At 40.9% G+C, this 144,179-nt stretch overlaps 4 protein-coding genes and 3 long non-coding RNA genes across 22 annotated transcripts in view; 3 read left to right on the top strand and 4 right to left on the bottom strand.

Annotated features, from left to right (window-relative positions):
• Positions 1–58,901, bottom strand: part of LOC111259764 (uncharacterized) — a 185,051-nt gene extending 126,150 nt beyond the window's left edge. The window contains exons 1-5 of the mRNA XM_086968008.1: positions 58,266–58,901; positions 14,777–15,432; positions 10,837–10,954; positions 10,252–10,364; positions 1,502–1,695 (exon numbers count right to left, since the gene is read on the bottom strand). Of these exons, the coding sequence (XP_086824134.1) occupies positions 1,502–1,695; positions 10,252–10,364; positions 10,837–10,954; positions 14,777–15,432; positions 58,266–58,287 (1,103 nt within the window). The 5' untranslated portion in view covers positions 58,288–58,901. The remainder of the gene's footprint in view (positions 1–1,501; positions 1,696–10,251; positions 10,365–10,836; positions 10,955–14,776; positions 15,433–58,265) is intronic.
• Positions 37,616–41,899, bottom strand: LOC111259776 (uncharacterized). The gene is made up of 3 exons (XR_002679843.2): positions 41,502–41,899; positions 40,377–40,458; positions 37,616–40,096 (listed from the first exon to the last, which is right to left on the bottom strand). It is a non-coding gene; the product is annotated as an uncharacterized LOC111259776 (long non-coding RNA).
• A 2,528-nt stretch (positions 58,902–61,429) lies between the features above and the next one.
• Positions 61,430–63,699, top strand: LOC147753581 (uncharacterized). Its single transcript, XR_015310733.1, has 2 exons — positions 61,430–61,521; positions 62,112–63,699. It is a non-coding gene; the product is annotated as an uncharacterized LOC147753581 (long non-coding RNA).
• A 5,780-nt stretch (positions 63,700–69,479) lies between these two features.
• Positions 69,480–87,656, top strand: LOC111259783 (uncharacterized). Of its 4 annotated transcripts, none has more exons than XR_015310737.1 (13): positions 69,480–69,603; positions 70,896–71,033; positions 71,273–71,397; positions 74,832–74,914; positions 80,105–80,166; positions 80,437–80,508; positions 82,372–82,482; positions 82,808–82,918; positions 83,277–83,375; positions 83,923–84,046; positions 84,327–84,470; positions 86,031–86,207; positions 86,516–86,601. XR_015310737.1 is itself a non-coding variant. In XM_022832004.2 (13 exons), the coding sequence occupies exons 1-13, from the start codon at positions 69,598–69,600 to the stop codon at positions 86,955–86,957; spliced, it is 1,344 nt and encodes a 447-aa protein (XP_022687739.1). In that variant the 5' UTR covers positions 69,480–69,597; the 3' UTR covers positions 86,958–87,656. The 4 variants fall into 4 exon arrangements, 3 of the variants coding, with proteins under 3 accessions (XP_022687739.1, XP_022687742.1, XP_022687741.1); XM_022832004.2 differs by lacking the exon at positions 86,031–86,207 and adding an exon at positions 86,847–87,656 and having other exon boundaries at positions 86,516–86,673; XM_022832007.2 differs by having other exon boundaries at positions 86,031–86,127; positions 86,516–86,655.
• Positions 83,281–99,545, bottom strand: LOC111259786 (uncharacterized). Of its 5 annotated transcripts, none has more exons than XR_015310738.1 (5): positions 98,758–99,545; positions 90,075–90,404; positions 89,033–89,178; positions 83,906–84,002; positions 83,281–83,421 (listed from the first exon to the last, which is right to left on the bottom strand). It is a non-coding gene; the product is annotated as an uncharacterized LOC111259786 (long non-coding RNA). The 5 variants fall into 5 exon arrangements; XR_002679848.2 differs by having other exon boundaries at positions 89,033–89,189; positions 98,758–99,543; XR_002679849.2 differs by lacking the exon at positions 98,758–99,545 and adding an exon at positions 96,054–96,423 and having other exon boundaries at positions 89,033–89,189.
• Positions 96,494–105,700, top strand: LOC111259785 (uncharacterized). Of its 3 annotated transcripts, none has more exons than XM_022832011.2 (6): positions 96,494–96,622; positions 102,519–102,694; positions 103,106–103,231; positions 103,867–104,011; positions 105,005–105,157; positions 105,542–105,700. In XM_022832011.2, exons 2-5 carry the CDS (start codon positions 102,528–102,530, stop codon positions 105,155–105,157), a joined length of 591 nt encoding a protein of 196 aa, XP_022687746.1. In that variant the 5' UTR covers positions 96,494–96,622; positions 102,519–102,527; the 3' UTR covers positions 105,542–105,700. The 3 variants fall into 3 exon arrangements, with proteins under 3 accessions (XP_022687746.1, XP_022687745.1, XP_022687747.1); XM_022832010.2 differs by having other exon boundaries at positions 105,538–105,700; XM_022832012.2 differs by lacking the exon at positions 105,005–105,157 and having other exon boundaries at positions 105,538–105,700.
• Positions 105,701–106,226: 526 nt separating this feature from the next.
• LOC111259782 (uncharacterized) lies at positions 106,227–137,093 on the bottom strand. Of its 7 annotated transcripts, XM_086968015.1 has the most exons (8): positions 117,955–121,751; positions 117,681–117,836; positions 112,076–112,248; positions 111,615–111,810; positions 110,516–110,741; positions 109,993–110,179; positions 109,241–109,388; positions 106,227–108,923 (listed from the first exon to the last, which is right to left on the bottom strand). In XM_086968015.1, exons 3-8 carry the CDS (start codon positions 112,245–112,247, stop codon positions 108,386–108,388), a joined length of 1,467 nt encoding a protein of 488 aa, XP_086824141.1. In that variant the 5' UTR covers position 112,248; positions 117,681–117,836; positions 117,955–121,751; the 3' UTR covers positions 106,227–108,385. The 7 variants fall into 7 exon arrangements, with proteins under 7 accessions (XP_086824141.1, XP_086824139.1, XP_086824138.1 ...); XM_086968013.1 differs by lacking the exons at positions 117,681–117,836; positions 117,955–121,751 and adding an exon at positions 136,675–137,093; XM_086968012.1 differs by lacking the exons at positions 117,681–117,836; positions 117,955–121,751 and adding an exon at positions 130,838–130,946.
• Positions 137,094–144,179: the final 7,086 nt, after the last annotated feature.

The raw sequence follows: 144,179 nt of genomic DNA, 5'->3' as shown, positions 1-144,179 counted from the left end.
ATTATGAGAAACTATACATCTAGATATTCTTTATTCTTTTGACAGCAAAAAGAAAGAACTAAGCCGTTTTTGAAGATTTCCATCGCTCCGGTTGTTTCTCAGTTCTGCTAACCCACTCGTGCTAAAGGGACGAATACTGAAACAATCCTTTTTTTTTTTTTTTTTGTAAATGCAGTTCAGTGTACTTGGATCAGATGTGAACGCCGTCATTCTATATCTTTGCATAGAAAATGGGTCTAATTAGCTAGTAGACCACAAAATCTTAGAGCACGCATTTAGGTGACCAATGCGCCTATGGGATGTCAAAGCACAGTTATGGATACAAACAGAGCTTACAAAAAAAGCTTTTAATTCGTGATATTGAAATAAAGTGCCTACTACTAAAAACATTTTACTCTAAACCAAAAACTTAATGCTTTTTCACTAGTGTTACAGTTTACTTTTATTAATTTTTATTTTTCTATCCATGTATAGGGTTTTGCACGCTGTGTGTACAGGCATTTCATCATGTGGGCTCGCTTCTTGTTTCTAGGCGCTAAGGCGAGATATCTAGGTATGTGAAGATCACAGTGGGGTTTATGTTAGTGCGGCAAAGGTTCCGTCTGGGAGGACGGTCATCCGGGCGCAAATATGGTTACCTCTATCTATAGGCTAGGTTTTATAACAGTGTGGAGAATAAATGTTGCACTGCTATGAAACCAACAAGTTCAAATCATGTTAAGTCTTTTAACGAAAAACATAATGTTAAGTGTCGATGCTAATGCAACGCAGAGGCACAGTTGGCAGTGATAATTTTTGCTAGTAGAAAATTATCGAACATAAACCATCTCTCAAAGATCAAAATTGTTCCTTTAAGCTAATCTCTACATATCGAAGAATAGACATCATTATTAGGTGACTATGACTGGGACAAGAGTATTCATATAGTGAAATAAGGAAAGTCTCGTTGATTTATATTGGTGGTATCTACGTTTAACCCTTTGCATGCAGTACATTGGGTTAATTATGCTTGCGTTTTATAAACAAGGAATCCGTGGTCAGACATCGAGGTTAGCTGTAAGATCGAAGATGCATTTGGGTACTAGAATCAGCCAAGAATTTTCCCAGGATCAAAATTATTTTCAAAATGTATTTTTTTGTCCTTAATGGGTGTCAACGTTTTAATGGTAGCCAACTGTAGAATGTACGCGATTTAAGAAAGATAACATCCTAGAGGTTGTCTGATGCTTTGGTTAGCAAAAAGAAGCAAGCTTTAAAATAACCTATTACGGAGATTATTGACAAATGCTCGACAGGACCTGTTCGCCGTTGGGCAGACACGTAATGTCCCAGATTTGGATATGCCGTAAGTTAGGATTACGTACACTTCATGGTCCACAGGTTTTAACTAGTTTCATCAGCTTAAATTAACGATTCCCATTTCTCAAAGAACCTGGATAGTGCTGAAGCCTAACGTAGATTAGCGGTAGGCTCCATCCATAAATGGAGCCGCGGCACTTACGTAAGAGTAACGGTCTCAGCTATCTTTCCTCTTCTCAGTGCATCGCTTTCGGAAGACGTGTCGATGTCAGGCTTCCAGTGCAGACTAAGCCCTTTGCTCTGAGCTTCTCCTTGCGAGGGGCTCTCATTATGAGGTCTCTCCCCACCATGAAGAACCATTACCACACCACCTTGGACCCCACACTGGTTGGTAACCTGGAATGCAATCATCCGCGAAGCGCACAATAGTTATCGGACATAGAAGTCGCAGCAGAAGTAAATCTAAAGCATGGTGACCTATACTGCGTTTTCCTCCCCAGCAGAGGAGAACTTAGATTATAAGTTCTCTATTGCTGTCTTTATTTCCCCGTTACGGACAATGTGTATTAACATTTTTCCTTGCCGTCCTGTTACTGCAAAGTATGTAATCTCGCCTGATCCTACCAATTCTATAAATTATAGTCACCGTTTCTATTATCACATCTTGAAGTCTGCAGGCTTTCCGGCAGGCTCCACTTTGTTAAGTTAAGATAAGTTTTACTCGATTTGAGTATAGCTGACATTCGTCTTTTAAGCTCTCTTCCTGCGACTCAGTTGAAAAGCTTCCTGTGGCGGTGTATTTTTAAGCTTGTTTTTTTCATTTTGCGTATACGCACACACTCATACACACATTGTATGAGTATAGCTAGCTGCTCCATTAGATTCGAGCAACAGCTCTGCCCTTGACATCCCGCTTTTCCGATTACCTCCTATTGCAAGGATGAGTCTCGCTCCACAAATCCATCTAGGCGCAGGCGAGAAGAAGTTCGTATAACACTTAGGTTGATCCGACTCCCGGATTTCATCCCTGCCCTTTGCCATCGACAGACGATTGCCATATTGCTTCCACTACCTTTGTCAAGCCATATACTGTTCGAATACCCCATTCCTCGAGAGGCGAAAAACGTTAAGCGCTGTCACAATCAAACTGATTTTCCCATCGCCCATCTGCGCCCAATGCGGTACAGAAACCTCGCAAAAAAGTATCATAAGCGGGAAACCTAACCAAGCGGATTGGATTGGTTCGTGTCGTCCGCATATCCTTGGCGAGCAGGGATAAAATCCCACATAAAGATCACTTAAAGAGGCTAATTTGGATATATCTAGGATAGTCATAAAGTTAGCTGTGACCGCTCAGGACCTCCGCTTCTCGAAGAGCTTTTATAAATTGTGGAAAGCTTTTAAAAACTCATCGGATTGTAAGCAAGCTTTCGTTAGTAGTAGTTACGGCAGTCAATAGTGGGTGAAGATCAAGGTAAGGATTAGTTTACTGTCGTATACAATATTATCATCAGTGTATTTTTATTTGGCAAAAGCGTCACTAGAATTTGAGGTTTGTCGTGTGTGCTATACAATGATGAACTTTAACAGACAATTATTAACATACTGGCGTTGGATCGAACCGAAATAAGTCAAAGTGACATACAGATAAAATTAGGCGACGCGAAATTCGAGATTGCTCAATTAAAGACGGGGTTGTGTTTTAGCGTTCGCTTATACAATGGTAGCCATCTTCGGTATCTGATAAGACCATTGTTAAGCTCTTTCATTCTTCGAGGCACTAGCTATATCTTGGAAAGTTTTACCCTCAAATTTGGAAACTGAGAAATCATTATCGACCGGTAACGCTACGCAAAGACGATGACACCTATGCGAAAGAACTACCTGGTCTTGACTAAAGTGGCTCAAACTTTGCTAAGATTCATCCTCTACCTGAGCTGAGTCGAGCAAGGTCATAAATTTACGAGATGTGATGCAGCCAGAGACTTTTACCCGCCCAAGACTGATACGAGTGCCGAAAAGAATAATATTTTTCTCTGAAATTATTTTTATTGCTGCTACTGAGACCACGATCGATACTAATAGCATTACCAATAGGCAACAGTTGACACGAGAGGCTTCTCAGTTTTTCTGCATTTTCAATTCAGAATTTGAATAATTAGACCAATCCGAATGCAAGATTCTAGCAGACTACAGGAAATTTGTTAAAATACAGGGCGAGACAGTGACGAATACGGTGCCCGCCAGTATATTTGACAGCTAGTTGTACAAAATAAACTTTTAAATTGCTGCTTAAACGTCAATTGAATGTCCAACACTGTCATGGTAAGCTTTGGCCCAGGAAGACGATGCTATAATTGCCCTCTATTCAGTTCGAAAGAGGTTTTTTCACGATTTTTGCGATAGAGCTCTTCTGTTGACAAATCAAAAGCGGGGGCTTCTATTCTTTACAGAGAGCTGATTCCTCCTGGTACAGCATTTCCACTGAAACCTTAAGTTATCTATATAAAATAAAATCAGCAATTCAGACTTCCTACGTTCGACGCATGACTACAGCCTAGTTAGGTACGTGAGTTTTACAGGAAATAGCTTTTCTGATGGCTTATTTATACCGTACACGCAGTTTGTTTCTTAATCGAAATTTTCTTATTGACGCCGTATATTCACTAAATTATTATATATATATATATATATAAAACTTCTAAAAGGCTAGCAACTAATGCAGCGGGCGTGTAACACTGAACACGTCATTGTATAGGAGTTGTTCCATCGAAATGATAACTCGTGTAAAACTTCGCATGTGTCTTCGTACTCGTACAATTGATTCATCGAGGGTATTTCAGTATCAGCGTTAGCCTACACGACGTACAAGGTGCAACATTTAGGTTGAAAAGAGTTTTTTAGTGAGAGCTCACATTGATTTTTAATAGTTGCAACAGACAGCAGGGCCTCTCGCCTTCCCTTGCATAATGGACTCATCAAATAACAGTTTGTTTGTCAACAGTATTCCTAGGTAAGTAAAGAAGTTAACGTATTCGGTTATCAAACGGAAGAGAATTTGTCGCGGCTAGTGACCTCCTGCAGCAGAACGATTGCATACGTCCTTATAATGTCAAGTTCGATGAATGTCACCAGTGCTTGCCGGAAGTGATAGAGGTTGATGCAAAATGAGACGAGGTTGTCGGCATACAAAAAGAAACCTTTAATAGGTTTTAGCTTTCTAATACTTAACTTACAAGCGATATCTGCTCTAGCTACAATATATAGCAACAAACGTGTACGGTCTACGGACTCGGATTCGTCATGACCCGCCGCCCGTGTCACCCTGTCCGTGTAGACAAGTTTGTACAATAAAAAAGGTCAACTCACCTTACCTGTCGAAAAGCATATCGACTAAAAGTTGTATAGGAGTAAATCACTATTCTTAAATAATTTAGCAACTTTTGCCCTTTTTACTTTTAGTTATAATCCGCACGCTTAAAACAGTGCCTTTCTCGGTGCAGTACAATATAATACTCGGTGGATTAACACTCGTTCTTTATATTCGCTTTTCGAATGCAGGTGGCGCGTGTGTAGCAGAAGCGACAATGGATGAAAAAATAAGAGATACCGCATTAAAGAAAATATATAAAGAAGAAGGTTTGTTACACCCCACAAACAGCGAGGGTCATGTGTGTCTCCTCATACGACTGCTTATCTATAGTATCCTACAATACGCACTCACACGCTACCAATAAATCCATTTTTTTTGCCTATATTACATTTTGTGAAACCAACAGGAGGGCTCCTGCTTAAATGGTAAAGGTTCCCGTGAAGCAAACCACAGTTGCCACCGACGTACCATAGACACTGCGCTCTGCCAATACCGAATATCTCATTCACTCGCTATTACCTTATGTGTAACCCCTCGTGGTCTGCCGACACTCAGTGTAGAAGCGACAACGCCATTGCTACTGCCATAGCGGAGCTTCAGCAGCCGGCTCCAAAGTGGGTTATTGTGATTAATCGTTGACAGGTTTCCCTCTTCCCTCCAGATCCCTAAGACCGAAACCCCAGACTGTAACCTCTATTCCCTATTTACAGAACGGCCCCCTCAGATAGTTTTCCCTTTAGGAGGACATATCTACAGGACTTTTGGGAACCCGTAGGAACCGAAAACAGATTTGCTTCGGCTGTATTATTTTGCCAATGCGACCGAGAGTTGTGCTAGTAGAACGACAGAAGACTACCATCACGACAGCCGGACCATACTTTCCTTACCATCTACGTTGAGCCTCCAAATGGAATGACAGTGTACAAAGTCACCAGTGGACGCCAGACTTGACGGGGAGTGAGAATGGGAAAGCGGAAGAAGAGATATTTGCCTGGAGGAAGCGTCTAGAGTATAGTAAGCAACCCGCTCGTGCCATTTCTTCGTGTCACTGCGTCCACGACAGTGTAGCGGTAGCACTGCCTGGTTCCTAAACGTGTGGTTCCTGCCGAACGTACGCTGGCTGCCGGCTTCGAATGGTGACCTTCTGTTCTCTTTCAGGAGTCGGCGAAACCGCACCCAGAAACGACCGGAGAGTAGACACAGTACGAAAGCGGAGATGCTGACTGTGTAACGGAGAAAGGGGCTGGCAAAGGGGCCTGGTTGGACGAACGAAGACAGGTCAGTGGCGGCCACATATAAGGCGAACTCCGATTGTGGCACATCAGTTGGGGCTGCAGCACAGAGACGGCGAATGGACGGAACGGACGGTGAAGTCAACCGATAGGATGGTGGTGGTAGCCGAGGAACGGGGCGGCCGGCAATTGAGGCAAGCAGACATCAGCCATCTGCAAAATACACCTGTCAAGTGTACAAGGTTCTTGAGAGAGACAGTTCTGCAGGTCCTTTTTCGATCGCACTTCGGGACTCTGGACTTCGTACAGTGCACACGTGTATACACTCGCTTGCAGGTAACTCCCAGTGTCGATCCCTTCCATCGTCCGCAAAGTTTATTATCTTGTTTTTTACGCCCGACTATCAGCGTGCAAACTTAGCTGGTTTCCACTCTGTGTTCGTACAAACGTTAAAGTTATTCGGGGATTGTAACTCTAAATCTAATAGGTACCCGTGTTATTTCTCAAAGTTGGTACATGATATCCATGAATGTGCTGTAGGGTAATACATATTCTGCAACAGTTAGACGTAGTTTCAATAGTGGTACTGATGAACCACATCGAAGGGTAACAATAAAATAGAGAATTCGAAAATTTTTTGTGCGCCTATTGTCATTAAGGAAAAAGCTGTAAGGAGGGCTTTTGCTACAACATTGTACTTCATGTACGTTAGCAATCTTTCATTCATATCATCATAACAATCGTTCATTAACATAATTTGCATGATAAAGTTGCCGCAAGGTTCTTTCGGAATTACTCAGTAAATCCCGAGATCTGTCTATGGAACGAAGTTCGACACCTGTTAGCAGTTAGATGTTCAGAAAAACGCACGTCCATGGAATCTGGTCAGGATCACTACGACAGGAACAAATGAGGCCTGGACAATTAAAACGGATACAATCCGTTGCATGCCAATTGCTCGATATTGCTGTGGGCCGGCAAGGAAAAACATTAACGAAAAGCTCCAGGCGTAATCAAAATATGGTTATATTTTTTTTTCAAAATCTGCCTAGCTTACGCATACACTAAATAAAGCAAAACTTTCGTTGCAACTTCAACTATTTGAATTAGAATAATGTCTCCCTCATTTACATGCATACTGTGTTAGCAGCAATATGGTAACAAACGTGTTGCAATTCACGAGATAGAATCCGATCCTTTAAGTTCTTCTGGTAAAGCAATTTGTGCTGTGAAATTAAGATTTCCACTGAGGCAACATCGGTCGATAAAATCAATAACTCGCTATGTATAAGCTATTAATGGACGCATGTGTAAGAACATCGAACCGACATTTCTAGCTGGAAGGCATTCATTCCATCATCACGATGGTCGCGAAACAGCAAAAGCGCCGTCCGTCGCCTTCAGAGCGACGAAAATCTGGGGCGTGCTGTTGTCGGATGAGTATTCCGATTATACGTAACGTGTTCATTTATTGAGAAGAGGTAGAGGGAGACATGTTGGAGTTTACCGCCGGTATCGCAGTATTGCTCCTTCTTTTATGGTCCTCCTGAAGGTATTGCGAACAAGTCGTTACGCGGTAGCGGGATACGATCCGTTAAGGACGCAAGATTAGTTTCCTTTTTCTCGTTGCATCATTCGAGTCAACGTCCTGCAACCCATTTCCACCCTCCGTCCCCCCCCTCGGAACAGAAGAGTCTAAATTAAATCACTATGAAGCAGATGAGACCACCCTCAATAGGTAACAACAAAAGCCACTGCCGGTGCTGGCTTTATCAGGAGAACTCTACCAACTCTTGCGACGACAAGATGCACCAACACAGAATAACATGTCTTTTCGCAGAACCGACTTGTCATAGACCACGGGGAAAAAATTGACAATGTAGGCGTGTGAGAAGGGGAGTATTGCGGACAAGTCGTTACGCGATAGCGGGATGCGATCCGTTGAGGACGCCAGATTAGCCTCCTTTTTCTCATTGCGTCATTCGTGTCAACGTCCTTCAACCCATTCCCCCCCACCCCCCGTAACAGGAGAGAGACGAAATCAAATCATCACTATGATGCAGACGAGACTACTCTCAATAGATAACAACTGAAGTCACTGCCGATGCTGGCTTTATCAGGAAAACTCTACTAACCCCTGCAACGAGGAGATGCACCAACACAGAATAACATGTGTTCTTTCGCAGACCCGACTTGTCACAGAGTACGGAGAACAAATTGACAATGGAGGCGTGTGAGAAGAAGGGTCGTTTCCGTCGTTGTTACTACTGCCTTCGTCCGAGACGCTATATCGGATAAGGGGAGTGGTTGGGTAGATCTTAGACTAGAAGTACTAAATGCAGAGAAAGCAGGGGACTGAAACCGAGGAAATCAGGCAACACGGCACAACGTTTCATAGTCATCACAGAATGAGATGTCTATTGATGTGGTCCAATAGGGAGTACGGATATTTGGATTTAGCATAAACTAGATTTTTGGGACCTTGAGAGATAGCGAAGAAACAAGAGATCGTGACGGTAGAACGGGACTAGAAGGAGACGGCTCTGGCTGCGATCGTCCCGGATGGTAAGTGGGAGTATCTGGAGTACATCGTGACAACCAGCGGCAACCTGAGCAACAGACAAACAACAGCAAACATACGCTGCGACAGAAAGCAGAACTGTATATAGTTCAGCCTTCGTGAACTAAACGGATAGCTATGTGCACTACACAAGGAACTCGAATTGCATAGGATTAGTAAATTATTGTTAAAACGACTGGGGTGGGCGTGTATAATGGACAAAAGGTATCCTCGCGAGAAGACTGTAGCAGATTGGCTTGTCCGACTAAGGATATAAGGTTCTCCAGGAAGCGGGACTTAAATTTCTGGCCATTTATCTTCACATGCAAATCTGATTTTGGAGCCAGTCAAATGAAATCCACTTCTGGGGGGCAAAACAGGGAAATGGACAAGATAGAAAGCAAGCTAGTAAAAGCTAGTTTGTTTTCTGAACAGAGCGGACACGTATGAGTGCATCCGCGTGTAATGTGTGTGTATGTGCGCGTACATTTACATGTGCTGTGTGCTATATATACATCTGTACAAATTAGTTTGTGAACCGTAGACGACCGCTCTCAGACTCGCTGTAATCTCGTCGCTAGGAAACTGCTTGCTTCAGCTTGAGATCGTTAAGCATCCCCATTTTCTGGGTTAGATTTCTTTGACTACCTTTTCGAGTTTAAATGTTTATGAGTTCGATGTTTAAATAATATCGGGCCAAGTAAGATTAATTAATTGCTTCCTGTTTTGTTTAATAATTAGTGTTAGCATGCTAGAAGAACTCTTGTTGGGTATAATGTAGGAATTCCTGAATTACATATTATCAAACAGGATATTGTAGTCAAATCCTTTTTCACGCTGCCACAGTCTTTTCACAGAAAAAGCACGACTCTCGATTATGAGCAAATCATGATCTAATATATTCGCAGTTCAGGAAGAATGGCGTGCACAAAAGGTCCGACTGCCTTTCTATCATCTTTATTGCTCACGTCGCTGTCAAGGCTGCGCCTACAAGAGGATATTAGCAATGGAGTTCCATCGGTCTCCTCTTGTTCAGTAGGAGCAGTCATCTGGCCTGCTGCAGACACAAAATAATGATCACCAAAAACAGGCAGCCAAACAGGACGACACAAGGTCATCCTATCTGATAAGAAGTTCATATTGATGGCAAAAAACGATATAGCACGAAATTAAGACTTACCATGTCTAGACCTGTACTTGATACGTATTCTTTACCTGAACCCTGACACCTATCGTTAACCCCATTTTCTGCTCCATGCTCAGGAGAGTGCATGGTTCCGCATTTCTGAACATCCTCCGTTAGAGAAAAGCGCCAAGATGGGTCACTTTAAATCGTATCGTACTCTAGGCCTATGCATATGCCCTTTTTCTAACAAATAATAGGCTTCGATCATCTAAGTGTACTGCCGCAGGACGATGTTCCTGGTAACATCTATCTACACATATTGGCACGAAGGAACGCGCTGAGATGGAAAGTTGAGTGTTTCTAGTTATTAGTAAACACTTCTATTAACTTTTCTATTGTTACCGAGCCTGTTTACACAAAACAAATGTAAATAGACCTTAATCTAATTAATATTTGTGGCTTTAAAGTAGGAGCAACGCTAATGACACCAACGGAAGCGTCTCTCGTATCTTTGCAACCACAATTAATTTTCTAATAACGATTTTTCGTGTTTATAGCTTAATTTATCGAATTCCCTTAACTTGACTGAGAACATATCAGATTTATCTGTTATTATTTTACTGTCATTAGTATAAACGTTACGGCGAAAATATACTATTACCTTTGCAGGGAGATGGCTGAAGACATCTTTAGCGGACTCGCCCTCGACGAAGACATACCGCGCTTCTTCATGCGGCGTTGAAGACCGCTCGATGGGCAGAGTCGGAAGGTTCACTGTAACAACGAATTGCAATGTAAACGAAGTGAGAAGCGTCATCTAAAACATTAATTCCAGTTGTTTGTTAATTACATGTAAAAGGCCGATCTAACCTCTGGCCATCTAAACAAAGAACATTTCTAGTTAAACAGTTGTAATGCAGAATTTCGGTTTAAATGAAAATCAGCAACCGTTATAATAACGAAGCTTCCATCGACTGTAAGTTTAACTTTGAACTTTAAGTTCATTTCTCTGTAATAGGCCTGAGCAGTCAAGGTGAGGTAGTTGAACTGGACGCACAAGTTTTCGATTTTTTTTTAAATTTAGTGTTGACAGATGCTTTTTTTCGCAAGAGTATGTAACTAGTTGTTATATTAGCTAAGGCATTATATGATGTCGCTTAAATAAGTCGTGTATGCTTAAATAATGCCTCGACCGTCTTACTTTGATGAATACTAGTCTTCGATCTTGACAATAGATTCAACTTACCTGTGTATGTTCCACCTGAAAGGATTCCAAGTTGAGTATCGATGAATGGATGGCTAAGGGTTACTCGAGTACGGGTCGAACGAACTATCCTCAAAGGGAACTGCTTTCCGCGGATTGCCTAACAGACGGAAGGAGGACGACAGAGTAATAAAAGATCCGACACTGTTTGTTTATGTCGCCCTAGAAGGTGGCCGCACGCGCACGCGAAGCCGTTCACTGAATAGGTCAAAAATGGCATATGAAAGTAAACACTTGAGAGGAAAAGCATGGTTTTTCCTTTATCAAAGAGTCAGGTTTTTCAGCTTCTCAGTTAGACGCAACGTAATATGCGGCTCCAGTCCATGGCCCGATCACACGAACAAGTCAAAAATTGTGTGACGCTATCAATACGTGATGATAAGATGCCGTTCTTCTATTCATAAGTTACTGATATCCCGATAATGGAGAATTTCTTTGAAAAGAACGCCTGCGAAAATGTTACAATGTCAAGTAATATGACCGAGGAAAATCCAGTACGCGTTTCCTTTTCCAAATAAAACAAACTTTGTTTAAGTTAGTTCTGAACTTTTTTCTCTTGCGAAGCCTATGCTATGCGCCGCCTAAAGAACTTGATGAGGTGTTTCCCACAGACTCAGGATCTTCACTGTTTAAAAAAAAGCTTATCTATATTTTTTTCCAAACGCCTCAAAACAACTTAAAATAGCTCTTAGAGAATCTTTTATAGAACCCTGACGATTGTCAGCAAATGGTCTTGTGTTGTTGTCTTACAAATTTCTCTAAGGTCAATGTACGCTCCTTTGCCTCCGAGTGCGCACGCTAATAGGTGGTCAAATGCATTAAAAACTGCTACTTCTAATGATCAGCCGCTACCCATAATGAAGAAGAAACTTTTTTCTGCAATGAATGTATGTGCAGGACCTAATAGATAGCTTCCTGTTGTTTAAGTGTTGCTTATACTAATGTAAGTTATCGAGTAACGCTGTGTTTTCCACCGGTTTCAAAGGTCTTATACGTAATGGACACCCATCAGAACTGAGAGCTCGTGTCAAATGCACCGATTTGATGACCTACATGGGCTTTTAGTGCTAACAAAGAAATTGCACACTTTTTTAAATGTCTTAAATAACCATTGTGCAAAAATTTCACAATTATACAATAATATTGCAGTAATGATATATAGGTGAGTGTCAATAAAAAAATCGCACGAAATCTCTAGTGTCATCTTCTACTGACTGAAACTTAAATTTCACACGGTGGTCGACCTGTACATACGTGTACTAACATTTAATGTTCATTTCCAGTTTAACATTAATAAGCTCTAGATAGATGTGTACAACTCAAAGGTTTTTTACTTTGTTCTATGGCAAAAATATATTTTGATAACAATGTCGTTCATACGTTTTCGTTCGAAAGCCACATGGACCGTATATCGGCGGTATAGAATCGGAGTCAAATCTTCTAGTGTATTACACGATGCTTTCAGGGTCTATCGCAGTGTTTTACCTAGCCTACTTCTCAGATCTATTTATTATAAATAGTAGTAATAGCAGTATTGGATGACACCGCAAGTCATCACGGAATTGTGAGCGTTTTCTGAATGAAGGTCGGACAGATTTAAGCGTAAACGTAAAGTATGATGAGACGGAATAAGCGCAGAAGAGAAAGGCTACGCAAACGGCTTTTGTCACCGTTATGGGCCTCTGTCCAAATCTTAACGGCAAATGAGGTCAGAGCAGGTTCTGTGTGGCAATTTGTCTCTGTTATGATTGGCACTGCTAACTAGTATCTACAAGATATATTATGTTTGTGTGTTTTGAGATCGAAATACATGCACCCTGATTCGATCACAGCGAACATTGAAGTACGGAAGCGCCCTCTTCATCGAGGATTAAAAAAATACCTGAATTTCTTGGAAACAACCGCACAACTCGCATAAAAACGAGGGTTTTTCTATGTGCAGAGTTTTTCGCGGTTGTCGCATACTAATCGGCGATATTATTCGAAGCCTTCCGCAGTCACCTTCAAATGTAGTTTGTTATACTCCTTATTTTTAGAACCAGTGCGTGTTGTTGTAAATTCGTAGCGGACCTTTAACGAAGTTACACGAGCAGGTCGGGAAACAATAAAATGTGTATTTAGGTAAATTCCAATTGACGCATCAAATAATAAGAGCCAAAAAATTATAGATTTTATGTTGTAAATACTTTTTTTTCTTTTTTTTTAGATATTCTGAAGCGAAGGCTTCGAAGAGTTGAAGTCGATCTTATACTACAAGCTACGCAAGAAAATTGTAAACGTGTGGGACCTTTTTTTTTGGTATATCAACACTGTGCATCTTTTCTAAGAGGAACAACGGTATAACGTAGTTAATGTGGGAAAAAATAGAGAAATACCAAAGTAGTTTTGCTCAGAATAGCCTAAGCAGAAGCAAGTAAGAAGTTTGGTTAAATTTACGGATTTGTGACCGCTGTCATGGAAGTAACCACTAAATAAGAGACGAAACCGCACTCAGAAAACGGTTACGCTGCGCTGGCTCGTCCCAATATTATTGCTATGTCTTAAGGTCTAATGGATTTATCAATCCTTGTCGAAATCTTGAAAATAATGAATGACCATTAATATCACAGGGAATTGAAATTTGTAAATATACCTTCATTGGATTAACAACTACTTTACAAGTTACCGAACGGTGTACTAAAACGTTTGCAATTATTGTTAGTTCAGCAGGCTCTAACCTGGGGGTACGTATTGTGATAAAAAGGAATACGCATTGCCCTCGATATTGAGAAGCAGAAGTACACATAAGATGCTTCCACTTAGGACCGACAAGTGTTGCACTTTAATTTTACTTGTTTTTTTTTTCAGATTTAAACATTGTTCTCTTACATTTTGAAGCTCCCCATGGTGGCGTCCATTGACATTGCAAGCCATACCTCATATATGGCCTTGGACGTATCGACTTAACAGTGTCGATGTCCTGCTAAAGCTTTGTGTCGAGTAAAATAACCTTGAGACATCTATCTACATGCGTACCCTGGGAAACTAATGATCGATCGTAGTTATTATACTAAGTTGTCGTTAGCTTACTGCGGGCGTTTGTTTGAGCGCAAAGCCTCTACCCACTGTCTAGCCCTCTTTGTCCACATGGATCTTAAATAATTTTTTATTTACTTATGGCTAGAGTTTTTTCTTGATTCACATATGATTAAAGTTACAATAGGGGAGTTTAAGACATTAGTTCAGGGACACCAAGGCATCTTTAAGCCCGGGCAACTATTCAACTTCTCGAATTTACCGACACGTCAAATCTAAACCATCTAAATAACTACAATAATATGGCAGTGCGATGCCACTAAGTATCCGGTAAAGTGGCGAACGAGGCACAGTATGAAAGATGATTAGAAAGAAAGTCGATTTCTACAAAGATTTTGTTTGTTTCTGTTTATCAATACATATACAATGCACGAAGGCTTCTGTTTAGATGATAGATAGATTTTTCCTTTGGAGGGTGAAAGGTGGCAGTATGGCGGCGGGTGAATGTCAATAAATCTGTTATTATTTGATCGATAGCAATAAATGGCCATCTTAGCGGTGACGCATCTCTTCATTGTGCGCGTGCACCATAGATCCGTATATATGATAAATAATTGTCGTCGTCCAAGGAGCTGTGCTATTCGTTGACGATCATTGGCCACCATGAACGCTGTGGATAGGACAAAGTTATGGTCATCATTTGTTTGAACGTTTCGGGTACGCTATACTGCATGGCACATCTCGTTCCAACGTCTCAAAACCTTGACTAATCCGGTTAGTTAAATCTGTGGTGTAACATTAAGAGTATGCGTAAGGAATAGTCTGTTCGCTAGTCACAACATAAAAAAGGCAGTATGGTTAACCAACACCGTACGCGGAATTAAGAAAACCGTGAGCCGATACGCACCTGTAGAAAATTCGAGCAATTAGCTAGTCTTGACTGCTGAATAGGCAGGTAATTAATGGGAGAATCGTGGGCAGCGTGAAGATCATTGTTACTACGATAAACTCCATACTTGATTTCGCCATCCTCCGTTTCGGATTCGATTTCTTTTGCAAATGACGATTTTTTACGAAGGTGTTCGTTGTCGCCGCCGTCGCTAGCGATGGCCTGATCTGGCCCAGCATCACTGCGGCCGTCCAGTAAGCCTTCGTCGTCTCGATTTTCGCCGTGTTCAAATAACGCTTGGCCGCCAAGCGGTCTTGTCGCACTTCCACGAGCATCCCCTCCGTAGTTATCGGCCGAGACGACTGTTCGGTACGGATATCGCTGCGGTTCAAGTTGTACAGTGTCCATCGCCTGAGGACTGTGAACAGCAGAGCTATGGACACCGTTTCTGGGAGAAGCGCCGCCTTCTGTATGATACGACGACACAAAATATGGAGGGACGTTGCGGTTGACGTCTGCGGTCAAGGCTTGTTGATGCTGTTGAGGGGGGCTTGCATGAACTTGCTTTGGGTGGATTTTGACGGCGATAGTTGACGACGACGTCACCTCAGCAGCAACAGCGGCTGAACCCCCCGGAGGGAGACCTCGCGACAGCCACACCAGCCAGCATAGCACTGTAAAGAGGATCCAGGCAAAACAAAACGAGAAAGATATAATTGCCATTTCACTGGTATTATAGGTATGAATTGGAGCTGCATCATATTCGTGAAATTGAAATCTGTCGGTTCGTATCCGGTTCTTGAGAGAAGCATAATATAATCAGTTGTACGACTTGATTGAAACAAGTATTTTTTTCTAATTATCTAAATGATAATGACTAATTACAAAACTAAGCGAAATATTTATTGCTATAATATCGCAATTAATGTAAATAATTAGAAAATATAACGAAATTTTAATTATGATTTTTATTCGAAGACCTTACTAAAACCCATCTATGCGATGTATAATTGTTTTCGTTTGAAAATAAATTGATCTGTCTATCTTCTTTAGATACAATAAATACTAAAAGGCTGTCGTGCTTTAAAAAGCCTACGTCTATTGTCAGTCCAGCTTGAACCATATTGACGTAAAATAATTTTTACTACTTTTCCTGTTTTCCGCTGCAACATCCAAATCTGAACCGTCAACTCTAACACGGTGCTACATTTCTTCTTGCTATTGTAACCATATGATCATTACTATGATTTAATGTATACCAATATGAGTGGCCAACGGTGCGCTAACGTGTATCTTCTATAGAATTAAGGTAATTGCACCCGATCAGGCTACATAGAAAGCACGTCAGCAGATATCACCTTTGGGCAGAACTGAAGTCGGAGGCTGAACCATGAAAAATTACATGTTTTTTTTGACTGCTGATTAAATCATGTAATGATCGTATATTTCTATCATGCTGTCGCATTGAAGACTCCGCTACAGATACATCGATCCCTTCAACGAAAGTCTTTCGGAATTCATTCATTTTATCGTATTAGCATGAATTACTCGTTGTCAAACGCTGGGACACAAGCCAACACTGGATGTAAACAAGTCACTCTTGAGTGACCAATTACCTGATGACGGTCCAGGAAGCACCGCAGCTCATCTCGATTTTATCCAACCCTTGTCAAGATTAAACCACCGACACCATTCCCTCGAGATTGCTTTAGTTAGTTTTCTATGGGGGCTATCAAGGTAACGACTCAGCCAGCAAATATCGCTAAAATAGAATACTACGATTCATTCGGACCTTAGGATACCGCACTGAATTTGGTATATTCTTCAGTGCCACTAGTGTGTGTAGGGGAAAACTAAAAGATCAATTCCCTTTGTTTTGGCACTTCATCTTGATTAATATAATGAACTGTGGCAATAATATAACGACAATGATCGGTGTAGTGATACGGTCAATGGGTAACCCGCGGAGTGCTGCTAAGTCCCAGTGTATCTAGCCCTTACATAATATTGAGAACTTACGCTGTATATCGTGCAGCGGACATAAGATATTTTTGGTCTATACTTATCGGGTAGTATTTCTTTGAAAAAGAAATTTGTGCGTGAAATAAGTTATTCGACAATTGTCCGCCTAGCATAGTTAATTTGAAGGCCATGGTCAATTAGCAGCTAGAACACCGATGAAGTTAGTTGATTAACCTAACTTAAGTGATTGTTCATTAGGCTGCATTTCTGCCAAGTAGTTTTTCCTAGTAAACTAACCGTAGGAGTCATACTATAAATAAAACTTCAACTTTGAAAAATCGCTATTTTTATTTCATAAGTTACGTTGTTCTCCAATCTGACCTTATTTATTGCAGGACGCACAGCTTCGCTCATTACAGCTCTGAGTTTTAAGCAACGCAGTCGAACATTTTAGCTTGGAAAATGTACAAAGGCTTTTTTACAAAACGTGCGTAATAGGTTTATGGTCAGATTTCTTCAATTATTAGCTGACTCTTCACACTCGCGCTTATATAAGTTGCCACCTGTGTCTTTCGTATATGCCGCTACCGCTCACAGCAGTGGCAGGCTAAACCGTCGTCGTTCTCGCTGCCGAATGTAAGGCTGACGTCGATACTTAGAGGGGAATGGATGAGAAGGGACGGCAATTGTGTCGGTGCTCAGCTTTGGCGAGCTCGAACCAAGCTGACGCCGCTACAGCCTTAAACCAACTAGGGAATATGCAGGCCCGATAGGCGCCAATGCGGCACATTGACATTGGACTTGGGTTTGAGCCAGTGTTTGTTCAAAGTCGGCCGCGGAAAATTTGTGTGGGTCTTTATACAGACACTGTGAGCGAACAGTTAGAAATGTTTGTAACTGATGTTGTTTAACTGTTCATTTTTTGTTTTATACCCATCCATGAAAAACTATGGATGAGCATGGTCCGCAAATTCAGCACAGTAAAATGTAAAAAAATAGCTTAAGCTTAAGGCTTACTGAACACAGAACGCGAAAGGTGTCCAATACAAGGTGGACGACGATGCAAAACGACAAAAAATTATTTTTGTTTGTTACTTACTAACTAAATTAGACCTAAGCTGAAGCGGGTTTTCTTTGGCCTGTTGTGTATTACTTTGTTGAAATAGTTGCTGTATGAGAAGTTTTCGACAATATCCTACCTTCCCTTTATTTCTATTCTGGTTATGAGTAAAAGGAGTCTAGACGCCAGCGGTCAGAACGAAAATTGGAAAGTGCTCAACGTTGTTCGGTTATCAGATTTTGCGGATTGGTATCGCACGTTCGTATAGGGTTCGCTCATAGCCTCATCTTGTCGTGAATATAATAAATGTCTGATTTATTTCCTAACAAGATATATTTAACGCCTGTATTGCGAAGAATCTCGTGTTTTATTTCTAGTAAAATACGCCAGGTTATACTTTTATAGAGCGCATAAAAGTTAGCGTGGCCTCTGGAGGGCATCGTTTATTTAGTACTTAGTGTTTCGGCGTCGTTGTCGTGCTACCAAAAAGTGTTATAATGTTACGAGCAGTTCTTCATGACACAGCCAAGGCACGCATTTGAATCAAATGTCATCAGTAATGAACACGACTCGGGGCTGTTCGACCCGAACTACGCATCAATTCACGACTAACATTGGGCTTCAGCCACATAACCTATTCCCTCCCAGGGCCGGGCAGGAAATGTCCTGTTACTCGTGGGTGATGTGTATCACGTTATCACGATGTGACATGAAACGTTTCATTCTCTGACCATTCACCCGTCTACCATCGCACTGCAGCGTTTTCTACGTAAACTAACAATATAGATCAGTTACTAGTAAACGCATCCGCCCTTCTGGAGGACCAAGTGGTTACAAGGAGGTACTGCAGCCTGTAAGAAGGTTCATCAACAAGCCATACATTTTGCCCCAAGAAAGACCGGACAGCCGTGATATTTTGCATAATATTAATTATAATCATTCCAGTTTTTTGCGGACTGTAGTGACCGCTGTACATGTAGAAGCAATAACAATAGTTATTACAATGTGACCGTGTCAAGAGCTAGCGAATTGTGCACAATCAGTTGAGACCAAACTCATAGACGGATCTGATGCTTGATCCATTTTATCATACCGCTCTTTTATACTCAACAGACGCATGCAGATATGTAAAGCTTAGTTTGATTTCTAGGAAACATGTAAGTGTACCTCTGTCGAAATTCGTGAGTTTCACTAAGGATAGCAACGGAATAAGGGTTCGTTGGCAGTGATTCATTCGTCCGTGGAGGTATCACCATCCACAGAATTGAATAGACAAATTGTTTCAACAATTTCTACTACAACACATTCCTTCTACAATAGTATTATGTTAATAGGTATATGCTTTGTTTTTTTTTTACAAATGTCAAAAAAGACTTCTTTTCTGTGGTTAACACGGTGTTTCTTTGATTTCATTACTATGCCTCTCGTACCATCTAACATTGTCGTATGTCATCGTATGGTCAATTGTTCATCGATCGCTCTGATGTCCTGGCCTAAGTTTCATACCCCCTCTTTCTTTTGCATTCTGCTTAGTCGCCAAATAGTCCTCGCCAGAGTTTCGTTTTTCCACCTAATGGTTTGTGTACTAAGGGGATGCCACCTCAGACGAATGTACAAAATAAGAGTTCCGTCAATGACTTGGTAGACCACGTGATCTAATTGTCCTGTATTGGGCGATAAAAGTAACTGTATTAAACCCACCGTATGAATGTAGTTTTTACATAGAACCTAGAGACACACTTATGTTAATATTAGTAAGTGATTACTATATATTTATGCTTTAGCTTTGACCTTTGACTTTAAAGGGTACACTCATTTATCTGGGGTATGTTTATTTTTTAGTGTAGTCCATTAAGCCTCTGGAAACGGTAAAACCCCAAGACATACCCTAGATCTTTTGATTTTTCGTTCACGACAGATTCAAACTAAGGATCTATTATTACCTTCGGCATCCAAGTACAATCGGAACCACTTACGCTGACTGAAATATAATCGCGAAAATTTTTTTTTGTATAAGCAAGTTTTTGGGTCGCAGGCCCTATTTAATTAGCGCATTATGATATACGCCGCGAGTTTTTAGGACCGAACGAAAAACTAAAAAGCTTTCGCTGTAATTACTTACCAATCAGTTCCTCGTGCTGGGGACTGCTCAATCAGCTAAAATTGATGCCATTACATCTATGTCATATGTTCAGTCCTGTCTTTTAGGGTTCCAGTGTCCAACCTTAGCATTTCTCAAAGTATCAGATATTACGAAAGAAACACCAGGCTCTTAGTACGTCTTTTTTTGTTGGTAAGGGCTCAGTCAACTAGACCTATGCACTAGGCCTGACTTTATGGCCTATGCGCTTATCCTACGCCTCATCGACGTCATAAAGAAATCCTTTACAGAGAAAGAAAGATTTAGTTCAATTTCAAAAACGTCTTAATTGTTAGTACATTTGTTAAGTTGCTGATCAAGTTCAGTGTTAATAACACTGTAGTAAGAACAGCCAAGGTGGTACACTGGTTTGTAGAACAGAAAGCGATCGTCTCGGTGTACGTAGAGATAATTTGATTTGTGTTATTTCTTGGCAGTTAGTTTTCAAATGCAAAATTAACTCATGAAATTAGCTGAAATTAACTGAGCTTAAACAATGTAGTTAGGATTGTCGTACATCGCAAAAACACCACCTTATTATATTTATACATAGGAGATATAAGTCATCCCCCCACTACTCATAAAGTATCTAATGTAGAATTAATACATCTTTAATCCGAGCAAAGCTTCTTTCTTCTGGTATACAGATAAACTCTATTGAAACTATTTATTTGGCATTGACGGGATATAAGCACATGGTACGGTTGATGCATACGGTAGTATGATTTTTAGGAGTATTTCGCTGGCTACTCCCCAAACGTCCACATATTGTTGGGATACAAATGTCAAAGCTTTCCTCTTGTTTATGTATGTCTTGCTGGCAACATACGTTGTCCCTATATGTCTGTCTACAATCTGTATGGCTTAGATGCACAGAAAGAGCTCGCTTGGCTGTAAGATGAGTTCTTGGTAAGAATATCTCCTGTGTATGAGGAAAAAGGCCACACAATGGCAAGCATAGAAACAAGAATGCATTATCATGGCCTTGTATCGGACTGAAACCTGATAAAAATAGTGATAGTTCGATAGGAGGTACTTTCTATTACATTGGCAGTTGAGGTCATCGAGGACGTCAAATCTTGAACTACGGTAAAGAGCGCGCTAATCAAAAAGCGACGTCGATTGGCCGGTAAGATAGAACTTATACATAGAATATTTTGCTCGTGAAAAGTACGCTCACAATCATACGCAGAAGAGAGGCCATATCTTCGTATGCATCGACCCATTTCAACTGTAGGCGGACACCGTTTCGAGGAATACGTTCAGGCTAGTGCTCAAACTATGGGTAGCAACAGACGATAAGAAATTACACAAGAGCGCAATACGCAACCCAGCTTACTAGAAGGAGAACGTAAGCTATCATACGCAAGCAGCCATCAATCTATCAGAAGTGCTAATGACAGGAAATTCTGTTAAATTCAACAAAAAAAAAAGAAATTCTATCCATAACGCTATATATAGCAGTAGTAAGATGATCATAGTGTTAAATAAAGCTGGATATTAAACTATAAGCTATAAGCCTAAACTTATATCCGTTCGCCTCCGTTCATCACTAAGCCTTCTAACGTACCTTCGGTTCGGAAAACAATCAATCAAGTTACCATAACTTGAACTATCCTTTTAGATCATACTGCATTCAATACAAAGCAATTAGTTAACTCATTATTTGGTTCATACCATCAATCACATTTAGAAACGATCATCGTTCCATTTTATTCGTTAATTATTTTGCAGCGTTTTAAATAAAACTGAATCCGCGTCCCTTTTGCCAGCGTTCCGTTCTACTCGTTCGGATAAATTTGTTTTTATTTAGAACTAAACCTCATAAGATAGATAAGAATTAAGTTTCAAAGTGATACTTCAACTAACAGCTGGTTATAATGAAGTGGCTAGGCTTCGCTCGACGCTGGTAGGGAAACCGGATGCACGTGCCACTGAAGTTTCGGGACTGCGACCTGTCAACCTTCATGAGGCGAAACATCGGTAGTATGAAGATGACCAAGATTTCGGCACGTCTATGGATATCAGCCCTACAACGACAAGATGACAACATCTGTTCCGCAGCAGGATAAAGTCGGCGACAGATCCTAGAGAAGCTGGAACCTGACCAAAGTGAAGCTGTGCAGAACCAAGGGGTAGTCTTGCTACAAAAGTACGGCATCATTGGAAGAAACGCCAGGGAATTGCAAACATGCTAGCATTCAGAATATCTATTAAGTTCTGATAAATTCGACATACTTCTATAAGTGTAAAGTTGTATTCAACATATTATTAATGACCCTGTTAAAGGACAAGAGCCTTTCGTTTAACTCAGTTATTCATAAACACTCGAATTAGTTTTTCTAGAGGCACGAACACGTTCAGTTATCATTATCACGCTCAGAATGCTGACTGTTCTTAGAGAGGGAACAAACGACAAGAACAACTGTCCAATATTCACTTTCTGCTGAAGTATTACCATATTTATCTAGTTGTTACCGGATATTTTAGTTAGCTTGCCCTACTCTATGTTTAATTAATAAAACCAAACATAAATACATGTCCATACAGGGGTAAAAGCATAGAAAAAAGACAGGTCCAGTCGTTCCGTATGCGTCAGTCATATATACATTAGGGCTGCTCATATGTATTTATGTGTCAGACTGACCGCCCGAACTACCCGTAGCAGACATTTACGATATGACAACCACAAAATACGACTATGGACATCTTCTGCAAATACAATCCACACATCTGTTTGCTTTACAGATTCAGCTCATCAGGCCTATGGGAATATCCGTTGACACGCGCAGTAACGCACTGTGACATCAGTACACCATTTGTTCGTTCGTTGGTCTCTTTTCCATATTGAGGACGACTTTAATGAAAGGCTTGAGCAGTAACGGTAGCCAACGACAGCGCTTCACAACAGCCATTGGACAATAGCAAATGGAAGTCTGGACGGATTTAGCGGAAGCATTTCCCTAGAATGAACTGCGGATGGAGATGAAGTTAGTGGGGATATGCCGAAAAGGAAGAAGGATACGCTGTTTACCACATGTTTTCATTATCTCTGTTCTTATTGTATAGATCAAACGCATCACGGTCGCTGCTGACATCTAACATAACTAATAAATAAAAGCTCAATTAAGCGATATATCAAAAGATATTTATTTACAGTCTGGTAAACATTAGACAAATTGACGCTCGTCTTGCCGTCTGAAACCTTTTCCTCTCAAATTTATTGGCATCATACGTTGTGTTTAGTAGCTGCGGAGAGAATGATACAGTTAGCAATCCTATTTTAGAGGATCATACGTACAATAAGTCATATAGATATGTCATGCAATATGAACAGATAAGAGCTAATTACGTGATTTTAATAGCTTGAAAGTAAACTTTCCCCTAACCGTTTCATATAATGCGTCAGAAGCACAGACACTGCACTTTGGATTGCATCCTTTCTTAAGGAAGAAACTCGTCTGGAATGCAAGGTATTCCAAACTGAGGTCAGACAACCATGGAATTGCCGTTGTACAGGAGCAGAAATGGCCGTTAAACTTTTCTTAGCACGTTGCCAACGCCACGTGCTGTTAGAGAAATCAGTGCTGAGGTTTTGGTCGCTCTTAACAAACCTTAGTTTTGAATATGAGAGGTGCAATGTTATCCTTACGCGAGGGGCGCTCGCATGGGGGCGCTCGAAGCTGCGTTTTCTCGCTTAGGCGCGAAGTTTCCAAAGTGACCTTCAAATGGCCATTACGTTTCAAGAAACGATTTTTCCAGCCGGTATTTTAAAAACACAGGTTTCTCAGGAGGGCAAGCAGCAGCTCGCTACGATTACATTGTTCAGATTAGATAGTACCTTGTAACGCCACGGCCAACAAGCCGCGCGTTGGCAATCATTCGTCCAGAAAACTGTATACTGCCCAGAGTGGGGGGTCTGTCATTCATCTAGTACTCTGTCCCTATCTACTTTACGTGCTGCTTGGCAGTAGTAATATACACATGTCGCATTTGAACTTAAACCCAGGAAAAAATATAGATTTTTAATATGACATGCATTAGCCTTGAATCGCACAGTCATCTTCGATGCAACAACTCTATTTAGATTTCCTAATAATCTGAAATCTTTTAGAAAATTCAATCTTAAAATGCTAGAAACTCGATTTAGGGCCCATAGCACTAGATGTCTATGCTTTTATACCAAGAGTAGGTATGATTATCGTGAAGTTGTATGAAACAAGAGACGGAATTGTTTCTGTGATTTGTAACGACTTTTAATCTTCAAGGATTCATGGCAATGAAATACATGTGGTACTTGGGTAGAGACATCATTGACAGAGCACGGTGTTAAACAAAAAGCCGCGTATCTTTTGACCTTTGTGCTCATATTCGTCTAATAGTTGTTACAGGCGTCCTAGTTGTCTACGACAACAGATTTGTCTTGTTTGGTATCTCTTTCTGCTGCGGTTCGGAGTTTGAGAGCTTCAAACCATTCATCGATCGTACTGCCCCGTAGTGATGATCAGCTGGCTGAAAACACCCCCGGTCAAATAGAAACGGAATACATAACTTTTCAAATAAAACCTACGACTAATTCTAGCGGAAGCCTGCCAACCGACCTCGAAGCTCAACGATGAACTTTATCGGCAAAATCGTTTCGCCGTTATAGCGTTTGTGTTCAACAGGTAAATCCAACTCTCCGTCGACCAACCGCACCAATGTATACAACACACTTAAATTATACCAGCATCGATTTTAGCGAAGGTTCATTAGAATTGTACGTAAAGTTTCCGTAAAGGTTTTATCAGCAAAACTCGATTAATGCCTAACCACTATTAGTTCATAGTTTACTACTGGCGTGATCGTTCCTATCTGCAAAAGCAGTGCTAACTTCAGTTCAGCGCACGGCCACAGACGTTGCGAACCACATACACCATCCATGTCCGATTCTCTGATCATTTATTTTTTATAGGACTTCTTGACAGGAGCGTTGGGTTCCCATGAAATGTATAGGTATAATATTATATATATTTTTTTAAATCGAAATTTAGCTTCTATTTACCTTATCTTTATCTTTCTCTTACTTTATCTTATCGTTTTATACACACGAAGTCTCTGCCCTTTAAAATATAATACAATCAATAGAAATTGGTTAGGCCAAAGCTGTCTTCTGTGGTTGCGCTGCTGCCAGTGCTCATCGATTGCCTAATTTCATCAGAACCATCACTTCTTCCTCAGGAATAGGAATAGCCTGTGTGTAAACCTCTTTCTGGCTTCTTTTGGCCTGCCAGCTAGCTAGACTTGACTTTTAAGTAAGCAGCATCGGTTTTTCTTTTTCGACTATGCCCCTTACCGAGCTTCTGGGCGGCTCGGTTTCTTCCGCACGTATCATTAGCTAGAGCATGCAAGATATCCTCGACCGGAATTGACGACGGCCTCGACGACCATCGATGTCGATTGAAAAGTATTTATACTGACACAGCCGTCTTTATTCTAGGTCTAGTGGCTGCGTCGCCTCACCGCCAGCACGGGTGAGTTAATATAGTTAGACGAGTTAAATTTCTTTCGTTCTGCCTCTCTTTTTTGTTCAAATCTGTTCAATTCCTGAAACAGTTTGAGGGGTAATTTAAAGCCATTGCCTGTAAACTGTTACGTTCATTACCACCTGACGGGGCATCTGTCAGCTGCGTCCAGAACTTTCTGAATTGTGGCCAACGAAATGACATACGTGACTTTGTATCTGACTCGAGATTTGCGACGTACTTAATCGAAAAGCACTGATCGCAGCGATTTCCGAGAACATGAGAATCTTTCACTAATACACACACAACGCGATGCTTAGCTCTAGGTAGTTAATACGCATGAGCGCCTCAGCAGAGCCACTGCGAGCAACAAGCATAGTAGTGATATTGCTTCAGATCTTAACGTTGGCGTACGATGGTCAAAGATGTATGAAAAAGGAAAGAGCGGTGGAAAAAAGTTACAGAGATCCAAACTGCTGACACGGTTCCCCTGCCGTCTTATAGATTGGCCAGAAAAGCCACAGATATACGTACATCCAGCAAGACCGCGTCTACAACATTCGAAGTAATGCCAAAAGGCTATTCTGAAGACCTGTTCATATAGCAGATCAGCCAGAAGCAGGACATGTACGTCCAACAGGACTTAACACCGTGCGCGTCAGTTACCTGTAAATAAATGGAGCGAAGCCAGCTGACTTGATGGACAGTGGAATAGTGAATATGACTCAGTTCGATCTAGTGGTAAGTCCCGTAATAGCTAACAGAAAGGACATCGACTGTGTAAACAACCTGCGATAATGGAGGAGCCTGAAATAATATAGCATTACATGTTCCCTTTCAACGGTTAGATAAATGAGCGCATTATTGATGTTTCATGAGAACTTTTATACAAGTCTTGTTAGGTTATATGTATTACGTAGACGATACAGGGCAGAAAGCTATGTGGATCGATATGCTTGCACGGGATTTTAATACAAAAAAAAAAAAACACAATAAACTTAACATGATTCTGGCAGCCCTTGAATACAAGCGCGATCGTCATTCATTACTAGGGAACCTTCTGATTTCCTCACAGTGGATATAATCAACACCAACAGGAACTGATTAGATAAGTATCAGCACCTCAAGGATAGCGATTAAACGTCTGCAGTGAGCCTGGCAATTACGAGATTCGTACCTGTCTGCAAGTCTGACAAGTATCAGCCTTTGCTGAAACGTTTTTTTTTTTGTCTTTGTTTTATATTTTTGAACCGATTTTGTACGCGAACAAGCTGTTACAATGATGGATGTAAGCTAATAACAACAAATGGTGTTTAACGGATCGATTGAACTTAAAGACAGAGACTGCACTAAGGGCGCTATTATGAGTGTATCAGAGACGTCACTGCTTCGTGATGGCGCTCCGCACGTCGGGCCGACCTCGTACTTCAGGTTTCGGGAGACATCTAGAGTCTACCTTTTACGCATTATATTAGGAAAAAGAAAAACCTTACAGATTTTTTTTTTTCTTATTAACCACAGTAGCCATGTGTGTCTCAGCTAAATAAGTGTGTCTGCGTTATAAATTGAAACATTTCTATTAGCAATATCTGATCACTTTGGCGCGCGAGAAATCCATCCTTCCATGGCTTGATAAGAAACTCCATCAATCATGTCATATTCGTAACTCAGACAATGCCTGCAGAAATACTATGGGTCGCTCGATGTTCTGTGTTGCAATATGTTTTATGTGTCAACCTTGAGGAAAGAAGAGCACACGATAAACAGGCAAACCGGTGTTGGTCTGAATATGACCAATCGTTTTTATACAAGACAAATGCATTTATAGTAGACGGGTTCAGTGCATAAAAATAAGACTGTTGTTGATAATTAGTTTATTTTACTACTAACGCTTTCTCAGGTCGTGTACTACTTGATCTCTAGCCGTTAAAGTAGGTTGGCCAGACACAGTGGCTGTATGATGCTACTACTGGTAGGATTATGCACGTCGTGACCGTACTCGATAGGTAACGTAATCAGTAGTGGATAAGATCACTTGGGCGCGCCTACCGAGAACCGGCGATCTCAACGATCATTGCGTAGAATCGTAGCGGTTGCTTTTCGTTCACTTTGCGTGATCTTTGCGATTAGCATGTAGCATCCCTGCCTCTGAGGACTTACGGAATAGGCCCGTGGACGGGAAGAAAGCTTGCAGATGATGCTAAGGCTTCTTCTTTGTTGCACCGTTAGCAACTGCAGGAATCAACGGTTAGTCATGACCGTGACTAAAATTAGGTTGTCAGACAGAAGTAGAAGCGGCACGATTCTAGTTTATCTCATACCATATTTGAAACTGTCTAGAAATGTAGCTATCACAGATGGTGGAGTTGATTTTCTTTCAAACATCCCTTTCAGTGGAAAGACGTCTGTGTGTCAAGCGTCGAACTTGTTGTGGATACGTTTGATGGGCTATGTCCCTCTTTGCGGCTCAACTGAAATAACTAAAAAAAATGCTGACGGATACATATAGTGGAAATATGTATGTAAGTCATCATGCTCTGCCTGGTTTGCGTGCTAGCGTTACCTTTACCAGGAACATTAGCCGGACAGAACCAGTTAATGTTCCTGGTAGCACCCAGTTCGGCAGCTGACGAGGCCAGCTGCCGGAGTGGCTGAACACCAATGCGCCAATTCGTTGCTGCGAAAACTCCACCAAAGCTTTGTGCTCCTAAAAGTAACCGTGGAACCGTTTCGTACAACAGACATTTCCGGCCTCCTCGTGTTCCTATGACGAAGCGTAGCAAATAAAATTAAGAAAAAAATAATACAACTTTAAATGCACAAAAGCACAATAGTGATTCGTTACCGAAAAAAAATACTCAAGCTGATAAATAGAATTAAAAAAAAAAACTTTTTCATTTAGATTGTACTATCAATACGAACGCACCAAGTACGTCCGAGTTCATTTTCTTCGTTTGAATTATATACGAGAACCTAAGGTGTAATGCAGATAACAGTTTAAAACATGATCTTGTTCAGATGCAGACGTTGACTCTGAGTCTTCGTGTTTACTCTAATCTAAATACACCTGCTAGTCAGTCTCACGGCAAAGCCGGGCCAGACCATTAATACGTGCCAAATACACACCAATTTTCTTTATCATATTCACGCCTAAACCATACTTGACATTACTGAGGTGGCTAACTAATGAACCTCTGAAGTTTTATTAAAGCTAGTCGCTAGCTTCCGAAAGGGATTAATGGTTGTGCCAGAGGTCGTACCCAGTAACACTTGTATTGTTACTGCATATCACTAACCGTTCCGAGTATGTTCAGATAGTAACTGAATGTATCAGATTCAATTTTCATCTCATTCAGAACCCGATTTATTGCTGTTTTTTTTTAGATCTTTCTCATTTCTTTTCTGTTCTTGTTGTTCAGCTCCTACTACCCTCTATTCGAACGCTCTATGCTTCCGTAATAAACGTGTTATTATCCTTTTTGCTGTTTGAAAGTAAATCGTGCGTCACAATAAGATTAGAAAAATGGATGTTCTGAGCGGCGATGGAAATACATTTTCGACACTTGTTTTGGTACTTCCGATCGAGACAAAAGGGCTTGAGCAACCATTGCCATTTATACTGTGTAGGATTAGGAAGCAGCCGCTGGACGGACTGTTCGAAAATGGCTTCAGAGATAGTGATTTAAATCTGAGCAACGTATCAGCCTGTATCTGGCTCAGATAGATCGTGCAAAGTCGGCAAAGACATTTTCAAAGGAGAACGGCGTTCAATTAAACGAGTCAGATGCGGTGAAAATGCAGCCATGACCAGTTACTTGCCATCTTCACTCAACGAGGTTCACTCAAAAAGTTTACGTTTGATTTTTTCTTAAACTACAAAACAGACTAATACAATACAAAGACATTTTTTTGCTTATTTTTAAAAACCTAGTAAGACCTTTTCCACAAAATGATTACTTTTACTAAGCTGTAATCTCTTATACCTTCTGCCATTCGAAGTACCAACGAGGCCTCGAGAAGAGTTTTATTCCATCTTATAACTTGATACACTCCTTCGCCTTAAAACGGTTCTGCTAAACGTTTTTGTTTCCAGGGAACGCCAAAGGTGCCAAAACTCCTAGTGTCAGCTCCACGCTGAACGGAAAGATCTTCATGCTATATAAACCTGAACAGCCGAAACGGACTTCGGATAGCTCTATAAAATACGCCATCCCACCACCGAGGGACTTTTTTCATAGATTCAAAATGAGATGAAGGACCAACATATCGTCGTTAGACCATGCCTTTTGGCGTTCTGGCTACGTAAGACGCACCTTAGTCTTTCCTCGACATGTTTGCTTCTTGCTGCTAAACCGTACCCCAATCCCACCTTTTTCCGCGTAGGTATCCGAGGGCGCGTTGTTCTTTGTTGTTGTCGTCGTCTCGTGTGACGCTGTAAACAAAAGCCAAGGAAGACAAGGAAGCTGCATGTGCCCACCTAGAGACCTGCATATACTTTTTACTGCAGTACTTTTTCGTATACTTATATTGGATTTTCTTTCTTATTTACAAGGTATACCTTTGCGCTTATTCATTGCATTTTGTAGCTGCGTTGCCTCTTATAATATCGGATATGGGCTATTTTGGATGCTTGTGGAACATATTATGCCTGGGGAAGCTGCTGCCATCCCGACTTCTTTTTCGTGGGCAGTATCAGCAGATGTAGATGCGTTTTTTTCAAGTACCTATTCAACTGCGTAGTGGATAACGCGCGCGCAGGACTTGTCTGGAGATGCAGATGGGGAAGAGGGCAGAGTCGCCATTCAGACTATGTCCAGCCTTCGAAGGTTTCCAACCTTCGTGCCGTGAACCGGACCAGATCGACGCAATTTTTTTTGGCTGTAAGTCCAATCGGCGTCGATCCCAATCAAAGATAATGACAGTTTCTGGCAACGTTTCTGCTTTTGCTTTTCCAACGATAACTTCCTGACCGCGAGACCTGCTTACCAGCCGACGCTCAACGCTCACCGCCACTAATCGAATTAGATAAAAAGGCATGGAAGAACTACATTTGCACTGGTTGAGCGACTAACGGTTAGAGCGGGCAGTCGGCCGCTTTAGCTGCCCCCGTAGTGCTGTTGCCCGAGCGGCCACAGTCGTTCAAGCCTTGCCATCTGGATTTGGTTCGTTGCCTTTAGTTTGTTTCCAGCCAAGGAAACAACGAACGGATACAGCTACTGTATCACCCAAAGCTTCGCGCCGTTCAAAGCCAGCTGCTAGAACAACGTACAATACACTTCTGAACAGAAATGCCTTCGGGCAAAAGTGATAGAACTAATGTCGACTATGGACTCTGCTCCTGTGGCCCCTCGGACCTTGCAAAAGTTAGGCACAAGTCGGAAGAAGGCAAAAGAAGCCGTTTCACCCGGGGACGGTACATATCTAGAGAAAGCTAGAATGAGCGAGCGGGTCTATGTATACCAAAAGAAATGCACCAACCCCGGTACCAGAGGTGGACGGAAACAGATTTCAGAACGATTAAATGTGATATATAGGCCTGAATGTTACATGTGTCTGAAAGGGTGGGTTGCAACAATTATTTCATTGAAAACAAATGATTTAATTGCCAGCTACGACCACTCTGTTCTATATAGCGTTATCTTATTTTTCTAATATATATATATATATATATATAATAGGGGAGATAAAACTTTTTTACGTTAAAAAGCGTTACGTGACTGGTTCGTGCTGTTGCAGGTTTATCAGTGTGTTAGAGTTCTGACTAACACACCCAATCATAGAGCAGTTAAATAACTACATAAGACATAGTAAGCTAATACTGAATGCCCACATTAAATAATATGTTTGGTAGTAGGAAGCTAATGTACCTCTTGAACGCGCTATATATTGCCGTGGTGGGCTTCGAAAAAGTCTCTGTGTAAAGTATTTCGGTGTAAAGGGGCAAAGTCATTCAGACAAAGCGCCATAAAGGTGCGTTCTTTTAAAGGATCATGGAATTGATTTTGGTCAATATGAGTCCCTTGTTTATATGAAAACTAATACGTGGAGAATGTTCTAGTTGGAATAAACTAGACACTTTTCCCCGTATATTGTGCTTATTTGTTTCACTTCGCGCTCCAGAATGGAGCTCCAGAATGGATTGAAAGAGCACTTAATATCCAGCGTATCTGGACACCGAATTACGCGTGATACCATAGCGCTGAACTTATACAGCATATTATGACCAAAAATATCTTTGGTAGTCTTGTATTTTCTGTCTAATCAGAAAGCTGATAATCATCCATTGAGCGAGTGATGGCTATTGGATTCACGTATCTAATATTAATAACAAACCGAAAGAGTCATTAAAAAACCACCTATCATCATAACGCGAAAACAGTCCATCTTCGATAGGTAGTGAGCGCCTGGACACAATCACCCGCACCGCTGCAACAACCATTTATTGATTACATACAAAAATGAGTGACGCAGTCAAAACCCCTCGCTCATATGTGTGACCCTTGCTCCCTCACTCTATTCCACCCGCTTAACGTCAACGTGTATTAATAAACGAGAAGATTATTGGCTGTCACCCCAGCAGATGTAAAGACGCTTCCTTTGTACGGCCGAAAATACAGTCTGTTCTATTATAGGTATACGTTCTATAAAACAATCGGTAAGCTTAGGTTTGTAGGACTGTGATGAAAATTGCGTCACCGTACCTCTGTTTAGTTAACATAATTGCGATGCGTCTCGGTGCTTTCCTGTTGATACGCGAAGGTGCCTCGTGCTTGAAGAAACCGCTATATCTATTTTCTCCAAAACTGGGCTATGTACCTACCTAGCTAAAATGAAGTGTAGATATTGCGCGGACTGGTAAGCGAGTAATATGGAATTGAGGGGTAAGCTTACACCATCGCCATCTGTCATGCCATCGCACTACTGCATATGTTTATATATAATGCATGTGTGAATATTAGGCTGAAAAACAAATTTATCTGACACTAGCTGATAAAGTTTATGAAGTAAAGCTTACATATGTTTGGCATATGGAACCGAACTCGCTTCCTGTTTCAACTGTCAACACACAACGCGATCAAGGTTTTCTTAACATTATCAGATATGACTATACAAACAGGAATGGCAAACAAACACACAAATGTGTTATTTATTTTTTAAACACAAGTTAGATGAATACTAATTCAAAGGACAAGCGTCACAATACGTCCCGTATTACATGTATTTGGGTTCCTAGTTCGTGTTTGAATGAATAGCTCATGTGAATCAAACTTGTCCATAGGCCCATATAAATTGTAAATCAGCATGCTGCGCAGATATGTACCCTTGTTGGTGACATAATAAAGCTGTCCTGTTAGTCCTGATGATCGAGTATATAGTGGAGAATGGATTTAATTGATGTTGGGCATTGATACTTACTTCTCTAGGTCCAGCTTGCCATTTCGCCTTACTCTGCTGGAGCAAATGGCGCGATTCATTCTTTGCCAAACAAGATTTACAGGAACTCCACCATTCCAAACAAGCGGTATTGACAACAGCTCCGCGACCCACAAAGTGTCTTGGTTTTGAACTATCGGTTCAAACAAATTTACAGTCTCTGCGCCAGTGTACCCCCATTCGTGAGGTCTGACCATATTTTTCTTTCTCAGCACTTTTGCCTAGTGTGTCACATTTTGCGCAATCATCACATTGCGCATTTAACACAGACGTTTCGATAAAAACCGTTCAAGTATCCCGAAAACTTACGAATTGCCTTCATAACATATAATATACACATATTTCGATAGGAGTCGAAGCAATGCGGTCCACTGACGACGATCATCAGTTGTACCACGCAATCGATTGAACTGACCAACGGGGACGGAACATCGAATACGTCCAGTATTTGAACCCTCCAGGGATTCACTTACCCAGGCAGTTGTTCCTGTGGGGGCTAAAATTAGACTTACTATTATTACGATTAGTACTATCGCCACAATTACTGCCTGAACTATTGGCGAAGAATTAGCTAGAGACAACAGCGAGAAGCGAGTAAACAACAATCTACGCCGCGCTCAATGTAACGATTACGACGCCTGATTCATTAGCGTTCTGCTGCCTGCTACTCTACACCCCCCTTTCGCCTCCGTTCGTTCAGGTTCCGCATGTAATGGCTTAGTGTTGTACTCCGCTCTGTTTATCTGTCTATGGCTGCCTCCGTGCCAGCAGCGTCGCCATGCGGACCGACTCGATCCAATGAGCCGATTTGTCTCGCAAAGAAGTTCCGCCTGACATGCTGCTAGTCGTCATTTGTGCAAATGCGCTTACTCGATTATTCAGACGCATGGCCACACGGGAATATGCCGGTGTCATAATTGGGTTGTGGTCAAGTAACTCTCTGTCGTCTGACCGTTTACTAGTCCCCATCTCAAAACTCCGCTCGCAATATGATTTCATCGTTTTCTAGCTAGCTAGCTAGCTACTTCCCTGATCGTCAATAAACATCACGTGGTTTTCGCAGTGGACCGCAGTTAGACATGCCGTCGATCAATATTAGCTCACTCATTGCCACCGCGACATCTTGCCATTCCCTTCAGTACACATCCGCGCTTACTGTCGTCGCCGTTGAAGAAGCGATCCAAGCGACGGTATTCGTTTAGAAGTCATCAGTGATTACGCTAAAATGGGGACTCTTGTTACGTTTTTTTGCTATTCAGATGGGCATTTCGACGAGGGAAAGAAATCGACAACGTGATTCGGAGCCCATTCATAGTAAGATGTTCGGGCGCTTGGCTCGTTACCTAGATTTTTTTTGCGACATAAAAAGGTCCGCGCCAGTTAGTCACCCATGGTAACTTTATTTCTAGAGCACGGGGCCAGCCTGATGTTCAGCGTTGACATTTTCTACTTTTGACCTCAACCTCTGTTCGCTGTCGTTAACAGTTGACTACAGGCAGAGAATTTACAAGGGTCAATGTGCACCTTTGTGCGGACCTTGCCTAAGCAGGCAAATCGGTTGAAGAAAAAAAAAGAAAAAAAAAAAAAGGTATTTTGCTATATAGCTGCTCTGCATGTAAAATGTCAGTTGTACCATTTTGAACCAGCTTCAAACGCATTTCTGGGTTACACGTGTCTGAATGGGTCGCGTCCGCAGTATATAGCAAGCAAATTATTATCTCATAAATCCACCGCGGAAACAAATAGTAGGATTTACCAGCTCTATAAGATTGGTTTCCGGCTAGAATGTTGTCGGCTCGAAGTCTTATACAATAGTCCCTGAACGTAGTTGGCGATGAAACAGCAGATCAAACCGTAGTCTAAAAAAGAACACTCATTTTTTTTAATATTGTCATCAGGCGTGTATCCTGTTATATGGGGGCAAGAACTTCCACTAGTGAACCGACTATCCAGGTCACCAAGCTTTCTTAACGTTCTTCTCTCGACACGCCCTAGCCTTGTATAGCTCTTATGATAACTTTGCTAGCTTTTATGATACGCAGGATTTGCGTAATGGACCGCTACTGCATATAAATGACCAGGAGAAGCATTCCACTATATCACGCTATCACTAAATGAGGTCATCTTCTGAAATTTCGATACCCAATTCCAGATGTCCGACAGCCTAACATTTGTGAGACGTAAGAACTTGCTTAGAATTGAATCGTTAATTGTGTTAAATAGGTATCGATTTCTGACGGTCCCTATAAAGTTGACCACATCAGAGTTTCGTTACTAGAGTCACCCACAATTTTATAAAGCTCGGCGCGAAGGTAAGCGGCCGACCTTTCACTCTGACCGCTACTATTGATGTAAATTTACTATCGACGGACGCTTTAAGCACTTAGCTTATATTCAATAAAGATTGCATGACGCTGACTCCATCCATGATTTCCACTCCCTTTTCATCCCGTTTGATCCAATCATATTTGAATTGGATTCAAGACGGCAAAAAATAAAATGATGCACGCAATACACTATCAATACTTCCTAAGAAGAAGAAGAAGAAGACAAGCTGTAATAAGGCGAAAAATTGTAATTCAATATTTTTTTTTTCTTTTTTATCAGTGCGTGGTTGTTGGTGAAAGAGTATTTTCTGAGTAATTATTTCCAAATCGGTCATCCTCAAAAGCCATAATTTAATAATCAAAAGCCATCACGAATAGATAAAACATGTTCCTTCGATCCTTACTGCAGAAGTCGTATAAACGTTATTTTTAGTTCCAAACGGAACGTTCAGCAAACCCTGTTGTGTTGAGTAATTATTCATTTTGCATTCTAGACATTAGTCATAAAGGCCAATGATACAGTTTACCTAAATTGACCTCTGGTCACATCGCTCTGTCTACAAGGGCTGCGTGTTAAGCAAATTCGATTCATATCGTGTGTAAGTTCATTAAGTGGACACGATGGTGGTCCTGCGAAGTAGAAAAGCAAATTGTATCATTTCGTCAGCCGGAAGGGCTAATTGTCCGGTGAAATGTAGGCTTTGCGCAGGATCAACTCTTCTATGTTTCTTTACGTATCTAACAAAGTGACTAACGAACAAGTGGGTTTTGCAAACAGAAATCAGATAACGAACTTGTTCCCTGTTTTCTGCATTCGCGGAATTTTATGTTCTTATGCATTATATAGGGGTCTAGATTTCAGTCAGCTATAAGCAATTCTCTGAACAAATTAAAAGCATAGTATGTCAGTTCTATAGTAGTTGCGCTCCCATCATGTCATTCGTATGATTAGTTACGTGTACCGCCGTTCGGTCATGGCGTGTTCTCAATATGTCACCAAAAACTGAATCAGATTTCCCTCAGATGGGTAAACAGGGCCGTTCTCAGGCTCGTTCCCATAAATAGTTTGCGTTGCCTGTTGCGAGCTCAACTGTTTTTCTTCTCTGAGTTCGTATATGACTTCATTCACGATGACACACAACTTCCGATTTCTGAGATAAGAAATAAGTACAAGCCATCAGTACAAAGTCCCTGTCCCCTCCTTCCAAGGGACAGAGTTGGAAAAGACTAGGGGCACTGGCTTACAAGCAGCATCCAAACGACAGAAAAAAAGTAAAAGCCAGACTAAGAAAATGAACGCTTCAGCAGATACGTGGCTAGAAAAGGAACACTCATTGATATAGAAGCAAACTCCAAGAAGAATGGAGCTAAAGAACAGGACAAACGATATGAAGTTCATAGGATCTGTCAGCCAAGCATCTATCCTAAGGAGCTTGCAAAGTATGGTGTTTGGCATACCGGCATTTGCAGCAGGTGCTGGCACGGCAGTAAGCGGAGGACGACACAGCCGAGTTATCCTCGCATTTCTCCATTTCCTGCCTCTCCTTGAAAATCACCGTCAACATGAAAAGTGAGTTGGGCACGGACGAAAAACGTCTGTATACAAAGCAATAGCGTCCCTACACATGTGCAGCGTTTCCTGGCTTCGTAATATAAACTCAAATATAGCTGTTGTATACGCTTGGTTAATACATAAGTAATAACCAAATAAATCACAAATTTGTATGCAGTATAAGAACAGGAGCTTCTTATCTGCAACTGTAATAGACAGGACTGCAACGGTATCGAGTACATTCACTCCATGAATACTGTTAGCGCTCCATTGACTTTACCTTGTCACGAGCAGGTACCTTCAAGATGGTCATGTCTGTCGGTCATAACGACCGCAATAGAAGACGTAGTGGAAATCTGTGCGCTATCATCGTAGGACACTACGGTTAGGTTCCGACAAACGGTCGTACGGATATTTCGACAAACCCATGAATCGAACGAGTTAAGCTAAAGTGGTAGAATAACCTATGCGTATGCCCTGGCTTTGTAATATAGAACTCAACAAAGTTGCTATTCCAGTAGCATAAGATGTGTTGGATAACTTTTTTCGATTAGCTTGATAGCTCAGAGAATATAAACACAAAAAGAGAAACAGAACTAGATCGTCGGGTTTCAAAAAATATTTTTCTATGAAAATTTAACAACAGACACTGCCTTCTTTAAGTCTTTGTTTTTTGCATTTGGCTAGGATACCTCATTGTGCTGAAGGAATTACAGCGGAAGGACTAAACTGATCTTTTTTTGTGCATTAGTTAACCTAATTCTTTAAGTTATCATTTAGTTCATCATACAGTAAGCTATTTATGTTAGCATCAGGTATATTCAACGAGCCCATTTTGCATATTATACATGCACTCACGCAATCAATATACTGTTAGATAGTTTATGATCTGCGATGTCTCCTCAACTCTACTTATTGAGACTATTTATTTGTACAAACACAATCAAAAATAGGAAAACAAGACTTTCAAACGCATCTTGATTCTTTTGTCACATAGGTCTTGTCCCATTCCACGGTAAGCAGACGTAGCAATGACGGCAACGCCTACCGAGTTCCCTTTTAAGTACGCGCAACTTGAGATTCCGACCTGCAAGTGGTTGGAGGCTCCGTGGTCGGCGTTTGCAAGCAGCTTCGCCCGCCGAGTAGAACGTTAACAAAAGATGGAACATTAAAAGGAAACGCTTGCTGACTTACTTCCAGCTAGGCAGGAAGACACGGCAGATAGCTGGGCGGAGCGTAGGGGGCGGGAACTGTGTCCATGGAAGAAAATTTCAATCTGAAAACTTCTCGAGGTTTCGTTTTCCTCCGTCACTATTCCTTCCAGTTTCCTCTCCATCTTTCGTATCTGGACTGAACTAGCAGGCTGACCATTTATGAATTCGGCAACAAAGGATTTGGACGCAACAGAGAATCTATGCTTCGCGTGTCGAGCAGGGTCGTCGTCGTCGTCTTCTTCTCAACTTTTGTCACAAACTACGAGAAAATCTAGCTCCGACAGTTTTCGACAGACTCCCTGCGCCTTCTCTTCAACTTGGATGCGCTTGGTCAGCCAAACCGAGTGCCGAGTATCCAGGTCATCTTCCGGCTGCCATGAAAAGTAGAACATTCAGGAGCTGCGGGAGATCAAGCTAGTGGGAAAGAACGAAAATCACAAAGATAGACAGAAAAATGTCTATCGGTTGTTCTCCGATTTTGAAACTCCAGGCCTTTGGTAGTCCAACTCTATTGCCACCTCGTTCGTCGTCTTCAGTGTGATTCTATCTATCTTGTTACAGCACATTAAAGCCTTGTCGACTCATGCTGCCGATGGCGTCTCGTCTGTCTTTAACAGAAGAAAATCCAGACCACGGACAAAGCCAGCCACAGCCAGCGGTGCCAAAAAGTCACTAAAGCTGGCTGGCAATTGGCGAAAGAGGAAAGGGGGTGACTTGAGGAAATCTCAGAGATTCTTGCATTGGGGGAGCAGAAGGTGTTTGCACGAACGAAGCTTGATGCGTCTTCTCTTGGTTCGTATGAAAAGGAAGACGACCAATGAAAAATTGCCTAGGCATCATTACCACCTTGGCGATTATTGATAGTAGTAGTAGTAGCAGTTAGAAAAACCCTAGATACATGACAGACAAACGCAGAGCCAGAAAGGACTACGTGCCGAAAAAGACGCTATGGACAACGTGAAATCTGTTCTTTTGTGGCGAGGATACGTATGTACAAGGCTTGCCACTGTGCTGTTATAATAATTTTGAGACAGACATTTTATAGAGTGTGACCATTATTTGTGCGAAAACTGATAACGCAGGTGTAATTCTCGACGGTGTTTAACATTACTGTTAATTTTCTGTAATATTTTAAGCGAGCCAAAAAACACGTTAACGCTAGTAGTCATGCCAAGTCAATGCCATTTGTAGATTTAGAGCTTAATGGTTTAGGGCAAAGTTCAAGGGTATATAGCGCATCGAGAAAAGTCTCAATCAAAAAATTAACGTTATGAGCGCAGTGAATCCTATGCCCGAAATAACCGCTGCGTCCTGTATTTTTGTTCCTACAAAGTTACTGTTTTAAACCGGGTCATTACAACCATGATGAATTCAGCAATTAAATTACACTTTCATTGTAAGTAGCTCTAGTCAAGGGTCAAAAAAAACGTTCTCGGTTCTTTTTTTTTCGTTCTTTACCACTCCGCATAGCTCTTTCTGCCTTGACCTTTCCGTCGTCTTTACTATCAAGTTGCTGCCCTTCCCATCCTGCACCTCAGGGGAATTCAATACAACGGATGCAAGTAGTACTGCACAAAGCCTTATGGACCTTCCGCAAAAACGAACCGCAACAGTATTTTATTCTGGCTTTTACGCTGGCCTCGATCCGGCATGAGCACACGAAGTTTCGCTTAATTTTTGAAGGGGTTGTCCATGTATCTTATTGCAACGTAACTTGACGTGTTACTCTGTAGCCATTCGAGCCAACGAGGACACCCATTCTAATCAGAAGGCAGAGGGAAGAACGGGGAAACGCTGGAGTGAGTAAATATGGTCCTCAACGGTAACAGGACCCAGTGGCAAAAAAAACAATCGCAATTGCCTGAATTAATTATTTTCTGTCGAAAAATGCTTTTTGCATAAATGAAAAGCTTCTCTTCTAGCTTCATCGTCATCTCGGCCTGTCGCGCTAAACTATAGTAGTGCATCTTCGGGCCGTCTCCGCGCTCATGCCTACACTTCGCCGCTGATTTTGGTGGCGCGGTAGCCGCTGCCGCTATTGTTCCCCACCGAAAAGCTAACGTTTGGCCGTTCGTTCGCGGTAAGCCGATGGTAGGAGTTAGCCGAAGGCATGTTCGATACGGTATTGCAGTTTCAGGGTCCGACCTGTTTAAAAATGCGCACGTGTTATCAGGTAACTCTATATCGTTATGTCGCTTCTTTGTCCTACTTGTAGCATTCCGGTAGCCGGCGACCAGCGATAAGCTAAACATCAGTCGCTTGAGACACCCCATGGGCCTTTTTGTTATGTCATTTGCCTGCCACTACTGTAATTAGGTTTCTCAGGTAGTTAATCAACTAGCTATCATAGAGTGTACAGCCTTTAACATAATGATAGATTTAATGGAGTATAGCCCTATAATTGCTCTAGCCATCCTCTACTTACAAACGGTGTCCGGGGGAAGTATCTTGAGGGAGTTAGCTGAACATGGAATTGATTTTGTTCACTGGATGAATGCAGCTTGACTCTGTAAGATATATAGGGTATATGTAAAAAGTTATTAATAACAGATTTTCGAATAGTATCCACAGTGCATGGTCAAAATAACACCAGAAGTATTGGTTTTATAAGTTTAACAAACTCTATTTTGTCAATACGAGTTTTCGTTCTGACATGAGCGCAAAGCGAGTACTGCTAATATTTTTGGAGGTAAATAGTATAAAATATGAAGTTTTTTTTAAACGACTCCTGAATCCTTTTCAAATGCAAGTAGATCTGAGAATCCTATATAAGTGAAGAACCGTACCGAGACACAGGTCTCTTCTGCGACCGCTTGCCAATAATCGCTTTGCTACCAACGTAACATATAATATATAAAGCCTGCTTGGTAATAATGGATCGAGCTCTTAACTACAACGAACAGCTTCAATGTTTTACCTCCACACGGCCTCCTATTTGATTGTAAAATATCAACATTACTGCCGGTAGTTGATGAGCTCATAATTATATGAGCATTCTTAATATTAATGTCAAGCTAGGATTTAAACGCGGGCGTGGCCGTCGCTCGCCAACAACATATTTGTGAGCTTGCGAATAAAATCTAAGGTCATACGTCTAAGACGCTGCATGTTATATAACCGATCCGGCTATGGGCCGAATTAACCGGGATGTTTCCCAGGGACATAAGTAATGAGAGAGGATATACTCCCTTTGACACGGTCATAAATTACTTTTCATGAACATATGATCCAAAGCCGTCTCCTATATATCATTATTATATCGACACAGTCGCCTGGACTGCTGAATCTCTGACAATGAAAGCTAAAAGCCGCTAACTGAAGCTCCGTGATCGAATAAATATTACTATTACTATTTATATTGTGGTCTACGAACATTAAGTGTTTTTCTACATATACTATATAACACGAAACCTTTGCACCATCAACCAAGATATAAGTTTACCGCAAAATTAGAATATGTGAAAGCTCCCAATGATAATTTCCCACAACGCAGCAGTTTATAGCCATATCAATATGGATCGTTATGGAATAAAACTTAGTCTTAGCTCACCTTTTACGTACACGGTTCTGTCAGGTAGGCATAGCAGCGTCCGCCGTTAACAGTGGATTCGTGGAAAGGGGATGGTTCAATAATGCTGTGGACTGACCCTACCCAGTCCGTCAATACGAGCAAGACACGCACCATACATTATATACACGCGTATATATTGTATACGAAACATTCAGATATGTACGTGGTCGAAATGGAAGCTTCGCTTGGTTCTAAGGTACATAGCTAGAGAATTTATGGGTAGAAACAGAATGGGTCAGCAGTTTCGATTCTGGGTCACCTATAGCATTTCGCACAGGCGTGCTACTGCTGCTAACAGAGCGGGATGCGTGGTTCAGCTATGTTGTTTCTACTACAGCACCTTCGGTTTCGCCGCTGCTTCTGGGTTTACTCCGACAGTCACAACCATCGTCATCGTCCCCGACGACTGCCATCAATATTCGATCATTCGCTCTACAGAGTTCTTTGTAACAACCCGTTGTCAATCGTTGATTGTTCATCGCATATATGACTAGCTCGCGATGAGATGACTCCCCTCCGCAACCGCTAACAACGCGTACTTATTTATCATTATGGTTTCTGATAGCGCTTGAAACACAATGTGTAGCCTTGACAACTACGCAGGACCTTAGCTGATCTAGTTTTTCTGCAATTCGGCCTGCAGTGCGGCGCTGCACAGCTTATGTCCGCTTCTAATAGTTATCTTAGTTCGACACTGATACGGCATTAAAAGTTTATAGGGCAAGGTCAGATCGAGGTTTTTCTCAATAGTAAAATGAAACCCCCACGTCAAGCCTCGTTAACGACGTACGAATGCCAAGCAATTTATATAAATAGTGAAAATGATTTAGGATAGTGTGTAAGTTTTGACAAAGACGGTCCAGGATAATCCTTGCCGGCCGCTGTAGTCTTAAACTACACCGTCTTCGACACAGCCTCGTATGACGCAACGCTTTAGACTAACGTTTCTATTGTTAAACTGAATCTATATCGATATTTGGTTGTGTTGTCGCCGCTGGAACACCGTCAGACAATTTCGACTACGCCTCGACGGCTCAGACTTTATATATAACTTTATCGATTTTGCTTCAAACTCAAAAAACTCTCAATAATGCTTATAAATCGATGCATAAGCGTCGGTGACCAATAGGTGCACAGGTTTCGGATCGCCATGATAACAAAGGAAAACCTGGGTTTCGATGCCCTCATATGAACCGGCAATGCGTGAACAGCGTGTCAGATAAGCAGAGATGCCGGTATTGGTCGTAGCGCTGCCATCACCGTTGCACATGGAAATGCTGCAACGTAGCAAATGAATACGTAGAAGGACGAAAGCAGAAAAATACAAAAAAATACGTCGATTTTGCTTTAGATTATACGTGTGCTATCTATCACAGAGTGCTTTACCATGACAACGAAAATACTAAGTACGCGACGCCAGGATTATAATGACAGTATGATACTTAATCTACAGGAAAAACCTCACGTAACGTACAGGCCCAGAAAAGCCTGACTACTAATTAATCGGCAATGACATATATTTTTCCCGCCTAATTAAGATAAAGGATCTAATACCAGTTTGATAATACTATACTTCAAAGGACATACAAAAAAGGAGTTAGTGGACAGCAAGAAGGCGGCAAATCAAATAGCCACTGACTTAGCGGCTGGCAACATCGACGGGCTTCAGAAGCCACGCAACTCAATTGCGCGACAAAAAAGCGATCCCGAGGGAAATATGACAAGATTCAAATACAGCGGGTACGCACTCTAACCTGCTTTGCCAATTCAGAGAGGTGAGACGGGCGTCAAGCCACGTAGCAAAGCACAATATTCAGGCTCTGATACAATCGTCACTTGACCAGATTGCGCGAAGCAGCCCTACCTCAATGTGACAGCAAAGCCTTTATACATGGAAAACAAAAATCGAGTAAAGGCTTAAATACTACGGGCTACCAGACAATCAAGCGCTTTATGATTTGGGAATATGCGCGCACGCTAAGTCGTCGAGTGCTAAAGGAAGTAAACACAAATGACAACAGCGTAATAGAAGCGCTTGCCGCAGGTATTAAACTACAGCTGGTCATAGTAGCAAGCAGGACATTAAAAGCCAAAGAGGATCCTCCAAAATGATTTGTGACTGAAGTACCAAAATTCAACGAATTTGGATAAATGCTGGGGACGATGTCGAGTAAGCTCGGCACAATTAAAAGACTGGGAAGAATGCAATACCCGCTCAGAAAAATAGGCAAGGCGCCGGCTGTACGGATTCTGATGAAAGAGTTGATTAGCAAGGCCAAACTTTAAGAAAAGACAAACGAAAGCTATTTGAGCCTTATTTAGACAGCGTTGATTAGAATTTGAAGACAACATTATGCTGCCTAGAAGCTCTTTTGACTTTCAAACTACTAATAAGGCAATAACCTCAGTTAGCATTTAGTCCACCCAAAGTGTGTAGTTTAGAGCGGAAAGCGGAGCAACGATGAAAGGGGACCCGACAAACCCAAAGCAAAACATAAGCTCGAAAAGAATTACCAATTATCTTGACATTGCAGTAAAACATTTTTTGTAGCGGAATCAGCGTATCGCCAGTGGACCGTAGCCATACCGTCAATGATGAATCTAAGACTTCGTATGTAATAGCCCGATGTGCTATAACACAAACCACAAAGTTGCAAAAACTACACAGACATGAATGCAGTTTCTGGTGAAGGAAAAGCTATATCTGAATTAGTATTTTAATGCATAGCCATCGAACGGTGTGTTCCAAAAGCGGCTAGAAATCATTCTAGAGTGTTTGCAAGATTATCTATTTGACCTATGGGCCGGGCAGCCATCTGACTAAAGATCTAAATCACCTTCGCTGCGATACCTCTATATATATATATATATATATATTAATTTAATCCTGAAGATTGGACATCGACTACTCTCCTACTATAAAGTACCACAGGTAATTATACTTTACCATAAAGCTTATAGCCTATACGAATGAAGCGAACGCAGTAAAGGTATGCATCATTACCATTATCGTTATTAATAGTCTTCTCCTTTAGAGCCTATACGCTAGAAATCTGACTCGTCATTCAAAGGTTGTTTTTATAGATTAAGTGTACTAGAAAATGATGTCCCTATTAGGGAATATACATGGCAACCTCTTGTTGAAGTTCAGCCCTCATCTGCTATACAATACATCTGTGAAATTCTCGAAGAATACGAGGTATTTTTGGGTTGAGTACTTGGGCTATCCAGTTCGTTGAAACTGTTCATTATAAGGGCCCTTTATTCCTAATCAATTAGTTTCTGTCTTGACAGAAACCAAATTATGTTCACTTAGCTCGTAACTAAATTCGTATGTTTAGATCGAATATTTCTGCTAGATATCTGATAAGGGTCACGTTCTTTAGCTGAATTTTATGGATTTTATATAAATTTTCCGCTCTAATAAACCATTAAGTGCCTTTGAATGCGGTGCCATGGTAACCATGGGTATGCAGCTATGGCTGGTTAAAATTTTAGAGCTGGCAAATAGTTACCATAATTGTTTATAATAATTGAATACGCCCCTGTATCTCATTTCAACTAATATGTTCTCATAGCTAATACGTGCGAATGAAGTCTATGTCCCCGCACACACAGCACGACTTGTATAGATACCCTTGAGCTTATACAAAGAGCTATGTTAGAAACTAGATGACTCCAAGAAACAGAACCGTGTGTCTTTCCTGCATCTTTCTGTGTCTGTGTGCGCCAAATATATTAGTCTAAAAACAATAAAGACATCGCGATAACCCCATCATGAGCATATATATGCATATATAGGTTGAAGAGAGAGCCATTTTTGTGAGCGCAGCTAGCCTCTTAGCAGCCTGTTAGCTGGCTAATCCTTCTCGTATGTGCGTATAGTATCCTGTTGATTGCTATCCAACCGATAGCTGTAGGCGTGTCGGAGAAAATTTCAGGTCCACACAGCAAGGGTCCGTTAGAATTGGAGTTCTTGAGCTCCGTTGTCACTTCAGCATTCCGGCCATGATGACCAAAAACCTATCGCGGTTTATCGCGCCCAGGGTGGCTTCTTTGTCAGAGCAATTCGTCGCTCCATTGCCTGAAGTTACTTCATGTAGGAAACTTGCATGGGCCATGCCGGTCACGGGGCTTCTAGCGTTAACAGGTTGGACAAAGGAACAGTGCATTTGCGTGCATGCAGCACACTACTGCCTCTTCTTCGGCAGCCGAATCCGGCCGTCAGGGCATCGCGTCTTCTCGATGAAGATTCACAATATGTCAGTGTCTTCTTAAGCCACAGCCTGCCGCCTGCAAAAAGGTTCAACTGAGAGGGCGACAGAGGAATCGGCGGAAAAAGATATTCTTTGTCCTGATCTTCGTCTAAAAGTTGGTGAGAATCACTGTAGCTGCCACGTGTTTCACGTACGCTTTTAATTAGTTTTATATGTACTTAATTGCAGGAGGCAGTTTGCAATGCCACAGACGATCGATTGATTTGGAACATTTTTTTCAACGGTTGTTTTTAGTAAAGGAGATTTGCAATGTGTTAGAAGAGCTGTGTGTGTGGAGTCCTGAATACTGTTTCCGTATCTCTATATGCTAAAGCTGTACTTATCGCTAGATTTAGATATATATATATATATATATATATATGGGAGGCTTTTAGTAACATTTTTCGACATGTCAAAAAGATACGAAAGAAACGAAAAAATGTATTTTTCGTGCGGCAAGGTCTCCGTCGCTAAGAGATGTAGATTTCTTTACCAAAGTATCATCGTTTTTCAGGAGTGGCTCGGGGCGATCTTTGATTGAACAGATTTGAGACGGTCCTGTCGAGTAAGTCAGTACTTACTAAGTAGTTCCTTGAGTTATAAAGATCCCATAATACATCTCATAGCTATCCTGGGATTGATTTAGGGGTTTTTCGACGTTGATGAGAAATGGATGGGAACTGTTAAATAGGCTGTTTCTGCCGCCGGGTATACACGTATTTGGAGTGCAAATTCAAGTTGAACAGTTCTAAGATTTGAGCTGAAAAACGGCAATCGTTGTGTACCTTTTCAACATCGCGACGCGTGCCTATCAGTGAACGGGGCCTCGTAGTAATAAGATAACCATTTACCTAGGCACTAATTTTTGCACTGGCCCAACATATTATATAGACAAATTATGTACAAATTTACTACTTTATTTCTAACTTAACAAAAATACAGGTACACGCATAGTCTATCTTTTTCTCTATCGTCCAAGCGACGCTCCCTGCAGACATTACATATCAAATGCAAAACGTTTGCTAGCAATGCGTTGCGTTGTGCTACTTCAAGTGTTTTGCTCGTTCTATCTGCATCAGCTGCTGGTTCAGTCTCCTAGCTGATCTTGCCGTTACGTCTACCACAGTGGAGTGTAGTAGAAATACGATGTTCGAGTGGAGACAGGTGTAAGAGTCATGAGCTCGAATAATAAATAGGACAGGCCATATCTGACTATGGTCAGGCATTGGTCCTGTGTTCAGTCCTGCTGGAATGTGATTTTTCGAAAGGCCTAAAAAATATTTAGACGACATCTAGCTGCAATTATCAGCCAAGCAAAATTATTCTAGTTATATACAGAGGTCCCGGGCACGCATACGGGTACAATCTTCAACAGGATTCTGTGTTACTTTTAGCTCCATATTGAATTGATTCATCTCAAAATCTTCTAATATTTCTCAAAAAGTAGATATTGCAAGAATAGATGATTTAATGCTACTTTTGCGGTTCCCATATCTGCGTGCTACTAATCCCACTTTCTGTAGTGTGGCTGTTCTACATTCGCGTCTATGCAAATTGATGGACACCGACCACAATTTTTTGTAGACGCACCAGGAATATGACAGGTCGCTCGACTAGCATATAGCGTCATACACACGTAGCACAACATGCTGTATGTTATATATTGGTACGAATGCTTCTGTTGCGGACATAGTACAAAACAGGAGCAGGAGCGAGGAGATAGATGGAGCTGTTGTCACTGCGTGGCCATTCTTGTCTCCGACCGTACTCCTGTTTAGACCGCCATTGGCGTCTCTGTTGGCCGGTACCCGTCCGAGTAGCAACCCACACTACCCGCACACTGTGGTCCGATGCCCAGCTTCGTGTGGTCGAATCAAATACTGAGCATTCGCATGAACTATAAATTAAACAAAGCAAGACTTAAGCTATCTTGCGATGACGGTTTCGTTGCTAAAGTAAGAGGACAAAAAGTCAATAAACAAGCGAGGGAGAATAGTTTGACTTTCGACCATCGCTCTAACCAGTAGTACAGAACAATATGTATCCAGGTAAGCGCACCAGACTGCACACGATGATCTAAATTTTTCTCTAGCGATTATGCCCGCTATGTGTATAAAACCGGTTCACGGACTTCCTCAACGCCTCTTCAAACGTACCGCTGTTTGCGGCTCAAATTCAGGCAAATAGGGTTTCTGAAGTCTCACAGACTCTAGGTGCTAAGACTGAGCACAGTTTAAGCTTTGACGCCCTCTCTTAAATATAATCTGGGCCGGTAAACAGTGTCAATGATGGAACCCGTTGCAAGACTCGTACCAACCGAATGCAGTCTCTGCGTATCTGATATCCGAAGTCCGTAGAGTAACATCGGATAGAAAGGATAATACTAGTAGTTTTGCGGTCACTTCTACTGTGTACACGTTATAATATGAAGGCGGTATTCAGCTTCCCTTCCCCTCAGTGACGCGTGCGTGAAAGCGAAGGGACTAAACAAATCTCTCATCCGTAGCACATCGGAGTTTACTGAGCGGGGTACATAACAGACGATATGAGCTAACAGAAATCTTCATAGGCCATGCTGGCCGCCATTGTTACTAGCACCTTAACGGCGGTTTTTAGGGAGCTATATTTCGTCGAGCGCATGTGTGTGAAGACTACAAGGGGAGGGCTGTATGAACATATCGTGGGCTCGAGAAATATGCACGTTGACAGTAACAGCGACGAAGTGAACGACGCCAATATTGCACGTTGTGCCGCGGATAGTTGCTATGTGTCGTCGATGGCACATTGTGTGCTTGATAGTCTATGTTTTAGCGTGTAGGGCGTAAGTGTTTCACAAATATGTACTCTTTAGGCTATTTGCGGCGTATTAGATTTGGCCAGAGAAGGGAAACGGTTAGAAAGCAAATGACATCAAAAATAATTACACAATTAGATAAAGAGAGCCGTACTTAGACAGCTTTGTTGTGTCCCAATACACGTTTGCATAATATATATACAACCGCTGAAGGAACGCAGGACACACATACATATCGTTGTGTGTGTGGAACATTCGTAAAAGCGAGTAAGCGAAAATTCAGCGCCAACATATATAACGTACAATCCTTTCAGCTGGTCTATATGTCCACTCCTCGCCAGTCCCCAACCACCTTCTGACAATGTGGCGTTTCGGCGATGCTGCACGACTTCGAAAACCATACTGCGAAAGTGATATATAATGAACGCTTTCAGACACAACGCGACCCAGATGAAAGAAAAGTAGGAGAATAAGCAGAAGGGAACGCTTGTTCGAGTGCTAACAGCATCTCCCGGTCTAGCAGCAGTCTGCGAAGGCTATCTGCCTGGCTTTGCTACAAACGTTAGCCCTTGTCCTCTAGCGGCTTGGACGCCATATGAAAATGCGCCGCAGTCCTAGAGAGGCAAGTAACACGTGAATCAAGAGAACCTGACAGACGCATAAGTAGCAGCAGCAGCAGCAGCAGTCTCAAAGGAAATGGTCGGGTTGGTCCGGAGTGGTGACGGCAGCGATGTGGGTTGTACCATTAATCTTGCAGAACCTTGACGGCCAACAATGCTCTGAGGTAATCGCGATGGTACGAATATACTCGTCTAATCTACACAGACTGACACCTTCATTAACACATACGGGCCTTCTCCTGCAAAGACAGCTCCTCCTACCAAGACGCAATGTCGTTTGTGATGACGGGAACAACAACTCAAGTTAAATTTAGTGGGTTCAGTTAACTCCTTGTGTAATGTCAGCCATACTCGCTTTCATGCGTCGAATTACATATGCATATATATTCGTGCCAGGTATCATGTCAGGCTTATTGTTCAAGAGGCCATTTCCACAGGCGCTGTTCTTACGGCATAAAGCACTGATGAGCGTATTTGGTAATGAATGCTCGTTCTGCATAATAGCACAGTTTTAGTGAGAGCATACGCTCTGAGTCTCGATGCTTTATTTTTAGTGTGTATGACGGCTGTCTGGATAACTCGCATTTTGAAGAGGATTACAATACTTATGATTTTACTGTTGTTTTCTCGTCAAGTGGATTTACAAACAAAGAACGGAATTTTACGCACGTTTCGAGTCAAAACCTAAGGAATCAAACTGTTGAGTACCTTTATCCGGTATAGTTTGTAAGGCGATCAAGTATGGCTTGGGTATATTCTTATAGAAACAGGTTTTATTCAAAGTGTACAAAAGCGATAACAACTATCCAGTCGGTTGGGCCTGAAGTTGACTGAAACAATTCAGGTATCGCCTATCACAGATGCTATTACAGTTTACCTGTTATATTGTTTTATGTATAATGTCAATTATTTTTTATAGATTCACACGCCTCGTCTAGTCTAAAACACTAACGTAAATGTACCCCCCACCCTGTTGACATCTATTCCTTCGTAAGAAAAGAAACTTGTTGGTCCACTTACCAGAAGGATATTTTGATAATTAGTGGACAATAATAATATGCTTGTTGAATTTTATTAGAAATATTTTCTCTGTTATAATGGATAGCCCGGGTGACATAACAGCGGCCAGCAGAGTGGAAAAAGCATTTTTATTATCCTATTAAGCAAATTTCGTTAGGGCCAAGGGCGCTAAATTCGTAATAACCGTTCGTTTTGCTTATTCAACCGTCTTTATACTGAAAACTTACCTATTTAGCTATCCGTTTCAATCTTCAAGAGCAAGTATGCTATTTATTGCTTATTTGCCCTAAAAACACCTATTTATAGGCATATAAATTTCGTCAAAAAGCATTGCTCAGTAAATAGAATACATGAGCCGCTATGAGTGGCGAGGGGCAAATGTTGGCCGCGCACGCTCGCACCGCAACGCGGCTGTTCAGTATATGTGTGGCGATCTGTACCATCTAGCTGCATAATGGTGACATTCATACGCATCGGACTTCAACACGATTCAATTTCGAAGTCCATCGACCTGGGTGTCGACCGCCCCAGGGCGAGTTTTCTGCGCTGGGAGACAATGATTCAGCTATGAACGAACCACCATATATGTACACGCTTATATATTTATCAAAAGAACTTTTTTAGCTCGCACAACCCAATTTCTTGGTAAATCTATGGCGTCTGTAAACACGTTAAGAGCGCACGTACTTTGTTAGCTGTTTTGATTATCGTATCACCTGTGCTTCTTACCTTTTATAGCGTATATAAATAGCGTATTGAGGAATTGAACAACGTATGCTTTCCTATATTTCCGATACTAGCAATAAAGGAACATTTCGCCTTCTACTCTCAGTATTGCCGGTACATCGATACCGATCCTTAAGTACCCTACTCTAGATGCCCATTGGTAACTTCCAATGCTAATTGTGAAAGTAACTAACGCACTTAGTAAATATTTATTATGTATTATATTAATTATGTTGATGTAGCATTATTCTCCCAGTAATTTTATTCGTTTCAAATTCAAAAATAAATCATGCAAAAAAAAATTGCATGGAAAGTTACTTTTGAGATTTTCAAACTTTGGTTCATTTTTTGCACAGGATTTAATGATTGGCTAAGCACCCCTTAACAACGAAATGCTTTATAAACGGACATAGGAACCCTCTTTTTTTTTTTTTCTTCTAAAAGATACTTTTACCAATACATTGATGGAGGGAAAAAATATTCCTATTGATAATGCTACCGGTATGAGTCAAATAGAAAGACGCGCCACATTGATAAACGAACCAATGGCTCTTTAGTAACAAACTCATGTTATTCTTCGGAGCGAATCTACTACCGTTCAAGTCAGGTAAGGAAAAGGAAGACAAAAGATCTTTACCCAACGACTTCTTGATATCAACGTAGTTCGACGCACGACTTAAGCGAGTGTGTCAATACATTAACAAACTATTGTCGATCTATGCCATTAATTGTTGTCTTAGAGATCCGCGAATACAAATGAACGGGACGCCCTGTGATTACCTCGTACGTACGAAATGCTGCGTTGAAGAATGCTGCTCAGAACAAAGACGGAGCTAAACATATGGCAGAGCTAAGACTGTCAAGTTTGTCTGGTGTGGGCAAGTCTGATTGGATGCCCTTGGTAAATTGTTTCCTCAGCCGACAATCGTAATTTGACGAGTTTTCATTTCAATTACCTGTGCGCGAGCTATAAGGCAGCCTGACATTAATCATTTTCTCACTGAAAAAGTAAAACAAATTCCTTTTTTGTAAGAAATAAGCATACGCTTGTTTCAGGTGCTACTGGCTCCTGCACCACAGACCTTAACCTCGCTGAATTATTAAATAGTTTTGGATTTGTCTACAACGAGTATCTAATCTAAGTGGAATCAGATATTGTTGGACTGATGCAAGCAAACCACGGACGTATACAATAACCTATACGCCTCTAACCTTTTCTTCAATTTTACTTATAAGACCTCTTATTACCCTGATTAGCTTTTGAAAAACAAATATTTTTGCTACAGTTTGTCTAGATCTGGAACGGCGTGTATATGCTGGGTACTGCAGTGAAGAAACGCCATGAAGAAAGAGGATTTTTTTACCGGCCGACTTCTTGAAAATGTTCACGCTTAACGGTGCATGATCATTCTGATGATAAATACAGGAAATGCTTGCTCATATTGGACGATGGATAATGAAGAGCTAGGTTTACCAAGTTATCGTTTCAAATTTGCTACTTGCTATATAGGTTTCTTCAATATGTTTACCTGTTAATGTGAAGGGTATCATTAGGGCTAAGTTTCTGTTGATTTTTTTTTGCAAGCAGCTGAAATGGCATGGGTGACGGCAATTTATATAGATCCACAGGATGAACGGAGAACGATTGCATTTTTTCAGCCGAACAGCTTTCTTAGCTCTTTAAGAAACTAATATTCAAGCTTACCTGTAAACTGCTGTAGACTTTTGTTTTTCCCTGTGTTTCGAGTTTTACGCCCGATATCGCTGTTAGGCATTACTCACCGGACGGACGGCTGGCTCCCAGGATGAAACGAACCGCCTGCCTAGATTTCCTCTAATAATAATAATCCGTCTACACGTGGGTACGCCTTATACGTAAGGCTTTTGGCAAAGGTGCTTGGTTTTGAAAAAAAAGCAGACCTAACATTAACGGCTTATGACGAAAGGAATGAGGGAATCTTAGAATCCATCTTATCAGCAAAATCTCAAAGCAACTTGGTAATGTGCTTTTGATAATTTGGCTAATATTATCTATTTCTGTAAGCTGGATAAAATATGTGCCCACAAGCTTTGCCCAGGTGCAAGTAAGCATCAGGGAGCAAATTCAGTATTGAGATATTCATCGCGGATAATCCTGCAAAATGTAGTAAAACCTCTGTATTCAACACAATATCTCCTTGAATAAATTCATCGATTTATTGAAAATTTATTGACTCTATACCTGAGCCTATAAATAATGATGCTTTATTGTATGTTATAATTCTGCTTCAAATCCGGAAAGCTGCATATGACCTTAACTTCTGCTTCATGTACCGTCTACCTGAGCTTTACTAATCAGACAAACATATATACCATTTGAAACATAGGTCGCTTACAAGGAGCACTGTTTTTGACTTTGTACTGCGGCGCGGCATGCTGCCTTTAGTTCCTCTCATTTTCATAAATGAAACAAGTCGTTCATTTTCCCTGTTAATAAAGGAGAAGTTTGTATTGCGTCCCTTCCGTAGGATCAACTGGAACAAGCTAAAGAGGGCCGCTCATTCTTTACTCGTAGATCTTTTAAACGCCAACGACATACTGCATTAGGTTAATAAAAAGCTCCTGAGGCCTAACAACGTCAGCTATCAGTATTTTCGTTTCGACTAGATTAAGAAAAATGACACGATTCAAATGTCCAAGAAACATATGATGATAATTAGTCTTTGCTTACAACTGTCGACCATAAGCTCACTCAGTAATCTTCAAGTGAACGGGTTTTGCGACGGTGGCCACTGAGTAGGGATTGAGCAGATTATATGATCCGGTGCCAAGGATCTACAGTCCCTACAGTAAGCACTGACTATCAACTAATGATGAGAGCCTAAACAATGGCAAACCTCACTTTCTAAACAAATGCACTGTGAAATTTATTTGTGTGACTTTTGAGTCAAGGAAGCACTTCTAAATGACTGTAGTGTAGGTATTTCATAGATGCTAAGTTCGCGTCGCAATACCAGGACTTTGGTAGAATCTTTTCTGTTCACATCAATAGCGAAAATTATCTCCATATTCCTATAAAGTTTAAGGTGGCACAATTTAATACATGTATGCACTTAGAATTGCGATTTAAAAAATAACTCTGGACAAGTATAAGCTGCTGTGACAATCTGCTATTATCTTGTATCAGAGAAGCTTACCTCTCCGTGTTAATGATTCATTTAAGATCGCTAACATATACATAATCATCTGCACACACTCTGTACACATACCAACTACCTTCACGAACGTGTGGGAGGTTCGTAGTGAGTCAGCACCGCTGACACTGTTTGGTATGTGTACGTTACAGCACGCCAGCGTGCTGTTCACTATATAGACATCGTCAAAGGCAGATGACAATAACGGCGATGGAAGCGGCCTTTTTAAGGAAATAACTCCAAGAATAGAGAAAGGCAAGCAGAGCCAAGGACCAACAAATATGAGGACCGTATTATTTGACCTAGCTTGTATGCGTATTGTACAACCTGAATGACTTAAGCGACTGTTTCCGTGTACGTATATAGAATAGGAAAGGAAATGCTGAATTACCGTATCACATTGCTTCAACAATGTACCCTCAGTACCGTACCGTTGCCGACTACATTTTTTTTGCGCGCACATGCGTTCATAGACCTCTCACAAATCTTTTCAATTTTTCTTGTTTCTCTATAGTTCACGAGCGTCTTTGCATATATTTCTTTCCAGTTATAGCGACCTAGGAAAGCTGGCCTAGAATAAAAGATACCAATTTTCGTAATCAGAGGATGATCCGCATACGCCACACATTGATACGCATAACCGTAAAGTGCCTCATACGCATGCAACTCAGTGAGGACTTCACTGACCACCTGTAGACCACAGAAACCTACGGTAGAACCATCGTCGCCCGTCGTCGTGGGGCTCGCCCAGAGAAGGACCCGTAGCCACCTTACAGCTCAAAAGGGTCGGCCAGGCGGATAGGCGGTATAGGCAAACCTATGCCTATACCATGAGGGGTTCCTACACCGTGATATATAGCAAGCAAGGAACCTCGATAGAAATAACGGGAAGAGAACATGGCCTGCATACACACACACACTTCGTTCCGTACAGTATCGAACCAGTCCTAAAATGCATGGCTTAACAAACAGCAATAGAACCGGACGTAAAACTCAAGCATTTATTACGTGGAAACGGCGAAGAAAGGCTGGAGGGAAAGGGGAAGTGAGCGTCTGCTTACCACTAGCGCTAGTCTGGTTGACTGCTGCGGAAGAAGGGAAGACCTGTTGCGTCGTCACAAGGCAGGCAAGCAGACGAGCGGGCAAGCGTACGGACAGACCCTGTGCCTGACTCAAGCTGGACAAGCTGGGCTATACATATATGATCATATCGAACGGCTGCCAATAGAGTGCGGACATCGATAGAGCTTCTCGGTACCAGCAAGAGCCACCCAGGGTAAGGGAGTATCGCATCGCCTAATGTTCACCAGGCCGGGCCGACAGTTCAGTGGCTTGCTTGGACCTTCCAAGCAGTGACCACAGCTAAAACTGAGGAGCTATTCAAGGGCGTCAGCAGACATTGACCCTCTTATGCGCGTATCTCTATTCGTATTTCTGCAATCCGGTCTGAGTAGCAAAAGGCCAAGGAGCAGAAGACCAGGAGGAAAGAAAGATAGTGTGGAAAAGGATATCTCCTAAAAGCTACCTTAAAGTTTCCTTATCGGTCTCGTTCTCTGGTACGGCTTCTGTTGACACTGTGGCCGTTGCTGTTCCTAGTCGAACCGCCTCATGGGTGAAATCTCGTGTCGTTTCCGCCCTACTTCTTTTCAGTTTTTTCGGTCACCGTCGAACACCGCAGGGACTCTTGTAAACCCGTTAACGTAAGCAGGAAAATCGCGTTGCTGGTAGTTTGTTGGGTTAGTTCTTACTTAGGAAGGAGGAGAGGTAGAGGTCTTCCTTAAGGTTAGACACGGAACAAGTACAACAGCTGAGTCGTGAGAAGTGCTCGTGATAACGGTAGTAGGTGAGTCGTCTCTAGTGGCTTGAATCCTTCTTGATAAGAAGGCGAACAGTCTCACGTCTGTCTTCGGCAGCCTACCAAGCATATCCTTGTAGAAGCAGGATTCGCTGCTGGTATTATTACAGCTGTTACCACCGCCCGGCAGGTTGATATATGACGTCCTCGGTCGGTGCTGTCTAGCGTCTAAATAAGACTAGTTCTGTTTCCTCTATTGACCGAACATAAACAGCGTTAGATTATAGGACGTGAAGAGGGAGCGCACCATCTTGTTCTCTTGGCGACTTGTTGTGCTTGCACGCCGTAAAAAGATACCTGAGATTTTTCTACTAGTTGTTTATTTCCCTTTCCTCTCTCTCGTTCACCTCTATTTTTCCACTTATCTTTGTTGTTTTGCCACTAAAAGAAACAGGTTGCAATGGTATCGCCATTACGATTACTGCTATTACTAGCCCTAGCGTAACCCCACACATGGATACACACTTAACTGAGGAGTAGAAAAAACTCTTTTGCTTTCTGTGCGGTAGAGCACACTTGCATACAGCCAAACCAGACTCTGTATGGGCTTGTGGACCTCTTAGTGTGTACATGTGAGTGCGCTCGTGCTGTCTACCGTATATGTCTGTAACCGCCTGCACACGCTATGCAGGCCAAACTAAACGAGGAAGATGATGCAGAGAGATAAAAATGGTGGGTCGAAATAGCGTAGCGACAACAGCGTAAAAAATAAGGATCGAGCGACTATGTACGAGGCCGCGGCTGTACGTATATGTATATTGCATGCATATAAGACGCCGACGGCCCGGCAGTGCCAACGACACAAATGCGACGGGTTAGTCGTTTCGTCAACAGGCAGCAGAGATATGAGCCTCATTCACGAGCAAGCGTAGCCTTGTACGAAACGAACAAACGAACGTATGTACATACGACCGTCTGCCTCTGACCGGATTACATGCACCATTTTTTCATATTAAAAATGACAAAGAATATAGCATACAAACATTGTAACACAGTAAATATCAACCTGCCTGGACTGCCTATATAGGTTAGGCGACTGACTGACTGACTGATTGACTTGGCATTTTGGCCTTTCTGTTCCCCATTTGCCTGCTCGGTCAGCCGTGTATCGCTGGCCGTATGCTACTAGTCCAGATTGTGTTTGTACAATGGGACTACGACTATATTATCAGTGTGCGAGCAAACGTAAATTATCAGCAGAAGTAGCACTTGCCAGAAAACAAGGGATCTGGTTGAGTACAAACTGCAAGTCTTCTTTCTTCTTCGCGCTAACTTCGGCCTTTGCCTGCACACGGCGGCCGGCGGCAAAGCTGCGGAAGTGAGTTTCGCCCACAGTCATCGTTTCTCATTCTGTGCCCCTTGTCGCTTTGGTCGGCATACTTCGACACAACCATAGAGGGTCGTTGTTTACTGCCTGCCTCAGCTTTATCCGTCAGGTTTATCGCAAGTACCCTAAAGTTTCCTTTGAGACCGAGGTAATATTGTCGAAGTAAACAACTACGTATCAGAGGCAGAAAATGGTATGCATTTAAAGGGTACTGCTGCAGTTTGGAAATGCTGTTCAAAGCTCTAAATTCTCGTCGTTTAAGATTACGTGGCAAATACGGACACTTGCTACACCCAATGGAAAGTTTCGCATTACCTTTATTGAAACATTACCTAAAAAATAACAGTATTAAGGCATCCTTGTGCTTTATGTCGACGCCGTATGTACACCACCTAGCACATATCACCAACAAGTGGCACGTGACCGATTGATAAGCATTTTATGTCAGGTGCGTCTGTTACACATATCCATACGTGGTTACGTTGTTAAACGCGTTACCAAAATGAACGTCTATGGAAGTCATCTACTTAATTATAATAGTGTTTTCTAATCTAGTATGGTTTCGTTTCGCTTTTTCCCCCATTAGGCCACCTGCATAAATCTGTATCTCACGCGAAAATCAGTCAAATAAAAATCATGTGTTTCAAAATGCAAGAGAACATTAGATTAACTGTGTTATTGAACCTCGGTTTCTGGTACCAAACAGATGGCATTATTACCATTACTGATACAATTGTTACTATAATTATTGTTTTTATTTAATCGGGCCATAAAAGATGACCCGACAAGATGATGATGATGATGTCGAAATAGAGAAGTCTTCATCAAGAAAATCAATGCAATAACGTCTTTCGACACCGCATTTAGTGATTCTGTTGGCTGGCCAATTAAGCTACCCTTCCAACACGGCAATAGGACTTCGTTGTCTAATATAACGATTGCATTTAGCAACAGAGCAAACAGTTTACTTACCTGATAGTGCGGCCAACGCCATGATCAATTGTGTGGCCTATACGGTCCACTCATGTTCATCCCAACGCACTCACACATCAGCAGCATTGCCTGCCAAAGAACACTCGCGGCTGGTCAAGCAGCGTCGGCGCCAGCGGCATAACATTATCAAAATCGGCGGCGACAATAATAGCTTCAGATACTATCACGTTTACCAGGTACTACTCCTGCAGAAACCCGCTTGTCCATAGAAGTGCTGCTATCGTACCGACCGACGATGGTAATGATGACGGCGGCGACACCGGCAGCGCGGGAACAACACTCAAGGAAACCGCTGTTTCCGCAGTAGTTGAAGTCGCATCAGTAATCGACGAACATCAAACGTGTTTGGCTGTTACCTTTTTCGTTGTGAACACTGCTGCTCTTGGTAGTTGATGTCGACAAAACTCCCCTAGGTGTTATGATAGCTATCATTCGGGAGCAGCTATAGTAGTTACGGTCATGGCGGCAGCAAGAGGCGTACAATTTCGGCACGGTAAACGAATTGCAAATTTTATTGCTTTTCCGTTTTGGGCGGCTGCAGCTATCAGCGAGCCTGTCACACATTGCTTGGTGCACTGTCATTCGTTGCGGTTCGCCTATCAGTATCGGCGTAAACGTCCGTAAGCGCATTCACGGCACTGCCCCTGCGCTGATTGCCCTAATACTCGTTATACACATACAGACGAACAGGCAGGCCAAGCACATACTCATATAGACCGTCCCGCGTACAAGCGGCACGCAAAAACAACAACAACAACAACGACGACGACGACGACGACGACGAAATAACAACAGCACGCACAACGCCTGTTACCTCAAATGAGATTAGCGATCCTATCGGCTTCGGCCCTCAAAATCAACCTTTAGTCAACTTGCACAATGTCAGTTGTCAGAGACTGACGAGAACTTCTTTTCAGACTGATGCAGTCTTTAACTCAAGGGTAAATTACATTAGCCTGTGGGTATGTCGTCGTCGCGTCTACGTCCGGGAGCGTCACACAATCCACAATAACTTCTCAACTTGTTCCAACCACCACAACACCTACTATTTGATTTTTTTCTCTTCACGCACTGAACTTTCTTTTCGACCGGCTCAATATTAAACACATTCACGCACAGAATCACAGAAGCCGAGGGATTCTTTCCAGCAGTTTCGCGCCACTTGACTGCTCCCGGCTTTAATCGGCGCGCTTTGCTCCGCCTACACAACGGTTGTAGCAGCCTCAGTAGTAAGTTACTCCGTTGTAACAAAACAAAGTTAGAAGAGTTTGTCAAGTTACTGGGGCTGAGTGAGCAAAAAGGTGAAGGTAGGTGAAAAATGGAAAGTTACAGCGACGTATCCCATATTGACAGTTGATATCCTTCAATGGTCACCAACGTGCAACTGTCAAGGACTCGTATGCACATACCTATATGCATGTGTAGTTTATGTAACACATGATATGAACGCTAAACTGCATTCTACGGCAAGTGAATACCACCTGCCCTAATGTTTGGTATGAAGCTACTGTTGCTGAAGGTAGCCGAATACAATGGCTAGCGGACAAACAGGCAGGCGTCCAGCGCGACAAAGCAATCAAGCAATGGCACTTCACTAAAATGAACGAAACCAACCGCACCACACTGTATGAGTACGCACGCACGCACGCACTGTAGTCCGATCGCTGCTTTGGCTCCCTACCGACTGATAAGGTGACGGTTGTTCCTAGCGTAGTGGGCCACAGTGGGGATTCACTATGCCCCCGTTGGCCGCGCTTGGGCCGCTGGGCCAGGCGGGCAACAAAGTGAGCGCAGCGCCGTCTCGTGGGGCCTGCGCATGCGCCATCTCGACCATCACCACTAGCGCAGCACACTAGGTTTTCGTTGTTGTGGGGACGGGCGTGCCCTGTCGTCGTGAGGACCAGCATGGCAGCAAGGGCCTCTCGTACCAAGTTGGACTGGCTAGGGACAGGGAAATGAAGGCTCTCTTCTTCTGCACTGCAAAGGCCGTGCTGCCAGAGAAGCGGAAGGCCGAACAGTCGGTTGGGCGGCCAAACGGCAGCGGTTGAGTGAGAGAGGAGTAATGGCTTGACGAGAGTACAGGTAGACGGGCAAACGTACCTCTCTCCACTCCCCCTAACGGTTTTCCCTGCGAAAGTGCCCCCGCATCTCTATAGACAGGCAAAACAGTGGGGATGCCGATGCTAGGTCGGGAAGACTGACACCCGTCTGCGGAATCGTCGGGCTAGTCACGGCTGCTACTGCTGATTATGGCCCTCGGTCCCTAGGCATGCGGGCTCTGCGCGATGCATACAGCAACGAAATAGGAGAGCAAAGGTGGGAAGCAAGGCAGCCCAGGCAGGAGCCGAAACAGAATAGGCAGCAGCAACACCACCACCTCAAAAGCGACGCCGCTATCGGCGCGCTTCAACCGCTGACTAACCGAGTGACGGACCCGCCGATCTGGGCCTAGCAGCGCCACAAGCGCATGGCTCCGGCAGTGATATGGCTGCCGTGGTGGACATCTATCGGGAAGACGCCAGACCCGGATAGTATCCTCAAGCTTGCAGCCAACGCAGTAAGAGTAGCAGTGGTTGTCGTCGCCGGTGGAGGCGGTCTCGTCGTTCTCATCAACGTCATATCCTTTCCGTGCACTGCATTGGCAGCAAGTGAGCCAACGGGCTTGCTCATTCGTTTACCTTGTACCTGAGTGCTCTACTGGCTGCTGCTTTCTTACTGTTTGCTTACTGCTGGCTTGCAGACTGGTCCAGTTAGAGACTGGCCTGAAGGCGGAGGGGGTCGGCACACTCTAAAAGGCAGACAGATAACTTGGCCATACCAGAGCTTTATGTCGCAAGCAGATGCAGCAACAGGAAAACGATAGTTCATGCCGCCCTACATGACCTGACGCCAGGTCTGGATAAGTTTAGATCAGCCTGGTCAAAGAAAGTCAAGGGTAAGCTTAGCTACTGACGGCTGTTGGTAGTAATTAGGCGGCAGGCGGCGAAGGCGGCAGGCGGCAGGCGGCGGAGGCGGCCTGTGAAGGCGGCTACGGCGGCATGGGTCACAGGTCTGGGGAAGATAAAAGAAGAGGGAGAGGGCTATAAACAACAGCCCACCTCGCTGTTGCGATATCCACGCTTTAAGAAGTAAGAGCAGCGCGAATGCATATAGCAGATCGCGACAACCGCTAAGATGGAGGTTCACCTGTGGCGTTCCTGTTGTTGGCCTTATATTGTCGAAAGCGAATATGAAGGTAAATGGTTATTTAAAGCATATAGCATAGATAAGGCTTTGTTGCGTCCGAATAAAACGCTGAAGCAAAGTGCGAGCAACTAATTTCGTTTTTAGCTATATGACTAGAAATTATTATACGAGAATTTCTATTTTGTGTCTTTAGCCTTTTAGTTTACATGGATCATCATCATCATTTATTACGACTTCAAATACTTGTAATCATATGAGTAATATAACGTCTAACATATACGCAAGCTTCTATCTGTCCTGCATTACGACTGTCGTGCAGTGAACGTCAGTTGGAAGAGATTATGCTTGGAAGGCCGCGTTTTTCAAATTCGGTTGCGAGTGACAGAGTGTTATCTCTGGAGTGTAATCTCTCAAACACAATACTGGACTGAAAATTGAAAACATTTATTCCATATATTTATAATATTTGATAAGTTAAAATCCATGATGGGTTAACTTTCCTCCAAAATCAAAGCTTTACAGAGGAACTATTGCGAATCATAGTGATCTCGACGCCGAAATTACCGCATTACCTGACATATCAAAATGGCTATCCGATTATCAAAAAATAATGGTTTGATATGAATCTGACGGTTTCAGACAATGTAGAACGCATTAGCTCCAACGTCCTGATTGACAGGACATTACAGGACGTGCGATCAACAGCAGATTGCGCAGTTAAGCGTGACATGGGCAACAGTTGGTTAAGACAGAACGAATCTTGCGTCGAGGAATCAACGAATTCAGCAGAAAATTCGCCAAGACCTGTTATAATGCCTGGAGCAAAATGACTCTGAATACGCAAAGGAAACAGGTGAAGACGCGCTACAGCAGACGAAAGCGCGAGTATAGCCTTCCGAGAAGGAAGATACTACAATTTGAAGGACACAGAAAGACCTGCGGGCTATAGAAAAGAGTTTGGGAACCGGCACTAAAGCACTAGAGGGAACAAAGCAACCTATTATAGACAGGTGTGTTGTCTAGAAGAACAGATAAGCTAACCAGGAAGGTTGGCGCTTGAAGGAAGTTGACGAACTTAAGAAGCAACGTAAAGAAGTCTCGAAATTGTCTGAAGTAGTTAATGTACTAGCCTTTCGACGGCCGCATTCTTATAGTGCCAACCAAAAATGCATATAGCTCCTTTGGTGATTTATTAGGTTGTTACATCGATTATGATTAGGCCATGTGATAACCGCTCTCCACAAGGGAGGAATGGTAACAGCGCGACGGTGAAAACGTAAAGCTGGTTGCTGACGTTTGAGCCGCGTTATTTCAAAATGAGCCATTGAGATGATATATATATATATATACGCAGACAAAAACAAGTAGTATATTTGCAACACGCAACATTTTTTAATGTTCTTCAAGGGCTCAAGCCTAGCCTGAAAAGAGTATTTGTTAACATGTGTACAGCCAGATTCTTACCAGCCGTAATCGTGACACATGTCTATGTATGCACGCATAGGGACGTGCATGCACGATAGTTAATATTGATGAAAATAATGAAATAACCAAGTGGAAGTTTATCGTGTGACACACTTTACAAGGCCGAAATAAAATAGAAATTCAACTAAAACGAATTTAAGCAAAGTTTAGAAGGTACAAACAACATGTAGTAAGGTGCATACTAACTAGTTAGGTCGACGGGCGCCGCCCGCGAACTGCCCATACGATGGAGTTGGAAAGAGCTCACTACGTAAAATTGGGCCAAGACTGCTTTCATTCATAACATACAGTTATCACAGTGATGTCGAAATTTTATAAAAATTAAAGTAAAATTTACCATCTAAATTTTACTTTGATTTTTATAAATTTACTAAATTTTAATACCACCAAAATTTACTTCTATCACCAACGGTGTCAGATACCGTATAGTGACTTATTTAACGTAAACAACCTTTGCTTACTTGAACATGCATCTAGCTTAAGTACTGACTCTAAGACGACGTCACAAACGTCCCTAAGACATTCATTAAGTTTACATAATTCCCGTGAAATACAAACGGTTCAACACCAAAGTGGAAATTAGGATACGCAATAGCATTATATTATAATAAACACTAGTCTGCAGATACTTAAGTAATTTTTGTACTGCAAATTTCTTAGAGTTTGAGAAATAAGAGCGTCATTTGAGGTACATGGAGTCATTTTATGAAAAGAAAAACAAATAAATAAGTTCTTGTGTCTACAGTTTTTTTTTTCATTGGTATGTTAGGTATGACTGTTTTATATGGGCCATCAAACACGATAGTAGTATACTATTTATGGACGATAAATAAAGTTTAAGTAAAACATCGTCTACAGCTACTCGACCCGTGTGGTAGCACTGTACGTATAGAATTACAGCCCAGTTAAGTAAGTTAATAAAATTATGCGTTTTTATGGACGGATACATACAGGATGGGGCATTTGCGTCCAGGCGCTGTCTTAGGTGTTGTCATTTAAACTGTATCTAAACACGAACAGATAGTTTGACAGAGCTTTTTGTATTTGCTAGAAGTGTCTAATTTGGCGACCATGTTTATTTACTACGACCATTATCCACCGAGATACAGTTTCGATTCCAAAGCCAAGCCATTAATAAGTCATCTTCAAAATATCCCTGCCGCAATCTGCTAAGTACTTTTTAATAGCAACCGCGTGTCAAGCCGCTGTGGTAGGTATAAACACGCCAAAATATTGCTCAGATAAGCTACTTACAATAAATCTCAACGAAGTTATATTTTAAAAACAGGCCAAAAGTGCAAGGTTTCAGAATGGTCAAGAAGTTTTAAGAGTGCAGAGGGTATCAGAAAGACTGATGGTCGGAGCTTACCTAGGCGATCTTATTGGCAATTGATCTTCTCCTCTCCAAAATAGCCTTCAATTTTAAAAGTCTAGATGTATTAAAAACGGCGCTTCGAATTACTCTGATGAATCTTGAAAGTTCGGCAGTCTAAACGCTGTTGAAGATCTTCCGGTGTGTCTCGTATAAGTCTTCTTGAATTTTGTTGTAATGTAGTCTATTGACTTTGGTCAGATGTTTCTAATCTAGATATGGGTTTGTTTTGCTTCAAAGGATTATGTAATATTTGATCTTGATTCTAATTCTAAAAAAGACGTTTATTGTTTTTCGCTGTGATAAGCTCGTTATTTTTGTTTTAGAATAGACCGGCATTCCTCCTGGACCAAAGGTAGCAGGTAATTCCATACTTACAGACAGCCCGTCAAAGGTTTTCCTATTTACATATTATAAAAATTATTTCGAAACAGGAACAGCAGGCTGATGCACTTGGCCATTTCTCTTGTAGACCGGATCCGTAGTGCACACTGGACACTACCCCGTACTATCTGGGTACTTTTTCCTATCTAAACTAAAAAGACTTCAGACCTGGCTTGGATTTCTGAACCTGATCTCGTTGCGGTTATTCTATTATCATATAGCACTGCTTGCGATACTCTGACCGGTACAGTTATGTTCTCGGTCTCGTTGAAACGTCCCTGTTTCACGTTTCCCACCACCTTGTTTCAGTAAATCCAATATTTTGTCCTACATATTTCTATTTAGTTACTCTGATATTTCACTATTGTATGCCAAACGGCAAGTTAAAGTTGAGTTTAAGCTAAAAAGAAAGATCTTTCCTGAAAAAAAATTCGACAGTTTGATAAACTTAGGAACTTACATGTTTGTTATATGTTCTATTGTATACACCAAATGTCTCTTAAAATTTGAACGGTTGCAAAAATAATTGTTCGAAAGTTGTTGTCTGCATCTGTTTCGCGAAAAGATTTTCCACCTGTCAACCCAAACCTTCTCGTCGGAACAAAGCTAAGCACAAAGTGCTCCGTTACAAGCCCAACGTTAGACAGTCCATAAAATATCTTTGCAAGAATATGTCATTAATTAAAAGGTACCGCCCCCGATCGAGAAAGTATTGATGTGTACATAAACAAGAGAGTGTGCGACATTTTAGATAACTTAATTAGGAATAATTAATAAAAATAGGCAAAATAATGATGAATTTCTCACGTCACGTTTATTTTTTTTCACTTGAGAAGGCAGTTGCTTAAAAACTTTTCATTATGGTCGGATGTCTGGCGGTAGCTACGTAAGACTTAGAGCCTGCCTTTTTTTTGAGTTTTGACTAAAACACTTATTAGGAAACGCCGAAGTAAGTTCACCTGTGTAGATCTATAATGTACCATTCTGCGATGCAAGCAAAATTCCCAGAGAAACAAAAAAATACTACATTTTTTGGTAAGGTCATCTGCTAGCGTCATAACTGATGATACTGACGAAAATGAGATATCTGGAATTTCCAGCAGGTGAAGACTACTTTTGCAGAAGGCGCTACAACCAACGGGTATTTCGAGAAGACAAAAGAAGCTTTGTAGACTAGACTAATCTTTTTTTTTTTTTTTCTTTAATTAATACCAAAACTTGCTAACCTTACAACAATCTTACTTATCAAACAACAAATTCCTCAAAACAACAAATAGTACCAACTCGAAAACGAACCTCATGGCTCGTTCGAATTGGTGCGATACACTCGAGAGATCTATTCGATAGATGTTTTGCAGTAGTAATCTTGGAAATATCTAATATCTTTAAAAACATTTATCGCTGTTTCTTCGTGGGTAAAGTAACTATTGCTATTTCTGGCATTTGTGTTATATATATATATATGTGAAGAGCTAGATTATCTAAAATATTGAGTACTTCTTAGAATTCTGCCTAAAAATTCAGCTCTGTTGAAAAGATGTTACGTTGCTAACCTCCACATCTGAAGCTTCTTTTAGAGCTTCGCTAGCTTCATTGATGTTTCAGTCGAGTGAAGCTGAAGAGTAGTATCCTAACTTCGCGCAGACGTACACGGGTTATCATGTGCGATGGATTTTTGCACGTAACTAACTTCTTTTTAAATCGAGCGTGATTAATTTGATTTTTTTCCCATTATCTGATAAGTATTTCCAGTCAGTAAATTTTATCTTCTATGCTTATACCCTCACTTTCTTCATTAAAGCAGCGCTCTTCAAATAGCTATTTACTATGCTGAATAGTGTTCACTACATCACATCTTTTATAGATTTTGTTTTTCTAATGGTAATATAATTATTAATATCCCCATGGTAACATCGCAAAAATATTGCGGCTACCGTGGTCTCTCATTGTCTTCAAGAGTTTTGAAATCTCGCAAAAACTATCAGGGGTTGCAAGCAAGTTTATTACAGAAATACATGTCAGTTCTTAGTAGAGGCTTCAAACAGCGGTCGTCAAACAAACTGATAATCACAGAATATCGAAGACGGTATTTGATGAGGGTGGACTAACCTTGGATTTAACTTGCTACCTATATATCCTAGTGTATAGACTATTCATCCTGAGTTTCACCTTTGGATGCTTGCAACACTAGTTTACAAATAAACCTGTGGCGTTCTTGTAGTCAGTTTTTGTGAGGAACTATGAAAAACATGCGTCAAAAAAGCACTATAACATAATGACTTGGATATGTGAAAAATAGCAGGTTTTTCAAAAACACGTATACGCAAAAACGGACGCTCGTACAAATATGCTTTCTATTACGTACGGTAAATATTAGACAAATACTCGGTAACGCGTCGAGGTCAATAGTTGTTCGAGGCCCAGTGTTGGACTCTATCATATTTTATATACACTTTTTTTTTCCTGCAGTCCATCAATGCACTTTCAGGCCTCGAATTTATTGTTGACACGTGTTCTGTGAGACTATGAGAAACGGTAAACTTGCGATATACAACTACTTAATTGTAGTCAACAAATAAATAAACTATCTTCTATTGCTTGTTGAAATTGAATCTTTCGCCATCATCGATCATCGGCTAAAATCAAATAGTTCCGGATCAGGGTCACTAAATTTACCTTCCTTTTGCAGATGACACGCTATGCAAGGCCTTGAATACAGCCTTCTACATTCTATTCGTATACTAGGTCGTAACAGATGAACACCTGTTTCGTTAACTTGTTACGTTTTACTTATGAATTTATCATTTTGAGAAACTATCATCAGAAATTATCATTTTGAGTACTCTTTGATTAGACCCTTTCCCAATTCTATTCCAGCATTCCGACAAGTAAACAAAAGAAGTACTTGGCTGTAGATAGAAATTATAAAGTAAATCCGTACATCAGTCTCGCACATATATGCCTTGCTTTCGAATATCTGTAGAGAGCGTCTAAACGCGATGGAAAACGTCTCTTTACGCATTTGGTGGAACGTACCCATCGTTCTGTATTATAGAACGATCCGGTTCGAAGAATTTGATCGAGTGCTAATCTATCAAATCAAATTCGATAGGAAACACCAAGTAGTAGTTGTTGGCAATAATTGCAAAAAAAAATCTGAAAAAACACATAGATAAAAACAGAGTCCACGTAGTGATTGCAGTAAGTGTTTGTTTCGACTGTGTTCTAGTTGTGCTTCAGTGCTATGAACTTCCCGAGCCTCCTCCTTCTGTCTAGGTACTAGTGAAAGGATATACGAAAAGAGCCAATTTTAAAACTGTCAAAATATATGTGGCTCGCTAATATTAAAAAGAAACTTCTTCTTGGTAGAGCTATTGGATCGTTTACAAATGCACATACCTGCTTCTAATCCCCCCAATGTTACCCCATATCGTGTCCGCCTACCCAGTCTGAGAAGTAGGAGATCATTTGCTGCTTTTCTCCACTCGATAGTTGGCGCAAGCGTTTAGAGCGAGATTAGAGTGGATACGTTCAGCGTTCGATAAAACGAACGTGTAGATGTCTCGCGTTAGTAACGTGGAGATTTATCAAGTAATTATTCATCACAACTGCAACTCCCGCAGTCGTTCGCTTGCCAAATAAACCTTCTTGCGAAATCTTCGGCCATCTCTTCTAATGTAACTTACCCATATAGAATTGTTAGAAAAATGTATCTAGTTTAGTCGTGTGCGTCCATTACTCGGAATTGGATGGTCGTGCTTTTGTACGGGGTGGCTCATAATCGATACGTACTATCGACATACAGCCTTTCGGGTAAATACGCCATGAAAAGATCGTCGTTTTGTGCATTACTAAAAAATGCATCGATACATCGTAGAGAATAACCAGTAACAACGCGCACTTTTATTAGTGGAAAAGTAAGTGTTTATGATAAGTTCTTAAAGTATCGTCTCTGACAGAAATGTACAACTTAGCCACATTTAAAACGCAATAAAGCGTCTCCGAAAGTACACAATGTTTCGAGTGGCAAGAATCACTATCGTTCCTGTGCGAGCTATGATAAGAGGTTCGTCCCTGGAAAAGTGTTTTCTTTTGGCAAAATTTTTACTATGCAACGACATTTTGATCATAAGGCAATCTGGTAGATACTTGAAGAAGAAGAAGGATTTGTTTCTCTTATAAAAAGAAAAAAAAGCAATTTGCGATTTTGAACAATTGGATTGGATTGGAGAGCTCTAGAAAAGCGTGTTAATTAAAAATTTCGTGGTGGTAAAAGAGGTTTAGGTTAAGCGGAACTGTGATCAAAAATTCGTTTGGCCAACCTTTGGTGCCTGATTATCTACGTAACGTGAAGTCGCTTTAGATATTTGCGTTTTACTTAATTCATTATTTGTTGAAGTTACTGAATTAATTTCGCTCCCAGTTAGCTGTTGGTCCCTATTGTACTGTAAGATTTCGTTATACTAATTTTCTTAAACAGATGAAATTCAGCTTGCGACAAATACTGAGTGTAGAATTTTGTTTGTAAAGCTGTACTCACTCGATTCCTTATAGATGACACTTTCAGGAGCTCCTTTGGTGAGCTCAGTTACCGTCAACAGCAACAGGCTTTGCGTGTAATCCTTTGGTTACGTGGCCCTTTAATTGCTCACGCAGGTCGTAAAAGTTTACAGGATGGGAAAAACCTCACAGTAGCAAGGAGGAAGCTGCATGCCCTTTCATCCATAAACGCTACTCAGAACTTTCAACAAACAATTCACAGCCATTTACGGTGTGACGTCTAACCTTCTATATTTATGCCATACGTTTAGTGGTGCATTTGACCTGAACCCGAATTATATCAACGTTACTAGGGTGCGAGCGTGTGATACGGTACCGGCGACGATGGAGGTACTGATGTGAAAGGCCGTTGTGATGTGACTATATAATGCTAAACAAATTAATAGAACATAGAAAGTTCACTGCATTGCATTGTCGTGCTTGGGCGGGTACACTTGTTATACTGGTGTAGATCTTTCGACGATCTGATGATTGCTCTTTTACTTTCACATTTAGTACGTTGAAGTTCTGGACACCTCAGCACAGATCGTTCTACTAATGGCAACGAGTAAAAAAAAAAAGGGTTGTATACCAATATACATGTGAAGCTAAGCTTAGCTGGATTTAGACTAGCAGCATCAATCGGAAGTGGAATAGACTTAAACAAAGACCTATTCGTTAATGTATCCATTGAAATTATGCATTATAATGCAGTGATAATCGGGGTAGATAGGTTGGTTGACGATCAAAATATATCATTTTTTGCTTTTGTGTTACTCGCCTTCCTTTGCATAAACGTTTAAGCATCCCATGACCTCAAAACAAGGGTCAGGAAGGCAGAGCAAATGCGCGGTTTGGTATCACTGCCGCAGCCAACATATGGACCTGTTACATAATAATATCGTAAATAGTGCATGAAATCGCATGTCCCAGGTGATTCAGGTTAGTCTATTCAAGAGCGACGCACATACTGGAAGCACGTATCTGCAAGCTCGAGTTATTCTTGTGAACGCTCAGTTTTTGATGATCTTGCTATTTAAATAACTTGTTTTAAGATTAAAGTAGGCAGAATATAGCGAAATGTTAAAATAAGAGTAGGTCGTAAGAGGTGCCTTGCTAATCTGGCTTACGTGAACTTTGTGATTGAGTATCCGCTTGAAACGGACTCTCTCCCGTATTCTCCCCTTTTCTGTGCTAGAAATGTAGCTAATCAGGATTTGTTTGTTACTCATGTACCCGTCATAGAGCAGGCCGTGTTAGAGTACGTATCCATAAATCCGGCAATTTCCATGGCGACTAGTTTAATTGTTTTGTACAGCTCCTTCTACACTGTTATTTATTGCGCCTATTCTGCGCGTCTGGACCCAGTCCCACTTTCACTAGGATTTATACTTGTCGTAAGTAATTGTCTTACCCAACACCAAGGTACCACGGCCTTAATAGGTTTATCACATTGTATTTCTGGTCATTTAGAAGAAAGGGCAGCGATGAGTTAGGGGTCGATCAGATATCAATTTTTACATTACGCTACTTGGTACAGCGCGAAGATGAACGTTTCTGATTAACCACATTATGAACTAAGTTCAGTACTTTACCGTTCTTGTCGAATCTACAAAGGTGTGTTGACATTGTTTTTATTACAGCCCACGCTGTTGTCAGAGCTTCAGGCCCTTGCAAAAGACGTCGGTCACCTTCTTGAATCGGAAAAATTCGCAAACGCGATGGACGCCCATGATGAACTGAAACAATTTCGATCAGAATTCGTTTACCCTAAAATGAAGGTTACAGAAGCTAGTACCGTTATACAGCGTATAATGCGTAGCGATTCTGAGAAATTTATTTATCTAGAATCAACTCATGTTTATCTTAGCAATGAATCTAAACACTTTGCGCTATGTATTTTCATACAGTAGCCCTTTTATTGCTTTATCAATGGGTATATATATTTCGAATAGCAATATGACCTTTTTGTATAGAGGGTAATAAGAAAAACCTATGGCCCATCTCGTTTTAACGATAGGACCTACCTTGCACTGCATCGAAAACGGACGAAGACAGCATCTATCTCTGCGGTCATTCCCTGGGCCTTATGCCGAAAAAAACAAGGAACAATATCAATAAGGTCCTAGACTGTTGGGGTCAAATGTAAGTTCTCGTATCAGTGACATGCGCTGTCGTAACATCAAATGCAATTGTCTACAAGTTTTAATAAGCAAAAATACATGACGCTACTCGCATCTATGATAATATAATTCATTAAAAGATTCTTAGTCTGGCGATGGTCCCGAAAGGAGTATCGGCTGTGAGACAGTAAGGAGCAGTTACCGCTCCTGGAACCTACCCTCACTTAATTATTTCGTTTTTCAATGATTATTCTTTCAAGCTCTTTGTAACATTCAGTATAATACCTTTTTATTCAGTTCTGTATAATACCAGCAGCAATTGAAAGTTTGTTAATTCATTTTAACCGTCTGACAGTCTCAAGTGCGGTAGGACGTCAACAATGAGTTGCGCCACTGGCAATATGCGTAACAAACGTGTGCATCAAACGTTTATCATTAGTACCTATATTGCCGTGGTGTAGTACTTGCTGTAAAAGCTCACACAAGTACGTTAGTTTAAAATGATATGAGTTAGGTACTTCCTTTGAACTCTATAACTTGTAATCAGCATTTTATAGAGACACACCTAATCAGCCTCACATGCCACCTACAACTTGGATCTCGACGGTGAAATGCGTATGCTTTGCACTTGTGGCCAAGGCAAGCAAAGAATTGCTTTCAGTCTTTTTAGCGTTTTTCAAAGAATACGCTCCTCTAGACGAGGTTTCCCTCGCGGCCTTAGTCTCCCTGTCCAGCCGTAGCCCACGAACCGTCTTATCTCTGACCGAAGGTCCGCGAGACAAGCACCCGGCAACGTTGCTCGAAAGGGTCGCAGCCGGTCATTGATGGATGCGTATCGTCTGTAGGCGTATGAGTATAGGTCTGTGTATGCGTGTGACCTGATGGGTTGACTCTTTTTGTCTGCCCATGTAGCTGTCGCAGACAACGCAAGCTATACTATATGTAGCCTATCATTGTTCGATGGAAACGCGCCAGCCATGGCAGATAGCAAACCGCTCAGTCGCCGGCTAGACGAATTATATAGATGATAGAGGAACAGGCACCCGCTGCTTTTAATAAGATAGAAGGCGATTAAACATTTACCGAAATCAAATAAGTAACGTCTGTCTACCTCCTCCATTCGCTGTAGTGCGTCTATGAATATGAACCGGAACGATAGATAGTGTCTCTTTTCAGGAGGGTGTTCATTTATGGCTGTACACTTATCTGTATAGATTCAGTGCGTTCGACCGACAAGTTTACTCAAATATGTATTAACCAAAAGCGGTGAAGAATCTTTGCCTAGTTATTAAAAGTATTATTCGTACTAGACACAATGATGGGTTTGTACTGCATAATCAAATCGGGAACATTCAAAATAGCTTGTTTTGTGTAGCGGAATTGACTTTGATGTTTGTTGAATATTATCAGATCGGTCAAAAAGTAGTTAGCTTTTTTTTTAGTTCAAATTTCCGTTTCCGTTTCACTTCTCTATTGTTTGCCTATTTACATATACTACTGGAAAACATTCGGTCTCCTCCATTCGCTTGTTGTATATCCATTGAAAGGTAAACGGAATTTCGTCCCGAGCTCAGGCCTCAAGAATAGAATATAGGCCAAAGAACTATTTATCATGTTTATACTGTATACAGCGAAAGCCTTGTGGCGAAGAAAGCATCTCGTGAATTGTAAGGATAGGAACTTCTTTCTGAAGAATGCACCCTACTCCGATCGACTATGCGAGTTCAATGACGATCTCGAAATGGGGCATCGGCGCTTGACCATCATTAGTTATCTACAGGATTTTATCAGAAGTTAGGAATTTGGCTGCCTCATTGAACGACAGGCAAAAGGAGGTAGGGCCTTTCACTATATCTGAATGGTCAGAATTACAAATTCCTGCGCAGAGTGGATGACTAGAAGTGGTGTTTCTACGTCAACATGGCGCGGAAAAAGAAATGGGTAATTGTAAGAGACCTGTTGATCTCTGTACAAAATTAAATCGTGATTTGCGTTTAGTCGAACAGGGAAAATCTGGCAAACAATTGAGCCGGTCAACAACGATCTGTATATAGCTTAGCTGCATCGAGCGAAGAAAGCTATCCGATAGAAATGATGCGATAGAAAAGGCAGTGCATTTTTTTTCCCTCCACGAAAATTCCAAGTCACACGTGGCAAAGATTATCGAAGTTTCGGTTGGCGATGAAATCTTGCAGTCACAATGGAAACGCTGGACTGAAAACGTCTTGGCGCATTGCGCCATACGCCGTGATCCGCTAACTACATTAGCTACACGGATTTGCAAACGATGCCTGCAGTGGCCCTTGTCGTTCGACGCTAACGATCAGTTTCATATGCTGTGCTAATGGCGTTTCGCCTAAGCCCAGTCATCACCTTATTCAGTCATCAGTCATCACCTTATTTTGGAGCTTTTCTAGTGTTCATGCGGCTTCTGAAAACGTCTCTCATATTCTAACTATCTTCGGCAGCGAAGTATTATAATTCTGAGTGTCCGTTCTAAATCCTTGATCTTCTTTTTTGATAAAGTGCACAGTGACACATGTTACGTGTTGGCAACATGCGACCATCAGTCAGCGCGAAAAACTTAGCACGGAAGTTAGTTACGGAGCGATAGTGTCGTATTAGATTATTTACTCCTTTTTTTGTGCCAAATCGATGCGTAGAAATTCCAACAAGTCGACCACCCTTATACCGCGTAGTTAAGTTTTGCTTTTTAATTTCAATATATAGGGTGAGAGTCCAGGTCCGACTAGTTTCATACAATGTGTTTATGAGACTGTGTCTAAACAAAAGCGCGACTACATCTCCAATTTGCTTACTAAACACCAACTTACTAACTTACCAACTTACTAAACATTTCAAAATATTCCACCTTTACTATATTTATCATACATTTTTTCATAATAACCGTACGTTAAACAATATTGGGAGACGTAAACTCGTTAAAGCGTCATACACATACGCTAGGTATAAAAAATTCAAACGGAATTAAATTTTAGGATGATACCAAACTAACTCATAAAAGTGCCAGGGCTTTTAACGAACAATAAACACAAAGCGTACGAAACAGGTCAGAAAGTCTCAAAAAGATTAATCGATGGAGTTTAAGCGGACGATCCAACCTGCAGTTGATATTTCGCTCTTGAAAACAAGCGTCAATTTATGTAAAATATTTTTGAGCCTTTTTTTCTCTAGCCTCTATCGAGTATCCCTGTAGGGGGTTTTTCAAAAGGCCTATGAAAAGTGGCAATAATGGAAACTGTCGATTTCGGGTATAGTAGGAAGTTTTTTTCTAGCACCTCGATGGGGTTTTGGCTTGCATAAAAACAGTAGATAGTAACGAATCTCCGTATGAATTGCAAAAATACCTGCGACATCCCCCTACAACAAGCAGCTTGCCAAAGCCTGTCAGATTTTGAATCTCTAACCCTATATGTTTATAAAATTGTCTGTTAGGGGAGCGGAACATCACTACAATGGTTATCTGCCTGCAGCATTCTGTGAACTTTACCCAAAGGATGAAATGGCTCGACTCGCAGGTGTGTATAGTTTATATTCTACCTTACTTCTCTTTTATCTCTTGCTATTGCGCTCGTTTGACACCACCCAAAGTTGTCTACTGGCTTATTTAATAGTTTCCTAACATGTACAGAAACACAACAGTAATTTTTTTTTATGTAACATTGAAAAACTTAGAGGTTAAGTGGCATTAACTTTTACACTTACCATTGGTCTTAAAACAACAGATTCTCTTTTAGAAGTTGCCACCTTTAATTGGTAAGACCCCGCTGCAAGTTATGCTTCACAAAGTAACTAAAATAGATGCGACGGTTCTGTTTACTAAATGAGGAAAAATTTTGTTCATATGCTACTGATAATTTGTTTGACCAGATAGGAAGTCTTTTCTGTCGTTCAACGTCAGTAGAATAACAGGGACTTTTCGTTTGTTTGCTCCACCCACCCACTAGACGTTACAAAATTTGCTTGTCGCTGGCCGATGTTCTTGTGGCGATGAGCTACCGGCCAAGCTTTCTAGACAACTTCTCAGTTGCTTCGTTTTTGCTTTCATTGTCTTCGAGAACACGCCCGTATCATATACTGGCTGAACGCTACAACCGGATAGCGCACGCAAATTTTCTGACCAGCACGTGCTATTACAGACGTGCTGATCAGAAAATTTGATCGACCCGATAGCAGTTGCACGCAGCTGCTCACTGGGCATTCCTAGCAGGCTGGAAAACTAATGTGTAGGCAGCTGTGGCCAGCTGCCGTCCACGAGAATAGAATGAACTACAAAGCTTTTCAGATACAACTGCACCACCGGCCACACCACGATGTCTGACTCTTTTAGCCTCTGGTCTAGCTCGATAAATGTCAGGCCGCCAGCAGGTGCACGCGGTCTGCTTTTGAGCATGTCTAAAACTGCTGGCGCTACTTCTGTTACTACTACTTGCTTCTGCTTGCACGGTATCACTGCTGCTATATTTCAGCTCGATGAAATCTTCTTGCGGTGCAGGCCAACCGGTGCTGACTGTACGTAGATGGTGTACTTAGCTTGTCTGGTGCTGCGCAGTTTGGCTATGTTAGGGCTCTAGATATTTTCGACTGTTCTGTCAGCAATGCGCCAGCGGCAGACTTGACGTATGTTTGTCCTGACAGAATAACACGCGGACGTGCGCGTCAATATATCTTCTGTATGTGTGACACGAACCGTGTTTCGAATCTACTGCTGTTCCTCCATCTGTATTTAAGCTGTCGCCACGTATGATTAAAATTCAGTCTACTTTCGCGTGTCACATAAAGAAGATATCGATTGGTTACATAGAGTTCCACATAGAGACCTTCGGAAACAAAAGACTTCGTTCGTTTTATCCATGTCAGAAGTTAACCTATGCCTGATATAACATATTATCTGGTAACCAATAGCCAATTAACAACGCAAAGTGTTGAAATGTTAACTCATCATCTATTCTTAAAAAAAAACTAACACGTTCGCTGTTCTAAGCAGGATCCTTGTGTCTAAGGGTGTATAAATGTGATTGCTAATAGAAAGTTATTTTTAGGTTTTCAATTAGGTCTCGTTCCTTTTCTGCCGGTGGTCTCCGTGGGTTTACCGAATTACAATAGCCGTGCTAATAATCTAGTCCATGGTACCGGGTTCTGGAAAAATACTTTCGGTTCAAATAGCCACTAATACGGATAAATGTAAGACGTTCAGAACCCAAAGGAAAGCGCAGAGGTTCCTTAATTGGTACCACTGCTGCCGTAGCCCGCACTGCTGAGGCCTACTGGCGAACATTTGTTAACACATCTATCATAGGCAAACCCCTGACGCGTTTGCATTTAATATTTTTGCTATATTTTTTTTATATTTTACTTTAGTTTTTAATATTGAGTATATTTACTGGGTAAAGCGCTTACCAGTTGTGTTTCGCCTGCCCATACATAGAGTTATTAGCCATCGTTTGTTCGTTCGCAACGTATGCACGTATATGGACAAATGCAGCCTGCAGAGTATTTTAGCAGGACGAAAATATTTTGCACGTACGTACATGCGCCTATTCTGTATCGCGGCGTCTATGCAAGTAATGATGCATTACAATCAATTAGAGAGACATACTCAAACATAGTACTCATATGCACCATGACCATTATCTCTCATTGCCCCTTTTGTTGCTTCCATCGATGTTATATATCTCAGCACAGCAGTAGCGCCACTGTGTACATCGCGAACTATGCAAACGATCAATGGTCACTATATTCATTTACTTCAACGTTGTGGCTATTGTATCTTCTATTGACCCCTTTCCTCAGTGTCCCCACAAACCCCACAATAAATATTGCAGTGCTCTCTTCTCCCATATCCATCCACGTCTGACTATAAAAAACCTGGCTCAGTCTCGGATGCAATTTAGTCACCGGAGATAGAGCTTAGTGCATTAAAGAAGTACGACGATTCGCATCACGATCGTAGCCCCTACAGCGGATAAGAGGAATAAATCTCAAGGCGGCATTTATGTTAAATTTAGAGGCCACGTCCAAGCGCGTAAATCTGTTTCTATAAAAGGGGTTCAACTGGGTAGAAAAAGAGACAGGAGAAAAATCTACTGCATGTCTCCGTGATGTCTGTCCACCCGCCACGAAGGGGTCACTGGCAGCTTGTAGCCGCTTGCCGTACGCCCCCGAAAAGCGCCAGCAACACCCGCCAAAAATACGTTCACGCTTTTCGTAGCGCTTTAGCGAAATCTTCACTATTTCACTGTTGCATACTCGCTTCTTCACGGACGCAGTTAACGTATAAAAAGTGAACACTCTGGTAGATGACGTTCAGATCGTAACAGTGTTTGTATACATAAGCATATGAGCAGGGCGCACGAAAAAGGGAACCCGTGGAACAGATTCAAAGCGGACAAAGGAGGGTGAAGGAATAATAAACAGAGTTACTGTCGGCTGACGATGACTCGGAGGGTAAACGAGAGCGTTTCATTCTGGTGGTTAAAAGCACAGCCGAAAAGTCAACGAGCAGATGACGAAACTAGTGAAAAAGGAACCGAAACGACAAGGGCCCGCCTAAAGGTACCAATCGGACTAAAGGCAGTGACAGCAACAAAAGTTAAGCATATGTAGTTGCAGTCAGAATGCGTCCTGATGCAGTTATATGTCAAGAACAGCAACTGCTAGGTTTATGGCCTTTCAGTTTATTTTCTTGCTAGCAAACTAGACTGACGTCTTCTCCAAAGAGTCTGTTAGCATAATATCGTAAAGTCCTCCTCAGGTCAACCCTCGTTTCCTGAGATCCCACGATGTCCGTCTCGGTCCTTCCTTTCTCTTTTCTGCTCTCTTACGTATGCCAGAAGCGTTCATTTGCTGTGACTTGTTCTTTCGTCCCTTTGGTGAGCACCTCCCATTATTTCCCGTTACTCCCACAGTTGCTCCATGCCTCATTTCTCATCCGATTGGCGTTGCTATCGTTTGTTGCTGGTGCTGCGCCTGTCGCTGCTGCTGCTGCTGCTGTTGTTGTCGTCTTTATCCTTGTTGTCAGTGTGGAATCCCTTCATAGCCACCGTTGGAATTCGCAAGTCCGTTTACTCTTCCCGTCCTCACGTCCATAATACGAGCCTCCACGAGCCATTAGTCCGTTAAAGTAGGAGTCAGAACATGATTCACGGTGCGCCGGCTTGCCTCCATCCCGTTCGTGTCTTCGTTGCTTTGTTCAACCCTCCTACAGGACAAAGCCTGCCCGTCTTGGACTATCGTTCGAGCCGTAGTTTTGACTCCAAGCGTATACTCACCTCGTTTGCTCGACCTCGTCTCGGTTCTTCGCCTTTGGCAAACGTCAGTGGGAACAAATAAACAAAGATAGACAGACAGACATCTAGTTCTTTATTCCCCCTTCGTAGCCAGGTCCGCAGCTACAGCTAACGTATGTTCGTGTGGCTAGCACTGCGGTTGTACAGGCAGCCAGCCCGGTCATCGACGTAGTTATTGTACGAACAATAACGGCCAGCGCCTATTTCTGCTCTGTACTGTTCGCGACGGCTTTCCATTCCTTAACGTCTGTACCGCTGCTGGTCTGGCTATGATAGTGACGTTCGTAGTAGTGCTCATGTCGGCCCACATACATGTCAGTGGCCACTCTCAGTCGATTTGTTTTCGTCAATTAAGTAAGATTCGCCGGCTTGGGACTCTGAGTCTGGTTCTCTCAGAGTTCCAAGGAGGATAGAGACACTGATTGTCCTAATGGAGTGAAGTACATCGTTTGCGCTTATGTTTTACCCGTAATAGCAAAGCTGTCCTGCTCTATAGGTCGAGCACGGCAAATCTTTAGGGGTATGAAAGAGAACAATATATATATGTACTAAAAAAATACAACCTATAGTATTTGGTTGCTTTTCGCTTACGGTATTTGAGGTTATCGTGCAGTGAGTGAATATGTTACGACTCGTTTGAAGTCATCGTTTTTACGTAATTCAGGATTTTAATATCAGCTCACCAAACAATTTTAACTGCATTCGTTATTTGTGCTCTCATATACTTAAGTAAGCCTATTTCTTTGTTGTTTTTCTATATTGACATCATTACTTCGAGAGGGCAGCGTTATAATACCTAAGATTCTATTTGATTTTCTAGGGTATATTGAATATCTATTCGTGCGGTCAGCACATACATGGTAGACCAAGGCTGGATGAACCAGTAATTTAGTCAAAAGACGTTACGCTTAATCGTCACATAAAATAAGGACATAAATATTTTCTCCTACTTTATGGGCCGAACAAGAACTACTTCTAACAATATTAGAAGAGAGCTGGATAGCCACTTTCGTGGAGAACGCGTTGCCGTTCCGAAGAATGGCCCGCCTGTTCTTCGTGAATATTTGAAGAAAACGTGCGCCGAATCCCAACACACTAATAACAGAGTGTAACTAATTTATATATTAAGAAAACAGACAAGTGATACGGTTAGCTACAATAAGAACGCTAGAAAATTTGTACCTTGCATTTTATGAAGTCCCTATGATAACAGAGGTAACGCATAACAAACTCGGTCAATCCCATAGCAGAACAAAAAGTTCGGTATTCGAAAATTACTATTTTCGAATAAAAGAAATGGAAAAATACTGCGCGACAGTTTTTCTATAACGTTTACAAAAACGATGTAGGAAGATAATTTGGACACGAATTTAATTTTACTTTTTTTTTTTTGTTCATGTGAAATGCATTTATTTACAGGGTGCTTTCCTTATGAACTGGTGATCATGAACGGTCTCACGGTCAACCTTCATTTACTTATGGTAAATACAGCAGAGATCAGGCAGATTCGTTCGGGTTATTAAACACTTAAGGTCATTGTTAACACTTCGCGATATAGAAAAAGGAACCCTTGAACTGAATTGTATAACCGTCTTTCTTAAGGGAGCATATAATTGATGTCCTGGTAACGTAGTAGTAATCTAGAGGTATCGTATCGGTAGAAGTAACAAATCTATTTCTAGAAAAATAAACTTTATGGATAAACTATGCGATGATATGTTAACAGTAAACAAAATGGTGTGATATTTCAGTTAAAGTTTTACAAACCATCAGGCGAACGGTACAAAATTGTGATTGAGGAAGCGGCATTTCCTTCTGACTTGGTAAGTCGAGTCTTAGCATTTGAAGACGACATAATATATATACTAGCTTGGGTTACTAATCCGTATTTGTCATTAGTTCATTATATTTAGTAGAAATAATCACAAAACATGATCATCAAATGTAGATAAATTTATTTTTTGTGTAAGTATAACCCAGTATGGGTAGAACTTGCATGTAGCGTTACTAGACGTAAAAGGTTTTAATAAGTAAATTCCTTATATATCGCATATTTATGGTCTGTCTGTGGATGTTAATATCTAATGCATTATGTTTCACGTTGCTTAGTGAAAAAGAAAAAAACAAAAACAAAATAATATATTATAAGATACCTCGCTATATTTTTTTTTGACTAAACTTACTCGTTGGCAGCCTCAAACTTGTCTGTCTGTTAAATGGAGTAGTTAAATGACGGTTATTCGTCATGACTTATTAAGGTAACATGGGATACTATAATAACTTTGAAAATAATAGTTAGTTATTCAATTTATTATATACCGGTGTTTTTGTCTATTATAGAGGGCCGCTTGTCTCAGTATGCTTGTCGAGTCAACTATACTACGAATTGCCCCCGAAATCGTACTACACACAACACTCAACAGGCCCAACATATTGAAACTCACTCTTACTGTCGTATATTTAGTCTTTTACAGTTCTTCATATGCATATGATGTTTAGCATGAAGATTACTCTGACTTCTCTTATCGCTGCTGACTGTTTTCTATCGCTATCGTTGGCTATCGCTAAAACGCTCATCGAATCACACAGAGATCGAAGTTCTTGATCGATGCAGCTCTTTGTTCACCTTGAGTTTGCCTTGTTCCACCCAAGAGCAAGCTTTTTAAACTTTCAAGCATATCGTAAGGCGAGATCAAACTAAAATACGTGATGTAACTAGCTGAAACCGTAACATATGTGCTACATATTATAAGCGCCTTGTATTGAAGAGACACATCAGAAAAAAACCGAACCAATGCCTTTTCGTACTTCGCAGTAAATCGGCTAACTAGACAGTTCAAGGAAAATTCCCTTAACCCTATAGATTTGTTTCGTGGTGGCAGTTATCGTTGCTCTATATACAGTGGTATCGTATTTGCCTACTGAACTTGAGCATACGTTAGGTGGTCATTCGTACTCCAGATTTTTCCCTAGCTGCCTTAATCAAGCTAAAAACATCTGGTAGTTGTACCACACACAATAAACACACATCTTTGCGTAATGGCTAGCGCCTGTATGGGCAGTCTGATTTCATGTTAACTGTGTACGTACATCAAACATGTTTTACTAAAAAAAAATGGTAAGAAAGCTTAAGATAGTTGAAAAGCGATTTTGTGCTATCCAAAGGGCAACGTACGTTCGTTAGCTATATAAACGTCAACATTTAAATGTGATGCTTAGAAAGCGTATGCCAGCATCGACACACAATTCGCCCCGTAGCCTCTTCGAAGACACAGAACAAAGGTTATGCGTTTCTTACTAGATTCCAGCTCGAACACTTGCTAGACCGGGTTCTGAACTCTAAGTAAATAGATAGAAAATTGCTATTCTGTTACTGAGCGTCGTAGGCGGGTCGAACAAACTTCATATCCGTCCAAATTTATTGTAAATGAACGTCCTTTGGCCAATGGGAGGAACTATTTCGAAAAGTTCATATCTGTGGTGAAATGAACTTATGGACTTAGTCGAAATTTGCCTAAGTATTGTAGACCAGGCGGTTAGCTCTAAATAGCAACATAGCTTGAGTTTATATTACATGTAACGTAACTTTTACGCAGCATTTTTCTCTGCGCTAATTTGGTACAGACAAACAGAGGAAAAGCATAGTAATAGAAACAGATGATTATTTCCTGTTCTCACATTTCCAGTATGCGGTCAAATCTCAGTTACAGTATTACGGTTATACTGTAGTGGATGGACTAATTGAACTAAAGCCACGACCCGGAACCGAAATTATCGAAGAGGACGACGTACTCGAGGTATATAAATGCTCCCAGCAAGCTAACGGCACCGCACTGAATCGGTGCCTGAATTAAAGACAAAGTATTTCCTGCAAAAGCTGGGGTTTTTTTTCCATACATTATACGCATCGTAGTAACTGAGAACAGACAGCTGAAATTAGCTGACCCCATAATCGCAAGGCTCTGCTAAGACGTATCGCTTGACAACAATCAAGAGCAAGATCTTCGGAGCGCCTACACCTAAACGTAAACATGTCTAGGTCCACTAGGTGTTTCGCTCAATTTGTTGGCTTGTTCCTAAAAAGGTATCGTTGTCGGATCACCTACTTGCTGCGCCTAACAGGTAATTCGGAGAGAAGGTCAATGCATAGCATTGCTTGTTTTGCCGGTTGTTCAGTACTACACTGGTCAAGTGTACGATATAGGGACTCTAACGAAAGCTGCTCACGGACAGGTAAGGGAAAGAAAATACTACCTGTTAATTTACAGCAACCAAAAAAAATGGTAAGTTGTACTAAAAGTCACACCAGTGAGCAAATATTAAACTACTATCAAATAGAAGTAAAAAGCGGGTCCTGAATCGATATGCTCTTAGCCTTTATTCTGCGATTTCTTCTTCTACGAAGAAAAATTAATATCGAATGAAGAATACTCCCTGAACATATGACAAGCTTGTTAGCAACCTATAGTTCAAGTATCCGAGGTGCGGATCATCGCTTGTGTGGTTAGCTTTAAGCTGGCCGCAGATCAGAACGGCTTCAGCAAACGTGCCCCACTCAATAATAGGAAAAATACTTGTGGAAATTTTCCAGGGTTGCACGGTTCTATGTGACGCGGCTCACGCTATTGGAAACATCCCTGTAGAGCTGCATAATTGGGACGTTGATTGCGCTGTATGGTGTTCATACAAGGTGCTAAATTCTCTGCGTATATCCATAACTGCATTTGAATAGCGCTCTGAAAAAAGAAGATATTGCAACGTATATTCATCTATATTATGTATCGTACAATCAACCTCGATCACTTGTGTAGACTTGCGATTTTAACTGATGCAATAGTTTGTGTTGTTAGGCATTAAAAACAGTTTTTGGTTGTTTTATTCGAGCAAAATTTCATACATTATATTGAGAGACTTAGAAATTTACCGCTGCAAAAGAAGAATCATCTTAGTTTTAAGGTGTCTGATATGATAAACTTCGATATATGAATATTTAGGCTACGGCAGACTCATGCTTCAGGCGATTTCGCTGTAGACTCTATTCCCGCCAGAATAAAACACTCTTTGCCATTTAAACTTTCAAGTTTAAGTTTAATGTTGATTCAGAAACTCATTGCATTCAAGAAGGCTTCATTTGACTTCAGCGATAAAAAGCATTGAGTATTCTGTAAATAGTCACAATATCTGATTGTGGAACTCGTCGAATCATAGATGTTAACTTACTCTTTTGATACAATCAGTATCTGAACAGCGGTGCAGGCGGTACTGGCATGGCATTTGTTCATGAGCGTCATCTCTCGGAGCTCCCCGCGGTGCACGGCTGGTGGGGAAATGACACCAGAACCAAATTCGAAATGAGGAGAGGTACGTTTTATACGCAGCAGCGAACGCACAATCATAAAAAAAATGACTAAGTATTATAGAAAACAATTGATTATTCTCTGGAAAAAAAGAAAAGACAAGAAAATGCATGGCCAATCAACGGAGGTGACCGTCGTTGAAAATTTGTGAGTAAACAAAAAAACACATACTCATTCTGTATTTAGGAAAATGTATAGACGGCTCATAAACGTATCATCAATATATTCTCTTATGAATTGGTCATTTATTGTAACATCCTCGATTGGAATGAATAATTCCGCAGAATTTGAGCCCGTTCCGTACTCGGCTGACAGTTATAAGCTGTCGAACTGTCCGCCTCTTTTGATAGCCCCCATCATGGCTTCACTGGATCTATTTAGCCGCGCCGGCGATGAAGCTCGTTACCGAAAACAACGCATCATTACAGGTAATAATATCTAGCAATATTAGATGTGTTTGTTCCTAGCGGCCGATGATGTGCTCTGCGAAATTGACTTACCTTCTCCGTCAAGGCATAATTAAATCGATATAAAGAATATCGTATCAATAATGACTCGTTCATTTTCAAACTTAATTTACATATCGTAAAGTTAATTAACGTAGAACATAGGAAGTGAGTCGTCTTGTCTATATATTTAAGGATTTTCTTCTAAATGGGGAAAACTTTGGCGGGCTAACTGTCCCCCTGTTCGTATAGTAGGCGAAAACCAGAATCAAACGCCAGATTTGTCACAATAAACAACAGTGCGTCGGAGTTCGTGTGAAAATGATCTATTATTATCTAGTCTTTCCTCACTGGACAAGCCTTCACCGACCTTTTTGACCAAGATCAACGGTTTACGCTATTGACAATCTTCATGCAGTCAGGCAAACTAGAAGTTACTTAACTAAGTTTAGATTCGAATAGCTATTTTTGACACAACCAGCCTTTATTTTGATAAATCAATGAGACAAACGGCCGTTTTAGAGAAACTAGTGCCAATTGTCAATGGGGACGTCTTGAGACTTTTTACACGTTTAGAAGCTGTGAGCCATTTTCAGACCTTTTGGACGAACCTTTTGGACCTCCGACTTCATGATTAGCCAAAAGCTTGATCCCGCTGAATTTTTCTGTAGGCGAAATGTCTGAGCAATACTTCAGCGAGCATTGCTCGCCAGTATCGTTTGACACGCATTTACTATTTTTTGCGGATTAAAGAAAAAAATATTTTTTAATTAATTAGTTAATGGTTAAATCTACGAATTGAAGCTGCGGCCGCAATAGACGGTCGTTACATTGGACGAACACAACCGTTACTACTTCTTATAGACGCAAGAAAATTTATTAACATATATACGTTTGTTTTGGACACAGCCTTAGAAACAAACAGCCGAAAAACATCTGAATTTAGACCAGACATTCTGTATATATATATTCAAATCTCAAAAAAGTATTGACCGTTTCAATCAAAACCAAATTAAAGCAGGTACTTTTTATGTCTTATAAAAAAAAAAAAAAAACAATTAAATTCAATACGCGTTGTTTTGATCGATGATTTCGTGCCATTTCTCTGGTGACACCATAATCTTATTACTGTAGAACTTTTGCGATTTATAGGAGAAAAATTGTGACAAATGATACATCACTAAGGGATTCCTATAGAAACTGAAACAGACGAGAGTATAAAACATCAACTATGTGACAAATGTAAAAGAAAATTCATGTGGGCTCTCTCAATTTTTACCGGTTAGATAAATTCCTACTCGCTAATGCTGTTCTTCAATGGCTTGTTGTTACTGTCTGATATTAGAGGTCTGAATTAATCGTTTTGCCTAGCGATAGCAATTCAAATGCACGATATTTTTTAAGTCCCATCAAATACATAGCATCTTGCGCGGCGCTGGTCCGATTGTGGCTTATAGATTTTCCCAATTGTACATTATTGTCGTATGTGATCAATTTTCAAATCAATCGGCGATCAATCACTCTAGTTCCGTTTTTATGAAGCTTCACAGATAAATTTACGATCGAGCAAATCACTCAGTTCCTGTGTACTCAAATATCGAACTTCACTGCTGGATGTTTAATTCGCTCAACTGTCGTGGTAATTTCACGAATTAGTTTCGTAATACAGGGAGCATCTTTCGTATCGAAATTCGTAGAACGGAAGCGATGGAATCACAAGTAGGCAGTTTTTTCTCACTAACGTACGTTCACCAATTTGTATGGACGACACTGTAGTAACTTTTACAAGTTTTGTGTCGTCTAGGCACAATTAATTTTTGCAGCAATCTTTAAGGTACTCTATCTTAAGTTTAAGCGAAGGGATCTTAGCACGTTTATTACTTCCAGATCATGACCCTCAAACGCCATCGATGTCGATCTGGCACGACTCATGTCACCCGGCTTCAGTGGGAAAATGATCAATACTTTTCGGTAGCTCAATAGAATTTCATAAATCAACCTTAATTCTTGTTCGATTTTGCGTTTAGGCTATCTTGAATACCTTTTAGACTCAATGATTTCGTCAGGAATACCTCTACAACAAATCACTCCTCGATGTCTACGTCGAAGAGGTTCAATGATTTGTGTCAAGCTCAACTCGAATCCGGTTGATCTACACAAGAAACTTAAAGAACGAGGTGTCATTGTGAGTAATATTACAGCTTATTCAATAACTATACCTTTGCGGTAAACGCTTATTAAGTAGCAATAGTAGTAGCATATTAGATGGCTACCTATGAAAAAGCGAATTGTATGTAAGGATATAACCTATATAAAATTTGCACGGCTTTTGTTAACTCGAATCATCTTCTCAAGCAGTGCGACGTTCGAAAACCGGGAGTGCTCCGCGTGACACCGTGCCCGCTATATAACTCATTTCGCGATGTGTGGCAGTTTGCCCAGACACTTAAACAAGCTACTACAACCTGATTAACAGTGATGCAGGAGAGACGTCTGGGGAAGGCCATACGCAGAAAAAATTCGAAACGCAGAATTACCTATGGACAAGGATAAATACGACGAAAAGTAATTCACTGCCACCTAAAGTCTGATATTTTCAAAATTTCCCCATTTGCCTTAAATTCTCCATTGCCAATTAGACGGACAAAGTGTATGCAAACCAAATCTTATCTTATGAATCTGTTTTTGATCTGCTTATGTCAAAGTGTATAGGTGACGAAACAAAACTTTAAAAATATATTGTACTACAAAATTGGGTATATATACAATGACAAACGAAGGGTACTGAATAGTGTTTCCAGCGCGAACTATTAGTCGGCGAAAGATTTACCGATTTTCTTTTGAGCCATACGCAATAAAGATTATACAGTGTTAATATACTACTACGTTGACGGTTCGCTCTTGTGTGCACTCATCGTAAGGTAATGCTCTAGTGAAAACGTCTAGCTTTGCAGCTATTCAATAAAGTGTTTGCGTTACTCCAAACCCATGCAACCCTACATCTAAATAGGTCCGTTTACATACATGTTCCTCTAGAACAACACTTTTATACCAGCAATTACGAATTAACTCGTACCGTCGTCGACACGGCCTTCCTTCCAAACTAAACTTATTTACTTAATTAGTAACCGTTCGTTCGGAGCTTCAATAAACTACAACTGACTTTAATTCATTGTTTTTTTTTTTTATAACAATTTTTCCTATTCATAGCTAACGTTTTCCTTCCATTCGCAAGAAAAACAAAATGCTCTTGACGTAGGCGGTCTCGGAGAAGGAAAAAAAAAGTCAATACGAAGTTATCCTTCTTCTCTCGTGGTATTGTTCTGCTGCGATCGCGAACTATAGAATGCTGGTTAACTCTCTAATAATATAAAGAACTGAATCTTGCTGCTCCAAATGATTTTACTAAACGGCGTCCGTGACCAGATTGCTTTAGTAGTACTTCCTGCAGTGCGGTTCGAATCTGCCGGTTGCAGGTAACATTTTGCACAGCTCTTTATAGAAACAAGCTGTTTATCTGTTCTTTACAAGGGTTCATTCCTTTCGGCGGCTTGAAGGTGAAATTCTTGTCGAATTTACGTCTACTAGGCGCTGCGGTCTCCACGGCAACGCCGGATTTTGCTAGAAACAATTTCCCATCATGTTGTATCATTTTCCGCTTTTTTTTTTTACCAATTCATTAAGCAGTCCTATATTCCCACTTAGTCTTCTTTGGTCGACATTGGCGACTATCACTAACTCAGTCTTCTATTTTACGCCACAAGTTCTCATAGTGGTTGCATTATGATCGGCAACGACGTTGAGCTTACGTATAATACAGCGTGAGAGTTTTTGTGCAGTATGAATTCACAGGAAAACTTTTGGACAAGCACATGTGCTTTCGGATAATTTCTCGAAGGACCGATGTGCATATTGTTTTTCCGACGGGCAGCCGTATGTCAACAGTATCAAATAGAAAACACCGTTTCAGAATGTCCTGTTCTCTTGTCCTATGTCGAGCTCAATTACGCGTATGATCTCCCTTTGTGAGTTGCCTTTTTGCCGGTTTTCGCCGGCGAGACAATGTACAGTCTGTTTGACTTTTGTTTTAAGCCGGTCATCTATCATGGCGACCTTGACGTGTGCTTATCGCAGGACTTCTCTGTGAATACATTTAATAACTCTTCCCTTATTCGATGTGTATATATTTAATCTCTTTCAACTGTTTGTTTCCTTTTTGCTTTTTTATATTTGAAACGGTACGATGGCTATGCGTAAATGATTTGTACTGGATTGCACGGAGCCCCCGGTAACTCAAAACATGCGCCAAATTCTTAGTTTCTCACGAAATATCATCGAGATAATTATAGTATGCTTATTTAGCGCTTAAAGAATTAACCAACAAGTGAAAAATCGCAAAAACATGTTTTTACTCGAAAAAAAAAAAAAACAACGAGCTCTTGAGTAAATTTTCATCAACCAGTTTAGAAATCCATGACAGCAACCCAGAATATATATATACGACGGAGATCCAGTAGCTGATATTACTAGCCCCAAGTGCTTACCTGATTTAAAAACGGCATCTTTTATTGAAGTAATGCACTACTCTCGACTCTAGCTCTCGCCTACTAAATATACAGGCTTGTGATGTAGCCCAGGTTCGAAACTAATCACAGATACGTAGCGTTGCTTCGTGCTGATGGCCAGCCGTCTGAAACGATACTTAATAGACGAACGGAATGTAATGATTGAAACATTTATTTATTTCGCTCACACATGAAACTTTACAAGTTATGTTACTTGAGCTCCTTACCTTTGGTACTGTCAGCAATGTTCCCTATGTAGGCGAGTCTTCGAACAACGAATGAACTGTTCGGTATAAAGTGAAAAGCCTGCCCCTAGAAGACCTCTCTAGGGCTGATCTTGTTGAACCTACCCGGGATTTCTCTAACGTACCTATGAAATAGCATGCTAACTATATAAGCAGTACCCATTGGCCTTTGTCAAATTCGCGCTACTTTTTTTTATTCAGAAACAATGTCTGCCTATCTTTGGTTCTCTTGTAACGATATTTTTTTCAAGGTTGTTAGTTAAAAGTTGCATACCTGTGCATCGTTGCTATGGCAACACAGTGAATGAGATGCACACAGCACGCTACCTTTTTTGTCTCTGTGATTGACCTTAATTTAATGTCGGTATCGCAAGTTTGATATGCCCGTTTTTGAAGCCGATGTCAGGGTTAACATTTGTCACGCGAACAAAACGATGGCAGAAAAGCTTATCGATATGCGCAAAATGTCGGGAACTCGGTCTAGCTTTAAGATTTTTCAAAAACTCTCGTGGAAGCCTCTATCAGCCTATAAATAAGGCAGATAATAATAGCATTATCCAGTGTTTTTTTTGTTTTCGGTTAACAATTGAGTGAAGGCCATACAAATACAATTATTGTGAGAATCGTGTGGTAACTACGCTTCAGGCCAATTATTGCTAAACCTTGGCCAATCAAAGCAAAAACGTTCAAATTAAATTACGAGGGAAATATCGCCGTTATATTTTTTCATGGGTATACAGATGGACGGCTATATACGGTAGATTACTTTTTCTTACCTTTAGATAAGTCAACATCAATCTGGTTTATGTAGGCTAGGCGACGTTCGCCAGTGAATACCGCAAGGATAGGAGTATCGACCGCGTCAGATACCCGTGCATCTGCCTACTGCAACCTAACGTTTTAACGGGTACAACATGACAAGCTGTCTCTGAGTCGGTGTTGGCGTCACGCGAGCATGCACAGGCGCTAGGATCGGACGTTTGAAATAGTATTGCCTTTGAGGTACTCTGTAAAATAGCAGGTTTCGGTTCTACCACTTTGTCCTTAACAGGTCTTCGGGTTGCAATCAGTATTGATCGTGGTCGTTCCGAAATCCAGAACGTGTGCTAGAAAATGACATAAGACAGTTTGTTCTTGAGCAGAAAAACAGGCAACAAAGTCAACACAAGTTGACCCCATCGTATACACGTAAGGATAGAAAAAGCAAACTGATGTTGGTGTCCAATAAGCAAAAGTTTGTGAGAATGATAGAACCTAGTATACAAAGCTCTTTTCTCAATGGAAACAAAAAGAGCTGATATTGCTTGGAGCATTAAAAGCTGAAATTTATGAGAAAAATGATTTTGCAAAAAATTTTATTCGATTTATTCGTTTAGCTGGGGAATGATCGCCCTATCATCAAAGATTTTTCGTTGCCCTCGGATTCAAACTCGAGTTGTCCGACTAGTTGGCAAGGATGTCACTTATGCGCTAATTCACGCAGGCTAAATGGAAAAGGAAAAACAAATGGTAAACGCTAATGAGCCACGTAGGGTGGAGAAAGAGAAAAATGGAAATTAATAATAGTTTAATCAATTTAAAAAAATAGAAAAAGATATGATGGAAAGGGAGAAAAGGTGCCAAATTGATGGCAAAATGTCTTGTATCTCTGTCTTTAAAAACGATGGAATTTACGACAAAAAGTGTGAAAAAAAAAGAGGGAGTTAAAAATCGAGGCGCTTCTGATGACGGAATCATATGTGTTGTTATAGGGTATTAGCTTAAAATGTTCTCTGATTTTCATAGCAAAGATCCCTGAAATCCGGCCCGGTCTATATCTCAATTAGGTTTAACCAAAGGGTTCTACTACATAATGTTCGTTGATGGTGACATTTCTCAGCCTAATTGAGTAGTTTCGTTTTTCAATGCTTACTGTTTGACGATGGGTATTTACCGCACAGCTTCTGCATACGGTACCTTCTCCGACACTTAACTATAGGAGGAGACTAACAGATATCAACATTTTCTTGACCTAAATTAATTGTTCAAGTGGTTCACTTTCTGGTTAAAAATTTCAGACGTAATTTTCAATAAGATCTATTGAAAAATTTCATGATGAGCAAATGTTACAAATGCTTAATGGTATATAAGAGTTTGCCACAAATTTATCAGTGCCGAAATTGCACAATGCAATACAACGTCCGAGAGACATTAACGAATGGTACCGTTTTCGAAACATAGACACTAGTTTTTTTCCTTATTTTTCCTCAATTTAGTACGTATTCCGTCCGACAGAAACCTTAATGCTAAGTAAAAGAGGTCTCGTTCGTTGTCTTCTAAAATCGATAGTATTTGAGTTATTGGAAAATGTCTGTCGGTTTCGAGTTTTTGAAGTATGCTCGCTCAAAATTTGGACTATAACTAATAAACGATGAGAAATACAGATGGATACCCATTTTGACTATTTGGCTATCAACTAGGTTCCCCTGCAGCCTTGCTTATGGTTTTCCTTTTCTAAGTTTTCATTTGTTGATAATTAAAGTTTGCATACAGCGTTAAAATAAGAATGAGACATAGAATAGTTACTTCTTCTTTTTAAAATTGTACTTGGACTTGGGCCTTCAAAAATGGATATGTCTGGTAAAAGAAAAATTGGTTTGCGATACCGACTTCTTGCCGATGGCAGCGATCTGCGAAAGTAACGTAGGACGTTTGTTCCGCTTTTGGTGGGGACTCTATGCCATTCATTACATTTGTTCCCTTTAAGAGTGGCTTACGTCGATTCTTATTGAACTCGAAAAATCGACGACAGTACATACACTCTTTACATCGAAAGCGTCATTCCTAATAGTACTGCCACCTATAGAACACTTGCCACAGGTAGCTTGAGCTGTTTCGGTGCCTTCCTAACCTAGGCTAAGAATAAATATTGCATACCAAAAGTGCTGCTTCCTTTGATCTGGAATCCGAGTTCAAGGTAACGTTTCGCCACGCGAATAGAAAGAACTATGGCCGGAGTTCTTGCGTAACAACAGAAGCAGCTGTCAAACTCTAGTGCGGTTTGAGAAGTGGAATATCCACGGGCGGAACTATAAGAAGAGTGCTCAGCTACGCAACATGGGCAAAAATGCCCAAGACTTTATCCTTATTATATTACTAGACGTCAAGAACGCTCTGAACATAATAAACCGGAAAATCATAACGGAGGCGCTGGAGCATTAAGGCCGCCGAATACTATCGTCATATCTAAGAAGTAGGTAACTATGTGGGGAAGGACAGCATTAGTGAGTTACTGCTGGGTCCCGCAGAGTCCGCTTCTTGGGCCGACATTGTAAAATCTAGTCTATGAAAATACGGGAAAAAGGGGTTCTATCTGGAGGTCGTAATGTATACAGAACTCATTGGCTCGACGCGTATAAAATACGCGCCTGCAAAGGTCCATCGGGCTCTGATCTCGAAAAAATTCCGCCAAAAGTTGGAGAAACTGAGGAACACATTAGAAGGCTGTTTGCAGCCATAGCGGAATTCGCGACGCGTCACGCCTGCCTTGTGTTGGTGGACAGAGCCCCGGCGACGCAGGACAGATACATTCGGTTATCGGTCATAAGAACAATTGCCATGCGGAATTACAAGAATGACACAATGGAATCTACTAGCACGAATGAGCGGAAAGAGCACTATGTGAGGAATGGGATCTTATCTCAACAAGAAGGTCTGTGGTAAACAAATAAAGCAAAGACTGAATCGGCCAGTGGTGTCTTAGTCAGCGTCTTTGTTCACTCAGGCATTCAGATACACGGGCTGAGTGGACTAAAACACTGATCCCAAACTTGGCGGAGTAATATGCTAAAGCCTTCAAAGGGGTATTGTCACACCTAACCCAAATTCCCTCTGCATGTGGGCCACTTGAAACATATTTGGTACGGATTATGGAAACGTCTGTCGATGCTTATGTTCTATACAGCTCCGGAAACATGGACGATGGGACGCAAACCATCGAGAAATGCCGCCCTTTAAAGGTGGCTCAAGGAGACGCTGCGCACGTGAGGTTATCGCAAGCTCTTCATAGCATCTGAACAAACGAGACCTATTAAAGGAGTCACACGTTGAAGTAACGCAGGTCTTCCGATATCTTCGCTTTTTAGAAGGCTAGAAAAAGCCTTTAATCAGGTTAGGATTATAAAGTTTAGTGGCTATTGCCGTAGCGAGCTTAGGCTTTCGCACGGCGTATTTTCATATATTCACCTGCGTCTTGAAAAAGCAGTAACGTTCGAAATTTAGTGTGAACAGAGCCTAAGTATAAGACGTATTAGAATAGGATGCACATAACCAAAGCCCCGTCTGCACAATGATTAACTATAAAAACAAGTTTAATTTTGAAGGCAAACAGCGTTGGCCAAGGCAATAGCCAATATGCAGCTGGTTAGAAAAAATATAAAAACTTGCACTTGAGGAGAATAAATAATGTGAGTGGATTTATACCGCTGTTAAAAAAAATTTTAATTAGTAGTATCCAGTTAATAGGCTAGCAGCCAATGTATATTCCATGCATATAATGTATTTTTTCTTGTACATGGAAAATAACCGTAACATTACCAATAATAAACAGCAGACAACAAGTCTAGAACGATCCTACATACAAAACTAAGTCGTACATGCTATTTCTCTATCGTATGCATTGATAAAAAGACCTCTACTTTATTAGTCACATAACAGAATAGGTACATTTTATAGATAAGGCAAATTATTCACGCAGCCCCTGTAATTTACTGCCTAATTCACAGCAATTGCGTATTGCCGTCTTAGGTATAATGAACGAAACTGGATTATCATTAGTTCATCTAGAAGTGTTTATAATAGTCTTTCTTTATTGACCCCGATTTGTGTGTGATTCACGACGGTAAATTTCACTATCCTATGGTACTTTTTAATAACGTTCTTTTTATTGCTGCTTTGGCAGCTACGTTTAAGTTGCTCTTATCGAATGAATTCTAACATTGAACAGGGTAAATTTTGCTAGTTTCGACAGCGATTATCATCCACGCTTTCGATAAACTTCTTTACTTAATAACATAAATCAATTATAAGAAAAAATACAGCGGTATTGTGACTTGTTGTACAGACCGACAATAATAAGTGTTCTGTCGATGAAAGCGATTCACGAACCTGACATCAAAGATATACATTTGTGCCTTCATTGTTCCATTGTTTGTAAATATGAAAATCTTTCTTTCAGGAGCTATAACAGCAGTTCCTGCGTTTTCCTTTAATGGCCCAGCTTCCGATCTCCGTTAGATTAGGGCATCGTTTACTGGTCACTATAGGAGTTTGTCCGGTAACAGGGATCATCATGAGTAGTGATTGTCGCCCGTAGAAATTGCATCGTGCTTCACGCTATGGCGTTTTGGAATTCGTCGACTCGTCTAAAACTAATTAAACGGGGCATCTTGTTAGCAACTGTTCGGAAAAAAGCTTTCGAGGATGGCCCCTGCGCGAGCTAATTCGGATGATGCCATTAGGTTGGTAATTGGAACAGACATTGTCTGGTGATATCCTTTACATTTGACGAAGAAAAAGAGCCTGCTTTTTTTTGTCTCGGTGGCAACTGAATCCATCGAGTTGTTTAGGTGTATTATTCAGCCGCTTCTGCACCATGGGTGTCACTCTACTACATGATGTAGGCGTATGTAAGAATATAATAAATCGATCTATCTTGAGAGTAGCGTGTAAAAGCAGAAAAAAGGACCATGTTATTATCTCAAGCAACCAAATAGTGGGGACACCTTTTATGATAAATGATTGATCTATTATTGCGTCAGTGGCTTGACGCCATACCAAATAAAAGGGTGTTAGGATACAAATATGATCAAATAATGTATTTCAGCGACTAATGATTTGTTTTTGTTTGGTTTAACATCTATATATTTAACAATGTAACTACTTTGGCTTAGTTAAATTAGGTGAAATAGCGAGTCAACAATGAAACAGGTGGGACGCGGTATATGCTTGTGTCAAGCCGCTTATTCCACCTGTTGCCAATAATCAAGGTCGCTCTCAACAGGTCTAGATAAACCGACGGCGGTCGGCTTTTGCGTTGCGAAGAATTAGTTTGTATAGTGATATGGTGTCGCTACACAAAACCATTATACGGTACGCGTGTATATTTAAGTTTGGAGCAGGCGTGTACTAGGTAGGTCATTTTGATTGCTGTTGAATACGTTGGTATGCTACGACACCAAAAGGATGACCTAGTCCGAAGCTGGAAAGCTGCTCGAGAGGCCTATAGCTATGAAAAGACGCTTCTGCATAGCAGTTAGTTAGATATTGCGGACGTCGGATTTCCCGTTATTTCATTGTCGAGGAAGTTGGGCTTTATGCCATATGATACAATCGTTTGGAGATATGGCGCCCGTAGTTTAGAGAACCCTAGATACATTCAGCAGGATGCAAAAAAAGCGTCGTTTGTGGGACTGGTGCAGGACGCGGTGTCTCCAGTGGCTCAGCTATACTGAATTATTATAGGCAAATTAAGCAATGCAGCTGATCTTACGATATCCGGAAGACTGAAAACACTTAAATATTAAGCTATTTGCTTACGTTCCAATATAATAGTTTTTTCGACCACAGAACAATAAGTTCTATAGAGATCGCATGCACTGAACGCCTTAGCCTAAATCTGTTTGATTTATTAATGATAATAATAATAATAGTAATAAGACGTTTACTGCAAAGTCACGTGTACAACGCACAAAAATACATCGATCTGCCAGATTTACCTTATTTGAACAACTTGCTTATCTTCATGACATGTTCGCCTCTTGAGTCTACTGTCAATAATTCTCGCCATGGCCTCTTCTTCTGAGATAACCCTGACATCACTGCGTCGATGGAAAACAGCTGACAGAACAACTGTGAATATGTCTATCGCTCAGCTAAAGAACCTTGCTTACTAATTATTTACCATGTAATGTCCATAATTGTATAATATACCCGACTTAGCTTCTAAACCTTTCTTTTGCTTCTGATGTTGAGCAGGGAGAAAATGATAGACAGGTGTTCTACGAACAGAAGTAGGCGCGAGCTTTACGAGCTTCTCGTCGTTGCTCTGCTCAGGCATTTTTTTGTAGGCCAAAGCCGACCTGACAGCGGTTTGCAACTCATAGTTAAAGCTTTAGAGGAAAGAAGGCAGAGATGAAGAGCTGCCTTGTAGAAAATAGCCTTGACGGCGAGGGCAGGGCGAGTACGAGCTGGCGGGTCTCTAGCGGATCTAACACGATAGCAGCGGACATCGATACGAGCCACTGTTCAGTCTCAACCATCTCAGGCATCGTCGCGACTCCGCGAGGTAAGTAAAAAGTGACTTTCAGTGAAGGAACAGCTGAGAGCTTCTTTTTCCAGAAATTTTCAATGACCTAATTAATGATTATATAGGGTAACAAGTGCTTTGTGACGTTCCAGCGATTGTTTATATAATTTCAGCTCTACGGATCTTACCTTGGATAATATAGACATTGTCTAGGCTAGAGGCAGAAGTGAGCTTTGGACTAGGGTAGCACAGAGCACGCGTCCGTCTCCCAGCCATATACTACGGAAATCTCTTACTAAACAAAGAATATCAATGTACCCAATTACTACCGAATACATTTTTACCATTTTCTTTCGAAGTGCAATTGAATTATTGCAATAGTATGCTCAGGGACCGTTGGATTTTACCGAGTAGCGGGGATCTGCACTTGACAGTGGTCGTCGAACAAGGATAGCTCATACTTGTGTGCATTATTATAGTATAATGCACTGCGTACACAGTGATTGTCTTTTCAAGTACCTGCTGTGAATGGACAAGCATTGTGTGTGAGAGCTGAGGCAAGCATCGTTGTGCTTGAATGAAAACGGTGTCTATCGCTTCACGTATTTTGATTCTAGCAGCCTAAATATCATGCAAGGTTATGCTGCTGGCCCAGAAGCACGAAACAAACGTCATACGCTGAAACATAAGAAGCTCTATGCCAGTCTTCATAAGCAGCTAGTAGGAAGTTTTACCGGTATATAAGCACGGTAAGGCTACTTCTCGAGGCTTTTGAACCGTCTACAGCTTTGATGTCCTCCCGCTGTAATATAATATTTAGAACAAAAACCGCATAAATCAAATACAATTTTAAAATCAAGCACTAATAAATGTTATAGTACGTCCGAATCACTCGATCTCGTCAAGTGACGAAATCAACGAGTTGAACATTTGTCGACCACGCGGCAGACGGCTATAGTGAAAAGTATAGGTTTTTTGTCCTTCGCAAACGCCCATGCTTCATTGTGATGATAAACTTTTTTTTTATTAACCTGGCAATCTCCGGTCAAAAGCTGAACGGCCCTATTACCAACTTAATGTGAAGAGGGTTTTTTTGTGTTGGTGAATCAGCGCGTCATTTTGATAGCCCCGCCAGTATGGTGGTGCGGCAAAGGGCAACGTACATGAATAACTTTAAGCTAATTGCATAGTCTAAAGTGATTTTTTGCCTTCCTGGCAGAATGCCCTGCCTTCAAGTTGACGGTGGTGCACGCGACATTCTCTATGACGCCTATTGGAACACGCCTATAGATCTATTATCCTCTGGCATTCTTCCTCTCTACTATCAAGGCCGTCGACATGAACGACTGTTTCACGTTTTCACTACGAGAATACTCATAGAATGGGCCGATTATACAATAAATAAGGTAAATAAGGAGTTTAACAAATATTCATCTTACTGTCGACTGGCTTAACGACGTCACCCATAAAACTGGGCGGAACTAAGGCCCATTGAGAGCATTAAGTATGCATAAGGTGCACAAATTATCTACTTAACTCCGACTATTAGCCCGGACTCGATGTCGGGGTAACGTTAATTATCCTTGAGTTGGGACTTGGCCGATGTGATACATTCGAATGTTGTACACATTAAGCGATATTACATTCAATACTCTCGATTCAACACTCGAGTGCTCGATTTGTTTCGACAACTTGCCTGCAATACCCGCGGTCATAGCTTCAAAGAGTGCTATTTTATTGTATGCTAATTATAGCGGCAAATTGGGTGAAATGCCACCAGTAAGGGAAAATGGTGTATCAGCGTGATAGATAACAACGTAGACAATCATAGGTCTTATTATACTTTGACACTGATTCATTATATACCAGTTATGTTTCGCATGAACCTATGTATAGGCGTGCGTAGCCCAAGAAGCTAGAAAATGCAATGGCGTTCTCTTATCGAGCCACGGTCTTTTTGGGAAAAAAAAAGGTAATTCTTAGATTACCCGATAGCGCAACTGCCCAGAAGAGCCTAGAGGATTGAAAAATGTAATTCATAAAAAACACGCTTAGATGATATTAGTTGATGCAATATATACGATATCCATTAGGCCATGCTTATTGTGCATTGGGTCGTTTCAATTGAAGAAAAAGAAACAGTACTAGCATAATTTCTGTGTTTCGAGTCTTACGTTAGATATCGCCGCCGAGCACTCCGTCAGACAAGTGGGTCCCGCCACGAGGCACAATGTGTCTACACCGGGGATCGAACACAACGAGTCCATAAGCGTGCAAATACGTCGTTGATTAAGCTGTCACGGGTACATACTGATAAACCATTTTTCATACTGTTGAAAAGCTTCACAAAAACAGCCAACCGTTCTAAGATAAGCACCACGTAAAAATATGAAATGTATTTAACTGCCGAAATCCGAATCATCCTTTCATTTACTACTAAATGTCATATTAGAACTACAGATTCAGTGAATTTGATATAAATAGGGCGAGTCGCTTGCAGTAATCGAGTTAATAGCTCAACGATTTTGAAGTTGTCGAAATTCTCTTATTAAGTCGCAACGGCGTTTCGGAGACGTGCGACCGTCTTCCAAGTTCACCGTGGGTGCTAGTAAACCCTCCTATGGGCTAGCTCATTCGTTGTCTGTGGGACCCGTTGGGCTAGAACCCGCGCACCGTTCAAAAGAGCGCCCAGTTAGAAGCAAAACTGCCATGGATAGCCCACTCTGCCGTACATTTTGGTGGCCGGTCAGCATGCCACACGGACGAATGCTGCTTGTCTACAGGCCTATAAACCGAGTATGCTAAGTTGGTGTAACGTTCTTTGCCGAGGGCTGAACAGCCGGAATGAGGACGACCGCATACTGTGTCGATGTTATGTCAGTGACGACCCCGTTAGCCTGATTGCGCTTTGCTTAGATCTACCGGCTGCTACAAAAGGTAATGGACCCGACGCATTAGCAGACTTGCGTGGCGCTCCCAAGCAGACGGAGTTTGGGTTTCCCTTTAAAATTAATATTCTCGCAAGAAGAGACATTAGCGAAGTCAACGCACTCGAACTATTCTCTCTCACGCGGCCGGATTGAAGCTGTCGTAGCAACATCATTGGCTATTGCAGAGTCGTACTTTCCTATCGTTCAGTTTGTCCGAGCGAAATTAGATCGCGACTGTCGGCAGGCTGCAAGGCATCTGTGTCGTGCTAACGAAGGCCCACATAAATGCCCCTTTCGGGCAAATGGACGATAGTGTGTCGAGTAGTTAATGTACTGAAAAAAAAAACAAATGGACAAACTGCATATACACATGCGCAGTTGAATATACATGATCATAAATCGTTACAAAAAGCTGGGCTTTATGTTTAACGAAGTTTAAACATTACACGATACTGCATCTGATTCCATTCTTATTTCGAAATTTCTATTAAGCATGATTGTCTAATGAACACTTTGTCTTAGCGTGGAACATCGAACGGCAAGAGGATTAGCTGGTAATTATAAATACATTTAAAAGAATGCATCTGAGCTTAACCTCAAGCTGAACGACCTTAACATTAAGTATATTTACGTTGATATTTATAATGTAGCGTAATTGTCTAGCTTGTTTGTTTTATGTATAAACTTGCGCTGGACACCGATATTACGCACGAAGATCAGCTGCCATTCGTCGACTACGATCAAGATGGAGCCTTCTACCCATGCGCAATGCTTAGCTACGTAGATAAACATACTAGAAACCACTCATCTCTAAAAAGAAAATGAGAATTCGCAATCAACAATATGAAAATTACCGTTATCCACAAACGTTCCCTATTTATTACCACGGATCTACTGTTAAAGAAATCCTGTAACGAACAAATTGCTAAGGCCACCAGGCCACTGTAAAACGGCCGTTGTTTGTATTATCAAGTAAACAATCAGAAATGCTTAAGAATAATAATAATAGCCTCTCATGCAGCAGTTGAGCCTGTGCAAGGCCAATGCCTTATTGCAATAATGATGGTACAATGCCTTGAATTAGGTGCCACAGGCTCGAGCGTAGTATAGAGAAATGCAGAACTCTAAGGCCTGCACGAAATCTTCTTAGCCCTAACAAGGGTCCGTTGGCTGGTCGGCTTGTTTGCAGGATAGCCAGTTAGACAGGTCAATATCATTCGATCTGTTACCGAACCCCCTACAAAGTACGGGCAGCAGCGGAGCTAATGCAATAACACGCCCTCACCTGCTTTGAACTACCCTTGCAGTGCAATAGAAAATAAGCAAGAAACACTTCCATTGTGCCAGGGAGAGCCCCTTCAGAATCCCTTTCTCAGCTCAGTCTACTCATTAAGCGATTAAAGACATAACTCTATTTATCAACGTGGGCAATATGTCTTGACGTACGCTGGCGGGCCACCGTCGCCGCCGCCGCCGCTGCCTTGCAATGAAATTTTTAGGCCATTACAGACACTGCCTCACAGGACGCACCTTCCGATGACGTCTGCCAAAGGGACCATTCTTTTCAGAATGAGAATACAATAACAAAAGCCTGTGCCTAAGTCTATTTGCACCAGTGAATCATAATACGACCGTGGTCCCCGCGAACGCAAATATCTCACTGCAAATACCGCTAGCCTACTCGTTGTTACAATTCTGGCAAGGCAATATAAACCTAGCGCTACCTAACATATCTATTCCATAAAAGATATGTAACAAGATGCGTATAGGTCACTAGACCTTAAAAAAAGGGGTTGCATCGCGGTCATACAAGTACACTAAGGGGCTCAGCGACTCATCGTTTTATTCCTTTGAGTTACTTCGAGACAAAGATACAAGCCAAACTGAAACGAGCAAAAAGGAATCCATGCCAATTTAGCGTGCCATGTTAGATTCATGTACCGAAGGTGAAATGTTGCATATGGTGGAGTGTATATGACAACCTGATCTTTACAAGCATATTCGGATGGATAATACCTAAACGCGGTATATTCAATCCGCCGGAATGCCGCTAAATTGTTGGCCTTTCTGTTCCATGAAGTCTATCCATGGACAACTTGATAGTACGAGCTGGCATTCGCGAATCGAGATCGAGGGCGTTGTTCGATGCAGATCTATTACTAGCCAGACCATTGTGGGTTGGCTGTTACACGTATTCAGCTGTTGAGTATCTGTCGGTACATGTCGGTAAATAGTCCATGTGTAGCAACCTGTTGATATATATTTGGCAATTGCAAATTGAGAAATATAGGAGAAACAAAAAATGTCACAAAATTAAAATCTGACAAACTGGTTCTTTATGCGGAGATCGTTTTATTTCTTAACCACTAGCAAATATGTACGGCAATATGATCATTCAGAAGAGGTTCGCTTCAGACGAAAACCTATTGTAATTTAAAAAAAAATTGACGTGGAAAATTTCTGTCCGTGAAGTGGCCCGTCTACACGGAGTACATCTATAATACAAGAGATCGACTGAATCTGTAAATTAATCAATCACCTGTTTTCTATGAACATAAATCCGCTCACAAACAATGATAATAACGGTTGAGTCGAATGAGACCCTTTGGCATTGAGTCTGGCTAGTGGTGGATCAAATTAGCGTTCAACGTAGATGTTTTTAATGCGATAAGTAGGTAAAAATGTACAATATCTTCTTTTCCCAGTGTCATATTGATTTACAACAGAATTTCGCATAGCTCCACCATTGTAGAACCTGTCCCGTGTCAATCATTTTAATCATTCAGCTAACAAATTCACAGGTCCGGTATTTGGTGATGTTATTTCTGACGTGAACATAGCGGATACATTTTTTTTCTTGTCTGATAGATGACCAACGCGTCAGACATCCATTCTACGGGTTATCATGCTTCCAACGTACACGTTCCTATATATGTACAATGTATTAGAGAAGCACGGACTTGGAAATATGCGAAAGTATTGACGGCTTGTTTTCTACCTTTCAGGTGCCAAAGATGTCATACAGCAGGCCACGCTTCGTGCCGCGTACCTATCATCGCAATTATTTAATAGGCAGTTCCCTGTATACAGACGCCATCATTGATCTGAACGTGCGCCGCGGAAGACCAATGTATTACTCATCGTCGACGTTACCTACCTCACCCTATACATACTCAGATAGGTATAGATCGTTTATTTAATTACGCTTTACCATTTCTCTCGTGGGACAAATCTTTAGTTACTCTAATGGTTATGTTGTGGATCAATGCTCTATATACTGTACATAGATGCTGTAGTATTTGGTCAAATAAAACACGAGTTTATTTTTACTTGAGAAATATACTGAGCTAAAAATTCAGTCAGGCTGTAGTAAGTCGGGTATTATTTCTTTCCCAATGAATAGTTGAATAAATTTAATTAGCAACTACTTTCGCCTTATTCTAAGCGTTATTGAATAAGTTCGACGACAAGACTAACTTTGCATATTTGCGACGGAACCAACGAGTACTTTCGAAGTATATAAATTGATGAGGAAATCCAAAATAAGTTACACGTTAAATCGCTAATGTTTTTTTTGCACATTTTTGGACAGATTCAACGCGTCACGACGCGGCATTAGGTTGCACGACGACGACGTCTATCAAAAGACCACATCTCGACTAGCAACTCGAGATAAGCTGAGGCATCATGAAGATATGCATAAGGCCTTTACCGGATGGTACGTAGAGGCAGTACTCACTTGAGGCATGCGTCTAGCAATCAGCATGTAAACCATTGTATACTGGCCACAACAGCTAGCATTGCGAAAGATTCTCTCAGACGCGGAGAATGCTCAGGCCCTCTGACTTAATTGTTTTGAAGTATTTTTATAGCCTGATACTTTTACTCGACGTTACAATACCTTGTTCGTCACGACCGTCCAATTAAACGCTTTGGTTTCTAAGACAAGATATCACTTTTAGCTATTTGGCAAGATCTTGCGCCACTGTTCCGGTTTACAAGTCCTTTACCGTATAGGCGAAGGAATTACCTAGACTTTTCGAGCTTCACTTTTGAGCTAAATGTCGAGAAAGGGGTGTTATCTGTTCTTGTAATTATTGCTTTGAATGTACAGAGTGGGAATGGCCGTCACCTTACACTGTAGCTGGAGTTTCTAACATTAAACAAAACTATGATTCCGCCATAAGCATCTTCGGTTCGACGCAAGGAAAGTACCGCCCTACCCGCCGACGTCTGCCAAACGGAATGCTATCTACCTTCTCTTCCATAAGGCCAACCTTCCTCTACCTCTGACTATTACTAAAAGGACCCTATTCTTATGTCATGTTTTCTCCGTTGCTTGATCGCCTTCAGGCACTCACCGAGCTATATGCCCCTCTACTCGATTCAAGGTTATGACCCAGCGAGGGTTCCATTCCAACGACGGATGTACCTTATTGAGCCAATTCAACTCCACTCCCAGCATGCCGCGCACGGGCGCTTCATGGAAAACCGACGGGTTAGTGTTATCATTAGTTAATAGGATCAGACAATGGCTTGGGAGTAGCATGACGCCTATATGTTTCACAGATCGTATGCTCAGGGAATAGATGCATGTTTGTGTTTGGGAAGCTTTTCCAGTTCATTTATCAGTCGAATCATTGACTGCGTCAGTTTGCTTGCAGAAATCACAACAACGTCTACCCGCAGGTCGCAATGTTATTAGTTGTCTGTCACAAATAAATTTTTCGTTGATTGAAGATTTCCGGCTATAACTAACCATAACCAGTCTTACTAAAGGGAGTAACGTACTGATAATACTGCATATGCAGGCATAATAATATACATGAGTATAGTGTCACTGGTTCTAAACGTAGTGAGGGTCATAATGTCAATACTAGATTTGTTTAGTCATGCATCTTGTAACTGTGTATATCTATGAATTGTTTTTTTTTTTTTTTTTTTTTTTATATATCTATAGTCAACGTTAGTTTCTTTATAAAAGACAGTGCGATTTGGGTGCTTAGTGCCAAACAAATACCAAAAAAAAAAGACGTTAATGCTTATTGATAACGAAGTACTACGTTTGCATATAACGTAAAGGTATCGCTGTTCGAGTTAACGCATCGACGCTAATATGAGACACGACGTGGAGCCCAAAGAGTTTTCATTATATTACTGTAGAATAAATCGGGGTTTATTTAAATTATGACGGTTAAATACCTATATACATACACGCATGTTTGGAAACACGTTTGCAACGTTTTGATTCAGCGTAAATATATCCTGATGCCCGCAGTTAGAAGTGTAAAAATTCTTAGTCGACTGAATTTTTATGTGGAACTGTCATTGTCGACAGGCCGTTATAGTCACCAGCTCGGCGCTTACTAATTCAAAAGTAAAAATCTTGATCTTGTACACGCCATACAATGTTAACCATCTGCCCTGATACTCGACTCGTTGTCACCGACCAACGGCGCAATCGGGATGTACGCGTACGTGGAATGGACAGCTCCGTTTTATGCACGAGCTCTGGGAGCAGGAGCGTGACGAGGAGAGGCGATCGCGAATTCGTTCGTTCTACAACAAGAGCGGAGCGCCTCCTCAAATCCCGCACCATCGACTTTTCTCTCGACCTCCTGCGGTCTACCAGTTATTCTATTAGGTGAGGAGCCAGACAAACCTGTATTTTTGACAGGGTACAGATATATTTATTGACATATTGATTGGAGCATTGGCGCTCAGTTAAAAGGTTACAACGAAAGAATCGTCTGCTCCACAATCAGCACCAGATACGCCGGGACCTGCCGGACACAGGCCAAAGTGCCCTGGTTACGAAAAACTGGATTGATCGAATTAAAACCAGCTGTATACACAGATCTGCCGATGTGCGCAGCAGGAGCTACATCTAAGCGATCACCGAAGATTTGCATTTGGTGCTTGTAGAGAGCACTCGTATGTTTGATATACATGCTGCGATTCATAGACAATTCGACTGAAAGCAATCGATGAGTCAATGGTATACGATGGACAATCTGGTTTCAGGTAGACGGGATTCAGGCGCAGTTTGAACAGTGGCATCTACAGTACCATGTCCAGTACCTACCATAGCATAGATAGGAAATCCGCACGAGGACGAAATTTGACGATGTAGCTCTACGATGAATAAACAGCCTACCAAGCACTTTCTTATATTTGGCCTACCTCATATTTTACCATGCGAGTGTTTAATCGGCTTATTAAAAAACAGTTCAATAACGTTATGATTCAGCAGGAAGCATTTAGGCTCAATAAAGTGTTGAACATGTCTTATGCTTTAAACTTTACAGCGGTGCTAGCAGTCGCCATTTTCTTTTCAATGTCATTTACGTTCACACGGTACACCAGAAGGTGTCGAGAAAGGTAAGGACTGCACAAGTGACGCCCCTTGATACTATCAGACATATTAATGAATAGACCAATGAGAAGTATATAGATAACTTACCTATTCTAAGCAGATTATTACTGTTACGGCATGGGAACTGCCCCGTTTTTCCGAAACATCAATCTGTTCAATAGGGATATATCCTGCACCGTAAAGCGCGGGCACTGCATATTCCTATTTCTTACCTGGGCTTCATATTTTATTTTCAAAGTGCCCTTCAAAGGTTTGGCGTACTATAAAAATTAGTACGCAGAAAAGAAAGCTGATTTATGCTTTCTCCCTATGTGACGCATTGAAAAAGAGGAAAACGTTATCTTTGAAATGTAATAAGTGAAACCATCAATTATATGCGGTTCCTATCCATTTATTTATTCCACTAGTTCTTAATAGATAGAAAAAATCCCAACTATTTAACATGATAAATATCTTAGATTCTTGTGTACATGATAACTGGTCGAACACGAACGGGGAAACTCGTGAGAGCTTTTCGCGTGACAGTCGATATCTCCGCGATGACACGTCTATACACATCTATTCGATATCTAGAAAAATCTCTTGACTACTTTATAAGATGACAATTTAGTCGCTCACATTGTCCAGAATCATACCGGGAATGGGTTCGTCTCTCTTGTCTAGCAGAGATGTCAATATTTAACGCCAAAGTGGAATTATTCAATGAATAATATGCCTGTTAGGGTGCGGCTAAGAGTCCCTAACTTGATATGCTCTGCAATGTACGATAGCAGGACTAGCGGAAGTGGGTCACAAGAAGACGAGAACGCCCAAAATAGGCAAACATTCTTCTTTCTTATAGGGGCTGCGATGTCTACGTACGTTCTCGATAACATCATGGCCGAACTTCTGACCGCAGTGGCAGAAATGTCCTGTACCAAAAAAAACAGCCACCGAAGTCATTGTAACTTAGAAGTTGCAGATGTAATTATTTGTTAGCGGGCGCATGATATTCAAATGAATCCAATTCTAATGTAATTTATAACGCGCCTTAGCTTAACTTGCGTCGGTAATATAGTACATGTAGATGGTGATTAGAAATGGCTTGTTTGCATGCATGACAAATGATTCGATACGGGACATCTGGTCATGCAGATACCTGTTGAAATCTGAGGATCTTTTTTTGCCAGCTACGTATGAACGCGCGTCATACAGTGTATTTTCTTACGTCTATAATAAAGCCTGGAGATATTTCGTCGATCCATCACAAATAATATTAGGCGAATGTACTAGAAAAAAAACGGTGTATGAGATCTCTCATTAGTTGCTCGCTCGTTATCATACGAAGTCCTCCTCATATCTGTACATATTATAAACCATGTGCAAACAAAAAACAGTCGTAATCTATTTCATCAATGATCCTATAGACGATACCTGACCGTTGCCTGGTCTATACGGCTTGGCAATTCATAGTTTCGTCTTCTTCTATAGTCAACAAAAAACAGAAATGGCTTCTGACTGCAGTGATTAAGGCACTTTCCGCCGGCCTGAAGCGACGAGTACGAGACAGTGCCGTATACAGATTTGTATTCCCTTTCAGACATCAATCGTACTGCCAACTGTATCTACGGAATATATGCTTCGTATATATTATTAAATATAAAAATAGTTCTGTGACCATTACGTTGTTCCCATGCACAGTCGGGATTACATGACCACCTTTGTCTTTCTTGTTTAGTACTTCGTTTTACTGCTACGTCGTGGCTATGTTTACTTTGGTTAGTCACACTCTTTTGCTTGTCGAGTGTACATGTGTATACAGTGGCCATTCAACCGTCACTTTGTCTCTATTTGTAAACTGATTGCGCCGTTTATTCTCGTACAAGCGTTTGTGCAAAAATTACGCTTTTATATTGTGTGTACGTGAATGATAAGAGTGCATATATATGTATATATTAAATTTAAAACACGATAATTATAGTTCGATAGAGCGGCACGGTGATTGAATTCTTTTATGGGATATCCGTCATCTATTATTTATGTTGCGACCCTTGGGACTCAGCCTAATGCCCCTGGACAGTGTCGTAGATTTCCGAAAAGGTCTGGCTTTATTAAAGTGTTCAGTTTTGTAAGGGTTCGCCAAACAGGTAACGAAACAGTTTGAGCTCGATTTTATTTCCCCCTGAAGAACACTGTGTTCCTGGTGGGATATTTCTCCGCAAATGTCTATCTAGCACCATTGAATTTACATACCGCCAATTAGCGTTAGTTCGAAAAAGAATCGCTTCGTCGTATCTTACACGAATTGATTATAATACATTCTGCCAGCAAAACAAGAAGCGTCGTCTTCAACTTCGTCAACTTGATAACTTAGTATTTGTCTTAGGAATCTGGCTGACTTTGGCAAGTTAAGCTACCGTTTATGTTCAATAGATGTCCTGTATGTATGTAATCCGTCAAGAGGAAACTACGAGAGCCAAAAAACCGTACTCGGGGCACTATTGTTATTATCTAAAACTAGTAGTTATCAATTGTGGTCCGCATGTAAAGAACGTTCTCGCCGCCTGCATACGTCATCGGTTGAGGTTTGCCAAGCTTTCGGTACAGGAAGCCCCGGTTCCTCAGTGACAGGAGGAGCAATATGCTGAGCACTACGGTCACTGCAGACATCACGACAACGACGAGATGGAGCAGAGAGAAACCTCGGTGGGTAGCAATCGTTTTTGCCGATAACCGATGTTCTCGCAACCGGGGATCGTTAGCCAGCGGATCGAAATTGTCGCAAGGCACCTCACTGGCCTGCAGCTCGCCAATTATGTGGCCTGCAAACGCCGGGGGACTACTGCATCGAATCCGATTGTTCACTTCTTGTTTTCTAACAACCTCAATTATCCAAGTGAAGTTACAATTACAATGGAACTGATTTTTTCCCAAGTCGAGATCGTCAATATCATCCCAGTTGAGGAGGTCCTTGCTAAGCGTCGTAATTTGCGTGTCGTAAATAACGAGATTCCTTATTTTCGGATACTTTACCGGATTGTTTTGCATCTTTAGACTATAACCAGAAGGAAACAAAAAGCGGAGAAGCCAGATTAGCTCTTGTGCGAAAAAAAAAAAAGTAGACGAAGTACAATTGACACCAATATCAAACTGAACCAGTTATTGCCCTATAAGATTCTTGCTTATTAAACAAACATACAAACGTCTACAGCTGCAAACATGGCTCTATAATATATATAACGTACAAGGGCATGTGGCAAAGAGGCAAGCGATAAGGCAAATGATCAAGCAAAAGTTCTATTATTCATAGTAGTTTCCTGAATCCTGATACAACTTTGCGTCATGATTTTTTAATTAAGTTAATATACCTACATAAATGCCTTGGGATCGATGTAGAGGAGGTTTTTACAGTTTTGGATCTTTAGGTTGCGAAGCATTGGCAAGTCGCTGAACGAGTAAACCTCGATTCGGTGTAGGCTGGACATATCATGCAAGATTAGCTGCTGGAGATTTGGAAGATCTGAAATCCAGTTTAATATAGATTGCTTTTATTACTTTATATGGAAAGTTTGCTTGTAACCGAAATGGAGGCATCAACGATCGGCTACATGTAGATAGTTATTGCATACAAGCACACCATTTATTTCTTTATTATTCATAACCACCTGTTTCTAAAACCATATCTACTCTGCTATTAACCTGCTATCTACAAATTTTACCGTCAAGTTCTCAAGTTCAAGACAACTTGTCCCTTGTAAAGCAGATGCGAGAAAACCTAAAAGGTAGGATTCATTATTTAAGCCGTAGCTAGTACATATTCTTTAAGGTAAAAGTCTTTTTTATCAGTAGTTAGCGTACATCAAACCATGAGGTGCATTAACCCGCTACATGCTTTCTTGGGATGGACTTTAAACGTATGATATGTACGATGTCTTGTCTACGCAGTAGGGTAAATGAAAGTAAAAGAACAACTTCGTGCAAACCTCACGAAAATATAATCAAAGATAGTAGAAAAATATATTCGTATTTAAATAACATTGGAACAATACAATGATAATAATAAAGATATCAGATTGTGGCTTTAATCATCTCTTTCTCCAGAACATATATAAATCTTTACTCACAGGGGAATGACGCCGGCCCAAGATAGTGTATGGGGTTTCCGCTGAGTGTTAGGACCTCAAGCCTGAGCAGTTTGGACAAAGCCCGATACGGTACTGTTTCGAAAAAATTATTTCCCAGATGGAGGACCTGAATGTCCTTTGTATACTGGAACAGGTTGTCGTCGAGCCTGTCTATGTAAAGTTTGTTCTACAAATAAGTGAGGAAAAGACAAAACAACGGAACTTAAAATAGGGCAAATAATATTCAGAGCAAATGCGTATTTATAAAAAAAAAAGCTATGGGATTTTAAAAATCAAACAGCCTTATGAGCAGGCCGTTGTCGAGTGGTATACTTCAATTGTTGATTGCATCAATTACTGCATTGCCATTACAGTGTAGCACATATATGTTTGATTTCTAAAAAGAGCTAGGTCCATTCTGCGATAATTTTCGTGTGACAAAATCAGAAACTGTTCGCGGAAGCTTTGAGCGATAATTCGTCATCCATTTTCAAAACTTTGGCGCGAAATGAATGGCACCTACCATATGCAGATGCGTCAACTTAGTATTGTTCCTGAAAACAGAACTGTGGAGACTGTCAAGGTGGTTCTGGTCGAGGATCAGGTACCTGAGATTTGACAGCTTGGCAAAATACTCCGGATGAAAATGCTTGAATCGGTTTACGGACAAATCGAGTTCCTCAAGACGTGGAAGATAAGCGAAACTGTCATCTTCCAACGTAACCAGGTTGTTATAAGCCAGCGTAATACTAAAATGGCAAAAAACATAACGAAGGAAGCCTAATTGCAATGCCTACGATAATTATATCTACTTGTACGAAGTGTGCTGTCTATTTTTGGCCCTTGTCGTTTACTGCTTGATGCTTTCATTATTCAGTCATCCCTAGCATTTACTGTTTTACGTTTTCATCAATATAAAACGTGTTAATAATATCCTGCAGTGAAACAATTAACTTCACAGCCGAGTCTACTCATCGCAAAAATTCGAACGAAGTGATTTCACATTGTTAAATAGATGCTACACACTTAGAGCATCGGTACTTTAACCGACGCTACATAAATAGCTTTGATATGTGCCTATTGGGCTGGGTCACGGTAAGCGCATTAGTTAGAATCTGTGCCCCTATTCGGTATTATTTATATGTTTACCATCTTCAAGAACGTTACAGGTTTTCTAAACTTGCCTGGCATAAAAGCTTTGTCAACATGCTGAAAACTAAGGTTTGCCCTAGTATGTTAAACTTTGTTAAATTAAATATTATTATATTAAATATTATTCGACTAAAGTTACAATCATACCACAAAAAATAAGTTAGTTCGTTTTATTTCCAGAGATATTCATGAGTCGTCGAAAACTTAAAATAAGAACATCTGAGGTTTGTTGACTTCAGGGTAGGCAAATTGTTTTTTGTGACATTATGACGTTGTAAATAGTTCCAAATTAAAAGTTTAAGTTTAGCCTAACCAGACCCATTGTTCTAACGTGGTCTTAAAATGACGATGAAAAAACTAAAGAAGTTAACATAAATGAAAAATGAACACGTGCTTCTGTGATGCCGATTAAGAAGGAAAACAGCCTACAATACAAGCTGAAGCAAAATTCAACCTGTGTTTTTTCTAACCTAGTAAGGTTTTTGAAGGCGCGGAAGGCGAAAGGGGCGATATAACTGATGTGGTTGTAGGCAAGGTTGATCTGGGTGATATCGACACCCTCAACGAAGCTCTCCTCGTGAATGGTAGTGAGTTGCTGGGTCGATAGGTCAAGGACGTTATAGTCACGTGGAGCTTGAAGCAGCAGTACGTCGCTGAGTTTGAGCTCTGTAAAAAAACATACAGCACGCCATAATTTCTTAAAAGTGGTGATCCAAAAAGCTTTTTGTCTGGGTCTAAAAAAAAATAGGCTTTGAGCCCTAGATCTTCACAGAATTGTATTTGACAAGCAACTTGGTCTTCGGCCTGTACAAACGAGTCCAACATTTCGTAATCGTTCTGATTTGTTTAATATATGACAGTTTAGTGTATAGTAGTAGACACTTTCATATTCAGCTAAGACACTTTAGTTTCTACGCAACGATAAACTTACCGGAGTTACATGTGATCTGTTTATTGAGACAAGTACACTTCATGCAGATGTCTAGTCGATCATTCACCGATGGGTTGCCGGTAGTTTTTCTGTCGCTGCTAAGCAGCTCTGCTGACCCAGCGCAGCTTATCAGCAATAAGCATGATAATATACATATTCCTTGGGGCGACATTCTGTCGATAACACATACAAAAAACAGAAGATATTTTAATACGAACCGTACGAAAAATTTTACTTCCACTGTTACTATCGCTCGTGATCAGAACCTGTTAATCATCGCTATGAAAATTAAGGGCCATCTTAAAAGCGTTGGCTTCTCGACACCGATGCCAGTCACTGTCTTTTCGTCCAAATCCTCAACTATTTTAGATGCATAATGTTGTTACATACTCTACCAACATCGTTTCCACCAACACCGTTCTATCTAAACTGGCTTTTCTGTTTAAGGCACATTTTAAGGTTAATTAAGGCACATCTAATAGCTGAGATGTGAAAACTTGACTTTGCTCATAACGACTCTTATATATATGGCAGCGCGGTCAATTATTTGAGTGTACCGCTGGGAAACAACCTGGTCATAGGATTGTTCGGGACCCTAAACAATCTTCGTAATCCTTTAGAAACCTTCGGCTATCGTAGGCAGCTCAGCTCTTGCACAGTTGATTCAAGAGCGACATTGTAGAGTGCTCGTCAGCTCGACATTGATCGTGACGAATACCACGTGAGCTTACGCTTTCCTTTGTTGCCTCTTTTCCATCAACGGAGAACTACTACCAACTAGGCGTAAGAGTCAGCTATATCGTTTTAAATTAGAATGTTTACGTGCGCTATAGCATCGTAAACACTTCCTCTGTTTTGCTATATTGGCTTATATCGCAAGTCGCCGAAGTAATAAACGGTACAGGGGATTAGCACGTTACTAAGCAATGCTGACTGCATGGGTTTAATACCCAGCACTTGCCAGTTTTTAGGTTGGTGAGCGTAATTTCTAGTCCCGCTAGAAAGTGACAGCTGGCTTTGGACTTATATTGACTCGCATTCAATTTTTCCATGGCAATGTCTACTTCTGCGTGTAAGCGGTATTTACTGTGTGGAATTTACCATGATTCGAGAAAACGTAAACATAGCGGTGTAAAGCGGTAAAGTAGCGGTGAAAAAAAGAATGATAATAATTGACAATTCCGTGAACGCTAACGAGCTCAGGAGGCGAACACACTACTCATCAGCTATTCGGTTATTAAGGATCAACCTATGGTATATTTCAGGTTACAAAATGGCGGCTGCCAAAACGGAAGGAATATAGCTTCGCGGCGGATTGGTACTTCTAGCGATAATAGGTTTTCGTGAGCACTAGCCGTTACATTGGATTTTGTATTATTTCAAATTGGCCCAACTGGGTTTTTAGCGGTATAACGAATACATTCGCTTGCATCTAATTAACCGATGCAAGATTTCCACCCACAGTGTATACGCCAGATTATATCTCGCACACATGTGTCGCACACTAGCGATCCACAGAAACTGGTTGCCAAAGCTTTCCATGAAGAACACGAAGGTGGCGATGAAAAGAACTACGCCCAGCACTGAAATACGTATTAGGAACGCAGTTGCCAGGAAATGGAAGTGACCAAGTGAACGGATTCCGCCGACTGTTACTTTGATTTTCTTCATATCCACATCTCAGTATCTCTGAGTTAAGGGTACGGTCATATCTTTTATGATGCAAGGAACAGCTTCAACGTATTACTTGGTGATGCGCGCAAAGTCTTTGGCCAATGCTTTGCTCCAATTAGATCTTGCGAGTCAATCAGCTGTTGACAAAATGTGAAACAATATTTATTAAAAAAACAAAAATGAACAAGTCTTGCTAATTATCTAGCTAAATATCAACAATAACAATAATGATAGCCTGCGCTGAACGCTATCGTTAGACGATACCAAAATACTCTTCACAAATATCTTCGCTTCCCAACCGAAGTAGATTATCTTTTCTGCAATCCCCATCGCGGGCACATTCTGCACCCGATGTACATTCTCTAGTTACACTTTTTTTGGCCTGTTAAAGAAAGTATAAAGACGGTGGTATTGTTGACAAGGGCTCATATGTGCACAGGTGTTAAAGCGTTTAGATTTAAGGACTCACGACCTTCGCCTTATTCTAAAACAAGCTCAACTACCGGGCATGCGTGGATCATCTGGCCGCAATGGCGTCATCGTCTTTTCATCTAATCATTAGTAGTTTAGCCTAAAAACACCACAACTGAATGTATATTGAGCCCACTACAACTTCGTGCTGATATGAAACTTACTCTGAGCGAACCCGACGAATGGAATGTTTACACAAATCCGAAAACGCATATAATTTTAGGATAGAATATTTAGACTATAACGGCAACTTTGGTTTAGATCCGTTAATCTCCTTTGACGAACCGAAACCCGACATTTATATATATTATATTCATTCACGCTGGCGTCACACGCAAACGGTCGAACGAACTTTATGAATTGACATCACTACTAGGACAAAGTAGCAAAACGAAAAAAGTAGGACAAAGCAGCAAAAGCAAGCTACACCCATCTCCACCGCAGGATATAATTATTGATGCTAATGAATTTTTAAAGAGACGGTCAAATTAATAATCATATATAAATATATTATAGATATTAAATACTAAATAGCCCCGTGCCGGCAACCTTCCGGTGTCGATAGTTTGCTGTAAGCGGTTGTGTTTCACGTTCTATTATCAGTAGCGGTGATACCGAAGAGCGATAACAGTAGCAACATCTATTTGTTAAGCCACATATATAGATCTCGTGCGGTTAACAATATGTTTTTTTTTAGGTGCGAAAGCCCGAATTAGATCAGTCCTGCCTAAAAGAGCAGGTCCTTTTCATCGTTGAAGACAAGATGACTATTTAATGCTTCTGTTAAAGGTCTCTGAGTGCCACTCAGTCTGGCGAATGTCTGTATCAGTAGAGGCCGCTAGTGCAGACAATCAGGACGCTATTAAACGTACGTTGGAGCCATCGCCACTTCTAGCAGCGGCCACCTTATAAGCAAGCGAAATGGCACGCCAAAATCACTATTAACATTAAATGTTCACTAGCGTTTTTGCTTTACATGGGTATTATGCTTGCCATACAAACAACGGAAGTCAGTATTTTGCTTACTAAACATTTAATTCTACAGAATGATGATGCTTTTTTGCAGAATGATGATAAATTTTCAATAATGAATGAACTTGTATTCAAGAACGTTTACGTTTAGTACATACGTATAAGTAGGAATGGAAATGAATCATAATCATGTAGTGCTAAAAATCGTATTATTAATTAAACTTTTTAAATATTTGCAAAAAAATTGGATGCGTAATATTTGAAACGTATGTATACACAATGTTAGACACTTTCAATTAATTAATAAAGAACACACGTTGATATTTTTTAGCTATTTCCGCACTTCGAGGATATTTATGCATATAAACAATAACAAAGCCAAAGACTGCGACGTCATAACAGCATTCGATAACGCTTTGCATTGCATCTGACCAGTCAGCACTTCAACACGATATACACTTGTCCTAACGAGCATAGATATCTCTTGTTTGGATGAATAGCAGGTCTAAACTTTTTCGAAGTGTGATAGAAAAAAACTTTTTTTCTGGAGCCTCCGCCTCCCCGATTACGGGAGGCCTGCTACCAGAAAGAAAGTAATTTTGTAGTTTACAACGGACTTCATATCTGAATGGATTTTAAGGACTGTCGTTTACCTCAAATTCGCGGACCTTGACGTATCGCTGTTTCACCTTCGAAAGTAAAAAGTATATAATATACCCATTTGGGAATCTAGATACAATATATATATATATATATATAATAGTGTTATAGAAGGCCATTATGTGAATCCAAATCTGCTCCAAACTTTCACAAGGTTTTTGAAGCCGTTTTACTTGTAGAAACATTTACCTATAGAGCGTTCGCAGCTGCAGAGCCTCGGGCGTTTCTTAAATGTTCCTACAAACGCTTCTGAATTTTCTGATCGTTCGATGTCGATCCGAACAGTTCTGCGAAGCATTTTCTTAACCGGCTTGTCACGAAGAGGCCAGCAGTAACTAAACCCGGCCCCGTCCAGAGTACATGCATTCGTGCATCATGCTGCTGGCCTTTGTGTGCCATGCACGATGTCATTTTAATTAGTAACACAAGGTGTTTTGTACAGCTGTTTCTTCACTAGCAATATAGTTCGTAATGAGCGCTAAAAGTAGATGGATGCAAGCCGTATCGGACAGAAACATAGCAAGACTATGGCCATTACTATATGAGCTCACTAATTATCATTGAGTTGTGTTGTTCACGATTGATGCTCGTCTGTGGTAGTGACTGTGCGTGCCCTTTTGCTCGTCGGCAAGGTATGCTAAATAATACGTACAAAATCCGCATTCAATATAGCATTACAATGCAATCCCGGCTTGCGGTAGCTACACGAAAGTTCGCTGTACGCTTGAAACGAGAGACAAAAAGGCAGGACAATACTCATGTGACCTGGCTAAAAAACCGAGTCCGTCAGCTGCCCGTCGAACAAGTTACTCAAGTCATGCTGTCTGGGTTACGGTAGCGCCGTGACGTAACTATAATGATAGGTGAATTATATGCTATTTGTTTAGATTGGGTTTATAGCGTCAATGAAAGCAGTTACTGTTACAGCATTCGTAAAAGTATTAACAGCTTTGTTGAGAAGATGACATGATTGTGACAGATGGAAACTAAGATGGGTATTTTAGCTAGTGTTGTTTTTCTTGGTTTCATCATAAATGTACGATTGGTGCAATAGATGAACTGCTGCCAGGTCATCGGTGCACAAAACCTACTAGTGTTTAATATACGAGTTCGTATGTTATACATCGGTTGTTTCGAATTTAACAGCATCGGATATACAATGTGACTCTACCCGTCATATTTGGCCGTCGTCGTACTAATTATACGGCGCTCAGCAAAGTACTTCTGATGCCACTTGGTCTTGAAGAATTATGCTTTGAATAGGAGCGCTTTACGTATACCGCACCGTTACGATTACTGCTGCTACTACTACAAGCAATATTGTGACCGGAACTGGAATAAATTGCCTATGTATTGTGGCGTGCTTCGATGCATATACAAAGACCCACGTGCAACCCTAGAGCTAGTCACACTCTTTTCCCATCGTCGAAATGCGGACCCAGAAAAGGCAAGACGCGTAGCACGAAGTAGGTTCTACTTTGTTGTGTCCGCATTCAGCTATTGCAAACGTCTAAGTCAGCTCTGGTCACGCTGGTACGCATGGACCCAAAATTGACCGCTCTCTTCCGATATCTGTTTTTTCTTCGTCACAACTTACCTCTGCCGTGCTCCTTAGGCTTTTGCTGCGACAGGCTACGTCGGAAAGCAAGCAAGCGTGAGTGAGTCAACTAACTTATTGGAATCTATAACCACTGCAATGGCAGCAACGATCACGCTAACTGCTCAAGTAACAACACCGAAATATTTAGAGCAGTAAACAAGAAGTAGACCGCTGTAAAAACCACTTATAACTTAGTGGGATTTCTCAATGAACCGACGTTCAGCTTACCTAGATCTCTACTTGTCTTGTCGCCACTCGTGATAACGGATCGTAACAAGCTGCTTGACAGGGGGACGTTGGCATAATCCACCGGGAAAGGTGCCTTTCGACCTACACGGCGATTTTATTTTGTCTTGCCGTTTAATCTTAGTCGCTTGAGACTTTCTGCAATGCGCAAGCGATATCTTATTTACTACGGCGATGGTATCTGTGTGGTATAGTTTCGCTGAGTGGGATCATTATCAAGAAAGCAGAGGGGTGCGTGATGATTGTTCGTACTTACATCAACGGACATCGACGGTGGAAACCGCTGCGCGCTGTACGCAAGCAGATAAATGGCTGGGTGGAAATTTTCTTCGTTCGATATCGTTCTCAGATGTCTAATATTTTCTGCGAACGGGTAACTTTGAATCGGCTTTCCAATGGCGACAAACGATTGGGAGCCGGTGTTTACAACTGATTGCCGCTATCGGCTTTTCGGCGCGATGAAACCATCATTGATACACGATCCCTGTGTCCACACTAATCTAAAAACTTTTGAAGCGAAGAACCTGTTGCAGGCCTCTGCTTCTTTCCACATACAGGGACAGCAGCAGGTAATAAGGAAAGATGCGAGCTTGGATGGCCGAATTCACCAACAAGAAACAGGGACGAGACTAATATTAAGCTTTACCCATTTAGTGTAGAACTGTTCCGGGGCATCAATACAGCACAACATGGCACGTATTTCAACAGGAGCGTAGTTGTCTGTATGGCGTTATGTTATACGCCTTTCACGTATTAGGTTAGCACAAAGGTCGGCCTTTACCCGCAGGGGTATCGTTCTGCGACCCCCTTACGTCAACTGGTAATTATTTACCAGTATTACCATATATCACTATATAATTGAAATCCAGGACTTACAAACTCAGGCCACAACTGAACGTCCTTGTATCGTCATTAAATGGGCACACGCGATCCTGCCACCGCTAGCTAGCTTTGTTCTTCCAGTACTGATAAATTGCCTTGTAGCGTGGACAGATCGAAACTTGGCGTTGACCAGCGTACTTACTCAGAGCGCCCACAGCTTTAGGAATCGCACTTACGAGCACATGTCTTAATTAGTCTGTTTCCCTACGTGACTATACGTGTTTATGTTGCTCAAACGGAAAGCGATCCTTAGTTGTTAGACTGCCTAGCGGCTCATGCGATACTGTCCAAAAGCTCAAAGGCTCTGCAATTCAGAGAGGGCGGGACAACACTTTTGAGAGAAAGGGCAATGTTAAGTTGTCAAACTTGTCAAGAATCCGCCACTGCTAGTGCACACTATAATTAGAGATGTGCCCTCGGGGCATAGCACTGCTAATTTCTATAGCAGCACCTGTACACACCATGACAGGTGCTATTGTTCGAGCTTAATCTGCGCTTATGCCTCCTTGGGGAACTGCGTAATACGATGCGTGCATGCACTGGTCCACTGGAACTGACAGCCGGCTATACGCGAAGCAGAACATCAAATTGTCGGCAGTATCGCTGAGGTTGCAGGTGTTGTTGGTCGACCTTTCTGTTAGATGATTTTGTTGATTCTCTCGAAGACTGAACGGACAGCAAAAGTATGACCCTTAGGTTAATACAGCGTTCGATACTGTGTACACCTCTGCGCGCCAATCGGTGGATGGTTTATGCGGCAATAGCGGATCACTTGGCGTAGCGGTGGTAACGTTAGCGGCAATGGCAATGCAAATAACTATTCAGAGAATCAGCCTGTAAGCTAACTTGGTATGTTCGTGTGCGTGTCCTGATATACGCCCAGTTGCGAATATCTAGCTCTTAGGAGTTGGACATTCTGTTCGGATCACACCACTACGACGGCTGATACTGTCACAACACGCGAAGAGCACTTTGCCGGTACTGTTCGGCTGTTCGCAACGTTGCCGATGGGTCGCGCCCAGTTTGCAAAGATATTTTAGAGTTGGCCACCGCCGTCGGCCTCCAGCGCGGCGGCGGCAGCAGACGTAACCAACTGCCGCGGCTGTCACAGCAACACCATAGGAATTTGTACCAGCGGCAGCAGCAGGAGCAGAAGTTGACTGAAAAGGGAATGATGTGACGGCGGCGACAACAGCGGCGGGTGGCCAAGAAAAACAGCAAATGAGGAAACGAATGACAGCAACCGCTCGCTAGCACGCGGGAGTCGATCGATCGTACTGAACTCACGCATCTACTCCCCTCATTTAGTCACTACGGTGAGCTGCGTACACGGGTATTGTGTGCGGTGGACAATTGCTGCATGGTTCGTTGGTAGAGGTACAGGCAGACAAACAGAAGAACAAGGAGACTTCGGGCGTAGCTAATACCAAGGAGAACTTTGAGCTTCTACCGTCGGGCTTCGTTGATCGCGCATTGCAGTGCCGACGTTAATGTTGTTGTCGTGGCAGAAGCTGACGCCGCCAGATTCACGTTCTGCCGGCAATCGCTTTAACGTTATCAACGACTTCAGTAGTTGCAGCAGCAGCAAAAGCAAGCCACAGGTCGCAAGTTTGAAAACAAACGTTATGGAGGCTCAAAAAGCAATACTGTTCGTGCCAACGCTAACCAACAATGTTTGAACGCTGCAGCGCTGGGGTGGCGGCGGCGGCGGCGGCAGCTTCACAGTTGTCGGCCACTCTTTCTGCTGTTGCGATTATGGGCGGCCTTAACGCGGCCAGCAGAAAGTGCTGCCAAGCTTTCTCCTGGCGGTAGTTGTATAAACTTCAGTAGCGAACGGCAATATGCGAGAAGGAAGGAAAGAGAGAAGACCAATAGAGGCAACACCCTATGACTACTACCGCGTTTGCAGATGCTGAAGCCACTTCAGAATTGGATGATGCCGACGATCAACCCTTCCACGATGATCGTAGCACCGCTGACGATGACGTTAGTGTTAGCAACGATGACGCCGGTTGAGACAAATAGTCATAAACGCTATGCTTGCTTCAGTCTCGCTTTTGCTCGCTGGCTTTGTCCCGTTCGTCGTTGATTTACCTACCTAATCTGATTCCTTCATCTAGGCTAAAGAGAACTATAAGTCAAGCATTGCTGTTACTTTACGGCACCTAACGTTAACCACTATTATTCACCAGCGTGTTTATCAGCGCCATGTATGTATCGCTCATCATATGTATTCTCGGTATACTTGTGCAGTGTCGTGTTGAGCAATGCTTGCTAGCGTAATGATACCAGAATCGCTAGTGCTGCCCCGATGAAGCCGCTGCATCTATTCAAAAAGGAGAAAATGAGCATGAATCAGAATAGAACGGCCGAATGATAAGACTATATCTGGCATTTGCGGTGTGAAGCAAAGCGCCCGAAATCTGGATCCGCTACCTGTAGTGAATTACGTGGGGGAAACGGATAAGTCGAGCCACCTGGGTGACGTTCAATTTTTTAGCTGAGTGGCGATTGGTCTTTTAGTTGCGCACCGCGCCATTATATACAATTAGAAACTAGCGATACACCAAAATATCCGTAATGATGGGCGGCTTGGCAAGGAACTTTGGTCTTTTCGGTTCGAGTGCAGCCACTGCGCAGAAAATGCGTTTAAGAGACAGAATTAGAGAGTTTAACCAAGCACGACCAGGCCGAATTGTTTTTTTACTTATAGGCTAGCAATAGGACATCTTAATACGTAGTATTCACGCGCTTTCCTAATAGTAATTTCTTAGTGAGTGGCTATTTAACTTTGCAACTGTACCAAAAGCTGCAATATATATATATATATATATATATATATATATATATTATATAATTCTGAGAAAGGAGTGACGAATAAGGGTAGTGAAATGATTGGTCTTAGCTAGAACATGTTTATTGGTGTGGAGCTATGGAAACATCGAAGCAATCACTGGCTGAAAAGATGGGGCGCTTCCGGTTCGAATAGCGCGTTCACGAAAGGATAGCTGGTATTTGATGTGAACGGTTTTTCCATTCCTTAACTACTTAGCTAGATTAGTGATTTTTTTTTTACTCATTCGGTGACTGCAACGTCGAGAACAAGCACGGTGTAGAGCTTTTGCAGATCCACTACCATCAATACAACTATTGATTTAATCAACAAATAAATTCCAAATAAAAATAACCAGAACGAGTTCTGCTTGCCAACATTTATCAGTAAAACCCATTTTCACATGCTAGACACGTATATGCCGGCAGGAAATTCATAGCTTTATGCAGGCCAAGCGAACCGAAATCTCATCTCTTTTTTTTTTGGCGGGTAGAATCAATCGAATCGCTTATGATATAAGACATTGTGGTAATATGAACATATAAATGAATCGTGACAATATAAACAGCCATACTCAATATCCGACAGTGTTCAAGGAAGCTTTATACCGGTCCAAATAAACATAGTCAAATATACGTTCCAACAATGGAGAGTGACCCGAATTGATCCGATCCTGTCTGATTGACAGGCTTCTTACTAAAGATAAAAAAGAACTTATATTAAGAAACAAAATCAGAGCATCTTTCCGGAGTGTTGATCGAATCTTACTTACGCTTCTCCATTTAGGCCTCTATTGAGCACATGGTCGAAACATGTGTATATATTGATTAGTTCTAGTGTTCGATCGATTGTTGCCTAGTTTTTACACAGATGATTTAGCAAAAAAAATGATATGAAGTGGGCAAGATTACCTAAATGGGCTAGTAGCTATTAGAAGGCAAAAAACATACGCACATCGTCTCTATTCTACATCTACAAAGTTATTACAACTGTTTTTCGTCCATAGTAACGTAAATCATTGTAAATATTGCAGATTTCATTGCAGTTATCGACCGCTGACCATCGTAGGGATGTGGTGAATTTAAGTTTGGACACCTTGAACAGCTTCGTTCCGAAAGGTTCACACACACGCTTCCCATTCCGAAAGAAGGAGACGAATGCAATTTAAACAGAGCCATATATTTCTATCACTATTCTATAGGTACTCATCGACAGAAACTCGACCTTCATGAGTAGAAACAAGCCCAGTTTGATACATATGTAGCAACTGGTGCGTTACGCATCAAAGTGTCACGCGTCTCACGCAAATTGGATCTTGTTTCTTGCAAGACTCGCCCCGATTTTGTGGGTTATCATTCATATAAACCCGGCTCACACGTAGGCGAGCCATTTTAGCTGGTAAATAATCGGTATATCGTCAGTTTGTAAAGAGACGCGTACTTATCGTCGATAATTAATACTGCTGGCTTGTATTATCTTGTAGTTCAACCGTAAGCGGTTTCGCTTCATTAAGAGAATTATTTTTGCCTCATGCGTGTGTATGATGGTCCGCAGTCGTCTCGAAATGAATGACCGAGATAGATATCATCGAACGGTCGCTGAGCAGATTGTTTCCCAAGTCCAGTTGAACTCCGCATGGTGTACCATAGGATTCTGTTTAGTGTATTTTAAGTTTTACCTTAATCTGGGCAGATGACTTGTATCAGCTTTTGGATGATAAAGTTTGACATATTTAATAGAACCATCAAAGGATATTTAGGCGGGGATTTGAATGAATCTAAAGTCACGGTTCTCGCTCACTTGATGGTTAGGGGCCACAATCGCTAGTGGTCAAAAGCATGCTGCCCAGCCCGTTGGCGTCCAAATTAAAAAGGCATTGTCCCACTCCTTTTGTCAGTTGCCCCACAGATTTGATTGCTAGATCCATAGCTTGAAATAATGAGACACAGGTGTCTTTCCTGCCTGGTATTTGCTTCCAGCTGCTGCAATTTCGCGAATACGGAAACGCTAATAAAATGTACGAATGCACGTTTCGCCGCGCTCGAACAGCCAGCTATGCTTCCATCCTTAGATCGCTAGGAAAATCTACGTATTTTTCTATTCTACCTATCCTAGAGCAAAACGCACAAAACTTTTCCAATAGTAGTTAGTAGCAGACACGATAAGAATGAGTTAGTGGAACATTTACAAGATACTCCGTCATACGATACTTGGCCGTGTACGACTGTATATTTTCTATTTATATGTAACTGGCTCGGTATGTCACAGCTCTAAAAATATCAACTACAGTTCATGTAGAGAGGATATCACATTTACCGACATTCGACATGTTTGGGTTTCATAAAACTTGACGCGCTTGTTGTACAGTAACTTGCTTGTCATCGTTAACGGGAACTTTGTTGTTGCTATTATCTCTTTATGAAACTTCCTTGTTACCGGGACCCGAACCGATAGACATTCAAGTACTCTGCTGCTTCTATGAGGATAGTGCGCTCACTCATTACGCGTACAAAGCAATATTATTTAGGCTGGTTAATATATAGCGTACGAAATCGTTTGGCCTAATAAGGCCCCCCATCTAATTAGTGCTTTCTTCAGATTAACATCTGCAGGCCCAGGTTGTGTATAGGATAATAGTAATGCAACACAAAGTAAAGCCTCGTCAAGAGACGAATTTAGCATTGCTAGAGAGTTGACGTTGCCGATATCTTGGAAAAGCCTCTTGGAATCGCACGAGCGATCGGTTTGCGCTCGAAAGATGCCTACCATAGCGTGACTCAGTCAGTGATCCATGTACAATAACGGGAACAAGCAATATTGAAACATAAAAGAGACGGACATTTACTATAATTGTATAGTTACAGCGGCAAAATCCTGAGAACAGAAAACACTTTTAACCTAAAACGTTCGCATTATCTGTTTACAGCACGATACTTGCAATTTACCAAACTTGAAAATCTAGAATATTATCAAAAAGTATATATAATTGTCTAGAACATAGAAGCGGATCTCTGCGAACAGCGCCCTCAAGTTTAGACGTCCTGTTGCTATACAGGGCACATATAGAAGTATACAAATGCGTCATAATTCGACGTTTTCGCTGCACGGATCAACCACAGTTGTTCAATGATCTTTAGCTGGTCTACTTTATAATAATGGCATTGTCACTTTATTGTAGAATGCAGATCCCCTGGTGATCCATGTAAAAAACAATAACTATGTATGTATATATATATATATATATATATATATGACACAAAGCACCGAGGCAACTGCAGTGTATTTCAGAAGTACTCTCACCTAAAGAAAATGTTCCAGATATGTACAAGAGTGACTGATACGGGATAGTTACGGCTATTTATCTAATTTAACTAAACTATGTATGCATTCTATTCAAATAGATACATACATGTACATCCCACAGCAGCATGCCGTTAACCACTCTTAATATATTATCTTCAATGATATGTACGAACAGTACCGCAGTTCGTTTCCGCTTAGACACCCGTACGCATCCCCTTGCTCTGGCCGGGGTGGCAAGCATACGGCTCTTGAAGATCTAGCAGCCCGCATTTACTCAGGGAGCGATAATTCTACGAACTTCATAATACTCACAGATATATAGACTGTAACGGTGGACAACCTAAAATGTGCGCAAAAATAAAGGGACTGTGGATTTGCTACGAGCAGCAAAGCGCAAGCCATGACTTCTCATATTCTAACGCCAAGTTCATCACAACCGTGTTACATATCTGGTTGCTGTTGTAATCTTCGTTGCGGCGGCATAAGTCAACGTAATATTTCAGACAATAGCAGTTAGCTTCAGAAGAAGAGAGACAATCACTCCAGTGCACGAGTCACCAAGTGACTACAGCCATACTCATATACGTTACTCATCGGGCAAGCTTCATCGGTAGCAATGCGGGCAGTCATCGTAGTCGAACGTCATTCGGAGTTGATATAATCTGACGAAGGCTGAGGAGCCGCGGATGACGAGACACGATACTCAGATATTATATGATGACACAGCAGGTAAACTGTCAAAATGAGGAACTGGCGAACGATCTAAAACTAGCTGCAGTGCAAAAACACTATAGCATCGAAGTATGGTACTAGAGAAAGCTTTTCACGGCCCATCCCCTCAGTGACTTGACGCTAAGGACATCGCAAATTGATAATGGGGAAACGAAACTCATTACTCTGCTCTATTGATTGCTATAGATTAACTGTGAATATCAGGCCAATAACGCGATCATGAGTAGCGAGGTAGCAAGAAATACTGTTAGCGCCATGTGGTACGGCACGTTCTTGTGTGCGTTTGAATGAAATGGTGGAAAATTTAAATGGGTAGACAAGTAATTACCCAAATATTTATTGAGGACTTATTTAAGAGGCAAGGATTTGGGACTAAATACTTAATTAGTAGATATTTAGTTGCGTTGGATTGTTATTAACACTTGCAGCTGTGATTATAATTACGGGCAACGATCTTGACCTATTTTTAGATAGCTGCTACACTGCTCGTAGCTATTCTCCGCGAAAGTATTTCATTAAGTACTATGAAGCTGCCCGTAGAGCTTGTCATGGCGCGAACAGAGCATCTATGTTACGATACAAACAGCTAAGTGACAGCTTCCATCAGCGTCACTGATAATAAATGATGACCATCACAACAACGTTTTGACCTACGCAAGTAAGAGTTTTCTATAACGCGTTATATTATCGTTTTGATGTCCCTACTCGAAGGAACAGCCGTCATTGTAGTGATCGAGCAAACGGAACGGAACTACTTACCGTTATTGCTTTCTTAATCATTCTGCTGAGGTCGTCCATATGTTGCCGTTATTTCGAAAAGGGTATACAATATTCTTGTGATTGAAAGTGCTTTTCAGCGGAAAAACAAAAAAGGCGGAAAACGTGCCTAAACAACCTTTTTATCTCATAGACGCACATGGACTAGTCGTGAACAAGAAACGTCGTATTCAAGTTATTGATAGACGTATATATTTACGATACGACAACAACAGCGTTTATTTTTATCGATCTAAACTAGAACTGTATAAATGCAAGCTACGACACCTAAATTAGGACATTTCCTTATGCTTTGTAGCATAGGAAATGTTTCAACGACCGTTTTCTCTCTATTGTCCTTTCTAGAGCGTTTGGTAATGTCGATCGTAGACATCACGAATGATTTTTGGCCCATTTTAGTAAGTGTTCGCACCCTTAGTATACAAACTTAATCTCATATTTTCCGGCTTACCTCGCGAAAACCTTCTCCGACTTTTCCTCAAGCCGCATGAAAGCTAGGAATAATGTGGATCATCGATTTCCGGCAAAAGATGAATGCTTAATCTCACTGGAATCGCCCAGTGCTGAAAAATTGGATAGTGCCTGATCTTCTATCAAATTCCATGAACAGTTTCTTGTTTTCCCAGCGAAGCCAACTGGCCTTAGTACAGAACCAGGATCATCGGGTAAACGCATGCGCTTTTCGACAATTTTTTTAATCTAAATTTAAATGCTATGAATATATATAAACTATCTGCATCAAATGCTGCTCAATGGTTCGGAGTGTATTACTGCCTGCTACGCCTTCTCTGATCCTGCTTACGCGCCCTGCGTCGAACATCGATAGATTAATATACAATATCGATTTCTTGAATCCTCTCTGTATATACCGAGCAGTTTTCTCATGGTGTCATTCCAGAATATTGGACGCCCATACACACAGATAAGAACACAGTTGTATCTCAGTCAGCTTATTCAGTCATAGGACTTCATCTGCGTCGAAATGGTCAGCCTGACTAGTGCAGTCTCGCGTGAACAGATTACGACAGGTCGTAACCTGTGATGGGTGGAAGCGATTCATGACGAAAGCTCAAAAGATATAAATAAAAATCTAAAAATTGCAAGATGTAGCGGTGAATTGACTTGTTTCATCGAAGGATGCACTTGTACAAGGAGGGACTAGCAAAACAGCAAATGTCAAAATTATTGAAATCTTGCCATTTCTAAGGCTAAATTAGCCTGACATTTAACAGGACATTTAGGTTTTTTCTACCAATATATTTAATAACCCATATACGGAAGGGTGACCGTAAAGACTCGCGCCGCCTATGCACGGATTCATTATCCATAACAGCAATACCACCACTTCCAGATTTCTACATCAGATACGCTTCAGACATTCCTGCACACGGTCAATTATCTGTTCTTCTTCAATAATGTTAGACTTCAATAATGTTATTTAGCCATCAAAATAAAATGATCGTCATAGCGACCGAACGTAGTAGACCAGAGGTTAGAGTTTCATTCACTGGACGTAGCACTGAAGATCCCGATTTCCGAAACACCGTGATGCAACACATGTGTTACAAATCCGTCCAAATTCGCATCTAAAACCATTTCAACTTTTATTTGCTAGAAATCTTGGATATTTTTCGATGCAGACGAAATTACCAATTATCTATATGCATGTGTCATAAACTACATATTTCTCTTTAAAGTTCTGTAAATAAGTTTTCCGAGACAACGTTCGTTGGCCTATGCCAAAACAAGGACCTTGTACCCGTTCAAGTTTGGCGCGGAAAGCAACTACATCATCAGTCAGTCATTCGCGTCAGTTGTTTGTACGCAACGCTGCCGTACGTTACACACTTTAGGCGAAGCCACGCACACAAACGCGCCGATAGGTTGGAAGTTCAACGAGATTCCACCGAATAAGAAAACTCGGAAGCGGAGACCAAGCTGAACTTCTTCTGTCCTGGCAGCATGAAAAAAATTGCGCAAGAAAAAAACAGACTTCATGCCGTTTACGTCAGTTGTTCTGTTGTGCAGAAAGCTGTAGTGGGTGGCAGCAGCCATTCCCATCGTATGTGAAATATGGCGGACGGTTTACGGCTGCCAGATACTTAATGCCTTTTCGGTGGCCGGTCGCCCAACAACCATAACACAGCCCAGTGTATCGCGCAAGTCAAGGCCCCTCCTCCATTTTCGTCGTGATCATCTGGCCCAGAATGCTGTGTGAACGCTTCTTCTATTCAAGAAATAAGCATATTTTTATCAGCTCCGGCTGCCTCCCTCTCCCTCTTTCTAGCTACTATGCAAGTGCGCAGCGCACGTAGTTGTTATTGTTACTATTACCATATGACATTGTCTGTGCGTGCAATGGCAATATTACACATTTCCAATGCGACATATGTGTGTGAAAAGAACAGGGTAAGTTGGTCAGCCAGCATGCATTTAAAGATAAAGTTCATAATTTTACTTCGATAGATTGCATCAGCAAACAAGGTCACTCAGACCTACACCTAGATTCTGTATACGTAGGGATAACTCGAAGGGTCACCTGACTTAGCTAACCGTCCAATGCCCGATCTCACTCAGAGAAGCGTTAGTAGAGGTTTTTTGTAAGTAAACCTCTGTTTCCGATATAATATATTTAACAATGTGGTGGCTTGTCTTTGGAGTGAGTATTAATGACCAATTTACCCTCTAAAAATTTTCTCGCAGACAACCATCTCGGCTGGCAACATATTAGGCTCAATCGTGCCGAACGATGATTTATTCTTTTTATCCAACAACTTCTACCTCGAACTACCTTACGGAGGCTGCTTCGGACCGCATCTATGTCTTAAACATCCCGCATATATATGTTTTACGTAAAAGCACACATATAAAGGCTAACAATCACCGATAAAAAGAATCTCGTATTGCATCCATGGACGAAAATGGCTGACCTGTCTACCAAAACAGAACGCATGAAAACGAAGATTAGGCAAACAAAAATTCTTCTATTTCCTCGTTTCCTAATGACTGTATCGTTTGATTCCTTCAAAACAATTTCACTTGCATCCAATCGAACTTCATCGGAAAGGGGCACGCATTCCTCTATCATTAAAAAACATCCTATTGATCCGTCTAGGGTAAGAACTACTACATTACAATTTGGACAACAACTTATTTTAACAATACAATTCTGAATAATTAAAGAACCGATTGATTCGTAATCGAGTATAGGTATTATGACTAGTTTTTGGTATAGGTAGCTATCGTATCAGCTGATATCAAAGCAGTACTTTCTCAGAAGCCTACGTCTATCTGCAGGAACCTTTATGTCTCCGCAGCTTTAAAATTTCGACGGACATTTCTGTGTCGGTTCCTGATGCGATTCGAATGCCTCTGCTCGAAGAACGCATCGGGATATATAATTTTAAGTATGGTAGCAAACAGTAGAATATCATTGCGGCGGTACAAACCTGGAGCGGATAGATACGATACCCAACTAGTTACTGGTTTGACCCATATAGGTAAAACCAGGAAATAGGTATTGTACGTATATGGATACTTGAGGATCTTGAAAGGCTTAAACAACGACATTTTGTCAGGCTCAGAAGCTGGCAATAAAATTAAAGGCTAACTAGCTTCTGTCTTTGACAGGTCAATCTGCGCTCCTCTTCCATACCATAAGCTTATCTTATGCTTATGAACATTATAGTCTATTTTTGGAATAGCTTATGGGCTCTTGTTTGAGGGTATCCGAAATACTACATCCAGCTTAGTCCTGCATCTCAGTGACTACATGGAATGTAATGGTTTTCGTTCAAAGCAATCGAAAAATCACTAAACTTACAAGTTTGATGTTTGTTAGTCAATCACAACAAACTATAATGTTATACAATGGTTATTTTATCATAAAGAGAAATCACTTCCTGACGTTTCACTTAAACCTAATACGAATGGTCATACTGGCCGACGTATGATAACGCGTTCGCGATGCGGCGGATGCATGCACCACCGTGCATAGCATACAGATCGATTACATGCACCTATTTGTGATTGACATACGCACTAGCGTAATTTACTTGATGACCGCAAAATGTGACTTGAATGATTGACATTTAAGCGAAAAATTTGAACTGACAGTTCAAAAAAGTTCCGACATTGTTAAGTTATCGTTTACAATTGGCGGCTATTTACTCGTCTTTCTCAGGGTGTGGAAGTGGAAGTGTGGAAACGTACGTATGCTATTTTTGCTAATGAAAAATTTGAGAGGAAATTTTGATTGCTGTATTTACGCCTTGACATATGTTGGAAACAATGATCATAATTAAAAGCCATTGGTCGAATTCAATCGATGCTGGTCTTAGAGGTCGAAAGTTTTGTACACGTTGATTTTCAGCATATGGTTTCCTAGATTTTCGGTAATTTCATAACAACAACAAACAAGTTTTAGGTTTAACTTATATACTTAGCAACATATTTGACTATATAAATAATATTAAATATAAAAAAAAAAAGGATAGAATAAAATCTTCAATAAAAACCACTTTGCCAGACAAAGCATTGTGTACGCCATTGACCACATTGGCAGCCGCTTATAAACTCAGTGCCGAACAAGAAGAAAGGTTAGACCGCGTACCTTGCATGTAGGCTACACGCCAAACACGTCACGAAATCAGAGCGAAATCAGCACGATAACAATGATCCGCTCAAAACAACCGAGCGCTTCCTGCCCACAGTCGTGTTAACGGCACGATGCAGGCATTACCACAGGGAATCGTTAGCTTCTGTGGCATGTTACCTAGCTGGCAGATTGCGCGAGGGTTTTGAGCTGGTCTTATCCTGTTGTTAGAAACTCACTGGGGACCTACCACCGATTCCTATGGCTGTGCAAAGCAGGGCCAAGCTAAGTTGGCAAGATTGTATTACTTACTAATTCCACAAAGCACGTATATAGGCTCCGTTGCCAATAAGTGCAACAAACGAAATCGCTATCTCTACACAATTTACTACCCGACTAACCACTTCTTAGGATCGAAACGACGCACGGATTACAAAGAACTCACATCTTTTCAGAAACACTGCCCGATTATTACTACGATTCTTATTGTTATTATTCGAACTATGTAAATGACGTTATTTTGCCCAGCAGGGAACTTTACTATTATTAATTCCGGGCTCACTAAGATTTACAATACTAGGTCAGTTTACCATACCGTCACAGTGTTAAAACTACACACCTCAGCTCACAGCCACGTAGTAAACACCTCGGAATTTTCACATCCATGAATACACAAGAAGCAAGAAGACTTCCATGATAATTGATTTAGTTGTCTCTGAACCTTGTTATTACGTACGGCTGGATCGTAAGTAGCTTGTACATTTTCATGCAAGTATATATATATCTATATATACATCTGACTTGGTTAACGAAAAATCGATGAAATACCCGAGGCAGAACATGCACTAGCGGGCGGCATAGTTTCGCTTAAGTTCCTGTTATTGCTCTCGCTGAAAGATATTGCTCGAGCCTCACTTAAGTCCAAGTTAACTCCTGATGGATACGGCATCGAACGTATTAAAGAGTGCCACGCCTCGTTGATCTAATGTTCACTGGTCTTTCAGCCGTTGGAAACCCGTCACAAGGAAATGTAAGTGAAGTCATGTAAAAGTTTGCATTTATTTATGATACAATAATACGTATCGGGCATAATGTAAGTCAGTGGCAGAGGCGTCGTTGTATTACTGAATATTTGATATGTAAAGAGCATTAATTGAACCGTTTGCAATCGAAGTTGGTACCTGTAAGTAATAGTATTAAATCGGGTCGTATATATTTATGTGAGCCTTTTTCAAGCAGCCGTTGGTAGTAAAGGGACGCCAATATTATAAGTACTGCAGCTAGCAATCACTTTTAAAGTTCCACAATGTTAATGATGGTTCGACAATATCAGGAACCGATTAGATGCTAACATTCCATGTTGTTCATAGCTATGTCATATGCCCTTATATAATTGCCGCAGATAAAGACAAAATTAATATTTTCAGTTTTACCTAAATTCATTTAACAATTGGATATATATATTTAAAGCAGTTTGTCAGTGCCTTCTTTTCTCTCAGTTAGCTAGAGTGAAAAAAAAATCCCAAAAATAAAAGAACAACGACTATAAGACAGCTGCCCCGGACCATATGTACATGATAGAACGAATGCGACAAGCTCTAACGTCCGGCTTAAGCTCAAACAAGGAACTTGTGCTGGGTAAAACTTTTATTGCAACTGGCACATGGGCTCTACTACAACAGAAGTTTCTCTCTGGCTATTTTTGACAAACTCTGCTATTACGTAAGATTAGCTCGATGGGTTTATCCAATTAAAACGGGTCGTCTCTATATCGTATTCTGTTACGAGATGGCAAGGAGCTTTGGCGCCTCTGCTTTCGCATCTTCCAGTGGTTAACATGTGTCATTGCTAAATCAAATACGACCGATTGTCCCAGTGTAAACAAGCCGCAAAACATCTTCTCTAGCCTTTGACAAACCAGCAGATAACAGTCAATTTCAATGAGAATGATGGCAAGATGAATAATTTCATCTTGACTTATCAGCATTCATTAACTGAATGCCATTCGTTGCTCTTCTCGAGAACTTCTTCTCGGCTTCGTTTTGTTTCGGTTCGGTACTCGACAGTCGCCAAAGAAGAGCTGGATGCAAAGAAACACGCTTCAGCATTGATGCAACTCATGCTGGCCGAACGCACCTTTCTCGCACAGAAAAAGTGAAGAAAATTGCTTTCCGTTATTATTATTATTATTATATATATATATATATATATATATATCACGGTTTGTGTGAATATTACCACACTTGTGTTCAATAAACAAGCCGAGTGAAAAATTAATTTTTTTATTAAACAAAAGAAAAAGGTTTGATGTAGCGATTAATTATTTTCTCGTGCTAACCAGTCGTACCATAAATTATTAATTTAGTTTTAGAGAATGCTAGCGATAGCTTTAAATTAGCTGGATAATGGTAATAATAATAGCGTACGTATGACACGCTACATTATTTACGTGCGCCATTGTAAATATTCAGAAAATCATAGACTATAGAAAATGAATAATGTTAGGCTCAGCTATGGAATAACTTTTAAATTATGCAATTTTAGCAGACGAAATATGGTCAACGCCTACATTCAGATATTCTGATTATGACCAGAAAATAATGAGTAGGCAAAAATATGTTTTTAGTGCTGAAAACCAGCGCATGCAAAATAGGAACACATAAGGTAATTTTAGTTAAAAATTAAGCGTAGCTACATTTTAGCGAGGGGGGCCAGCCGTCTGAGGTAATGCTTAATCGAGGTTTCTCCAAAAAAAGTTATCAAACGACATGATAACAATAGGCCGTGGCAACCATATGTCAACGCAGAAATCTAAATCAGCGATGGCTGATGATTCCCATCGCAACGCATTCAACGAAATGCGCATTAAGTACTCGAACGACACCCCTATTTTTAATAAAAAATCCATTAAGCGTACCATCGGCATCAATGAGCTATAGGTTGGTCTGAGTCGCCTAAAAAGAACTTCAGTGACGGTGTTGAATAGAGTTGGATGTGGGCTGCTATTGACACTGCAACAGGGATTTCAAAAAGTGGAAACAAATGATGTTCCCGTCATATCTTAATTATGGCCTGGAAAAGGAATCACAGGACCAAGTGATGGCTTTAACCCTTATATCTCCCATATTTAAGTTTTGTGATCGCAATTGCTTTGATGCAATAAAAAAATAACAGGTAACTAAGCTATCAATAACGAAATTAGGCACGGCAATGCAAATGATTCGTGTCTAATAGTTGAGAATATTCTTGGGCACTAATTTAAACGCGTAGACAAATAAAGCGGAGCACGTGTAGCATACACAACGCATCGCCAACGTACGTTATATGGTTTAAAAGTTAACTGAACTTTTTTCACCCTCTAAGTAGCTATGGATAGCCTAGTATCAACAAATAAATATATACCTTGAACTTAAAATAAGGAATTTGCACATTTTGAATGATCAATAGATTTCCTCACACTATGTGTTTCGAACGTTGATAAGAAGGTACGAAAAGCCTCCTTGTAAAAGGACTGAAATTTTTTTGTTTTCAGTTCAGAGTTGTGAATACACATTTTTTGAATCTGCTTGATGTTTTCTCAAACTTAATAAAAAATATCTGGCAAAATTAAGTTCCAAAATATTGGCTAACAGACTTTGTGTCCATACAAACCGGGTTTATGTCAATTTTATCGTGTGCTATTATGTAAGAAAATGTAATACAATCATGTAATTTGCCAAACTCAGCGTAAACTCAAACTAAAATGCCCATAGTTTTACAAATATCCAGTAGTTTTAAAGGCGACAGTATATAATTGGAGTTACCCCGAAGTTACCTTAAATCTTCATTATAAATACATTATTATATACAAATGTAAAACTTTTCATAGTTTTTCCATTGTGTTATTTTGTTACTTAAAAATATAAAAGTGTTTATATTGCATTGTTTAATAGTTGTATCGTTCATCCGCATGAAGAGACGAATTTCTGTGTATTGTTTATGTAATGGCATTCACTGCAACATCCTACACATTAAATAACGGCTAAAAATTGGGGTTTCATGCCTGATTGGCCACATCCGTCTTCATACCTCCTCTTCAATCGTTATGCTATATTTCCAAAAGCTAAAATGTTTCAAAGGTACCTTCATAGTTAAGAGAAACATTCACGCGTGATAGAAATTTTGCGTATTCGATTTTTAGACCTAGCGATCAGAAAATGTTAGCTATGCATCACACCTGGTCGTTCTACTTCGTTCTTCTTTCAAGTCTGACCCATAAGCCAGGGCGATAGTCCTTCTGCCCGTTAATTATTGTTAGCATGAACTTGTTCAGTATTCCACAATTGCCAGACCATATATAAGTCTTTGGCAATCATCAATCATCCGCAATGAGCTATCCGCTATCAGACTTTCCGAAAACATATTAGATATGTCATTCTAGACATAAAAGCATTGGACGTTACGCAACAACAAGTGAAGGTGGATTCTGTATTGTGCCGGACATTTCCGTTTTTCTGTTCTCGATGTTCCACTCGCTTCACTAACTCCGCCCGTCTCTACTTTTCCCGTTATATAAGTAGTAATGTAAGCACTGAGTTAGAGAATAATGCTGGAATAGGCAAGTCGCCAAACATTATCACCTGAAACCGGACTGACGTGGCCGGTTGTGCCCATAGTCGCTTCGTAGCCGCGTGCGTTAATATGTCTTTTCCTGAAGCGAGCCTCAGCAATCCTCATATGAATTATAATTGTAGATGCAGATACCCATACGTAATGACAGTTACTGTCCACATGTTAGTCACGGATACGAACATGTCCTCGCATCATTCTATTGCATCTCTCAAGTATGCTAAAATATGTATGGACAAAGCCAGAAGATTAATACTAAAATTCAAGCAAAATGTAGTGAGACACTCATTCGTGTTGGGAATGAGGTTTTATCCGAAAATAATACCTGTAAAGGATAGAGTAATGTGAGATATGATGGCTAGTTAATTCAGTTTTGAGCTAAGGCAAAACCGCATAAAAGCTGTTCGCGTATGTTCATACGATACAAATGTAACGACTATGGAAAACGATGATTTCGGAATATAACAAATCTATTACCAACGAAGAGAAAAACAGGTATGAATGAATGTCGGTCTGCATTTACGTGTATGTATAACAGGAGGACCTAAGGTGCTATAAATCGGGTTACGAGTGTCCCAATTGGATCATTTGCAGACTACCGTGCGTATACAGGCAATTCCACTGTAAAAACAAACGTAGATAAAGTCGTGTCCATAAATGTAATTGCATAGGTGGGTGGCGTTTGCCGAGGAATACAATAACATTGACTGGCATTGGATGCTATAGTTTGCCCGCTATAATCATAGTTCGCTTATAGCTACAGTTAGTAGAGTTATAGGCACGCGTCTTAGATGTTTACGCGCCCACGACGTGTTATAAATAGACAATTAGTGAATAAAGTTCTTGAAACGTTTTTGTCTGGCAAGTGACACGAGGATCTCTGTAAATTGGTGAATACATCTGCTCCGCCCTTTCTAAATTCGGGCTGGCATATCGCTTCACATGTCCCATTCGTCAAATCCGGCTCAACTCTGTTACGGTGACGGGGTATAAAATGCAAGGACTTAGACTGTCCTAATCAGTGAATCTACAGTTTCTGCTAAAATAACTGACACCGACACTTAAGATGAATCAGGGGTTCAATAAATGTTCTTTTTGCTTGTGCATTGTACCTGTAGCACCTTTTACATAAGCAATCGTCCAAGTTTCGTATACGGATACACAACAGCTATCTGCGTTCACTTGTACACAAAATGGGTGCTCCTTCTACGATAGTTATTCCGATCCTACTGTTAAATACAACTCACCCATCTAATTCGAGTAACCAAACGTCGTATGGATAATCAGGCAAACGACCGAACGGGTGGATAGATTTTTTGACGTTTGCCGTTGATACTGACGGCTTTTAGTGTTCGTAGTAGACACTAACTAGTTGCGTCTACTGGAGTGAAGATTGCAGCGGCAGGCCCCAGAACGAACACACACTCGCTTACACACAAAGAAAGACACGACGCTCACACACCTCAGAGACACTTTTCTGGTCTGTTTTAAAGATAGCGACCTGCAGTGGCAAGCAGACCAATACTGACTAAACGACCACCGACCACTGCCTAATGCCCGATGCTCGGCAGTCAGTTGCTGTTATGTTGGCTAACGGCCACAGCAACAACGAGCGACCTATCGTTGACGCTGCCTGGAGCTCTCGCTCTCCGCTGTGCTCACCCATCGAGGCGCGCTAAAGCAGAGCAACTTTACATGTAACTCTACAGTGGAAGAGCGGATAAGCTGGTTCGCCTTGTCTAGGTTAGGATGAGCTATGGCTGCCCTCCGAACTTTGCCCAAAAGGAAATTGACTTTGGAGCGCGGATCGCATTGACGGCCGTAGTTTGCAGTCTATCCATTGGCCGAAGGTGAACCGTATGACGAGTGTTGTATGTTGGCCAGGTAACCAAGGGGTTTGCCCTTAGTTCGTCGTGCTCTTGTCGCCTTCTTGTAACCTTTACAGTTGGCAATTGAATGCTGAGTATAGGATAAAGACTAGTCACTAACGGCCCGCTTTGCTATCGATGTATCCCATCGATGCGTAGGTTGTCGTCGTTACCTTCAGATCAACAGAGTGTGTGTTTGCGCCACTCGTTACCATGGCCCGAGGCAGAGTTTATGCTCCGGAGCAGCTGCCATTGGAGAAGGCGGAAAACACAAGCTCGACGCGGCTTCCGACCGCCTAAGACTAACAAATAGCAATTCAGCCCGTCGTCCAGCGCTTCTGTTGGAAGCCACTGTTCCGAGTTATGCGAATAGGACCGCAGTGCACGTGTCGTATGTAGCCCGCTCATACACATACACCCGTGTACATACTGGTATGAGCCAGAGTTGGTTTAAGGATTTACTTGGCGTGCCTAATCAACTTCATGACAATGCGCTACAGCGGTACAATGGTGATAGTGATACAGCCAAACTGTGTACAGCTATAGAGCACAATTCGCTTTATACAATTCACTACTCTATGTGATCTATATTGGCAGCTAGCACTACACGTTGACTTACGATGTAGCGTGATGACGATAATGATACTGAAACGGGATCTTTACTGATAACCGCTAGAACCTAAGGAGTAGGGACATAGGTTTTAACTTTGGGATGAACGACTAGGAAGCTAACTGATAATACATCGGAGTGGTAGCATCAACTATTACGCACCTCTTACTACAGGCGAAAAAAGGCTCTTAAGGATCGAATACCTCTGAATAGGGAACGAAACGCCTAGATAGAACAGGAGGTCTCGCTTGCTAACATCTCGCAAATGCCATCCTTACTGCATGTTTTGATCAGTGATGAAAGATTATGACTCACTTCAAGATCCATCAAATATACGGTATTTGAAGATAGACACAAATCTTGTTATTTATAATGAAGACTGGTTAAGAACTATGTAGAGAAACATGACGGGTTCCGAAGCTGTTGTAATCTACGATTATACTTGTAACGTTTGTTGGCAACAGGATAATGGTATTTATGCAACCATTACGTCATAGATTCAAAGACTGCAAGAAAGGAAAGTCTGCTCCATTAGATTAGTGGGTCACATGAGATACATTAGAGTATAATACTGAATGACAAATGGAACTAATGTATGTGTGGCGAGACCTAAAAGAGCACATCACAATAAACATTAATCTCACTCAAATTGGATTAAAGCGGGACAATAGATGAAATTCCAATAGACATAGTGAGAGATACTTGCAGGTGCTGGATGATTCAGAGTCAGTAACAGTTTGATATTATTTCGATGGCGATCTGTGGTGCAATTATTTAAACAGATGTAGGATTATAGTTATTAAAAATAATTGTATTGTATAAAAATAAATGGCTATGCAATCATATTTGATATGATATGATGTCTAATGGACCAGGAATTGAAAAAGTGATGTAACAACAAAATTTCAAATCTTGGTAAATGCCTTATTTTTAATGTCCACCTTTGTCTACACGAAGCGAAACTCTATAAAAAAAAGTTTCAAAATCTTTAATTAGCCAGCTATGCAGGTTAGTAATTACCATTACATCGTATCTATTATATATGATAAATTGAACCGTACAACACTGTTGCTTTAGTTTAATTCTGATCTGTATCAAAATACCAAGCTAAAAAGTTCTCTGTGTGAAAAGTTTAACGAAATGCATCGATACATAAAAAATGGTACCGAATTGTTAGCTATTCGCTTACTTATATCTATATAAAAACTTCAACAAAGTGTACTGCTGTAACGCTGCATTAAATTCTCATTTGAGTTTGAGCGAGTTTAGCATCGTTTTTATCTTGAGTCGATCATGTCGTCTATAAGATTCGTCCTGGGATGGCTGCTAATGTCATTGTATGCTATGGTCGGAGCTCCATGACAGAGGTATCTTTGCTTCGCCAAGTTACTAATCTCTTCGAAGTTTTACTGCACTTAAGCTTAAGGCCTGTTCCCTATGCAGTCTTCGCACGAAACCTAGATGCGCCTTTCTAACTAAACCGCTACGCGTTACCTTTAAAGTATATATCGATAACCCAAAATATACGAAAATGAAATAATAATAAAACCCTAGAAATCTAGAAAGCAATTAATTGTGTTCCGTATTGATAATATTATATCATAATAGTCCCGAAGTGGAAATTACCGTCTATGGTACATAAAATTGAAAAACTACTGTGGATGAAGTCTGTCTCCCGTTCACTAATTTGACCTTCAGGTAATATTCAGTGTACAAGACTGGCTATTTATGATTATATCGCTCTTTATCTACCCCCAAATACGGATACTCTTTTACCAAAAAGGCATGAAACACTTCTTTTGTCAACGAGAGCTGTCGACAACATAACATTTGAACGTGTTGTTGATAGTGGACTATTTAACGATCCTATTAGTGATGGTAAATTTAGTTACTTTAGTCAGTTTTATACAACACCTAATAGATGGCTAATTTCATGGATAGTCACTTAACCGATATGCTATATATTTTTTTCATTCGGCACATGGCTTATCGTATAGGGAAGACCAACACTAATGTATCATATCAACCCTATTCATAAAAAATGCTTTATATATATATATATAGCAACCCTAGAAAATTTACAAATTCTGTTTAGAAGATTATTGACAATATATATATAGGAAAAACGTCGTTTACTACACATTTAGCAGCATCTTTTCTTGCCTTGAGGTAAAACTAGACTAAACTTCTGCGCTTTCACTAGCTAATCTTTCAATTAACACTCTAGCGAAAGTACGGCAAACAATTTTTCGGTATTTTTTGTTCGAAATAACTTCTGCTGTCTCCTTGAAATGCATATGACAATCGATGTTGGGTTAAAACTGAAATAGTAAGCAGACATTTCCTACGTAGGCTCACATATTCCACATTGAATTTCACCATGGTATTAGGAAACTGCCTTCATCGCGTGTGCCATAGCAGTTGCCTTGCTCTTGGGTAAATGCAGTCATAGTACAACAAATTGGATTGTCTAATAAATTTTTTAACTACATAAAACTGGATATTCATGAATATTATGAAGAATTATTTTTACAGATTCGGATTATTGGTAATTTCACGCGGCTTCACTTGCATTTTGTTATAAGTTGTGCCGCCTGAACAATCGATGCTTGATTTAACGAAATGGTAAAATCAGACGTATAGATGAATAAAGAGTCCGCTGAAGTTGTAGGCGAGTCAAGTAGATAAGTTTTCTGTTGTTAGCACGGCAACAATAACACAAATATGTGACACCGCTCGGTACCTTATATTTCGTCCACAATCATACCCAGGCAGTTTGAATTAATAATTCCATTATCATACTAACGATTAGATATGCAATGCTACATCGAGTGGTTTTCTTTAGTAAATGCAACGAATTCTTCATACGTGTAGAAGAGCTGAACTCTGAGTGCTAGAATTATCGTCTATGGATGTAATAATTTAATTCAACTCAACATGGGTTACGGTCTATTCATTTATGTTTATAATATGCATCCCCTTGAAATGTTTTTTCATCTTCCAGCACCAATACAAGTTTTATATATCAATTTGCAAGATAGGCGGAAAGTATGCCATGCCACTAATAGTGACGGTATGTCAACGGCTGGTGGGATGTCCGAGGATGCAGATAGTAATATTGACAGCAACGCCATGGGTAATAGTCAGGTAGGACTTTCAATCCGATGCAGAGCTCATTAATAACACGTGGATGATTCTCACGATGGCATGACTTGTTTTGACCGGACTATCCTCCTATATAATAAAACAACACGGACCAAGAGAATAAGCTAAGGGTGGACCTTTTTAAAGGGTTTTTCATTGTAGGAATGTACGAATTAATAAACGTGGCTGTATGATTTCACACTTTGTGCCCCTATGCAGTTTTCGAAAAATATCTGCGGCCCTATCTACCTGCGTTCAAATACGCGCACAATTCGGTGGAAAACTTCACTTTCAAAAATAATTAGTAAATTTGGCATAAACTCTTAATTCCGTATGAAGTAAGCGAAATTCCTGCTGATATTATTACCTTTATCAACAACTCCTTTTTATATTTAAAGACAAACTCTGCCGAACAAATAAATCTGTATAAGGCTGTATCGCTGTAAAAAGGCGTGTGACTCTGTAACTGAGAAACAACGAGTATGGATAAAATAAATCATAAAAAATGTTATCTTTATTAGCTTTATATCTGTATGAAGATACAATCAAATTTTTTAAAGCGATAGTGCCAGCCAAAGTTTAAAAATCGATGCCTGGCGGATTTTACCATTTGATGTTGCTTAGATCTTAGGCAGCCGCCCGCTGATATGCCCTGCGCCCCAATCGATGCTATTCGAAGTAAAGAGAAATTCGTCTTTAAGCTTGGCACGTCTGGAGAGATTTATCAAGACGCCCATCGACATTACAAGTTATCGGCTTAGGTCCTTGAAACGGCGTTGGCATGAAGTGCGTGCAATTTATCTATATTATTTATCATTAGGTGATTTGCTGAAATTGTACAAGAGTGAAATTATACAAAAAACTTTGTATCACTGTTCAGTGTGTGTTGAATATTACGTGACAGTACAACGTAGCTAAGACAGCGACCTAGCTAAGCTTTAGTTATACTAGGTATTGAACTCAAGCCTTTCTTATTAATTAATTGAAAACTGCTAACCTAACAAGCCTCCGTAAATGAATTCAAGATGCTTCAAACTTACACTCTACGAAGGAAAAATACTCCTTTAAAACGTTCAAATATCGCTTTTTTTTTTTTGGAAAATATGTTAATTCATTAGCATTAACCACTGCTTGGGATCACGTGTAATAAATAATTTCAGGCCCCATTTCTGCACTAAATATTTTACGAGCTTTCGATGCGATATAAAGCCTTAGCATACCAAAACTTAATTTACCCGATTGTACTGCATAGGCTGTGCCACTGTGACACCTATCTATTCCCATTGACCACGGTAACAAACTATTCTCGGTTCAGCAACAATGCAACTGTATAGTCTTTTAGTCACTATAAATTTTGCGTGTATGGTTCACTCTATTTAGTTTGTACATTACTGTCATTTAATTTGTTTGGTTTTCGATACTGGGATTCATGTAATCATGACTTGCTTATCACCATTATTCGCTACTGAGCACGAAACCAGAGGTTGTTGGTTTAACATTCGGGTAGGATACATACCCTAGCTCAGCAATGAGCTGATGTCACTTGATGTTAAGAAAACAAACGCACAAAATACGAAATCAGGCGTCAGGTAAATTAGTATTACCTACTTCACAAAAATGAATACGAAAAGCCGTTTTTTGTTATGGGAAGCCTATTTCACGGGAACCATTTATCGACATATTAAAGGAAACGGAGTGTAACAGTGGCCGCATGTGGCGTCCCGTTACGTTGGGACGTTTAAATTACCTTTAATTAGTTCTACTGCTTTAAAAAATTATTGACTCTCAACTTCAACTTTCTAAAAGGTTCTATATGAAAAGATAAGCTAATATTTGAGAGCTATGTTAAGGCTAGGCATAATAAATACAACCATAAAAATATGTCTTATTACTGTAGTTATTTTCCAACGTTTGCCAAGGCTATTGTTAAAGTAGCTGTTAGGCAGTTATTACTCACATAGCGGGGAGGGTTTAGCAATGTCGAACAATCGGAAGATCATGAAATGGTCGCTGTTAATAACAACCCGCAAAATCTTTCTTGGCTCAGCTAGAGCGCTTTCCCAAAGATAGAGCCTATAAAGCCACGTAAACCACTGTCGGTTTCTGGTTAAACAAGGGTGGACACTGCATATTTACCATACTATTTGCATGCCCAATATAAATGAATTACATTCCTCAGAACAACGATTGTTAAACAAAACAAGGCTCCGGGTATAAAATTACATGATCAAGGCATCGGTTAAGTGAACAAAAGTTTATCCAACTATATTTTAGTTTTTTTTTCTTGTCTACCTTGAAATTATATTTTTTTGTATGTAGCATCTTGAGGGTTTCAGTCACAATGTCGACAGTCGCAAACTTATAGGTGGAATATATCCACCAAATATGTCATCAAAATGGCCGAATAACTTACTTTAACATTTAGATTTCAGTTTTTGACTACATGCGTCCCGTTGGTTAAGTCCGCCTTGTACACATGTGTCGACTTTTTTAATAGTTTTTTTTTGTCATATTAATAAATATCTACTAAAAACACTTAAACATACCGTCAGTGTTACTCTATACATTTTGATAAACAGTGTCCAGTTGTTACAAAAATAGCTTTATTTCACATTTTTATTTACGAGTCATAAGACCGTTATCTAGTTCTCACGATATGTTCTCACATTTATGCTGAATTTTTGCACAGGAGTTCATCCTAACAAAGAAGGCGATTAATAACTTTTTGACTTTATCTTGATACCTTAGATTACGTTAGATTGCATATTGCGTAGTCTGTATGAAATTCCGACACACAAAATAAATTGGAAGGACGTCTTTTTAGGTTGAAAAATACATAATTAATTGATTTAATTTGTCAACGGAAACATAATCCATAGTTATCAGCGTGATCATTATATTTATAAAATGCATGTGTGGTAGAGATGATGTGCCCAAAACAGTTTCAACTCCACTATTACGTTTACTGTGCTAAAAAAATTTGAGTGTTCTTAAAATACTGCTTTCCAGTTTGTTGTCTTTAGGGTTTTAAAGAAAAGAGAACTTAATTTAATAATTTCCGTAATACAAATCACCGTTCCAGATTGAGTGTATAGAGAATTTCTGAAAGCAGATAAACCCTCATATAGAT

Source organism: Varroa jacobsoni, unplaced genomic scaffold (assembly GCF_002532875.2).
Source record: "Varroa jacobsoni isolate VJ856 unplaced genomic scaffold, vjacob_1.0 scaffold_367, whole genome shotgun sequence".
Classification (NCBI taxonomy): domain Eukaryota; kingdom Metazoa; phylum Arthropoda; class Arachnida; order Mesostigmata; family Varroidae; genus Varroa; species Varroa jacobsoni.
This window is presented reverse-complemented; position numbering and strand designations above follow the sequence as displayed.

Excerpts from the sequence above, each read along its gene's own strand:
- LOC111259782 (XM_022832003.2), bottom strand. Across the intron at positions 111,811-112,075 it reads ACAGATCACATGTAACTCCG|AGCTCAAACTCAGCGACGTA; the intron begins GTAAGTTTATCG and ends GTTTTTTTACAG. Across the intron at positions 109,389-109,992 it reads TGGGCCGGCGTCATTCCCCT|ATCTTCCAAATCTCCAGCAG; the intron begins GTGAGTAAAGAT and ends ACTGGATTTCAG.
- LOC111259785 (XM_022832011.2), top strand. The coding sequence starts at position 102,528 with ATGTCATACAGCAGGCCACGCTTCGTGCCGCGTACCTATCATCGCAAT. Across the intron at positions 102,695-103,105 it reads CCCTATACATACTCAGATAG|ATTCAACGCGTCACGACGCG; the intron begins GTATAGATCGTT and ends ATTTTTGGACAG. Across the intron at positions 103,232-103,866 it reads CATAAGGCCTTTACCGGATG|GCACTCACCGAGCTATATGC; the intron begins GTACGTAGAGGC and ends GATCGCCTTCAG.
- LOC111259783 (XM_022832004.2), top strand. Across the intron at positions 71,034-71,272 it reads TCGTTTACCCTAAAATGAAG|GACCTACCTTGCACTGCATC; the intron begins GTTACAGAAGCT and ends TTTTAACGATAG. Across the intron at positions 74,915-80,104 it reads TGAAATGGCTCGACTCGCAG|GGTGCTTTCCTTATGAACTG; the intron begins GTGTGTATAGTT and ends ATTTATTTACAG.